The sequence below is a fragment of the Chiloscyllium plagiosum genome, chromosome 19, assembly GCF_004010195.1.
Source record: "Chiloscyllium plagiosum isolate BGI_BamShark_2017 chromosome 19, ASM401019v2, whole genome shotgun sequence".
NCBI lineage: Eukaryota > Metazoa > Chordata > Chondrichthyes > Orectolobiformes > Hemiscylliidae > Chiloscyllium > Chiloscyllium plagiosum.
The window spans coordinates 22,799,257-22,941,696 of NC_057728.1; the positions used below are offsets into that span (position 1 = coordinate 22,799,257).

General features: G+C 40.7%; 1 protein-coding gene across 2 annotated transcripts; it reads left to right on the top strand.

The window, feature by feature from the left end:
• Positions 1-11,872: 11,872 nt before the first annotated feature.
• LOC122559588 (adiponectin receptor protein 2-like) lies at positions 11,873-83,579 on the top strand. 2 transcript variants are annotated; one of them, XM_043709320.1, is made up of 9 exons: positions 11,873-12,318; positions 19,411-19,630; positions 27,133-27,372; positions 57,765-57,878; positions 66,410-66,581; positions 72,603-72,789; positions 77,835-78,022; positions 79,994-80,187; positions 80,919-83,579. In XM_043709320.1, exons 3-9 carry the CDS (start codon positions 27,283-27,285, stop codon positions 81,045-81,047), a joined length of 1,074 nt encoding a protein of 357 aa, XP_043565255.1. In that variant the 5' UTR covers positions 11,873-12,318; positions 19,411-19,630; positions 27,133-27,282; the 3' UTR covers positions 81,048-83,579. The 2 variants fall into 2 exon arrangements, with proteins under 2 accessions (XP_043565255.1, XP_043565254.1); XM_043709319.1 differs by lacking the exon at positions 19,411-19,630.
• The last annotated feature ends 58,861 nt before the right edge of the window (positions 83,580-142,440 follow it).

Consider the following 142,440-nt stretch of genomic DNA (forward strand, 5'->3'; position numbering starts at 1 on the left):
CTTGCTGATCTTTGAGGGGCCCTATTCTCTCCCTAGTTACCCTTTTGTCCTTTATGTATTTGTAAAAACTCTTTGGATTCTCCTTAACTCTATTTGCCAAAGCAATCTCATGTCCCTTTTTGCCCTCCTGATTTCCCTCTTAAGTATACTCCTACTGCTTTGTACTCTAAGGATTCACTCGATCTATCCTGCCTATACCTGACATACACTTACTTCTTTTTCTTAATCAAACCCTCAATTTCTTTAGTCATCCAGCATTCCCTATACCTCCCAGCTTTTCCTTTCACCCTAACAGGAATATACTTTCTCTGGACTCTCGCTATCTCATTTCTGAAAGCTTCCATTTTTCCAGCCGTCCCTTTACCCGTGAACCTCTGATCCCAATCAGCTTTTGAAAGTTCTTGCCTAATACCATCAAAATTGGCCTTTCTCCAATTTAGAACTTCAACTTTTAGATCTGGTCTATCCTTTTCCATCACTATTTTAAAACTAATAGAATTATGGTTGCTGGCCCCAAAGTGCTCCCCCACTGACACCTCAGTCACCTGTCCTGCCTTATTTCAGAAGAGTAGGTCAAGTTTTGCACCTTCTCTCGTAGGTATATCCACATACTGAATCAGAAACTTTTCTTGTACGTACTTAACAAATTCCTCTCCATCTAAACCCCTAACACTACGGCAGTCCCAGTCTATGTTTGGAGAGTTAAAATCCCCGAACATAACCACCCTATTATTTTTACAGGTAACTGAGATCTCCTGACAAATTTGTTTCTCAATTTCCCTCTGACTATTAGGGGGTCTATAGTACAATCCCAGTAAGGTGATCATCCCTTTCTGAATTCTCAGTTCCACCCAAATAACTTCCCTGGATGTATTTCTGGGAATACCTTCCCTCAGTACAGCTGTAATGCTATCCCTTATCCAAAAATGCCACTCCCCCCCCTCTCTTGCCTCCCTTTCTATCCTTCCTGTAGCATTTAATGTTATCCTGGAACATTAAGCTGCCAGTCCTGCCCATCCCTGAGCCATGTTTCTGCAATTGCTATGATATCCCAGTCCCATGTTCCTAACCATGTCCTGAATTCATCTGCCTTCCCTGTTAGGCCTCTTGCATTGAAATAAATGCAGTTTAATTTATCAGTCCTACCTCGTTCTCTGCTTTGTCCCTGCCCACCCTTACTGACTCGCTTCTGTTCTCAACTGTACCAGTCTCAGATTGATCTCTTTCCTCACTATCTCCCTGGGTCCCACCCCCCCCCATCTTACTAGTTTAAATCGTCCCACACAGCTCGAGCAAATCTCCTGACAGTATATTAGTCCCCTTCCAATTTAGGTGCAATCCGTCCTTCTTGTACAGGTTACTTCTACCCCAAAAGAAATTCCAGTGATCCAAAAATGTGAATCCTTCTTCCTTACATCAGCTCCTCAGCCATGCATTCATCTGCTTTATCCTCCTATTCCTGCCCTCACTAGCTCATAGCACCAGGAGTAATCCAGATATTACTACTCTCGAGGACCTCCTTTTTAAACTCTCTGTAATCTCCCTTCAGAATCTCAACCTTTTCCCTTCCTATGTCATTGGTTCCAATGTGTACAATGACTTCCTGCTGGCCCTCTCCCCCCCTTGAGAACAATCTGCACCCTCTCTGAGACATCTTTGATCCTGGCACCAGGGAAACAACATACCATTCTGATTTTTTGCTGCTGGCCACAGAAATGTCTGTCTGTGCCTCGGACTTTTTGCTGTCCTGATTTCCCTCTTAAGTATATTCCTACTTCCTTCATACTCTTCTAAGAATTCACTCGATCTATCCTGTCTATACCTTACATATGCTTCCTTCTTTTTCTGAACCAAACCCTCAATTTCTTTAGTCATCCAGCATTCCCTATACCTACCAACCTTTCCTTTCACCCTAACAGGAATATACTTTATCTGGATTTTCGTTATCTCATTTCTGAAGGCTTCCCATTTTCCAACCGTCCCTTTACCTGCAAACATCTGTCCCCAATTAGCTTTCAAAAGTTCTTGCCTAATACAGTCAAAATTTGTCTTTCTCCAATTTAGAACTTCAACTTTTAGATCTGGTCTATCCTTTTCCATCATTATTTTAAATCTAATAACTTTATAGCCCCTGGCCCCAAAGTGCTTCCCCACTGACACCTGTATCTTGCCCATACAGAATGTTGGGGCTTTGCTTTATTAAACAATCATTTGTAAGTACATCATCGTATCATTCTTTGGTAAGTATAATTTGTTTTATGTTTTTAATTACACTTTTCTGTATATATTGTTTGCTTTTCTGACTAACCTTCCATTTCTTTTGCTGACAATATTTTCCTTCATTATCCTTTGTTTCTACAAACATTTTAGTTACAAGGACAGAATTCCTTTGGGAATTTTTCTTCAAGATGAGCAAGAGGTGTCCCTTAAGGAAAAACCCATGTGGGTGTAGAAAACTTGCAATGTATGTGCTTTTATGAACTTTCTAATTGTTCAAAAAAACCCGGCAAATTATAATTGTCAAACTATATCTCATGTTCTGAAGAAAGTTACCTGCATCAGTTAAATCGTCAAAGAACCAGTAGAATTCATAAATAATAATTTTTAAAAATTGTTTATTCCTTCTTATATCCATTAAAATGTAAGTTTTGATGTATTTAGAAGTGGTATCATGTTGCAGTTTTATTAATTCCGTTGAAAGCAGATTTTTCACCAAAAGTATGCATCTTTGAATTTTTCTTGGTCCTTCACTTGTAGTTGCCTAGTTTAAAATTACTTGAAATTATTTTAATAAAGATACTGAGATAATTAATTTCATTGCTTTACATTAATTGGTTCTTTGGTAAATTGAATATTTTTGAAACTTAAAACTTTTAAAATATATATACACCAATGTGTACTTAAGAAAATGTACACAATTTGAATCACCATACCTTTCCAAGTGAATACAATTTGTGAAATCGTGTAAGTTTATATTGGGGACATGGCTTGTTGGTATGCAGGGACTAATGCAGGCAAATTAAACTACAGCCTATGTGAAAGATTGTGTAAATCAAAATGATAAGTGGTCTTAAATCTTCTTTCAATTTTATAAAATGTTTCTAATATTTTCCAATATTTTGCAATGAGTTTTACAAATTCTTCCTGGGCTTTGTTGATATTTTCAATAGAATCTCTCCTCTGAGGTCTTTATAAACCAATTCACATGAAGTAACATTTTGTGACTTCAACTTATTTAGCTTGCAAGGCATTTGATTTTCATTCATATTATGCTGCAGGGAACGTCAAACGAATTTACAAGTATTATCTCCCAAAGATACTCAAGACATTTTGAATGTCAATTGGATAGTTCCCAGGGTTGGATCCCAAACAGGACAGCCATCAAGCAATGTACCCATTTCAATTCCCCCAGCCTCCTAGTCACCGCCCAGTTCAACTCCCCCAACCACTCCTTTTCCGACATGACCATCTTTGGCCTCCTCCATTGCCAAACCACAGCTCCTGTTGGAGGAACAACACCTTACCTTCCGCCTGGGCACCCAACAGCCCAGAGGACTCAACATTGAGTTCTCCAATTTCAAATAACCTCCCTTTCCAAACCCTTTCCTTCCATTCCACTGCTCCCTGCCACCAAATGGATTAATTCCTCCCATTGACCAACCAGGCCATACCCTCTACCTGTCTTCACCTATCCCCACTTCACCACCCTGCCTCCGTCACCCTCTTTATCAGCAGTTCCTCCCACACCCAACTCCAGTCCTGAAGAAGAGTTGCACCCAAAATGTCAACTTCTGCACCTCCTGATGCTGCCTGGCTTGCTATGTTTTTCCAGCCTCCTGTCTGCCTACTTTGGATTCCAGCACTTGCAGTTTTTTTTGTCTCTTTTTCCATTCTATATCAGCTTTGAGATATATGGCACATCCTTGAATAAATTTATAATTTGGATTCACTTTCATGAATAAGCTACATTTGTACACACTTTGTGTCAGACTTCGTTTTGTGCTAAAATCTTGTTAATGTTTTGCTACTTCTAAGGATGCCTTCTTCTCTATACATGCCTTTCAATCCTCCTACACTAGGTGGCGGTGCAACCATTCTCTCACTTGACCATATTTCAATGTATTTTAAATGGCCTGTAAATGATTTATCAACTTTATAGTGCTCACAACAAATATTCCATTTCCACAAATTGCCCCAGTTTTCCAATATTTTCATGACACTGATATGTAAATCAATGGCGCGCTGTTGCAGTTCAAGATACAGTTCAAGAAAGGCTCATCAGCATTAAAAGATTGTATAGTTTAATTTTATTGTATTTATATAATCTGTGAAAAAACATTGTACCTAATATTACTTCAGTTTTTTTAAAAAAGTACATGTGCAAGTTCTAATAAAACATTCAAACTTTACCTGAAAAACCTTTGAATCAACAAATTTATGGGTGGCATAGTGGTTAGCACTGCTGCCTGACAGGGCTAGAGACCCAGGTTCAATTCCTGCCTCAGGTGACTGACTGTGTGGAGTTTGCACATTCTCCCCCTGTCTGTGTGGGTTTCCTCTGGGTGCTCTGGTTTCCTCCCACATTCCAAAAATGTGCAGGTTAGGTGAATTGGACTTGCTAAATTGCTGGTAGTGTTCGGTGTAGGGGAATGGGTTGGTGTGGACTTGTTGGGCTGAAGGGCCTGCTTTCATGCTGTAAGTAATCTAATCTAAAACTTGTATTTATATAATGCCTTTAATGCAACAAAATCTAGTGGGATTCACAGGGGTATCATAAAATCACATTTGACACCAAGCTGTGTACGGCAATTCTAAAGCAGATGATCAAAAAGTTAGATTTTAGATTAGATTACTTACAGTGTGGAAATAGGCCCTTCGGCCCAACAAGTCCACACCGACCCGCTGAAGCGTATACCACCCAGACCCATACTCCTACATTTACCCCTCCACTACGGGCCGACTGTGCCACCGTGTAGTCTTAGAGGGGAGAGGGGGAGAGAGAGAGAGAGAGAGAGAGAGAGAGAGAGAATTTAGGGTTAATTGGCAATGCATGGCTACTGATTGTGAAACAATTAAAATCACTGATTTTCACGAGGTCAGCATCATAGAGTTGCAGGGTTGTAGCTGTAGGAGATGACTAAGTTAGGAAAGAGGAACATGATGGAGGAATTTTAACATGAATGAGAATTTTAGCATTGAGGCACTTTTTGAACAGAAGCTTATGTAGATTAAGAAACAGAAGAATGAAGGATGAACTTGACGTGATGCAAGTTTGGACACAGCCAGCTTTGTATGACCATACTGAAATATAGCATCTAGATCACAGTTCAGTGTGTGCTATGCGAATAGAAATACCTCCATATTGATCTTTGAATATTCAAACTAGCAGATAGAAGTAATCAAAGGAACAGGAGAATCGACGTTTCGGGCATAAGCCTGAAGGAGGGCTTATGCCCGAAACGTCGATTCTCCTGTTCCTTGGATGCTGCCTGACCTGCTGCGCTTTTCCAGCAACACACTTTCAGCTCCAATTTCCAGCATCTGCAGTCCTCACTTTCTCCGCAATATTACATTATCCAAGTGTCGTTCTTAAGTTACAGGAGCTAACATAAGTAGCTTCTCTTTTGCTATGAATACTTGCTTAAGTTAGAAAGTCCCTCACTTCATCTGCGGGAGATTGACTGTAGAAAAGACGTGGGTTAACATCAGCGGCCTTTTATATATAAAAAAAATCTCTTAGACACCACATCATAGTAGCAGCAGTCACATTATGGTGGCAGTGTGGTGCTAAGCAGCAGTAGCTGCTTGGAAAAGACTCCTTGATCTTGTTGTCAGATGTTTTCAAACCTAATTAACATTAGTCAGCTCTGGATCTCAAAGTATTTGCAAGACTAACAACAGCATGGTTGTGAGTACTCATCTGCATATTAAGTAATCAGGATGCAAACCTATCTTCTTTCTACCAAAGGCTAATGCAATTGTGACTGGTTGAGCATACTATAGACAATTAGACAACTCTATGATTGGATCTTGGGCAAATGGCTAGCTTGGAGTGTGAATGATATAGTGAGAAGCTTTCTGACTACGAAAAGGGCAGGTGGTGAGTGTCTCTCCCTCTCTGTAGTAAAAATACCTAAAGCAAGCCAGTTTTCTTTCTCCATCCCACACCCGCCCACCAGTTGCTGTAACCTATTGCCTTAAAGCAGTAACTAAAAGATTGCATAGTTGTGTATCAACTGCCTCCTGTGAAGAAGTGAAAGTAACATGAAGAAAGAATCATCTCCGTGAACCCTGTGGACTGGTGCTATTGAACTACGATTCATAGTTATTTTCCTATCCACCTACAAGACTAATGATTTTTGTTTTTCTGTGCCTGTCTGTATGTGTGATTATTGGTTTTACAAGGGGGTTAGTGTTTAAACTAGTAGAGCCATATGTTGATAGTTCATAGCTGCTTATTTGTGATTAGAATTTATTTATTTACAGTAAACAGTATTTCTTGTTAAGTCAATGTTTTCTGTTAGTTTGACTTCAACAGGCAGTTAGAGAAATTAACTTTTGTGGTGACACCTGTCAAGGGGTTTGGAAATCAGCACATTTCCTCAAATGGATCATAACACTTCATTTTTCAACACATTCTTCATTCTACAATTACCATCAAGTCTGATTTTTAATGAGGAGTGTAGCACAGCATGAAGGGCACAACCAAAAATGAGGGGAAACCTGCTGAAGTTACAACTGGGGTCTACATGCATACTCAACAGTAGAAGCAACGGGTGATAAACAGGATGGCTAAATGATTCAACAATTAATAAATCCAGTCAAAGCTCAGGGGTATGTGTGTTTTTGAAAGTCCAGGAAGGAAGGAAAGGCTGGTGAGGTAGCATTGGTCATATAGGATGGAATAAGTACAATAGCAAGAAACAATCTTGTATCAGAAGATGTAGAATTCATTTGGCTGGAGGTAAAAAAACAAAAAGGGAAAGCAGACACTGGTTGGGATAGACTATAGGCCCCCTAACAGAAGCTATATGGTGGAACAGAGAATAAATCAGGAGATCATGAGAACATGTAACAAAAGGAGTACATTAATCATGGTGACTTTAATCTTTGTGTAATTCGGAATGGTTAGATTGGCACAGGAAACCATGAGGAAGAATTTATAGAGTGTATTTGGTTTCCTCGAACAACATGTTGTGGATTTAACCAAAGATCAGACCATTTTGGATCTGATATTATTCATTGAGGCAAGTTTAATAAACGATGTCAGAGTAGATAATCCTCTAGGAAACAGTGAGTACAACATGGTAAAGTTTAGCCTTCAGTTTGAGAGGGAGGAACTAGGTTTGGAAACAACAGTGCTAAGCTTAAACAATGGAATGAGGGAAAGCTGGTCAGACTGGGAAAGGGGTTTAACAGCAACGATGGTTGAGGAACAATGACAATTAAGAAAATTGTTCATGGCTCACAAAAAAAATATTCCAATGGGTGTGAAAGATTCTGAGAAGGGAATAAGCCAACTATAGTTAACCAGGGAAGTTATAAATATTATCAAATTGAAAGAAAAAACATATTTTGTAGTAAAGACTAATGGTAAGCCAGAGGATTGAGAAAGTTTTAAAAACCAACAAAAGACAACTAAAAAAAATTATTAAGAGGTAGAAAATAGCATCAGGACAGACAGCAAGAGATTCTTTAAATATATAAAAAGGGAAGAGCAAAGCCAAAGTGAACATAGGTCTTTTGAGAATGAGGCTGGGGAAATAATAGCGGTGAACCAGAAAATGTCAGAGAAATTAAATAAATACTGTGCATCAGCCTTCACAGTAGAAGACACCTGCAGCATTCCAAAATCACTAAGTATTCAAGGGGCAAAAAAGCGAGGAACTAAATAATAACTATTGTTTAAAGAAAAAGTGCTAGGGAAACCAATGGGGGTAAAGAGTGATATGACCCCTGGTCCTGATGGGATGCATCCGACACATTACAGGAAGTCGCTACAAAGAAAATGGATCTGATAGTAATCTTCCAGAATCCATAGATTCCATAAATTCCAAGATTTTGGAATGGCAAATGAAACACCTGTACTTAAAAAGGCAAAGAGATAAAGATGGGTAATTATAGGCCAGTTATCTTAACAACTGTTGGGAAAACATTGAAGTCTATTATAAAGGATGTGATACAGCATTTGGAAATACATAATATGATCAAGCAGAGTCAGCATATCATCAAGAAGGGTAAATCAAGCCTAACAAATTTAGTAGAATTATTTGAGAAGGTAACAAGTAGATTAGATAAGGGATACACTGTAAATGTGATGTATTTGGATTTTTAGAAGACGTTGACTGAACTACAATAAGCTGACATCTATATTCAGTGGATATGAGGTAAGGAAAGTGAAATTTTGTCTTTATTTCAAAGGAAATTAGATTAGATTCCTTACAGTGTGGAAACAGGCCCTTCGGCCCAAATAGTCCACTCCGACCCTCTGAAGAGTAAACCATTCAGACCCATTCCCCATATTTACCCCTGACTAATGCACCCAACTCTATGGAAAATTTAGCATGGCCAATTCACCTAACCTGCACATCTTTGGACTGTGGGAGGAAACCCACACAGACACAGGGAGAATGTGCAAACTCCACACAGACAATCGCCCAAGGATGAAATTGAACCCGGGTCCCAGGTGCTATGAGGCAGCAGTGCTAACCACTGAGCCACCATGCTGCCCCAGAGTATAAAAGAAGGGAGGTTTTGCCAAAAGTATACAATGACTGGTCAGAGCATTGTTGGAATACCATGAACAGCTTTACGTGAGAAACGATATACTGGCATTGGAATTAGTCCAGAGAAGGTTCACTTGGCTGATACCATGTATGGTAGGACTGTCTTATGAGGAGAGGTTGAGGAGGTTAGGCCTATACCTATTGGAATAGAAAGTGATCTTATTGGAACATACAAGATTGTTAGGAGACTTGACAGGGTATATTACTTCCCATTATAGGAAGATCTAAGACCAGAAGGCATATCTCAGAACAAGAGGTTCTGAGAATATCCAGCCCAGTATATGCCCTTCGGCCCTCGATGTTGCCCTGACCTGTGAAACCAATCTGAAGCCCATCTAATCTACACTATTCCATTTTCATCCATATGTCTATCCAATGACCATCCCTTAAAGACAGAGATGAGGAGGAATTTCTTCTCTCAGAGGGTACTGAATCTGTGGAATTCTTGGTTGCATAGGGTTGTTGAGGCTGGGTCATGAGGTATATTCAAGGCTGAGATTTATGGATATTTAATCAGGAGCAAATTAGAGCAAAATGCTGGGAAAAATGCTGGAAATCACAGCACGTTTGGTAGCATCCATGGAGAGAGAGAGCAAGCTAACATTTTGAGTATAGATAGTCATAGTCATAGAGATGTATAGTATGGAAACAGACCCTTCGGTCCAACCCGTCCATGCCAACCAGATATCCCAAACCAATCTAGTCCCACCTGCCATCACTCGGCCCATATCCCTCCAAACCTTCCTAATGCCTCTTAAATGTTGCAATTGTACCAGCCTCCACCACATCCTCTGGCAGCTAATTCCATACCATACACGTACCACCCTCTGTGTATCTTTCCCCTCTCACCCTAGACCTATGCCCTCTCTGGACTCTCCAACCCCAGGGAAAAGACTTTGTCTATTTATCCTATCCATGCCCCTCATAATTTTGTCACCCCTCAGCCTCCGACGCTCCAGGGAAAACAGCCCCAACCTGTTCAGCCTCTCCCTTTATGCAACAGTGGGGTGTTGGAGTGCTGGGGGAGAAAGGGTGTTGAAAGAGCAGGTTAAATCATCAAAATGTGAGAATGGCAGAACAATAGTGTGTTTAACTGCCAGACTTGAAAGAACAGACAGTCCCAGTGGAGTGGGGTGAGGGGTAAGAGGACATCATGACAGAGAATATAACAAGTAAAGCTAGAAGAAAAGGAAGGAATGGGAGTAGGTTCACAATCTAAAGGTGTTAAACTCAAGATGAAGTCCAGAAGGTTGTAAAGTGCTAGTCTGAAGGTGAGATGTTGTTCCTCCAGTTTGCGCTGTAAGATTGGAGCATTGCAGCATGCCTAGAACAGACAAGTGAGCATGTGATCAGGATGCTGTTAAAATGACCGGCTATGGGAAGGTCGGGGTTATGCTTGCGAATGGACCAGAGGTGTTCTGCAGTCACCCAGTCTACATTACCTTCTCCAATGTAAAGTAGGCCACATTGGGTGCAGCGACTGCAATACACCAGATTGGAGGAGGTACAGGTGAAATGCTGCTACACCTGGAAAGACTGTTTGGGGCCTTGGATATTAAGCAGGGAGAAGGTGAAGAGGCAGCTGTAGCACCTTCTGCAGTTACAGGTGCTATGGGAAGGGGGACTGGTATGGGTTGCTGAAGAATAAATTAGGGTATCCATTTTTAGTCAGTATTTGAATCAAGGGAAAAGCCAGGAAAGCAGACTTGAGAATTATCAGGTCAGTCAAGAACTCATCAAATGGTGGAGAAGACTCGATAAAGTGGTCCTGTGTTTTATGGTCTCTGCAGTCCTAGCATAATGCTGATGATGGATAATTAGGATTAACACTTCCAAGGAATGTGAGGCACAATCAAGTGTAGTGGCTCTAAACCTGTCGGCATATTTACAATTCTAATTTGTACATACATACTCATTATGTGGTCTAGCAGTTGTGTATTGGAGAGGTCACTTAGTGCACGTGTATGCATGAGAGTGTCAAGTTTTTCATGTCCTGTTACATGTGGGGAAGAAAGTTATTAATTTTCTTAAAATTTACAATCACAAGAGGTCTTGTCGTTAAATGCTGGCTTTTTAAAAATTGCATGTTACAAAGTGACATAACTTACAGAGCATCAGATCATGACCTTAAAAAGTAGGTCTTTCCCTAAGTTTTTGTGGCAGCATAGACAATATGGGCTGAATGACCTCTTCAAACCCAAATTTTTTATGCTCTTTTGGTGTTGCACTTTTGGAAAAGTGGGATGACAACAGATGTTTTGGAAGGGGAGAGAAGTTTTGAAGAGCTGGTACCATTTTCAGTATTTATTCAAAAATCCTTGAGAAGTTGTTCAGTCAGCAATTTAGTGGGAATGGAATTATGTCAGTAGCAAACAACTTTCATGAATTGGAGGTGATGTTGGACTGGTGTGGACAAAGTTAAAAAATCACACATCAGGTTATGGTCCAACAGATTTATTTGGAAGCAGTAGTTTTCTTCATCAGGCGAATCACCTGAAGAGGCAGTGCCTCAAAAGCTACTACTTCTAAATAAACCTGTTGGACTATAACTTGATTTTGTGTGATTTTTGACTCATGAGCATAACCTTGGAGGACACACAAGAGAAGATAAATGAAACGGAGATGATAAAAGTTTGGGTCTGGGACAAAGGGGCATCTTAAGGAAGGCTGAGGAATATTGCGCATATTATAAAATACTGAGAGCCCATTGCATAATTGAAGGTGTGCTCTTTCCTAGAAGACATTAAACTACTTGCTCCATTGGATGTAAATAATGGTATGCCACCATTATCCTTGGTGCTAATACTTATCTTATCAACAGCTGAAAAATGTGTTGCTGGAAAAGCACAGCAGGTCAGGCAGCATCTAAGGAGCAGGAGAATCGACGTTTCGGGCATAAGCCCTTCTTCAGGATCAATACAAAAACAAATCAACTGGTGATCATGACACTGCTTGTGAAAGTTTGCTTTGCCCAAATCCGCTGCTACATTTCTGCCACTTCTAATGGCTACATTTCAGGAAATAGTTCATTAGAAAATAGCAGTCGAGGTACACACAAATATAAAAACTCCTACATAAATGCAAGTCTTTCTGTACACCATTTATTACACAAAATCCTTGCACTATTTTTCACACTACGCCGCTCTTGCACAACCAACTTTTTTTAAAGCATTAGGCAGTTTTCAGAAGCAGCACTATTTGCATTTTCTTTTTTCACATTAAGCGAACAAAGAATCTTTTTCCATTCTCGTGTTTCTGTTCCCCAACGCCGAAGGAGCCAACCATTGCGATGTTTACCAAACGTTGGGCACTTCAGCTCCCAGAAGCCCCAGTCCGTTTCCGGTCCTGCGGCGGATGTGACGTCTGGTTTATCGCCCATGGCCCCTTCCTATTGGCCGAGAGCTGCTCAGGAGATGTCTGACGCTGCGGAGCAACCGGGAGCGACGAGCGATGGAGCTGTGAGTGGCAGCGGCGCCTCGTACTTGAAAGGAAGCGCAGTGTGAAGAGAAGTAACGGCCTCTCCATCGGACAGGTAATGGAAGCCGCCGAGCTCAGTGTTTGTTAGCTGCAGTCAGGCCACCGCACTGATGCCCACCGGGCTGAGGAGATTTGGTGGGGGCCGGTTCATTGTTGCCCGAGAGTGACAGCTGGCTCGGGAAGAGCGAGGCAGAGCCAACCGGCGAACGGAGGCTGTGTGTCCGGGCGGCGGGTCAGGCTCAGCTGCCGGCCCTCTCTCTCTCTCTCCGGTGTGTGTCTATGGGGAAGGGAGGGTGGTGTGAGCGTGTCTGTGTACGCGCCTCAGGGAGTCTGTCCATGGGAGGGCAGACTGAGCAGGTGCTGGCGCCTCAGGGAGGGCAACGTCCATCTCAGTGCAACACAAGTCAACTCGAGTACAGTTCCCATTCCTTCTCCTGGAGGATGGCATCCCAAAGTTTTTAAGGAATCCTGCCTGTGGTCAAGAAATCCAGTCGACGACTTGATCTGACCGCATACTGTTACGAAAGCTAGAGTGTTCAGACAAAGCATGGTGCGAGCCTGGTGCCCATGAGAAAGTATGTGATCATTCTCATACTGTCAAATTCAGACTCGAATGGCTGACACCCTGGACGCACCTCAGAATGAAAATGAGAGTTTTCAAATCACTTTTTAGTGGACTATGAGCCAATTTTGTTCCAGCAAACACAGCATTGATTGGTAAATGGGATTTGCTGTGAATCAGGATACCTACAGCAGTGTTCCAAAAAAACAAAATAACAAGAGTAGATGATAAGCTGGGCCACCCGCACCAACCAACCCAACCGCCCCGTGGCTGAACACTTTAGCTCCCCCTCCCACTCCACCACCAATGACATGCAGGTCCTTGGCCTTCTCCATTGCCAGACCCTGGCCACACGACACCTGGAGGAAGAGCGCCTCATCTTCTGCCTAGGAACCCTCCAACCACATGGGATGAATGTAGATTTCTCCAGCTTCCTCATTTCCCCTCCCCTCACCTTATCTCAGTCCCAACCCTCGGATTCAGCACCGCCCTCTTGACCTGCAATCTTCTTCCTGACCTCTCCGCCCCCACCCCCTCTCTGGCCTATCACCCTCACCCTCACCCTCACCTCCTTCCACCTATCATATTCCCAGCACCCCTCTCCCAAATTCCCTCCCCCCTACCTTTTATCTCAGCCCGCTTGGCACACCAGCCTCATTCCTGAAGAAGGGGTTATGCCTGAAATGTCGATTCTCCTGCTCCTTGGATGCTGCCTGGCCTGCTGTGTTTTTCCAGCACTACACTTTTCAACTCTAGATGATAGGTTGCCCTATCAATCAGTACATTACATTAGCTTAGATTTCCTATGGAAACAGGCCCTTCGGCCCAACAAGTCCACACTGACCCTCTAAAGAGTAACCCACCCAGACCTAGTCCTCTACCCTATATTCACCCCTGAGTAATGCACCTATCACTATGGGTAATTTAGCATGGGCAATTCATCTGACCTGCACACCTGTGGATACGTTCATGATTGATCATCTATAATTGCCCATAAGAAACAGGATAAAGTCAATCTGACCAATTACACCTCTTAGGGGCAGCCTGGTGGCTCAGTGGTTAGCACTGCTGCCTCACAATGTCAGGGACCCAGGTATGATTTCCACCTCAGGCAACTGTCTGTGTGGAGTTTGCACATTCTCCCCGTGTCTGCGTGAGTTTTCTCTGGCTACTCCAGTTTCCTCCCACAATCCAAAGATGTGCTGGTCGGGTGAATTGGTCATGCTAAATTGCCTACAGTATTAGGTGCATTAGTCAAGGGTTTTAAAAAAGGGTAGGAGAATGGGTTACTCTTCGGAGGGGTGGTGTGGACCTTTTGGGCCGGTTTCCATACTGTAGGAAATCTAATCTAATCTACGGTTTACCTTTTGATGAGCAAAATAATGGAAAGGCCATTGATAGTGCCATCAGTTGCAACTTAGCTGTTAGCTGACGCTCAGTTTGGGTTCCATCAGAGTCACTCAGCATCTGACCCCATTACACGCTTGGAACAAAAATGGATAAAAGAGCTGAACTTGAGGTGAGCTGAGAGTGACTGCCCTTGATTCCACACTAAGTTACACATTGCCTTGGTGTCAAAGATCGCCGGCAAAATTCAAGCCAGTGGAAATTGGGGAAAGTTGTACATTGGATGGAGTCATACTTCACAGAATGATAGGTTGTTTGGTTGTTGGAGGTTAAATATCTCAGTTCCAGGACATAATTGCAGGAGTTTCTCAGAGCGTTGTCCCATACCCGACCATCTTGAACTGTTTCATCATAACCTTCCCTCCATCACAAGATCAGAAGTGAGGTGTGCCCTGTTGCATAAAGTTTTGTACCATTCATGAGTTATACTGAAACAGACATGTCCAAATGTAGCAAGATCTGGATGACATCCTGGCTTTGGCTGACAAGTGGCAAATAATGTTTCTGCTGCACAAGTGCCAAGCAATGACTGTTTCCAAGAACAGAATTCAAACATTAGCCCATAATATTTAATGGCATGACCAACACTCAAACCCCATCAATATCCCCGGTGTTACCTTTGATCAGCAAATGAACTAGACCAGACATATAAACCTGTCTGCCGCTACAAAGCAGAAGTCAGGAGTGATGGAATATACTTGATTTGATTGGGTGAGTGTAGATTCAATAACACTCAAAAGCTTGACGACATCGAAGGTGAAATAGGCTAGTGATTGGCACACCATCTAGACCTTAAATGCTCACTTCCCCCATGACCAGTGGTAGTAGTGTTGCCATTGAAAAGTTGTACAGCAGTAACTCAAAGATTCCTTCATTAGCACCTACCAAATACCACCACATCCAAGTTTCCACACCAAGACATAACACTGTCCTGTCTTGAAATATATTGTGTTTCTTCACTGTCACTGGGTCAAAAAACCTAGATTCCCCCTACTTAACTGTCATGTTGGAGTACCTTCATGTCATTGATCGAGGTGGTTTGTGTAACTGGTTTTGTTGATGGGCCACAACCCATATTGTTTGGGAGGGAGGCAGGAGGCAGCATGGAGACTATTGTAAAGATGTTGGACTGGACATTTAATCTAATATTGTGCCTATCACACCTCTGTCAAAAACCTATCTGGTATAGGCAGTTAAAATTGAGCTCATGGAAGCTGACTCAGTCCCATTTGCTAGCACTTTCCCATATCCCTCTAAACCCTTCCTATTCATATAGTCATCCAGATGATGCTTTAATTGTACCAGTCTCCACCACTTCCTCTGACAGCTCATTCCATATACGCACCTTCTGTGTGGGAAAAGTTGCCCCTTAGGTCTCTCTTACATTTTTCTCTCTTGCCCTAAACTTATGCCCTCTAGTTCTGGACTTGCCCCCCCCCCCCCTTTCTACTTACCCTATCCATGCTGCTCATGATTTTATAAACCCCTATAAGGTCACCCCTCAGCCTCTGACGCTCAAGGGAGTGGCCCAGTGGTTAGCACTGCTGCCTCACAGTGCCAGGGACCTGGGTTTGATTCCAACCTCAGGTGACTGTGTGGAGTTTGCACATTCTCCCCGTGTCTGCATGAGTTTCCTCCCACAGTCCAAAGATGTTCAGGTTAGGTGAATTGGCTGTGATAAATTGCACATAGTGCTCAGGGATACCTAGATTAGGTTCATTAGTCAGGATAAATGTCGAGTAATGGGGTAGGGGAATACTCTTTGAAGGGTCATTGTCGACATGTTGGGCCAATAGGCCTGTTTCCACACTGTAGGGATTCTATGAAAACAGCCCCAGCCTATTCAGCCTCCCTCTATAGATCAAATCTTCCAACCATGGCAACATCCTTGAAAGTCTTTTCTGAACCCTTTCAAGTTTCACAACATCCTTCCTATAGGAGGGAGACCAGAATTGTGAAATTTGGAATACAGATAGATCAGCAATGATTTATTTAGTAGCAGAGCAGCCTTAAAAGGCTTTTCCTAATTTGTATGTTCATGTATTTCTACTTGAATTTTGAACATGCAAGAGGATGAGAAGTTTGCAAAAGTTCCTCAAAAAAGGAGGGATAAACCTGATAGCAACAGGCCAATTAACCTAACTTCAGTGATGACAAAATTACTATAGAGCAGGGGGAATGATGAAAAAATGCATAATTTTCCCAATCTGGATCTTATTGTCCCTTTTATTCCCAATCACTTTTAAATCTAGATCACATTTTCCATTTCTCCTAACTCCACACCCTATTGATCTCCTTCCTTTTGTAATTTTCTGTTTTCTTTGTGACCAGTGAGTCATATGGGAGTGGTTGGAATGAGCAGCATGGTTATAGTTTCATTGAGTTGGACACCCTTCCAATACTCTTGTTGAAGTGGCCATATCTGAGCTGTGTTTGTTCGATTGCTTAACATGGTGTGAAGTGGTGTCAAAGCAGAACCAATTCTCATTTGAACACTTTCTGATAAAATAACATCGGTGCACCCAAAGTGATTCTATTGTTACAGATTGCTGGGGGTCCAAGTTGTTGTGGCATCATGCACTGGCAAATCATGGTGTCCACAACCTCATGCCCCAGAAAAGTCTGTTTGTATTATTATAATAAGGAAGGTGGAAAGTTAGCAGTGCTTTGTTGCAGTGATTGCATTTTATTTCCAGTGAGAAACTGGATTTGAGAGCAGTGAGAACTCAGTCTTGTAGTCCAAACAATTATTCTATCATTAATTGATAACATAACTTCAATGCTAATGCACCTATCTTTTAACGTCTCCGTGTTAGAATTAGAGTTGACTACAGAAGTTGTTTAGGTTGACTCACCTGACAGCCAGTAAAGTAAATTACTTTTGAGAAACTTGTATTTTAAAATGTGATTAGATTAATCAGAGCAGTGATCATTCAAATTCATCGATCACCCTCTAGTCTATAATGACAGTATAGACAAGCAATGTACAATAAGCTAACAAACTAAATGAAAGAACCTAAAGCCTTGTACTTCGGCATGTTGAATTTATCTGTTTCAAATTTTACTTGTAGCCAGCATTTCTTCTAGGTGTAATTAGATGCACCTAATTTTCTGAAAATTTAACTTGTGAAAAGTTAAAAGAATTTATTACTTCAATTGATTAGAGCTCAGATTTATATTAGTAACCAAATAACACGCAGTGTTCAGACTTTTAGCCAATTTTATTCGCTACTTTGTACGTTTTATATTACAATTAGAAAACATTTCATCTAGAGAACTCCTCAGTAAAGAATTATTCGGTAATAACTTTGTTAACATTAGAAGATGTAACAACACCTGTTCTGACATTTTGTCTGGAGGCTGTCCTGTATGTGATTGGATCACTGACATTAACAAAACAAGTTGTATTTAATAACTTTTTAATGTAGTCACCTGTCCCAAGGTGCTTCACGGGAATGATGATATAAAGTAAAATTGACACATGAGATAGTAGGACAGATGACCAAAAGTGGGGGCAAAGAGTTAGGTTTTAAGGAGCACTTTCAAAGAAAGGAAAGAGCGATCAAGTTGTTTAAAGTGGGTTTTCCAGAGTTCAGGACGCTGGGAGTTTGAGGCATGGTGACTAATAGAGTGATTAAAATCTGAGGTGTTGAAGAGGCCTGAATCAGAGGAGAAGAGATGTCTTGATGGTTGTTGGAGGTTACAGTCATGGTGAGGCCATAGAAGTATTTGAAAATAAGGATGGGAATTTTAAAATTCAGGCACTACTTGTTTGTGAACCAGTATAGTTTAACACAGACAAGGATGATAGTTGATTGAGGGAAGGTACCAGTTAGACACAGGTAGCAAAGTTTTTTAGATGCTGTCTACTGTACGGAGGCTGGAAGATAGAGGCTGACTTGAAGTGTTAGATTTGTACCATTCAAATGTAGCAAGGGATGAAAAACAATCAGAATGAGGAAGGGATGGAGTTAGGCAATGAGGAAAAAATGGCAATTCTTGCTGATGTGTACATTGGGTCAGAAGCTCACCCTGGTATTCAATCTAACACCACAGTTGCAAATAGTTGTATTCAACTTGAACAGTTGTCAAGGAGGGAGGTGGAGTTGGTGGTTAGGGAATGGATTATGTGGTAGGGATGGAGGATGATGACTTCTGTGTTCCCAATGTTTAACTGGATGAAATTTCTGCTTAGCCAATATTTGATGTTGGGCAAATGGTGTGACAATTTTGGGACAGTGGAGAAATGAAAAAAGCTGGATGTGATGTTGAAGTGTTGACTTTATCTGTATGTGGAACCGGGAGCTGTATTTTTGAATGCTGTTACCAAGGGTATCAGGAAGGTGAAACTAGGAGGAAGTTAAAGAGAGATATGTGTGCCAGCAGAAGTACTTTTGTGGAAGCAGCAAAGGAAGTCATTGCAGGTGATTATTTGATAAATACTGGATAGACGAGGAGGGGGCAAACCCAGACTGAATGACATGCCAATTAGTAGAGTCTGTCAGGAAAATGTAGTGTGCATTGCGTATACACTTAAATTGTTACACAATGCAGCAAAATACAAATTTTGTATATCATACAGACCCAATTTGATATTTTTAAGTTAGGAGTCTTGCACGACTTCACTATCAAAGCTTGTGTGTAGTTGCTGTATTGCAGAAGGCATGTGTTAGCAAAAAAGTATTTCTGAAGTGTAAATGCTGTTGTCTAAACTGGCTATGTTAAACCCTATTTTGGACAAGCACCCTATTATATACAATAAATCTTTTGACTCATCCTGGGTATTATTTAGAAATCTCTTATATTAAAAACCTTACACTTGCACAAGTTCCCATGGGTTAGCACTACTGTCTCGCAGCGCCAGGGACTGGGTTCAAATCTAGCCTCTGGCAGCTGTCTGTGTGGAGTTTGCACATTCTCCCCGTGTCTGCGTGGGTTTCCTCCGGGTGCTCCAGTTTCCTTCCACGATCCAAACTGTGCAGGTCAGGTGAATTGGCCATGCTAAATTGCCCATAGTGATAGGTGCATTAGTAGGGGAATGGGTCATGTGTGGATTACTCTTCGGAGGGTTGGTGTGGACTTGTTGGGCCGAAGGGCCTGTTTCCACACTGTAGGGAATCTAATCTAATGTAGTCTAATCACTCCTTTTAAATTCCTGTCTCTTTATTTAAAATGGAGGACCTCAGCAAGACACCCTCTGAGGACAAGCAGTCACTTGCACTGAAAAGCAACTTGTTGTGGGCCTGGTGTCAAGGAATGCTTAAGACTGAAACATTACATCATATTACACTAGTGTGTGTGTTCTCACCCCCCGAACAAAAAAAAACAGGTGGAGGGGTAAGAAGGAAGGATTTGGCTGGAGAAGTTTTGGAGAGCAGCAGCTCAGCAAAAAGTACAGGTGAGCTCAGGTGAAGTTCTTTTCTTTTTATTTTACAGCAGTTAAGATGTCAATTCGGACAGTTGCATGTTTCTCCTGCAGGGTGTGAGAGTTCAGGGAGACTTCCAATGTCCCTGATGACTACACCTGGGGGAGGTGCACCCAGCTGCAGCTCCTGGGAGACCGGAGTTGGAGCTGGATTCACTCCAGGTCATCTGAGGTGCTGAGCATTTCATAGATAAGAGTTTTAGTGAGGTGCAGACAGAGAATAGCTGGGTGGAAAGGCAAATGAAGTAGGCAGAGAGTGTAGGAAGTCCCTGTGGCCATTCTCCTCGAAAACAAGTATACCATTTTGGATCGTGTTGGGGGGAAATGACCATTTGGGGAAAGCAGTAGTAGCTAGGTTGATGGCACTATGACTGGCTCTGGAGCACAGCAAGAAAGAGTAAACGTAAACAGGACCTTAGTGATAGGAGACTCAATAGTTAGGGGACAGATTGGTGATTCTGTAGCCGCAAACGGGAATCCAGGATGGCGAGTTGCCTTCCAGGTGTCAGGGTCCAGGGTGTCTCAGAGCAGCTGCAGAACGTTCTTAAGGGGAGGGGGAGCAGCCAGAAGTCATTGTACATGTTGGCACAACTGACATGGGTAGAAATAGGGATGAGATCCTGCACAGTGGTAAGAGAGCTAGGAAAAAAAGTTTAAAAACCAGGACCTCGGTGATAATCTCTGGATTACTTCCAGTGCCATGTGCTAGTGAGGGTAACAACAGGAGGATGTGACAGCTGAATAGGTGGCTAAAGTGGGCAGAGATTCAGATTTTCAGGATGTTAGGATTTTTTCTGGGGCAGTGGTGACCTGTTCAAGAGGGGCAGGGTCAGTTGCACCAGAACTGATGGGGACCCAATATCTTGGCGGCCAGGTTTGCTAGTGCTGCAAGAGAAAGTTTAAAGTAGATTGGAAGGCGGGAGGTGGGATCCTCAACAGCAGGGAGGCAAGTGCGAGGCTCGAAGGAGATACAATCATCAGAAATAGTAGGTTGAAGAGACTAGTCAGGCTGGAACACAACAGGGAGTAAGGAATGCCTGTTGGATTAGATTGCATTTATTTCAATGCAAGAGGACTGACAAATAAGGCCAATGAACTCAGGGTGTGGATAGATACGTGGGACTGGGATATTATAGCCATTACAAAAACATGGCTAAGGGAGGAACAGGACTGGCAGCTTAATGTGCCAGGTTACATGTGCTTTAGGCGCGACAGGAGTGGTGGAAGTGGGGGGGTGAGTTGTAATTTTGATTTAGGCGATTATCACAGCAGTAATCAGATGAAATAACTGAAGGATCATCCAGTGAGGCTTTGTGGGTGGAGTTAATAAGGGATGGTGACCTTATTGGGGTGGTACTGTAGACCCCCAAATTGTTAAGAGAATTAGAGGAAAAATTATGTAGGGAAATTGGGAAGATTTGCAAGAGGAATAAGGTTGGGATTTTAATTTTCCTAACATAGACTGTGACTGCCAGACTGTTAAAGGCTTAGATGGGATGGAATTTGTTAAGTGCATTCAGGAAAGTTTTCTCAAGCAGTATATAGAGGGCCCTACTCAGGGAAGGGAAAAACTGGACCTCTTGGGAAATAGGACAAGATGGTGATGGAGGGGACAGTGGGGGAGCACTTTGGGACCAGTGACCATAGTTCTATTAATAGTTATGGAAAGGGACAAAACTGGTTCACGTTCTAAATTGGGGCAAGGGGAATTAGACAGGAGCTTACGGGGTTGATTGGAGTAGTTTGTTTGCAGATAAAGGGATGCCTAGCAAGTGGGAGGTCTTCAAAAGTAAGATAGCTAGAGATCAAGGTCTATATGTTCCTGTGCGTTTGAAGGGCAAGGTTGGCAGGAATAGGCAACTCTGGATGACGAGATATTGAGGCTTTGACCAGAAAAAGGGAGACGTGGCTTAGGTACAGCTGGGATCAAGGGAATCCCTGGATTATATAGGGAATACAGGGAGTTTACTGAAAAAGGAATTCAGGAAGGTGAAAATAGGGTATGAGATAGCCTTGGCAGAGAAGATTAGGATGAATCCAAAGAGGTATTTTTAAGTATATGAAAGGGAAAAAAAACTAGAGAGAGAATAAGGCCCCTCATGGACAAAAGTGGACATGTATATGTAGAACCGTAGGAGGTGGGTGAGGTTCTTACTGAATATTTCTCCTGTATGTTTACTGTGGAGAAAGACATGAAGACTTGGAGACAGTCCATATCACAGTAGAGGTGGTGTTGGATGTATTAGAATGTATGAAGGTTGATAAATCTCCTGATTCTGACCAGATATATCCAAGAACACTGCAGGAGGCAAGACAAGAAATTATGGGGCCCTGGCTGATATTTTTGCATTATCGTTCGTCATGGGTGAAGGGTAGCGAATGTTGTGCCATTATTCAAGGGCTGCAAAGGGAAGCCTCGGAGAACCCGAGGAGCAGGAGAATCAACGTTTTGAGCATAAGCCCTTCGTCAGGAATGAGGCTTGTAGCCCAAGGGGGCTGAGAGATAAATGGGAAGAGGGTGGGGCTGGAGGGATGGTAGCCAGGAATGCGATAGGTAGATGAAGGTGGGGGTGATAGGTCGGAGAGGAGGGTGGTGCAGACAGGTGGGAAAGAAGATGGACAGGTAAGACCGTTCAAGAGGGCGGTGCTGAGTTGGAAGATTGGATCTGGGATAAGGTAAGGGAGGGGAAATACGGAAACTGGTGAAATCTACATTGATCCTGTGTGGTCAGAGAGTCCTAAGATGAAAGATGAGGCGTTCTTCCTCCAGGCTTTGGTGGCCCAGAACTTGCATGTCCTTGATGGAGTGCGAGGGGGTGTTAACCATCCTATGGCTGAACACTTTAATTCCCCCCTCTCACTCTGTCAAGGACATGCAAGTCCTGGGCTGCCTCAACCACCAAACTCTAACCACCCAAAGCCTGGCGGAAGAACACCTCATCTTTCGTCTTGGGACCCCTCCGACCACATGGGATCAATGTGGATTTCACCAGTTTCCTCATTTCCCCTCCCCCCACCTTATCCCAGATCCAACCTTCCAACTTGGCACTGTCCTACCTGTCCATCTTCCTTCCCACCTATCTGCTCCACCCTCCTGTCTGACCTATCATCTTCACCCCCATGTTCATCTACTTATCACATTCCCAGCAACCACCCTCTGCCCCCAGCCCTAACACCCTCCCATTTATCTCTCAGCCCCCTTAGGCCTCTTCCCCCTCATTCCTGATGAAGGCCTCATGCTCTAAACATCAACTCTCCTGCTGCTTGGATGCTGCCTGACTGGCTGTGCTTTTCCATCACAACAGTCTTCAACTTAGAAGGATATGGGCCAAGTGCAGGGAAATGTGGTTAGCATAGACAGACATTTTAGTCAGCGTGGACCAGTTGGGTCAAAGGGCCTATCTCATGCTGTAGGACTGTATGGCTCTAAATAATACGTTGACAGTTTCAAAGGCATCTCTGTTAAGAGTCTCTATCAGTGTGTTACATACCAGAAGGGCATGTGACCTGGATTACTGGACTGACTGATCAAATAGGAGTTCTGATAAAGGGTCCTCAAGTATTTAGCATATTCATTTTGTTTCAGATGCTGAGCGATATATTCTCCATTTTTGACTTTTATTTGAATTAAACTTGATGTTAGTTTTGGAATTTCCAGATGCTTTAATAAAATGTACTAATCTACTATTTGGAAACATTACTTTAAATATTGATGTTTAAAGATCTACTGATACAGGTGAAATCATGTCTACCTAACAGATTTTTTAGATGTTTTCATTATTCAGTTGTTTTTGTAAGTTTTTTTTGTAGGATTGTCTGTCAGTTGCATATGCATTTTTGTAATTTTTTGATCAGGATGATTCTCAGTAATGGAGCGACAAATATTTTACTTTGTAGCAGCAAGCAGTTGACATTAATAAGCTCATATTGCAGAGGAGGGAATAGGTATGAAATTTTAACACTTTGTCTTCTACCTTTGTGCTACTTTGTATAGAGAGTGGTGGTGGAGGGTTGCTTTTCAGACTGGAGGCCTGTGACCAGTGGTGTGCCACAAGGATCGGTGCTGGGTTGACTGCTTTTGTCATTTCTATAAATGATTTGGAGGTGAACATAGGAGGTACAGTTAGTAAGTTTGCAGATGACACCAAAATTGGTGATGATGTGGACAGCCAAGAAGGTTACCTTGGAGTACAATGGGACCTTGATCAGATGGGCAGGTGGGCCAAGGTGTGGCAGGTTGAATTTAATTTAGATAAATGGGAGGTACTGCATTTTGTAAAAACAAATCAGTTGCAGGACTTGTACACTTAATGGTAAGGTCCTGGGGAGTGTTGCTGAACAAAGAGACCTTGGCGTGGAGGTTCATTGTTTCTTGAAAGTGGAGTCACAGGTTGACTGGCTAGTGAAGAAATTGTTTGGTATGCTTTTCTTTATTGGTTAGTGTATCAAGTATAGTGGTTTGGAGGTCATGTTGCAGCTGTACAGGACATTGGTTAGGCCACCTTTGGAATTCTGCATTCAATTCTAGTCTTCCTGTTGTAGGAAGGATGGTGTGAAACTTGAAAGCATTCAGAAAAGAGTTACAAGGATGTTGCCAGAATTGGAGGGTTTGAGCTATCAGGAGAGGCTGAATAGGCTGGGACTATTTTCTCTGAAGCGTCAGAAACTGAGGGGTTTAGATGTTCATAAAACCTGAGGGGCATAGATAGGGTGAATAGCCAAGGTCTTTTCCCCAGGGTAGCTGAGTCCAGGACTAGATGCATAACTTTTAAGTGAGAGGGGAAAGATATAGAAGGGATCTGAGGGGAAAGATATAGAAGGGACCTAAGGGGCAGCTTTTTTATGCAGAGATTGGTGCATGTATGGAGTGAACTGCCAGAGGAAGTGGTGGAGACTGGTACAGTTATAATACTTAAAAGGCATCTGGATGTGTATCTGAATTGAAAGGCTTGAGAAGAACATGGGCAAAATGGAGGCAAATGGGCCTAGATTAATTTTAGGTTGTCTGGTTGGCATGGATGAGTTGATAGCTCTAACTTTAACTTGGGACTGCAATCTTAGCTTCAGAGTTGGATTGATGCCACATTAGAAATGAAAGCAGCATATGGTAAAGTAGATAAAATAATATTTTAAGATAGCTGACCAAGGCGTAAACAAGTATCCTTTTGTATTTGCATCTGTGGAGTGTTATTTGTGGCTGGGCCAGATTTAAAGTTTTATTATTATTGTTCTTGTGAACCACAGCTAGTTTGAGTGTATATTTTCCATTCGTACAGCAGTCTGTCTGTCCATGTGTTGCTGTCTTTTAAAAGTGAGTATGAAAAATGAATTTCTCAAGCTTTGTTCCAGAAGTATCAGAAAGTTAGGAGCAGTCTTGCCGGAATGAATTTTTTTTCAAAGTTTGAAAGATATGAAGGAAACTGCAAGCAGGGAATCAACTATATAGTCTTGAGAGTAATAGCAGAAGGAAACTATGAGTCTGAATTATCTTTTTTAGAAAGAGTAAGCTCCTCAACTTGAAAATAAGCTCTTTCTGAAAAGCAAGGTTTGGTTTAAATAGAATCAGAGTTCATAACCAAGTGGACAGGAGGGAAAGGCTGGATGTAAATAGTGTGAAACAAAGGTACTCCGTGCTGGTGAAACTTAACAGCTCTGGTAGCATCTTTGGAGACAGAAATTGAGTTAATGTTTCAAATCTAAACTCAAAACATTAATTCTGTTTCTCTCTGCACAGATGCACCCAGAGCTGTTGCATTTCTCCAGTGTTTTTGTTTTGTCTTAGATTGTCAGCATTTTTAGTATTTTGAATGTTGGATGAATGTTTAGAGATGAGTAGAATGAGAGTTCAGGGCCAGGCAACACGTATAATGAAACTAACAAAAAAAGATAATGAAATTTAGACAAATGAAATGAGGACCTGTGCTTCCAGTGGTGATGGGGGCTGTTATCTACAATGTAATAAGAACTATTAAAAAGGGATTCCCATTTCAATAGTTTTCAATTTTCTCATTATAGATGTTTATGGAGACAGCTAATATTTTAAATGAGGATATGTGGATTTATAATATTGAAAGTTTGTTGGAGAGTTTGTAAAAATCTTGCATTTTGCAATATTGTAGACTCCTTTTATAGTGTTAGTCAGTGAGTCAAAAGATTTGATAAGGTTGTTGTGCTATACCATGAGATCACGAATTGATGGTAAATCACACCCCTAGAGCAGGGGAAATTGAACCACAGCTTTCAGTTTGGTTGTTGGGAGCCCAATTTAAATTGTGTTCTTGTATTTTACTGATACTTTGGGATTTGAATTTTACCACTGTTGCCCTTTGTAAAAGCATGGAAACATAGCATAGAAGAAAGCAGTAGGGGTAGGCCATTTGACCTGTTGAGACAGCTCCGCCGTTCACTGTGATCATGGCTGGTCATTGAACTTGATAGCCTAATCCTGTTTCCCCCACCCCAGACCCTTTGATTCCTTTGTGTGGTAAGGGACACACGAAGTTTATCTAACACTTCCTTAAAAATGCATAATGTATCGGCCTCAACCCTGACAACATTTCTGGCAAAAATGCATTAATAGTTTTGTTTTATGTATACTGTTAACCTATGTATTCTGTTTTCAATATTATATTTAATGTTAAGAATATACAAGAAGTATTTGGGAGAAATGATGTTCGGCAGATGATATTAAGGAGTCCCATAAGATTTGATAGCTTGGACTTATGGGGTTTTTAAAAATCTGAGATCTCTATAGAGGGGTGCCCAAATGTTGGGAGAGCAAAGAATATGAGGCTTGTCTTGTTAAATTCCCAGACTCTACACAAAGTGAGGCAAAGTGTGGTAATGGACTTCAAAGCAGTAAGTGGAAATTGCTTTATGGTTTCTAATGGATCTCTTTGGACATTGAATTTGGTATTTGTGATTGGCTCTTCATTAGGTGTGTTATGTTTTCTTTCCTTTATTTTCTCCAATGCAATACAAAGACATGTTGATTGAAAATCTTAAGTTTGATTTTGGCCTTTTGGTGATAAGGGTAATCTTTTCATATTTGGTCTAGCATGCAGCTTGACTGTTCCTGGATAAGCATGAGAAAAATAAGCAGGGTCCTTTTTCTTAATTCATTGATGTATGTTGACAACTGTTGATAGAATCTGCAATACTCTCCAAAGTTGCACTAATGTGTTGACACTCAGCATGTAGGTTTACATCCAAAATACTGCAAAGTTCCATCAAGCTGCTAACATTGGAACTAAACGGCAACATTGGGAAGAGAGACCTTTTAATTGGGAAAGTAAATAAACTCAGTAGTTTGGGCCTCCTCTTCACATTGGAGAATGCATGAGAAGTTTGTACTAAAATCAATGTTTTTCTTGTTTATGATTAGCAAAAATAATTCCCGATACTAATACAGTATTAACTTAGTGTATGTGCAAAATATGGATGAGAAGATTAATTTATGTACTCTTCTTAAACAGGTTTTTGAAATTAACAGCATTCTGAACCAAACAAAAACACCAGTTATTTTTAAAGAGCAACTTTATATTGTTAACAAACTGGAAGGCCTACGGTTAGAAGAGAGTCTAAGCTCAGGCTTAAGGCATCGGAGAGGAGGAATAAGAGACCTGATGTCAGCGCAAGAAAAACTATGTGACACTCCAAGTTCAGAGTTGAAAGAAGTGAATCCAAATGTAATCCATGAACCTGACTTACTGAATGTAAGTACTGTATCAAATTTAAAATGTTGAGTAATGGATTAGGGGGTGGTGGGGGAGAGGGACCCGTTGCTCTCTTTATTTCTATAAATGCTATTTTTCAGTGTAGTTTAATACTAGGGCAGTTCAACACAAGCTTTCTTGAGTTCTGATTGAAATGTTCTTGTAAAGATGAAATACACCTGTCTGACAAATTCAGTATTGCGCTATGTATCAGTCATTCAATAGCTTAATACTAAAGCAGGAGACAAGTCTGTTTTACATGAAACTTGGCATATTTCTAATATGTTCTCGGGTATAAAATTAGATAATTTTATAATTATTATTTTTGAATAAGGATATCTGCAAATAATTGACTAAATAAATTGCAGTCCTTTTGAAAACGCTAAATTCCACTTTATAAGAGAAATTTGGGTGAACTTGTTTCTTTTAATGATAGTATTCTAAAAGGACAAGTTGTATTATAAGTAAGTATATTTGACATCTCTTAGTTAAGCTCTTTGTTGAACATTTGAGTTTTTTTTTTAAAACAAGACTTTAAATGTGCCTTTAGTAAGTCTTTGTACATCATCCCTCGCAGAGTATGTGCTTCTAGATCTGTCATTGCTGCTTTGAAGCTGCCTCTTGAGGGTAAATGAGGGTTACTTTTCAGTTCCAGAGGATAACTATCTGGACTTCACCTTTACTCCCCAAATTCTGTACCTGTCTTCAAGAACTTATGTTTGTGGAATATGTTGCAACTGAGGTTCTTTATTTGATACTTAGTTTAACTCTTTCTTGTTCTGAAAAATCATGTGACTATATGAACAGCTGAACATAAAAGGATCATCTTAGAGATGTAATCTAGATAGTCATCAGGCTTTCAATAAAATGTAGAGAACTAAGGTTTGAGCTTATGGAGTGAGAGAATATATAGAATGACTAGAAAGTTGAATGCAAAACAGAATAAAGATTTAGTGTAGTTAGACTGACAAAAGTGGAAATGATGTTCCAAATGCTTTAAAGGCAGTTGACTGCATTTGAATTTTGTCTATTTATAAATTTAAATAAAGTGGAGGGGCTGGTATTGGACTGGGGTGCACAAGGTTAGAAGTTGCACAACTGTTGTAGTCAAAAAGTGTGGCTCTGGAAAGGCACAGCCGGTCAGGTGGGGAGCAAGAGAGTCAACGTTTTGAGCATAAGATCTTGCATCAGGAATGTGGAAGGCCCCAAGAGGGCTGAGAGGGAGTGGGAGTGGGGGGAAAGGTAGCTAGGAATACGATAGGTGAACGAAGGTGGGGGGGTGATGGTGATTGGTTAGAGTGGAGGGTGGAGCAAACACTGTTGTTGTCCAACAGGTTTATTGAAATCACAAACTTTGAGTGCAGTCCCTTTGTCAGGTGAAGTGAAGAAAAACATATAGGCATAGAGATCAAAAGATCGTACAAATGGTGTGAGTGCAGTGTCGTATAATAAGTCTCTTCAGGTGATTGAATATATCAGATGGTGAGAATAAAATGTCAACAGCTGAATAGTACGTGAAGGTGACCTGTAATCCAATTAATTGAGGCAAGGAGATAACTACTAAAAATTAAAAATATGTTGGTGCTGGAGGCAAATCAAACAGTTGGGATAACATGATAGGTAGAAGAGTCACATGCTGAGGGTCTAACCAAATTAACCAGTAATCCAAAACTGTACAACCTAATTAAGTTAGAGAGATCATAAGTTATCAGGGTGATGATGTTAAAACAAGACAGTAAGGAAGCTTTTCCAAATACAGTAAGGAAGATTTTGGCAGGTGCAGAACAGTATGGTGGTGTTACATGTAGTGCGACTTTAATCCAAGAAATAGGTTGAGGCCATCTTCATGGATTCGGAACTTGGCTATCAGTTTCTGATCAGCGATTCTGCATTGTTGTGTACCTCGAAAGCTGCCTTGGAGGACTCTTACCTGAAGATTGGAAGCTGAATATCATTGACCGCTGAAGTGTTCCCTGACTGGGAGGGAACAATCCTGTCTGGCAATTGTTGCATGCTGTTCATTCACCCCTTGCCATAGCGTCTGCATAGTCTCACCAATATACCTCCGTAAGAACGGAACACGATGCTCAACTCATCAGTTGCTAGTTTTGATGTGCCACAACGAAAAACTGCAATGACTTCCTCAGAAGACAGACACAGCACGTGGTCTATAGAGCACCATTCATTGTCCAGTATTTGCCAAAGTGGAGAAACTACGCCATGTTCTTTGCTGCCTTCAACATGTCATCGATGAAGATAAAAATCTCACCAAGATCATCCTTATGCCCACTTCTCGCCCTCAAACAGACTATTGTTAGCAGCAAAATACCCAGCATTCAGGAGGACAGCGACTACAGCACCACTGAACTCTGCCATGGCAACATCTGCAAGGCATGTCAGATTGATGGTATGGATACTACCATCACGTGGGAACACCACCCACCACGTACATGGCAAGTGCTCATCTGACCCAGACAATGGTCTCTCACATGCTGCAGGTGAGGATGTCCGAGGCATGGTATATTGGCGAGACTATGCAGAAACTACAGCATTGGATGAATGGACGCTGCACAACAATTGTCAGACAGGAATGTTCCCTCCCATTTGGGAGGCACTTCACCTGTCAAGGGTACTCGGCCTCTGATCTTCAGGTAAGCAGCCTTCAAAATACATTACAACAGGATAGTCAAGTTCCCTACCCACGAAGACAGCCTCAACCATAATCTTGGGTTCATGTCGTACTACATGTGACCCCACCACACTATTTTGCATCTGTCAAAATCTTCCTTGCTGTCCTGTTTAACCCCATCACTTGGATAACTTGTTATGATCACTCTACCTTAATTAGTTTGTACATTTTTGAATTACTGGTTACTTTGATTAGACCCTTGGCATGCTACTCTTATATCTATCATGTTATTCCAGCTGTTTGGTTTGTCTCTAGCACCACCTTATTTTTAATTGTTTATGATTATCTCTCTGCCCCAGTTAATTGGATTGAGGTAATCCCATCTATTTACCATTCAGCTGTTGACACTTTACTCATGCCATCTGATATTTTTGATCACCTGCATAGACTTATCATTCGACACTCCACCTAGGCCATTTGTATGATCTTTTGATCTCTGCCCAAGTATGTATCTGCCTATAAATTATGCGCCTGTATGCTTTTCTTCACTTCATCTAACGAAGGGGCAGCGCTACAAAAGCTTGTGATTTCAAATAAACCTGTTGGACTATAACTTGGTGTTGTGTGACTTCTGATCTATAGTTTTAAATCTCAGGATGCAATCTTTGCACAGCACTCTCACAGTGAGTTTTTTTCCTCTGTGGTGTTGGATCGCTGTTCTCCTGAAGGCTGAGTAGTTTGCTGCAAGCGATGGTCTGTTTGAGGGCAGGAAGTGGGGGCATAGGAATAATGTGGCAAGATCTTCATTTTCATTGGTGACATGTTGATAGGTGTATAAATATCAGTCATGACAATTATTAACACCTCTGCTCCTCTTGATGTAGTACATGGAGCCTTTTATGCCCACTTGAGATAGCGTATAGAACTCAAATTTAATACCTCACCTGAAAGACAGCACCTCTTGTGTTATCTCTTCAACACTGCACCAGAATAATGGCTGGGACTTTTGTTCTTGCATTTCTGGAGTAGGACTTGAAAGCACAATCTCTTGGTATGAGTTTGAGTCCTACCATAACAATCATGTTAATGTTGGTAAAAATGTCAAGTAGTGAAGACAATAGGTGAAGCTACAAGAATTTAATGTTTGCATTGTTGATTTGTATTAGATCAAAAGGTAGAATTCAAAATAAACTGTCACTAAAGAATCCAACTGGAAATAGATGGTTTCCCACAGGTAGCAGCTGGCTTATTTTTGATAACTCAATGATACAATATGGTATTTGTACTGGATTGGTTATGACCACTGCATATGTATAATGGTCAACAAAAGTACGCAAATTAGAACATGATTTTTAATACAAGCTTGTTTAGGAATAAAGTGTGACTGTCTGGGTATTCATGTTCACCTTTGTTTCTGTTACCTATTCTATGAAAATATTCAAATTTTCAGCTACAGGAAATAATGCAATGCTGATTGTATAGTTAAATGTCTGTCTCTTGCATTTTTAAAGTTGGTAAGCTGTATTTAAACCCCTGCTCCACAATTTTACCCATTTCCAGAAATGTTTAAAGTTACTTCCATGCTTGGTCAAACTCTTGAAAAGAGAAAAGAGTAATTTATGAAAAAATAGATCAATGCAAAACTTATCAATATAATCTTACATTAATTGTTTAGTACGCTTGCATCATTGCTCAGAATATGGAGAATAGGAAGTGGAATGTCATTTTGAAGTTGTACAGGACATTGGTGAGGCCACTTTTGAAGGATTATGGGCTGTTCTGGTCATTCTGCTGTAGGAATGATATTATTACATTGAAGAGGGCTCAGAAAAGATCTGCAAGAATATTGCTGGAGGGTTTGACTTGCATTGGAAAGGCTTTTTCAGTGGAGCATAGGAAGTTGAGGGGTGACCTTATAGAGGTTTATAAAATCATTAGGGACATAGATAAGGTGAATAGGAAGGGCCTTTTCCCTCTGGTAGGGGAGTTCAAAATTAGAGAGTGCATTTTTTTAAGGTGAGAGGAGGAAAGATGTAAAAGGCACCTGAGGGTGGTTTGTATGTGCAATAAACTTCCTGAGGAAGTTGTAGATGCAGGCACAATTAAAGCATTTAAAAGGCACTTGCACGTGGATAGGAGCGGTTTAGAGGAATATGGGTCACACAGGGACTAGTTTAGTTTGAGAAACTTGTTTGGCATGGACGAGTCGGACCGAAGTGTCAGTATCCATGCTGTATGACTCTATAATAAAAGTTTCCTGGTTTCTATCATGCATTTCTCAATATACCTAAGAACTTTTGACATGCTAAAATGTTTGTGTTTTGTCAAAGGAATTGGGCATTGCTATTTGTAAACCTGGCCCCAATAGTATATGGGTCCTAAATTTTGTTTTTGTTATCCAAGCATGTGGAATGACAAATGTGGTCCAGCACACATCTGTTCACAAGTGTGCATAGATTATGCAGCTAGGTTGTATTATGTTAATTTGCAATCAGAAATTGTTGAAAGCTGCCATTGTTTCAACTTTGTCAGTTGCAGGCTATATTCTGAATTTGCACCTGACCTGTGTATACATGAAGTGGGGGTATATTGGGAGAGGGAAGATTTGTTTGTTCTGATCCACAAAGAATTAGGAATGGTGTTCAGTTTAGAGAATTTAAGGAGTTATGCTCCAAGTTCTAATCTAGAGCCGCAGTGGATTGCTATTTAAGCCATGTCCTCATTGTCATAGTAGCTTAGAGAATTAAATATGTGGTTCAAGGGATGGTGTGGCAAGAAGGAATTTTGAAGGGACTCAATTTGACGCGAATTGAACATGAAAATAAGCTGTTTCAATTACACAAGACAATGGTGAAACCACATCTTGATACCAGTGTTGCACACACCATTGCTTATTTTAGGAGGGATATAGGTGTAGTGGAGGGAGTTCAAAGAAGGTTTACGAGATTGACACCTGAAATTATTTAGTTGTCTTATGATACAAGATTGATCTGGCCAAGCGTGTTTGGACTGGTGTTTAGAAGGCCAAGGGATGATTTGATTGAAGTGTATAAGATAACGAATGGTCTTGACAAGGTGGAAGTGAAAAGGATGTTTACTCTTGTGTGTGAATCTAGAATTAGGGGACACTGTTTTATAATTAGGGGTTGCCTTATAGGATGAGGTGAGATTTTTTCTGAGGTTTGGAACTGTTACAGAAGGCAAAGAGGCTTGATCATTGAATATGTTCAAGGCAGATATTGATTCCCTTTCCCAACAATAATCTAAGATTATCTGGGTAGATAGGAATGTGAAATTTGAAACAAATAAATTGGAAATTGCCATGATCTTATTGAATGGCGGAGCAGGCTTTCAGGGTCAAATGGCCAACTCTTACTCCTCGTTTATATGAACATGTGCTCGTATGAATAAAGGGAGAAAGCAGGAGCAGTTCCTTGGTGACAGGCACCACTGCAATGAATTATATAACTAGAGCAATGGATAGGGTCTTAAAATTAAAAATAAACATGTTGGAGGTGCTAATGAAAGGAGTATGTTTTTGAAGGAAAGGAAGTTTAGAGGAAAAATAAATTTACATAATGTTGAGGCAATAGAACACGACGGTCATTTGAATAGAGAAAAATGTCCAGTACTAGAAGGCGTAGGTTTAAGATGAGAGGGAAAGATTTAAGAGACCAAAGGGGCAACAGTTTCATGCAGAGCGTGGTGCATGTATGGAATGAACTTCCAGAGGAAGTGGTGAAGGCTGGTACAATTACAACATTTTAAAGGCATCTGGATGGGTGCGTGAATAGGAGGGATTTAGAGGAATATGAGCCAAGTGCTGGCAAATGGGACTAGATTAATTTAGGATATCTGGTCAACATGGACAAATTAGACCGAAGGGTATGTTTCCATGCTGTGCATTTCTATGATTCTAAAACTAGAGTTTGAAAGGAAGGGACAGAGATCTAAATCTTAATGGTATTGTGGATCCCTGTGAGAACTCTTCTTTTTTGAAAAAAACAAAAGTGGCATGTGGATCTCGAAATCCTGTGCATTCTTATGAATATTCCCTTTGTTGGGTTGAAACAGACTTCACTTCTGTGATAGCAAGGGCCTTGTGTGGAAATTGCATATTTTAAGAGTAGATGTAAATATTCTTCAAGGGTAGATAAAGTGTAAAGAACCAAGAAAGTTATCTAAATGCCCATTCCTTTCTATTTAAAAAAGGTTTAAAGATAGCCCGCCTTTGTCTGTGATAATTGAAAATAATTCTGTTCTAGCAACTACAGCTTTTTGTTGACATTACTCTAAGGGCTATCATTATTCATGCTTGGCTACTTTTCATAGCCAATCAGCTCAGTAAAGTGTCCAAAGTCAATAGATTCAAGAGGTTATTAAAGGATTATCTGTCTGAAATTATGAATACAAAAATGTTTTGATTTTATAGGGAATTCTGTATTAAAAGAGATTTTGTTGATTAGCCTCCCGTGTGGACCTTTTATTACATGCTTTCTGAAAATCCAAATTCAGCACAACCAGTGGTTCTCCTTTATAAGCTACAAACAGTGTCTACTAAAACTGCAATAATTTTGTTGAACATAATTTTCTTTTCACAAATCTATATTGAACTTTACCAATTTTAATTTTTTGTAAATTGTTTGTATCACACCCTTTTAACAGGTTCTATCAATTTTCCCTGCTGATGATATCAAGCTAACAGGCTTGCAGTTCTCTATTTCCCCTTTACTATAATTTTATCATAGTGGTTGTTTGTTCTTTTCAATTTGATAAAGTGATTTGCATTTTATGTCTGGGTATGGTAGTGTAATGGTTGGAACTGAACTAGTAATCCAAATGCCTGGACTAATACTTGAGCATGTACTAAAATCCTAGTTTTAATTCAATTGGGAGAAAAAAATGGAAATGAAAAACAGATTAGAGAAAGTGTTTCTAAGGCAGTCAAATTTGACGTGTCTTTCAGGGGAAAAATGTCGCCTTCCTTATTTGGTTTGGCCTATATATGACTTCACTCTAGAGGATTGTGATTGTCTCTCAGTTACCCTCTGAAGTAGAATAACAAGCTACTTAGCTATTCAAGCTGCTTTCAGGTCAAGTTGGATTGAACAATAAATAGCTATTTTCCAATGACTTGTTCTATTGAGGATCAATGATACGTTCTCAATGCATATAATACACTCTTCAGCTTGCATGTAACTCTAAACCTCTTTAAATTCATGAAATTGGATTCCTAACATAATACTTAACCAGTCAGATTCAGTGGATGAAGGCTATTTATTGAAACATATCTGCCTTTATTATTGATAAGAATATGGCGTTAGTTGAAGCTGTGATGGTCCGTTAGTTGTTGCAGCTCTGGGAACTCTCATTGCCTGGATGGTCAATTTTTGTAATTCAGTGTATGTACTAATGCTGGATCATAACCAGAAGATTAAGGGCGGCACGGTGGCACAGTGGTTAGCACTGCTGCCTCACAGCACCAGAGACCCGGGTTCAATTCCCGCCTCAGGCGACTGACTGTGTGGAGTTTGCACGTTCTCCCCGTGTCTGCGTGGGTTTCCTCCGGGTGCTCCGGTTTCCTCCCACAGTCCAAAAGATGTGCAGGGTCAGGTGAATTGGCCATGCTAAATTGCCCGTAGTGTTAGGTAAGGGGTAAATGTAGGGGTATGGGTGAGTTTCGCTTCGGCGGGTCGGTGTGGACTTGTTGGGCCGAAGGGCCTGTTTCCACACTGTAATGTAATCAAATAACCCTCCTACTATGTTTTGGCATTATATTAAGCATTTAAACTATTTGATACATTTGTGGTTTTCTCCCATTTCTTGTTGCTTTTAATGCTTTTTTTTTTGCCAACGTCCCCAATTCTGACTGTTTAATGGTTCAGATTGTTGGCTTTACACAAGACTAGTTCCATCCGAGCACTGATCAGAGTTGCAGGACAGAATGTTTTGTAATTAAAATGCACCTTGTAGTCTTTTTTTAATAAAACAAAATCTATTTGGCTGTCCCTCTTCTATAATAAAAATACTTTGTAAGTTGGTTTACATGTTGACTTCAAACTGAGTTGCACATATTCTGAAAGTAAATTATAGAATATGTTCATTCAGTCTTTATGTTTACTGTAATTGTATGTTCATGTTTTTATATCCTTGATCAGGCTCAAATAGGAAACAATTGTACACCGCAGCCATATTATACTTTATTGATCACGTGTTTAAAATGGATCTTAACAGCTATGTCAACAGACTTGATGATGACAGATCCTGCTATAGTCCTTTTTTTGGTGTTAACAAGTTTGCTTTGCACTAACAGTTTTCCCACTTCATTGTGTTGATTGTTTCCAATAGTTTACTTGAGTTGCATCATTAAGCCTTTGATGACCTTTATACATAGTGAACTTTGTTTCTGAAAAAAATCGTTAGTGCTGTAATCTGCATGCTGTGTGTTATGTTCAACTGAAGGTATTTCAGTAAGCACCAGTGATTTGAGATTTAATTTTGTCTGACTGATACATTGAAATAAATGCAGTTTAAATTTAAGAGATCTAACAGGGAAGGTAAATGAACTCAGGACATGGTTAAGAACAGGGGACTGGGATATCATAGCAATTACAGAGACATGGCTTAGGGAGGGACAGGGCTGGCAGCTTAATGGTTCCAGGATGCAAATGCAATTGTAAGGATGAAAAGGGAGGCAAGAGAGGAGGGGCATAGGATTTTTGACGAGGGAAAGCATTATGGCTGTACTCAAAGAGGATAATCCTGGGAATATGTCCAGGGAAGTTATTTGGGTGGAACTGAGAAATAAGAAAGGGATGATCATTTTATTGGGATTATATCATAGATCTCTCCTTCCCCCCCGGCCCCCAGTAGACAGCGGGAAATTGAGGAACAAATTTGTAAGGAGATTTCAGTTATCTATAAGAATAATAGAGTGGTTATGGTAGGGGATTTAAATTTCCCAAATGTAGACTGGGGCTGCCATAGTGTTAAAGATTTACTTGGATAGACTGAATGTAAAAGTTGATGTTCTAAATTGGGGGAAGGCCAATTTTGACGGTATTAGGCAAGAACTTTCAAAAGTTGATTTAGTAGCGGATGTTTGCAGGTAAAGGGACAGCTGGAAAATGGGAAACCTTCAAAAATGAGAGAATGCGAGACCAGAGACAGTATATTCCTGTTAGGGTGAAAGGCATGCTGGATGACTAGAGAAATTGAGGTTTTGGTTAAGAAAAAGAAAGAAGTACTGTATATGTCAGGAAAAGACAGCAGAAATCGAATGACAAAGGCAGTAGGAGTATACTTAAGAGAGAAGTCAGGAGGGCAAGAAGGGGACATGAGATAGCTTTGGCAAATAGGGTTAAGGAGAATCCAAAGAGATTCTATAAATATATAAAGGACAAAAGGGTAACTCGGGAGAGAATAGGACCTGTCAAATATCTGCAAGGCAGCCTATGTGTAGAACCACAGGAGAGTTACCAAATGAGTATTTTGCATCCGTGTTTACTGTGGAGAAGGACATGGAAGATTCAGAATGTGGGGAAACAGATGGTGAAAAATGTCCGTATTACAGAAGAGGTGGTGCTGGATGTCTTAAAATGCATATAGATAAATCCCCAAGACTTGATCAGGTGTACCCTGCAACTCTGTGGGAAGTTGGGCAAGTGATTGCTAGGCCCTTTGCTGAGATATTTGTATCATCGATAGTCACAGGTGTGATGCCACCATTTACGAAAATAAGAAAAGCGAGGTAATTATAGCCAGGTGAGCGTGGCGTTAAGTTGTGGGCACGTTGTTGGAGGGAATCCAGAGGAACAGGATGTACTTGTATTTGGAAAGGCAAGGACTGATTAGGGATAGTCAACATGGCTTTGTGCATGGGAAATCATGTCTCACAAACTTGATTGAGTTTTTTGAAGAAGTAACAAAGAGGATTGATGAAGGCAGAGCAGAAGATGTGATCTATATGGACTTCAGTAAGGCGTTCGGCAAGATTCCCCATGGTAGACTGGTCAGCAAGATTAGATCTCACGGAATACAGAACTGGCTCAAAGGTAGAAGACAGAGGGTGATGGTGGAGGGTTGTTTTTCAGGCTGGGGACCTGTGACCATTGGAGTGCCACAAGGATCAGTGCTGGGTCCTCTACTTTTCATCATTTATATAAATGATTTGGATGCGAATATAAGAGGTACAGTTAGTAAGTTTGGAGGTGTAGTGGACAGCGAAGAAGGTTACCTCAGATTACAACAGGATCTTGATCAGATGGGCCAGTGGGCTGAGATGTGGCAGATGGAGTTTAATTCAGATACATGCAAGATGCTGCATTTTGGGAAAGCAAATCTTAGCAGGACTTATAGACTTAATGGTAAGGTCCTAGGGAGTGTTGCTAAACAGAGACCTTGGAGTGCAGGTTCATAGCTCCTTGAAAGTGGAGTTACAGGTAGATAGGATAGTGAAGAAGGTGTTTGGTATGCTTTCTTTTATTGCTCAGAGTATTGAGTATAGGAGTTGGGAGATCATGTCGCAGCTATACAGGACATTGGTTAGGCCACTGTTGGAATATTGCGTTCAGTTCTGGTCTCCTTCCTATCGGAAAGATGTTGTGAAACTTGAAAGGGTTCAGAAAAGATTGACAAGGATGTTGCCAGGGTTGGAGGATTTGAGCTATAGGGAGAGGCTGAATAGGCTGGGGCTGTTTTTCCTGGAGCGTCGGAGGCTGAGAGGTGACTTCATTGAGGTTTATAAAATCATGAGGGGTAAATAGACAAGGTCTTTTCCCCAGGGTAAGGGAGTCCAGAACTAGAAGGCGCAGGTTTAGGGTGAGAGGGAAAAGTTTAAAGGGACCTAAGGGGCAACTTTTCATGGTGCATGTATGGAAAGAGCTGCAGGGGAAATGGTGGAGGCTAGTACAATTACAACATTTAAAATTCATATACTTGAATGCCAAGGAAGGATTTAGAGGGATATAGGCCAAGTGCTGGCAAATGGGACTAGATTAGGTTTGGATATCTCGCTGGCATGGATGAGTTGGACTGAAGGGTCTGGTTCCGTGCTGTACATCTCTATAACTCTGTGAATTAGTGAAGGTATATAATATCTAACTGCACCAACGAAGAGCCTCTGATGTCTCTATGTTCAGAACGTGATTTATTCAACAAGTTTCTAATGCAGGCTCCATTGACCTGTTTCTTGTTTTGTGAAGTATTTATCTGAACCTGAAAGCACACATGAGGTTCATGAATGCGTTGTGCTGTTGAATGAGCTGTCTTTTGGACCTTGGATACTCGGACCTTTTCTTAATTAGTTTTCATATGGCCATTCTTGAGAAATGAATGTTGCTTGCTAGAATGGCATTAATTGGCCATTCCTAATTGTCCTTGAGTTAAGAATATGCTGATTAGCCCCCTCCTTGAACTGTTGCAGTTTTAGGGTTGAAGACAATCCCACAAAGATGTTAGATAGGGAATTCCAAGATCTTAACACAGAAATCATGCAGTAGAACAACAATATATTTCCAAATCCGGATAATGTGCCCTTCTCCTTGTTTGCAACGTGCTATCAGTGCTTCTCATAGAAGGTGCACACAGCAGCTGTGGTAATCTGTTGATGGAAGGAGGAAATGTTTAAGGTTGTGGATGAGCGCCAGTTAACCATCATGTTTAACAAAAAGAAATTACAGTAGATGCTGGTGATCTGAAATAAAGTTAAAATCACATCACACCAGGTTATAGTCAAACGGATTTATTTGGATGTCCGAGCTTTCGGAGCAATGCTCCTTCATCAGGTAGCAGTGCTCTGAAAGCTAGTACTTACAATGAAACCTGTTGGACTATAACCTGGTGCTGTGTGATTTTTAACTTTGTCCACCCCAGTCCAATACTGGCACCACCTCATATGAAGTAAAAAGTGTTGGGAAATTCAGCAAGTCTGGTAGCATCTATGGGACGAGAAGCCATGGTAATGTTTTGAATGAAGAGATGTGCACAAGTTGAAGGCTTTATGCTGTTCAAAGAGGGAGATATAAGTGGGACAAAAGGGCAGGTCACAGAGGTTAAGGACAATTAGAGATCAAAAGTGTTGCAGAACAAAAGACAAGATGAGACCTAGATGGTTGTTGAGGGTTGGAGCAGGGTACTGTGAATGTTCCATTCCACTTATCAGCTCACTTGGAATCATAGAGATGTACAGCATGGAAACAGACCCTTCGGTCCAACTTGTCCATTCCGACCAGATATCCCAACTCAATCTAGTCCCACCTGCCAGCACCCAGCCCATAACCCTCCAAACTTTTCCTATTCATATACCTTTTATATGTTGCAATTGTACGAGCCTCCATCACTTCTTTCTTGAGCTGCCTGGGGAAGTCATAGAGATGTACAGCATGGAAACCGACACTTCTGCCCAACTCGTCCATGCCAACCAGATATTTCAACCATATCTAGTCCCACCTGCCAGCATCTGGCCCATATCCCTCCGAACTCTTCCTATTCATATACCCATTCAGATGCTTTGTAAATGCTGCAATTGTACCAGCCTCCACCATGTTCTCTGGCAGCTCATTCCATATACGTACCACCCTCCGTACAAAAGTTGCCCCTTAGGTCTCTTTTATATATTTCCCACCTCGCCCTAAACCTATGCCCTCTAGTTCTGGACTCCCGCACCCTAGGGAAAAGACTTTGTCTATTTATCCTCTCCATGCCCCTCATGATTTTATAAACCTCTATAAGGTCACCCCTCAGCCTTCGAATGTTCCAGAGAAAACAGCCCTAGTCTATTCAACCTCTCCCTGTAGCTCAAACCCTGGCAACAACCTTGTAAGTCTTTTCTGAACCCTTTCAAGTTTCATGACATCTTTCCGAGAGGAAGGAGACCAGAAATGCACACAATATTCCAACAGTGGCCTAATCAATGTCCTGTACAGCCGCAACATGACCTCCCAACTTCTGTACTCAATACTCTGACCAATAAAGGAAAGCATACCAAAATGCCGCCTTCACTATCCTATCTACTGCAACTCTGCTTTCAAGGAGCTATGAATCTGCACTCCAAGGTCTCTTTGTTCAGCAACACTCCCCAGAACCTTACCATTAAGTGTATAAGGCCTGCTAAGATTTGCTTCCCCAAAAAGCAGCACCTCTCATTTATCTAAATTAAACTCCATCTGCCACTTCTCAGCCCATTGGCCCATCTGATCAAGATCCCATTGTGATCCACTACACCTCCAATTTTGGTGTCATCTGCAAACTTACTAACTATACCTCTTATGCTCACATCCAAATCGTCTATATAAAGCTTGAAAAGTAGTGGACCCAGCGCTGATCCTTGTGGCACTCCACTGGTCACAGGCTTCCAGTCTGAAAAACAACCCTCCACCACCACCCTCTGCCTTCTATCTTCGAGTCAGTTCTGTATCCAAATGGCTAGATCTCCCTGTATTCCATGAGATCTACCCTTGCTACCCAGTCTCCCACGGGGAACTTGAAGATTAAAAAAAAAGTGAATTACTTGTACTTCATTCAATAATATTAATCGTATTCATTGTTTAAAATGCAGTCTCCTCTACATCAGGAAGGCTAAATACAGAACATGAATGTAACTCAGTCATTTTGTTTCTGCTTTTATCCTCCTCCCCAGAACTTCCCTTTTGTTCTTCCTTCCCAATGTTCCTTAAAGCCTGTCATATCCAACTTGCCCTAGTTCCAAAAAAAAGTCATCAATATGAAAAGTGAGTTCAGTTTCTTCCTCCACTGATGCTTTTTGGTTGGTGACTATTTCCAGAACATACTGGTGCTTCAACTTTTCTCTTTACAGGTGCTGACTGAACAGTGCATTTCCATTCTTACTACAGAGTCCTTAAGATTTCAGCTCACTAACATTAAGTGATTAACTTTTTTGAAAGCCTATCCTAAAGCAGGATTAAGTTTTGTCACCAGCAAGAAGAACTTATTTACTTATTTGCTGTGCTGCTATCCTGTTCTGGGGTCTCGTCCAATGCATGCTGTCAGAATATGTGCAACATGCAGATTTAAAAAGATCACAGGATTAGTGTTTATTGTATTCAGCACTGCTATCATAATTTGAAACCAACTCCTATTTTGTGATACTTACCCTTTTAATGGGGCCATAGACCTCAAATTCACGCCTCAGTTTAGACTCTGTTGTATCATAGTTCACCCTGGCAACAAACTGCTTCATTATCTGAGGAGTTGTGAATGCAATTGAGTATTGCAGTCATGAATGAACATCGCATTTCTGATCTTATGATGTAAAGAAGTTTATTGATGAAACAGCTGAAAACATTTGCGCCTATGTCATTGTTGAAGAAATCCTCCCATGGCAAAATGAGTTGAGATGATTGGCTTCAAACAACCAAAGCCATTTTTATGGCTGTAACCAGTGAAGAGTTATAGTCGGGGGTAAATGTAGGGGAATGGTTCTGGGTGGGTTGCTGTTCTGGGTGGGTTGCATTAACCTTTTTGGCATGCAGTCTTCTACATATTTACTGAAAACTATTATAGTAATGGCATACTCGTTTAGGTTGGTTGCTTAGAGATCATCATAGAATCTCTACGGGGTGGAAGCAGGCCTTTCAGCCCATCGAGTCCACACCAACCCTCCCAGATTAACTATTGTGAAGAAATAAATTTTATAGATCAGCTTCCATTCCCTTATTTCGTATTCAGAATATTTTAATTTACTTTAGATGCATTCAGCTTTTGTGAAAGAACATCTATTTGATTTTGGAGAAAGGTTGTTGCACTCAAAAGACAAAATCTGTTTGTTTAATACACAAAATATTGGGTGTTTTCAGGGTATCTGATTAAATTCCGAGTGGAAAATACCTTTCTGAAATTTGAACTACATTGCTTCACGTGAAGGGCTAAAGGTGACATCTTGAAGTGAAAATAATTATAACTTCACAAATCTCCATTTCGTATTCTAGAATTGTTTCCATAATAATGTTCCTTCACTTTATTTACGTTGTGGGTCTGCTTTGGCAACAGTTGTAAAATTGGTGCATATACACAATGAATTGCTGCCGTGCCACACGTGTGTATAGCATATGCAGAGCCTAGATATCAAACTTTAAACTTCTCGAGCAAGCTGAAAAATGGTTAGAATCCTGTGATTGGCTGTGAAAATTAGACATCAACTATTAAATATTTGAGTTGAAACTTGCAATTTAAAAAATTGCACAACTTCAAATATCTTTTGAAACCCCAAAACTGGTTTTGTTTTAGCTTATTTTGCCAAAATCCACCAGTTACCAATTTATCCTTTGCAACAATCAAGATACACTAGGTATAGAAAAATGAATTACTTACGAGAATGATTTTTTTAAAAAAGTAGTCTTTTGTATCTTTTAAGATATAATTTCTTTTGCTTAAAAGGAAAATACTGGCCTTTTGTCAAGACCACAATAGCTTTAAGACACTGATCATTGGTTTATTGTGGCTTATATTTGTTTCCTTGCCCTATTCTCTTTCACTTTTCCTCCCCACTGCTCATCCACCTCCAAATAAAGTGAATAACTGGCTGCTTAAACTGAATATAACTTTTCAAGTTTGTGATCACAATATATAAACTTTTTCCAGCGTAAGAGGAAGTTCTGTTTTAGTTATAGAGTCATAGAGAGGTGAATAGCATGGAAACAAACCCTTTGGTCCAACTTGTGTATGTCAATCAGATATATTAAATAAATCTAGTCCTATTTGCCAGCATATGGCCCATATCCCCCTCAACCCTTCCATCCAGATACCTTTTAAATGTTGTAATTGTACCAGCCACCACCACGTCCTCTGGCAGCTCATTCTGTACTTTCTGCTGTCACTTGTGTGGGCCAGCATTATTAATTTTAAGCATTTACAAGTTGAGATGTTGTAAATAATCATTTTTTGTTTTTTGTCCCCCCTTTACAACCTGTATTTGCAAAAATGCTTGAAGTAATAATCAGGTCAGGCAGTGTTTATGGAGTAAGAATAGAGTTAATGTTCTGACATTAGAACTGGGAAAGTTTAGAAATTAGGTTTTTAAGCGAGTGAAAGGGGGAAGAGGGTGAACAAAGAACACAAAGGATGGTATGTACTAGTCTCATAATGAGATATTAAATGTCAGAAATGTTTGTGTTGTGAGGCTGAAGTGGTAATGAGACAAATTTTAAAAATATTTTGATGTGAATTACAGAATGATGAACAGCTTCCATCTAAAAGCAGAGGGAAATTTAGTACGTCCCTGAATTTGCAAACAAAAGGAAATAGATGTGTACAGAGATTGTTTATACTCTAAAATTGCTGACCTCGATATTGAGTCCTGAAGACTGCAGAATATCTAATCAAGCTTATGTTGAGTTTCATTTGGAACATTGCAGAAGCTGAGGACAGGGAGGTCACCATGAGAGCCAAATACAGAATTAAAATGACAGGAGATGGAAACCCATGGTCATGTTTACAACTGAACAGAGTGATTACTATTCTGCATTTGTTTTCCCTGGTGTAGAGCAGACCTCATTGTGAACAGTAAGTGCAATATAGTAAATTCACTGTTTTCAGCCGAAAGAAATGTTCGGGACATTCTGTGAGAAACAAGAATTAATCTCCGAACTTGCATGGGGAGGGGTGGGGTGTTGGAGGTGATTGGCAAATGCAGAATATTGAATAAACAGTAGTGGAGGGGCCAGTTTATCAAATAGGAGTGGACTCCTCCATTAAGGAAAGAGGAAGAATCAGAAAGATTGCATCATCACTGTGATAGGTTCAATTGGAAAGGAATAAAGAATTTTTCACCTATTCCACAAAATCAAAGCTGTAGCTAGAGTCATGTGACTATCCCTAACAACACCTTGATTTGGAGAATGCTGTTTCAATTTTCATAAAGGAAGTTAAAAATCACAACACCGGGTTATAGTCCAACAGGTTTATTTGGAAGCCGTAGCTTTCGGAGCACTGCTCCTTCAAGTAGCTGTGGGTCCTGATAGCTCTCCGGAAACTAGCGCTGCCAGATAAACCTGTTGGATTTTCACCGGAGTGTTGTGAGAGTTTTAACTTTGTCCACCCCAGTCCAACACCTACTCCTTCACTTCATAAAAGAAGAGAATGACATAAGTATTATGGTTCAATAAGCGAGAGCTGAATTTGAATAGAAGTAGTTGGCATCACTCAGGAAGTTGACCGATCCATGGATGCATCCTAGGTTATTGAAAGAGAGCAGAAATTCTGATCTCAATCTTTCAGTCCTCTTTGGATATTGTATTTGCCAGAGGACTGGGGATCACGGATATTACAAATCTAATCACAAATGTGAATTTTAGTAAACCTGGTAATGGCAGGTCAGTCATCTAATATCCACTCTCCAAGCAAGCATCGTGACTTAGTGTCATTCTCCTGTCATTTTTTTCATGTCTTTCACTTTATTTCTGTTTAATTAATTGTCTGATACACTCTTGTATTAATCAGTGGGCTCTCTCTCCACCACACATTCAGGCATTTCATTCCAGACCTTAATCACTTATTGTATGAAAGTTTCTCATGCCACATTGGCTCCCTTTGCACATTACTTAAAGTCTGACCCTCTATTCTGGATCCTTTTATGAGCAGGAACTTTTCCCCCTCTCTACCCTATCCATCCCCTGCACAGTTTTGAAAACTTCTGTTTGACCTCCTCTTAGCTTTCTCTCCAAGGAGAACAGTCCTCTCCCTCTTCAATATGTCCTCGTAACTGAAATCTCTCATTTTGGAACTATCCTTGTAAATCGCTTCTGTACACCGTCCAGTGCATTAGCACCTTTCCTATATTGTCCTCCAGAAACGTGCACAATACTGTAACTGAGGTCTTAAGTGCCTTTTAAAAGTTCAGCATAATGTCTTACACTCAATGCATCTATGCCTAGGATACTGTATGCTTTTGTTAACTGCTCTCTACACCTGTTCAGCCACCTTCAATGATCTATGCACATATACACACGGATCCATCTGTTCCTTTAGACCCACTTTAGCCTTGTACCCGTTTGTGTTGTCTGCTTATGTTCTTCCGAGCAAAATGCATTCCATTGGACTTTATCTGCCACCTTTCCCTGCACCCACTCTAACCTGTCTATGCCCTGTCAAATTTCTACAATGTCCACAGTTTATGGTGTTTCCAAGTTTTGTGCATCTGTAAACTTTGAAATAGTTTCTTGCATGCCAAAATTCAGAATGTTAAGAAAAGAAAGGATCCCAGTGCCAGCCCTGGTAACTTCACTATGACCTTCCTCTGTCCCAAAAAAAATTGTTAAAGATTTTTATTTGAAATGTGGGTCGTGCTGTCATTTATTGCTCATTCTAATTGTACAGAGGCAAATTACAATCAACCACATTATTGTGGGTCTGGACTCCCGTGTAGAAAGTGAGGTCTGCAGATGTTGGAGATCAAAGTTGAAACTTTATTGCTGGAACAGCACAGCAGGTCAGGCAGCATCCAGGGAACAGGAGATTCGACGTTTCGGGCACAGGCCCTTACTCCCGTGTAGGTCAGATCACATGCTGATCCAAGTCATTGCCAGTGTGAACCATGACCTCTAGCAGTACACCCTCCCAGCAGAATACCCTGCAGTTGCTCTGTAACATTCTTGATCCTGGTACCCAGGAAGCAACATACCATCCGACAGATATGTGAAAGACCCCAGAAATGCTTATCTGTTGTTCTATCTAACTAATCTCAAATCTGTATTGCTGTTCTTTCTGCCCAGCTGAGTTCTCGTTCTACTAGCATTGTATTTAAAGGACCATCTTTCACCATTCTCACCAGCCCCAAAATGATACTTTCATCAAACATGTCTTCACCTAACAGAATGTGGCTCTGACTGCACTCTCTTGGTGATCCAGTGTTCCCATCAACTTTGAAAATGGAAAACTGATTTGTGGGCAGGACCCCAGGGGATGCCTGTTTCTTTTGGACTAACTGGCTCCTAAACTATGGTGTAGTCAACTCTCTGAATGTGTTATTAATGCAACTCAGTCTTGAAGGTCAGCACAGTGACTCCACCTGCTTCTCAAACTCTGAAATCTGCACATAAAGTTTCTGTAGCTGCATATCATCTTGGACACAAGCTGCATTTTAGACTTGATCAGGCTATTTTGCCATGTCTTAACTTTACTTCCTTTACATAAATTTTATTCTCCTTTGGTCTTAGGTTAGGTGATGGCCTAGTGTTATTATTGCTAGACTAATAATTCAGAGAGGAGAAAGTGAGGACTGCAGATGCTGGAGATCAGAGCTGAAAATGTGTTGCTGGAAAAGCACAGCAGGTCAGGCAGCATCCAAGGAGCAGGAGAATCGACATTTCGGGCATGACGTGCTGCGCTTTTCTGGCAACACATTTTCAGCTAATAATTAGAGACCCAAGTAATGTTCTGGGAACCCGAGTTTAAATTCTGCATTTGAATCCAGTAAAAGTCTGGAATTGAGAGTCAAATGGTGACCACAAAACTGATGTTGGAAATATTTATTATTGGAAAGTTCTATCTGGTTCACGAGTGCCCTTTTCAGGGAAGAAAACTTGTCCTAACTGGCCTGGCCAGGCCTACATGTCACTCGAAACCCACAATCATGAGAGTGCCTCTTAACTGCCTTCTGGGCAGTTAAGGATGGCCAAAAATGTTGGCCTCATCAGTGATGCCCACATCCTGAGTGAATGGGGGAAAAAAGGTTACTTGTATTTGCTCAGCCTCGGGATTGATCAAAGTGTTGCACAACCAACAAAGGCCTTGAAATGCAGCCACCATTGCAGTGCATGGAACATGGTAGACAATCTGTACTAACTTTCTGGGTTATGGGGGAGAAAGCTGGATGTGGGCGCAAATAGTGCTCTCTTGCTTAAGAACTGGCACAGGCACGATGGGCGACATGGCTGTTTTTCTTGTCTTGGTATTTCTTTGTGAACGAAGATTTTAGGAAAGTTGTGCACATCATTTGCAGGTCTTTTGGTGCCTGGTCAGGCTTCTCTGTGGCTGACTCATTCTCCCACAGTGGATATAGGTGAAGGTGCAATTGCTGCTGGAGGCAGTTGGATTATCTTTCCCTCCTTTTCTGTTTCACAGTGGCTCCTTGCTCTTGGGCAGTCAACTATCTTTTATCTGGGCAACGTGACCATCCAACACAGCTGGCTTTGCAGGAAAATAGCTTTAATGCTGGTGATATTAGCTTTATCCAGGATTTTCAGGTTTGTAAAACAGTCCTGACACTGGATTTGGAGTTCGCTGTGGAGACAGACTGATGAAGTACATCGTCAGTAGTAAAAGACCTACGCCATGACTTGGCACAATATAGAAAGTTGGCGAGGACTGTGGCTTTGTCCATTTTGAGTTTGGTCTGCAGTCTGAGGCTGTGGATGCCTCACATTTGTAGATTCACTGTTTTTGGAGCTTTATTGTCTATGGCAGCTTCAATGCAATGATGCTTCCCAAAAACATTCCCAGCTGGTTACCTCAATGACACTGCTTGGTGAATCTGTATTCTTCTGTTGATGTATGCTGATGCAGGACTTTGGACTAAAATTTAATGAAAACTGATGAATTGTACTACCTCAGAAAAACATGTTGTTAAATGTTGCAGGTCTGACTGGGCCAGGAAAAGTACATTTATCAGTGAGAAGGTTACAGATGAGTGTTTCTCGTGTGAGACTTAAGAAACCGGAGGTTGTAAAGATTTTCCATCAATCCAGAAGCACGCACAAATTCCCTCATCAAGGTCTTTGGTCTTTTGTGCTATAAAATTCTGTGATGATCCAATGACATTCCAATGAAGTACTGATTTCTGTGGTGTGCCTGGTGCTGACTTGCAGGTTAATCATTAAGCCCAGTTCTGTCTATCCTGGTGATACAAGTGACTGATCCAACTTTTGTGATGCTTTTGAAGATAATCAGCAAAATACCATTTTGATATGTTTGCCAACTCAAAAATAAGTCAAATAGTCTCTCGGCTCATTGTTTATGGAATATTGCTAGGTCCAAAGTTGCTGCCAGATTTGTCACATAGTAGTAACATGGCTCTATGAAAGTTCACTGATGGAAAATAAACTTTGTTTGGCTCTTCACAAATTCTGTCATACCTGTGGAGCATTTCTAATTTGTTTTGATTTTTAATTCAAATTTCCAGCATCAGCTATTTCTACTAAGAGTTTGGCCTGGCACCTTTTTTAATATTGCATAAAATGTTGCTTATTGAGTAACTGCCTGACTGTTTGCTTTGATATGGATTTTGTGACTTAGACTATCCATTTTTAGTTTCACAACAAATCAGGGCTAGCTTCCAAATCAACAGTCACTTTTTAAACTGAACACTTAGATGTTTGCCAGGAAATCATAATGCTAAGTTTTTAATTGTGAAACTAATTTTGTGACAGATAGTAGAGGTAGGTGTTTGTTATTCAGACATATTTCTGGAAGAGTTTAATGTTACAATAATTAATTCCATTACAAAATATATTTGGGTGATTAAGGTCTTTGCACAGTAGCAATCCTCCTGTCTACAGAAAAATTACAGCCATTGACAGTATAGTACTCACATGCTGTTCTTCTGAAATACTGCAGCCCCAAGTATTATTGTATTTCATCTTACTGACTCACTAAATATGGCGTATATGCTGTAAATTATGAAATGTGTTTCTTTGCTTTAAATAAAATCCTGCTGAACATTCTTATTATTTCTGTACCCCAATGTTATTCTATGCTACTTTGTGTCGTCGTAACAGCTAAACCTTGTGGTGATTTGAGAGTTGATCAATAATTCTGCCTTGGTGAACGAACATTTTGTTAAGAAGAATCCATAATAAGCTGGATCTCCAATATGTGTTTGAGCATACCTTTCAGTTTAAGAGAAACTTGTTAAATGACCAGGTTTAATAGGCTGCAACCAATGGTACAAACTTGGCCAGAATTTCCAAGGCAGCCAAATTAACTACAGCTTAGGAGGATTGTCACTTCATAATTTTTTGCAAGATTATATAATTTAAATGTGTGGGCCCTTACTTTTTTTATATGATCATAGACATGCAGTGAAGTTACTTAAAGGAGCTGATCTGTGCTTGGTTTGCATGGGAGCTTGCAGCTTATTTTGTGGTAGAGAAGCTTGGAGGAGGGCTCCCACCTGAGTCCCAAACTCCAGTGGGTTTGCAGAAGTAACATTCGGGGTTGAGTTTACCTTTTTTTAAGGCAACAAAGATGACTTTGGAAGAGGATTGATATCCCAGTCTGGAATCCCTGACAAGAATCCTGGGCACATTGGATTGATGCCATCAAACTTCAGGCAAATGCTAAACTGTCAGTGATTTGATTTCAGAAAGAGGTTGACCATTTAGGACTGAAGTGAGGAGAAATTTCCGGTTTCAGCAAGCTCTATTAGTCAGATTTTGTAATAAATAACATTATGGTTTAATCAAAATAAATCTTGTTCAAGTTCGATGCAGTAATTGGCTAACTTGCATGTAGTTTTATATGTATGCAAGAAGTATATATGCTTATTTCTCTAAATTTCCTGAACATAGCTGTGCAAGGAAAGAGATAAATTATTGATTTTTTTGTAGATTTTGACCTTTTAAATAAAAACAACTTCTGCCAATAGCATTCTAAAGTGTAAATAAATAAACTGAGATGTTCTAGAGTTAGCAAACCTGTCTATATTAAAATTAAAACAATATATTGTAGGTGCTGGAGTTATGATATAAAAACAAGGTGCTGGAGAAACTTCAGAACTGAGGTCTGAAGAAGAATCATACCAGGCACGAAGCGTTAACTGTTTCTTTCTTCATGGATGCTGCCAGATCTGCTGAGTTTCTCCAGCATTCTGTTTGTTTTCCTTTATCCAACTTGTCATTTCTTTAAGGAAACTATCATGACTTGGATAAATTTAATTTCCCTTTCACAAAGCAATGTTGACTCTGCCAGATCTCATTGATTTTCTATGTATCTAACCATAACAATAATGGATTCCAGCAATTTGCTTATGAGACATGCTGAACTAATTGACTCATTGTTTCTTGTTTTTTGCTTTTCTTGAATAATTATTACATTAGGCCTTTTCTAGTTGAAGGAATTTTGGGAGATTTTAATCATGCAGCTACTTTCTCCAGAGCTGCTGCTTTTAAGACCTGGGGACACAGGTCATCTGGGCCTGGGGGGGAACCTGTCAGACCTTCCGTCTAATAGTTTCCTAATTATTATTTTAGTGATTGACTTAGAGGAGATTTCTAAGGCTTCTATGGTGAAAAGACACAGAATATCTGTTCATTCCTTCTGCTATTTCTTTCTTTTGTTATCTGGATTTATCCTGTTTAATTTTAAACTTTGATTTAGAGTAACTTACTAAAACTGTTTATATCAAACACTGTTTTGTGTAAACTTCTTGATGTTGTGTAAACATCAGCATTGCAAGGAAATCCCTTCCTTGTTTTTGAATCATTATTGCATCAGCATAGCATTTCAACATGTAGAGTAACTATAGTCTCATAGTTAGCTCAGTTGGCTACATGGCTGGCTTGCAATGCAGAGTGATGTCAACAGTACATGTTCAGTTACTGCAATGACTGAGGTTACTGTGAAGGCCCTGCCTTTTCAACCTTGCCTGTCTGAGGCATAGTAATCCTTAGGTTAAACTCACCACAGTTGTCTTTCTCTAGTGAGAGAGCAGCCATAGTATCCTCTGCAATTATGACGACTATACCTTAGTATTTTCCAAAATCAAACTGTTCTGATTCAGTAAATAGACTGTAACTAGATGAACAAAGGAAAACTGACTTGCACAAAATGTAAAGGTAGAACTAGAAAGGGGCTTACTGGAATTAATGTAGGAAAATGCTGAAACAATTAAAATGACAGTCATAAGGAAAATGTGTGTCCTGGGTAAAAAGACAAAACAACTGAAGCTAATAAGAATCAATAAATGAACCAGTGGTGATGAAGCTGTTGTAGCACAGAGGAAGTGTCACTACCTCTGAGCCAGAGGTCATATTCAAGTTCCACCTGCCCCCTCAGTTATTGTAACATGACTGAACATGTTGATTAAAACACCAAGCCAGTAGTGATCTGTGGAAATATACTTTTAGGCAGTGAATGGTAATCTCGAATGCACTACTTTCACCAAACTTTCTGACAATGATAAAACTTGGAACAAAAGGGAATTGGATAAATAATAGGACATAATTTACAGGGTTATAGGGAAAGTGCAGATAAGTGAGACAAATTTGGGTAGTTCTGTCAGAGAGCTGATATGGGGATCATGGGTTGATTTATCTCCTTTGTTTCAACATTCTGTAATAATACAATTCGCTGGGATAATGTGTCGGAACTCGAGCGATACAGTTCACTGGGGTGGTGTGCTGGAAGTCGAGCCCTATTCCCAGAGTTGTCACAAAATTTAAATATTTTGAAGTAAAGAATTTCCAAACTTGTCACATTTTTAGATACAGATTGATGGAAAGTATGGACCAGATCTTTGTACTGAACAAGAATTGTTATTTATTAGAAGTAATTAATCTATTTAGAAGTAAAGAGTTGTAAACTGTCAGTGTATAACACTGCAAATTAAAAGGAATCCCCTTAAACTCTTACGTGTACACGCACAGGCAAACAGATAAGGAAAAACAGTTTATCGGCAGAGAAAACTGGGAGGCAGTTCAGTGGACCCTGTTCATAGGGTGCTGAAGTGCTCCTTTATAATTGTAATGCTGGTCAGAATGTTGCTTTTCAATCGTTTGTCTTAGATCCTTCCACTTGTTTGCAAGAAACACATGCTGGCTGATTAGCTTACTAAAGGTCTCTTACTTAGCAATCTAAAAATTGCAGCTTGTTTACAACCGCTGAAGGAACGGTGAACTGGTTTTCTTAAAGTTTTAAAGTGAGTTTTGACTGCAAAGGGCAGCTGTTGTGCTGATAGAGATCAAAACTCCTCTCCTTACAGGTCGTTCTGCTACAGTGTGACATCTGTATTCCTCTGCACCCTCGCGGTATAGAACATCACGCTGTAGAAGATTGCTAATAGAAAGTCACTATATCCATTCAATAGAAAGTTTGTGTTATCCAAATAACATCTACAATTCGTCAATCATGTTATAGCCAATTCACACTGATGCGTGTTATAGCAGAATGACCTGTACTTTATTCCCACCCCCAAGGTGTTCAATTTCCTGAGAACCAATTATGTGGTTGTTGGCAGGCAGAAGGATTTTGTCATCAATAATTGTTCACTAGTACATAGACCAATCAACTACAAGTTGCCACCTAGCTGTATCTATGCACAGAGCTCCTTGGCTCCAATTTGCCTACAGCCACTTTAATTATTGCTTGCTTAAACAGCAATTTGCACAGTGCTTGCTATGAGTATTGGGTTATTTGTTTCTTTTTCAAGTTCTTTCTCATTTATGTCTGCAATTTTATAAAGCATAAAAGTAAAAAGACATGTCTTCACAATAGTCAAAACTAATCCTTCTGTAATTGAACAGCAAGAGGGCAAATAAGTAAAAACTGAAGGATGAAAATTGGCTTGAAACGGAAGCTGAGCATAAAATAATGGCAGATCACTTACCAAGGGGAAATTCATGAGTAACATGAATTATCTCTAGCATAATGGGTGAATTTGCCATTAATGACATGAAGTCTCAGGCCGAATAAGCACAAAATCAATTAATCCATGAGCATGGATGATATTTAGTGGTTGAGTGATGGTCGTAAACCAACTACTGTAGCAATAATGTGTTACTTTGATTCCTCCCCTGGAATTTGTCGTAACTCCCATAGAGAACTGGAACAAAAAGCAACATTTTGGTTGGAGCTAAGGTACTGAATTTTCTGCTCAGGGCAGGCATTCAGGTGCTGGTATACCTCTGTACCTAGTTAGTGACTTTCTGCCTTAAGACTGTGAAGCAAAGCTCCAAGATGGTGCACCATGGTAGTGTATTTCTTCTTTCAGATGTGTGGCCTCAATTATAAAGTACAGTATCTGTCTATGAAATGGACTTGCATATTTTCCCAGGTTTTGCCTGTACTGTATCTGAACCTGATTAAGGTTTGGGGCAAAATTATTTCGCTTCAAAGCTCTCTCTCCTCCCCCCCCCCCCCCCCCCCCCCGTAGGGGTGGTGGTGGTTGTAAGGAAGCTGCTGCTCAGGAATGTGGCCTTTGTCAGTTGTGTTCTAGGAGCCTAGTGGAGGAGAGAGCTCAAGGTGCTGAGGGTGACTAGATTTCAAACTTGTTGGATATTGGAGGAACAAGCTGAATGACATCACTTCGGGTGTCTTCATTTTGGTCTTTGGTCAGCATCTGCTACACAACCAAAGCCATCTGGGCACTCATGACCATGGTACTTGGCTCCAAAAATACACAAGACTGAGGCAGCTCAGGAGTGCAGTGAGCTTTCAGGTAACCTGACTCCAGTCTATATGGAACTTGACATTGACCCCAGGAAATGAGTCCACCCTCTGGAACCTGTGCACTATGATCTGAAGTGTCTTAAGGAAATTTCCTTTGTGTCCACAAGTAGCACAGAGACACTTTCTATATGGGCTGCTGCAAACTTTCTATTTCCTCACCTTAATCCACTGTCTGGAGATGCCCTGGAATAATGTCCTATTTTCTGGTAGCAGAAATTCCCAGTAGCAGGCTTGCTGGAGAAGTTCTCCTTCACATCTGTGATGTGCCATGGAGTGTGCTCCATGCAGTCATCGTATGCGATAGATATGTAAGTATGTGCTAGGCCATGTGTTTTGTGGCCCAGAGGCAATAATCTTTCTTGTTTGTTTTGAATGTTTTTGTTTGCAGCGCTTGTTGAATTATTAAATGTTTTTACATTTTTCGTCACATTTCAACCCCATGATGCTGATTTCTGGCCAACCTGTATATGGTGGGGTGGAGGCGAGGAGAACAGATTGGAAGATCTTTTGCTCTTGGACCTGGCAGGTCTAGATCAATAGATCCAGGCAGCAGACCATGATGGAGGTCGGAGCACTTGACTGTCTGTCTGTCTTGAGTTTACATGTGCATTAGAGTGACCATGGCGGGGGAGGGGAGAAGTATGTGGAATCACCTGCACAATAGAAGTCTTTGAGTGCCATAGGCCCCCAAGAACTGGCATGCTTCAGCATCCTTGGTAATAATATTTTGATAAGTTTCTGTTGTAGTTTTCCACTATCCTTTTCATTTTTGATTTTGTCTGAGGTTGTTTGATCTGAAATCTTTGTTTAAATGTGCTGTGTATCCCAAGGTTCTGTATTCTGGGCAAGAGATTTTAAGGTATTTAAAAGATGGTGATCGTAACTCTTAAGATTTAAGGTAACTCTGCAAAAGGATAAAGATGGACTAAAAATAAAGGTTCTGGATTGGGGAAAGGCTGATTTTTATATAAGGCAGGATCTGGCCAAAATGAACTGGGGATAGCTGCTTGTAGGAAAATCACAAAAGTCCTAGGAAAATACCAAGTGCCAAAGGAACTTAGGAGAACAAGAAGGTAGTATGAAAAAATACTGGCAGGTAGAACAAAGAAGATCCAAAGATGTATGAGTATATTGGGTCAAGAGAATAACCATGGAGTAGAAACCAAAGTGGTCATCAGTGTGTGGAGCTGGCAGACATTGAGGTTTTGCATCTTATTCACTGTAGTGAAGGATAATGTAGGTGTAGAAATCAGGAAAGGTGACTGTGATACACTGAGAAGGAGGAGGTTATAAAATTGGATAACTGCCCCAGATCCAGAAGAGAGAGAGAATTGCAAGGGCCCTGACCTTTAATTTTTCAAATCCTCTCTGGCCACAGAGAGTTGCCAGAGAACTAGAGGACAGCTAATGTAGTACCATTGTTCAGGGAGGTTTGTAGGGATAAGTCAGGGTACTATAGGCTATTGAATCTAATATCAGTGGTAGAAGTAGGAAAATTTTGTTTTTTAAAAAAAGCTAATGGGTAGAATTAACTTCCTCCTGGAAAGGGCAAGGATAATCAGCATGGCTTTTTCAGGGAGAGATTATATCTTACAGGTTTAATTGAGCTTTTTTAAGGAGGTAATTAGGTATGTAGGTGAGGATAGTGCAGTTAATGTAGTCTACATGGACTCTAATAAGGCTTTTGACAGTGTTACATTGGAAAACTCATCCAGATGGTAAAAATCCTTGGGATCCAGGACAATGTAGCAAATTAGATCCAAAATTGGCTCACTAGCAGAGGGTAATGGTGGAAGGTTGTTTTTGTGAGTAGAAGTCAGTGTCCATTGGCTTGGTGCTGGATTATTTACTGTTTGTAGTGTACAAGAATGATAAAGTAAGAAATCACATGACATCAGGTTATAGTCCAACAGCTTTATTTGAAATCACAAGCTTTCCGAGTATAGTGCCTTCGTCAAATGAAGTGAGAGGGGAGCACACAGAACATAGAATTTATGGACAGAGAGATCAAAAGATCATACAAATTGTGTGAGGGGAGTGTTGATTACTAAGTGTCTGCAGGTGACCAAGGGTGTTAGATGGTGTGAGTAAAAAGCCAATAGTTGAATAAGGATGACCTATAATCCAATTAAATGAGGCAGAGAGATAATTACAAAAAAATAAAAATAAGGAGACAAACCAAGTGAATGGAATAACATGGAACAAAAACAGAAGCTTTTGGAAAACCAGCAGGTCCAGCAGCGTGAAGGAAAAGCAGAGGAAGGATCACTGGATCCGAAACGTTTTCTTCACAGATGCTGTCACACCTGAGCACTCCACCCCCAACCCTAACCAACAACCTCTGCTCCTGATTTACAGCATCCACAGTTCTTTAGGTTTTCATTTGAGTGGAATAACATGTTAGGAATAAGAGTTGCATGCCTAGGGTCTAATCAGAATACTTTGATCAGTAAGTTTGCAAATTACATCAAAATTGGTAAATAGCGGAGGCTGAAAACCTTAGGCTACAGGATGGGCTTGTCAGATTGGTAGAATCATGGCAAATGCAATTTAATTTAGAAAAGAGAGGGGTAGTACACTTTAGAAGGACGAACTAAGCAAGGGAGTACACAGTGAACGGTAAGACTCTCGAAAGTACATCAGATCAACATAAGGTGGTGTGAATGTCCATAGCTCTTTGAAGGTGGCAGGTTAAGGAAGCATATGGAATACGTGACTTCATTAGCTGAGGTTTTGAATCCAAGAGCAGAGAGAGTTTGATGGAGCTATATAAGTTGCACACTCTGTGCAGTTTTGATCGCCACATAATATGGAGGATGTATCACTAGGGACTCTTGTGTAGTGGTAGTGTCGCTATCTCTGAATCAGGAGGCCTGGATTTCAGTTCCTCTGCTTCAGCTGTGAAGAGAGGCAAGGTAGACTAGGATTGTTTGTCTGAGAACAGTGATGGTTGTGGGGGGCCCACTCGAGGTGTACAAAATTGAGTGGTGTAGATAATTAATGGAACTTTGCCTCTACCACGAGTTGTTATTGATATTTGAGTGTTGCTGTTGTACTTTCAAGAAAACTGTATAAACCTGCAAATTTGAAAGTAATTGCAGTTTTTGACACTTATATACTCACCATTAATTCAGTGTGATGCTTGTACCTTTGGTAAAGGTAACTTATATATTTGTCAATATGGTACTCTCTACAGTTAGGACAAAATGGAATTTCTGACTCTAAGCAAGGAAACTTTATTGTGATTCTGAAGGATTGGGGATATATTGTTTAATAGGCTAGATGGCCCATAAATGGGATTTAGTGAGCTGGCTAAAAATCAGGGTTTCAGCAATATGTTTGAATGTATGCTGTTTTCTTTCAGGGTAACATGGAATCTGAAGAAAGGGAAATGGTTGAAGAAGAAGGGTTCATGGGCATTGCACCACTTTTACCGGCATATCATGCTATGGAAAAGATGGAAGAGTTTGTTCACAAGGTGAGTTAACCCAGTTAGGAATGTTTGAATTCTATCACTGAAAAAATTTTGTCGTCTTTGTATTTCATGCTGTTGATCCTCCTTATAAATCTTGACTAAACCCAGTATTCATTCTAAGTTTACTTGACATGGTATTATCACCTCAAAATATTTGTTACGTATTCTTCATAGCAAATTTTACTTTAAACAAAATTAAATCTTAAATTAAATCGGTGGGCGGCACGGTGGCACAGTGGTTAGCACTGCTGCCTCACAGTGCCAGAGACCCGGGTTCAATTCCCGACTCAGGCGACTGACTGTGTGGACTTTGCACATTCTCCCCGTGTCTGCGTGGGTTTCCTCCGGGTGCTCCGATTTCCTCCCACAGTCCAAAGATGTGCGGGTCAGGTGAATTGGCCATGCTAAATTGCCCATAGTGTTAGGTTAATGGGGTAAATGTAGGGGTATGGGTGGGTTGCGCTTTGGCGGGTCGGTGTGGACTTGTTGGGCCGAAGGGCCTGTTTCCACACTGTAAGTAATCTAATCTAATCTACATATCATTTTGCTATATGTTACTAGAGAGATACTCGGGTATAGATGGATGGAAGAGCTTTATGAATTCTTTATTGGTGTGGTATTATTTGATGGGCAAACAGACTGAAGCAGTCAAAGGGATGAAAAAATGCTGGCACCAGTAGAAAAGTATTTACAACACAAAGTCTGTCTTATCCATCCATGCTTCATTTGTGATTAGTCATAATGGCAGTTCACTTTTGTTACTAGAACTTCATTTCTGTTTCATTGGCATTTTATTAAAAGCTGCAGTCTTTTAATGTATAAGCTGTTCTTTAGTCGAATTATTTTATATCTGTTGATTAATTCATATCTGATTGTTGCTCATCATTTTTAAAAAAAATCTGATGTTGATCAATAATTTGTAGAAGTCAGCAGCCAACCTAATGAAAAGATAAACTTTTAGTTTTTAGGCTTGCAGCCAGTTGGTAGTGTTTCAGTTTCTTTCATGCTTGCAACAGTCTCAAGTTAATTGAACAGACACTCCAAAATGAGTCTAATTTTATTTAGTTGCTCTGCAACTTGACTCACTGGTTCTAAGATAAAATAGTCTGCTATTGCTTTCCTATGTGTATTGAAATGCTCCAAAGTAAGTCTTACAGCTGGGTACTATTTATTTAAAACTGTGGGAAGTAACATGGCAAGATCTAAAAGAGCCAATAGCTGAAACAAGTCCACCATTTTAGTGTAATCAGGCCTTTAATAACTGAACTTCCATGTGCTTTATTATTGATTTGTGCAATGTGCAAGTGTTCTTCAATGTTTGGACTTCTTTTGGTATGACAGGTAGATAGACATAACACTATCACAATCACAGGAAGAAATTGATACCTTGATTTCAAGACCAAGGTGAAATAATTCATATCTTTCACAAAGGTTGTAACTGTAGCCTCCTTTTCCCAGGTAATCCAATACAAATAAATAAAGGCAAGTCTCCTTTCACTAGAATAGGAAGTAATTATTGTTGAACTTTATTTTGAATTGTTCAGCTGTGCCAAAACCATGGAATCAAATATAGGTGGTACTTAAATCTATGCACTACTGCATTTCAAATTTCATGCTGTTAAAGTAACACTTGGATGCAAATAATTTTAATTTGACTTGCTACATTATAGGCATGATTTCCAAGAGGTGCTATAATTGATAATAAAATGATCTGTCCTGAAACAAGGTCAAGAGAATATATCACCCATATCGCCTATTATCATAACTAGTAATTCATCGTATAGTAGTACAGAACTTGAATTTTGATCAGACTTTTCATTTTTTGCTCATAACAATTGAAGGGGAAATCAACATGTCTCCTGAATGAAAGGAGTGTGCTGATTGGTTAGCAAGTGGATGCTGGTTGTTAGAGATATTGCAATGGAGAATGCACCAGATAGATATGACTAACTGTTAATTACTTTGTTTATGTTTAAACGAGCCATGTTGACTCTGATCAAACATTGTTTGTAGAAACGAACTATCACCACACTCAAACAGCCTGTGCTTCCAAAATTCTTAATGTTTTGTCCAACATTAGATATAATTCCATGGTTGGATGCATTTGTTGGATAATACAGAGTATGCAAATAATTAATCTCATCATTAATTTAGGATTGTCAGTTGGGTTTGCAATGTGGTGCATTTCTATGTATTTAAATCTGCATATATTAATACCCAGGGCCCTGTTCTTTTTCAGAGAGAAAGAAAATGTATATGTACTGCACTTGTTTCAATTCAAAATAAGTGACAGCTATTTACTGGTTCATTTCTCAGGGGACTTGGAGTCAACTTGCCTGGTTTAAAATTTAAGCAAAGCCTGGTGATTTAACTGTCTGCCACTATTAAGTTGTGCATTTTCCATTGAAATGCCTCAACCATTCAGAATCCACTTGACAACCAATCAGCACTGTTCTCTCAGACATAATAAACGTTGGTTTCCCCTTACAATGGTATTTTTGTGAATCATCCTGAAAAGTGCAAGGTGAAAAGATTTGACAAAATACGTATTCTTCAAAAACGCAAAGTATTGATTTTATGAATCCTCAATCTATACAAGTACAACTTTATATGAGAATGGATACTGGCAAAAAGTAGATTTATTCATGGTCCGGCCCAACTACATATACCTCCTCATCTGTGTGAATGTTTATGAAGAAATGACATGGCAAAGCTTAGTGGTAAACTAGATGATTGGGTAATGTTTAAAAATCAATAAAACACTACCAAAAGAAACAAAATAAACTCTGAGGCAATGTTTGCAAATAATATCAAGACAGCCAGCAGAGCTTCTTAAATATATAAAAAAGAGGAGAGAACATAGATCCCTTACAGAATGAGATTGGAGAAATAATACTGATGAACTAGGAAGTGTTAGGTGTTGAATAAATGCTGTGCATCAATGTTCACAGTAGAAGACACTAATGGAATTCCAAAGTTAATTGAAATATGGATTTCAAATTTGTGCTTATGGGGCTTTTGTTAAATCCTCTTTCTTCTAAATTCCTGCTCCAGTTTACTCGGTCTCTAAACACAGGATAACCTCTCACTCTGGAATCTATTTTAACCATTGCTAGTCCCCTCTCATGCATACATATCTTTGGTCCAATATAGCAATTACATATGCTCACAGTACTCCAGGACTGGTTTCACCAAAGCCAAAGGACAGTTGTAGCTGATAGACCTCAGCACTGAGATTCCTCTTAAGTTGAAATGCTGCTGATTCTGTGGTGTGCATGATTTTGGCTTTTTGCAACTTAATATTGATTGACTGTAATATTTCTAAATGCTTATTAAAATAAGTGAATGTTATGAATCAGTCAAAGCTGATAGCCAACTAATTTTATAGCTCAGGCGAAAATGAGGACCGCAGATGCTGGAGTCAAGAGTGTGGTGCTGGAATTGCACAGCAGGTCAGGCCGCATCCGAGGAGCAGGAGAATCGACGTTTCAGGCGAAAGCCCTTCGTCAGTTGATGAGATGACTGATTTGCAACAGTAATACCAACAGCATGGGTACAGTTCCCATACTGACTGGGGTCATCTCAGCTTCTCCCTTTATTTGAGACTTGGTGACCCTAGTGTTAAACTCGTCACCAATCAATTCCCTCGAATAAGGAAACCTTTGATCCTGGGACTTTGGCAACTTTTAGTTTATATTCACTGATGTGTAAATTCTGTGGTTTATCAGTTCTCTTTTCCTGAACAATTTTATTTTGTTGCTGATCTTCAGTAAGAATGACATAATTGCATATTGAAGGAAGATTAGAAATTGTGGCAAGAACCAGTGCTGTCGACTCTCTAAATCTAAATGGTCTAATATTTGTGCCCTTCGGGTCAAGTGATTCTTCTACCACTATAATTTTTTTCTTGCCATCATTTCCTTCCAGCTGTTTCTGCATTCCCACCAGGTACATTATATTGATAAACTAATGCAGTTAAAGGCTGACAAAGGACCTGGACCTGATCATATACATCCCAGCCTGATAAAAGTATTACACTAAAAGTAATGACCTGTAAATGTTAGATGGGTTAGTGATCATTTTCCAAACTATTATCGACTCTGGAGCAGATTTTACAGGTTGGAAGGTGGAATATATAACCTCACTCTTAAAAAAGGGAGGAAGAGAGAAACAAGAAGTACAGACCCATTAGTCTAACATTAGTATTGAGCAAAATGCTAGAGTGTAATGACAGGAATGTTGAGACTGGGCATCACATGGCAGTTGAGGTACAACATGACTAAATGTGAAGTTATGCACACTTGTGTGGAAAACAGACATGAATAGTAGTATTAAACGATAATATATATATCTTCATACCATCTTTGCTGTGAAGACTCTATTTCATTCACCCACTTCCTCCACCTCTGTCTCCATCTGTTCTGATGATGCCAGTTTCAACAAGGGAGCCTCTGAAATGGCAGCCGCCTTCCTCAACTGAGGATTCTCCAGCAGCATTGCTGACTGGGCGCTGAGCTGGGTCCAACCCATCCCCCGCACTTTGGCCCTCAACCCCTGTCCTTCCATCACACAACAGCGATAGGGTTCCCCTGTCTTTATCTACCATCGCAGCAGTATCTACAGCCAGACGATCAATAGCTGCTATTTCCACCACCTCCAGTGAAATACCACCACCAAACACATGTGCCCCTCCCCTCCCCTCTCTTCCATCCTTCCACAGGGACTGTTCCCTCTGGGGCACTGAGGTCCACTCTTCCTTCTCTTCCAAAAGACCCTCCCCTCAAACAGCCCCACCATCTTCCCCTGCAATAGCAGAAGGTATAATGCCTGTTTACTTCCTCCATCCTCAGTATCCAAGGGCACAAACACACCTTCCAGGTGAAGCAGCGCTTTACCTGCACTTCACACAATCTAGTTTACTGCATTCTTTGCTCACAATGTGGTCACCTCTACATTAGAGAAATGAAACGTAGACAGGGTGACCACTTTGCAGAACACCTACATTCTGTCCACAAAAAAGACCCTGAACTTTCAGTTGCCTGTCTCTTCAACAGTCCACCTTGTTCCCTGGCCAACATCTCTGTCTCAGGCTTGCTCTAGTGTTCCAGTGAAGCTTAGTGCAAGCTGAAAGAACAGCACCTAATTTTTCTGTGTGGGAACTCTACAGCCTTCTGGACTCGATATTAAGTTCAATAAGATTAGGGTTTGAACTCTCCCATGTCCTTACCCCAACTCCCACACACCAGGCCTTGTTATCACATGGTCTGCTATTACTTACAACCCATTGTTAGCCATTAACAATCCCCATCAACAACTATTCACCCTTCTAGCCAGATTGTTGTTCACTCCTTTGTCTGTACAACTGTTCTTCTCTGTGGGCTCTAACCCCCTCTCCACCCTATCTTCTTTATAAACTGGCATTTTCTTAGCTACCATTAGTTCTGAGGAAGGGTCATTGGACCTGAAATGTTTACTCTGATTTCTTTCCACAGATGCTATCAGGCCTGCTGAGCTTTTCCAGCAATTTCTGCTTTTGTTTCTAGGGATCTAGGTGCCTTTGTACACTAGTCAACAAAAGTAGACATGCAGGCGCAGCAAGCAATTAGGAATAAAAAAAGTGATATATCGGCCTTCATTGCAAGAGGATGAGAATTCCGAAGTAGAGGTGTCGTGCAGCACTTGTATAGGACCTTGATGAGGTCGCGCCTGGAGTGTGACATGCAGTTTTGGTCCCCCGAGTTGAAAGAATAGACTTGCCATAGAGTGAGTACAATAAAAGTTCACTAAGATGATGAATGGATTTGGCAGGACTGTCCTATGAGGACAGCTTGGATTGACTAGGCCTGTCTTCTCCAGAGTTTAAAAGGATGAGAGGGGATCTGAGGAAATTTTACACATTGCAAACAGAGTTCAACAGATTAGATGCCGGAAGATTACTTTCCCTGGCAGGGGAGTCGAGAACAATGAGATAAGAGTTTGAATATTTAGGACTGAGAGGAGAAACAATTTCTTCACTCAAAGTGAATCTGTGGAACACTTTTACCACGAAAGGCTGTGGAGGCTATATCACTGAATATATTCAAGAAAGATGAATTTTTAGATTTTAAAGGCATAAAGGTTTATAGGGAGAAAGTGGGAGTCTTGCACGTTGATGCAGGACATGATCGCATTGAAATGTACATTAGGCTTGAAGGGCCATAAGGCCAATTCCTGCTCCGAGTTTCTACGTTTGTGTTCTCTCTCACTCTCTCACACTCTCTCACTCTCTCACACTCTCACCCTCTCATCCTCTCACACTCTCACTCTCTCATACTCGCACACTCTCACTCTCTCATACGCGCTCTCTCTCTCTCTCACGCGCTCTCTCTCTCTCTCACGCGCTCTCTCTCTCTCTCACGCGCTCTCTCTCTCTCTCACGCGCTCTCTCTCTCTCTCACGCGCTCTCTCTCTCTCTCACGCGCTCTCTCTCTCTCTCACGCGCTCTCTCTCTCTCTCACGCGCTCTCTCTCTCTCTCACGCGCTCTCTCTCTCTCTCACGCGCTCTCTCTCTCTCTCACGCGCTCTCTCTCTCTCTCACGCGCTCTCTCTCTCTCTCACGCGCTCTCTCTCTCTCTCACGCGCTCTCTCTCTCTCTCACGCGCTCTCTCTCTCTCTCACGCGCTCTCTCTCTCTCTCACGCGCTCTCTCTCTCTCTCACGCGCTCTCTCTCTCTCTCACGCGCTCTCTCTCTCTCTCACGCGCTCTCTCTCTCTCTCACACGCTCTCTCTCTCTCTCACACGCTCTCTCTCTCTCACACGCTCTCTCTCTCTCTCTGCGCCTACCAGGTAAAGTCTCATTTCCAATGAATGCAGGACTAATAATAGCAGGAAGCCAGGACCGCAGCACCAAGGAAGTCTGAATGTTTTAATTACTGTGCACTTAAGCCAATATGAGGAAGTTCACATATTTCATCTTTTAAGAAATGAACTCCCAAGTTTAGCTACTGTTATTTTGAACTTAAATATGCTTTACGTATTTGTCAAACTTTATTTTTGCAAATGTCTCTGGTCTTTGCAGAAAATTGGCTGATGGTAATTGCTGTTTCTTCAGTTTGTAAAACTTTGTTTCCTGAGTTCATGTGCATTTGTTTAAAATATGACTGTGCAACTTGCAAAAAGTTTGCTAACTTTGGTGATTTGTTTTAAATTTTTAAATTCAGATTTTTAAGCTGATTTAATTAACAAGAATGAAAAATTAACAAGATTTTTTTGATTCATGGAAATAATTTTTAACTTAATGCCTGGATGGCAGCCTGGTGGAGAGGATTAGAACAAAGAAACTTTACAGTCCAGGAACAGGCCCTTTGGCCCTCCAAGCCTGAGCTGATCCAAATCCATTGCCTAAACCTATTTCCCAATTACTATGCTTCTGTATCCCTCTGCTCCCCACCTACTCATGCATCTGTCCAGACTTACCTTAAATTTATCTACCGTGCCTGCCTCTCCTACCTCTACTGGCGACGCGTTCCAGGCACCTACCACCCTCTGTGTAAAGTACTTTCCACGTGTATCCCCCTTAAACTTTTCACCTCTTAACTTGTGACCTCTCGTTATTGAATCTCTCACCCTGGGAGAAAGCTTATCTCTATCCACCGTGTCTATACCCTTCATGATTTTGTAGATCTCAATCAGGTCCCCCCTCAATCTCCTTTTTTCTAATAAAAACAATCCTAACCTACTCAACCTCTCTCCATAGCTAGCACCTTCCATACAAGGCAACATCCTCGTAAACCTTCTCTGCACCCTCTCCAAAGCGTCCACATCCTTTTGGTAATGTGGCGACCAGAACTGTACACAGTATTCTAAATGGGCCGAACCAAAGTCTTTTAACATGAGCTGCCAGCTCTTATACTTAATACCCCGTCCGATGAAGGCAAGCATACCATAAACCTTCTTGACCACTGTATTCATCTGTGCAGCCACCTTCAGGGTACAATGGAGTTGAACTCCCAGATCTCTCTGCTCATCAACTTTTCCCAAGGCTCTTCCATTTACAGTATAGTTCGCTCTAGAATTAGACTTCCCAAAATGCATCACCTCACATTTGCCTGGATTGACCTCCATTTGTCACTTCTCCGCACAACTCTCCAGTCTATCTATATTCTCCTGTATTCTTCCACAGTCCACCAATTTTTGTGTCATCTGCAAACTTGCTGATTGGACCAACAGTGCCCTCTTCCAGATCATGGTCACCTTTCTCCATTTCGAGAAACTCCCTTCAACTACTACTCTCTGTCTCCTGTTGCTCAAGCAGTTCTTTATACGTCATGTGACTTCACTTTCTCCATTAGTTACTATGGGGAACCTTATCAAACACCTCACTAAAGTCCATGTAAATGACTTGTTTGCCTGAGATTTGATTTTGTTTTGTGATCTATTCTACCTGTGTAGTTTAAAAATGACCTTTGTTCTCAAAATTAGAACTTGAATATTAGACTTTGAAATGAGCTGCATTAACATCATAATGTTGTTTACGTAAAATGTTCCTGTTACAGGTATGGGAGGGGCGATGGCGTGTCATCCCCCATGACGTGCTTCCTGATTGGTTGAAGGATAATGACTACCTCCTGCATGGCCACAGGCCACCAATGCCATCTTTTCGTGCCTGTTTAAGAAGCATCTTTAGGATCCACACAGAAACCTTAAACATTTGGACGCATCTCATAGGTAAGCTGAATAGAAGAACAGCTGATTCAGCACTTAGCTACTAGGTATTGGTGTATAAATTAGAAGTGGTAAATATAAGAGTTTCTTGACTAAGTTGGATTTGGTTTGTGTTGTGGTTAATGATTTAATCCAAAATGCTGCTTAAGAAAGAGTTTTAAGGAAGAATATTCTGTGTTGCATCCCTCAGGGTGCGACTTAACTGTTACATCTGCAGTAGTATAAGAAAATGACTCTAAAGATAGGTGTCTCTTCCATATGAATTTAGAGAAAGCTGAGAGGTAAGTCTTGATGCTGGCCATATGGTGCACTGGAAGAGAAGATTATACTCATAGATGTCGCCTGAGGGGAAAGAATTCATATTCATCTTTGGTTATACTACAGTTAAGGGTACAGCACTGTACAGTTTTGAGCATCTCTTTGTAGAAAATATTAAAACCAGAGAGGATTGAGCATAATTATACCAAATGCAGATATTGTAGTTTGAGATATTGCATAATTACTGATGGAGATTCTCGCTTGACATGTCTGTTTCATGAAATGATCGACTACAGCTGAGCTGCATGTTTTTTTCTAGATCTTACTTTATGGACTCCAATTTCTGAGTGTCCATTTCACCAATGAATGGCACTGACCTTACATTGACTGATGTTTCTTTCCACTGCTGGGCTATCTGCCATCTGATTTTTGTTTTTGTCTTATACTTTTCCTGTGTCCTTTCTATATATTTATTTATTGGTACTCCAGAAAACAGCAAGAACTTGTCATATTATTGACTCTGACCCCAGTTAATTTGATCCTTTTGATGGCAGGCTCCTTTGGAGTTTGTTTTGGGGATGTAGCAGTTGTCCATTTGGCTTGCAAGATCCAGCCAATGGAGTTGCCACTGATTTGAGAGCAATCATTGAGGGCTGGGGATCCCTGCCATTGGTTTACTTAAATATTCAGTACTCATACCTTGCCAGAAAATGTCCAATACTCACCTCGAGCAGTGGAGCTGTAAGGTGTTCAGCTGCTACTCTTTGCTTGCATAAGTTTAGATTACTTACAATGTGGAAACAGGCCCTTTGGCCCAACAAGTCCACACCGACCCTCCGAAGAGCAATGCACCCAGACCCATTCCCTACATCTAACACTACGGTCAATTTAGCATGGCCAATTCACCTAACCTGCACATTTTTGGACTGTGGGAGGAAACCGGAGCACCCGGAGGAAACCCACGCAGACACAGGGAGAGTGTGCAAACTCCACACAGACGGGAATTGAACCCAGGTCTCTGGCGCTGTGAGGCAGCAGTGCTAACTACTGTGCCACCCTTTGATGTAAAGGAGACTGATGAGAAATACCTGATACACACACTTTGTGTTTTTAGTCAGTTTGCTGTTTGTCCACACTTGAATTTTCAACTCACAGGCGTGACTGCCATGGCATTAGAAACCCTGGTGCTGATTTACAAAACATGGTACATGTTGGTAATTGTTTATCCAAGATGTGTAAACTATTGATGATGTCAGTGTTAATGGAGCGAGGAGCCTCTGTCCTGGTCCACAAAGTCTTCACACTGATTGTCAATCCAAACTCCTTGCAGGCCAAGGAGAACCAATCTACAAGCTATGGTACCATCAGTAAATAGGACTTCACGGACTTGGACTTTATGCACTTTGGTCTCAGCACATAGTTTTGTCACTTTGAACAGCTTGCTTTCATCTCTGGCATAATGTGTTTTACTGAAAACATACAATAGCAAGTGAAAAATATGCCAAAGAGAGTTGGCATAAGGATACTGCTTTACCCTGCTGCTGATCTAGAGAGTGTCTGATGATGCTGTATTGTAAGTGATGGAAGTGTGTGTGTTCTCATGGAAAGAAGAATTTAAGTGCAGATGGACAGCTCTTTATAGCAGCTAGAAGATTTGTTTTCTGTTATTGAGCTCCAAGGCTTTGAGGCCTATGAAGCCAGTGTAGAGTGGTCAGTGTTGTTCACAGCACTCCTTCTGTAATTGTTAAAGTGAGAATATTGTGTCAACCATCGATCTTTCAGCACTGGAGTCATATTATGTATCCAGTTAGATACATAACATCAGGGGCTGCAGTCTGGTCATAGCAAAATGGATAAAGATCTTACCCATGTGACTTAGCAAAGAGATGCCTCAGTAATTGTTGAAATCACTGAAATGCCCTTTTTTTTTTTCCCAGGGGATAGTATTTGAATCACACATGGCTTTTGGAACAAATCTTTGCTTCCAGCAGAGGTTCAAAAACACATAGTTGTGCTGCAGCAATTCTGGTTTTTCCCTTTTTTTTTCAGATTTGTGGTGGAATGCCATTTTTTTCTAGAACTGTATCACTGATAAGACGGAGAAAGATCTTTATGAGCTCCACTACAGTGAACTTGCTGTTTCTTCAAGTCCTCCATGGGAGGCATGTCTGCAATAGTGGAGATTTTTTTCAGTCTACATTATATAAAGTTTGTGGTTGTGCTCCACATTTTTCTATCTCCTAACTCAGTTCAATGATGATCCTTGCCCTTTAATTGACTTCAAGGGGGCCAATTTAGTTGTTGCATGACTTATCGGTTTTTTAATTCCTCCATATGTCATTCGATTAGATTCCTTACAGTGTGGAAACAGGCCCTTCAGCCCAACAAGTCCACACAGACCCTCCGAAAAGCAACCCACCCGGTCCCATTCCCCTACATTCACCCCTGACTAATGCACCTAACACTACGGGCAATTTAGCATGGCCAGTTCACCTAACCTGCACATCTTTGGACTGTGGGAGGATACCCACGCAGACACGGGGAGAATGTGCAAACTCCACACAAACATTCGCCCAAGGCTGGAATCGAGCCTGGGTACCTGGCGCTGTGAGGCAGCTGTGCTAACTATTGAGCCACCGTGCCACCCCAGTAGCAGATTTCATACTGTTGCAGCGTTTCAACCAATGTTGGTTGTCTGCTGAGTATGGGTAATGGCAGCTCTGGGAGTATTTACTTTTTATTTGTTGTGGACTGACTTGTTGTATGAGAGGTTTCCTCTTGGTCCGTTTCAGTCTAGTAAACCTCCAACCGATCTGTTTTCCTCTTGTGACAAATTAGGCTGGAGGATTGGTAAATATAACTCCAGTGACAGACATTTAAGAGAATATTTCTAAATGCACAGAATAAATGCATTCCAACAAGTAAGGGAAGTTACATGGGCAGGCCCACTATTTGTTGTCAACTGAAAAGGTTAAATTTCAACTTAAAATTGGACTAAGGCAGATGGCAAGTCAGAAGAATTGACAGAATGTAAAACATTTTTTTTTAAATTGAGGAAAATATTAGCACTTGAGAGCAAGCTAGCCATAAATATAAAAAGATAGTAAGAATTTCGAGAAATTTTTATGAAAGGAAAGAGTTAGTGAGCTTTGGTCCTCTAGAAAATGAGTTTAAAGAATTGATTATGGAAAATTGGAGATGGCAGATGAACATACATTTTGCATCAGACTTCACAATAGAAATTACAAATAAATTCAGAAGTAATTATAAATTAGGAAATGGAAGGGTGGGAGGAATTCAGGAGAATCACAACCACCAGAGCAGTGGAACTGAGTGAATTGTCAGTCTGCAGTTCCAACACATGACCATCATAGAGTCTTAAAATAAGTAGCGAGTGAGATGACTGTTGCAATGGTTTCAATCTTCCAAAACTCCCTAAATTTTAAGAAAGACTTATTAAATCAGAAGATAGCAAATGTCACTCCTTTATTCAAAAATGAAGCGAGCTAGCAGGAAACTACAGACCGTTCAGCTTAACATCTGTCAGAGCAAAAATGTTAGAATCTAATATTAAAGAAATTAGATTACTTGTGTAAGTTTAAGGTAATCAGGCATATTCACCATGGTTTTGCAAAATGGAAATCGTAGTTTAACCAGTTTATTTGAGTTCTTTAACATGTTGATGTACTGTACTTGAGTAAAGTACAGCTATTGCAGATGCTGGAAAAACTTGTACTTCAGTATTTGGTATAGTGCCGCATTAATGATTATTGCGGAATATTCAACCTCATAGTATAGAGGACAGTGTATTGGCATGGATGGAAGATTGACTGGCAAACTGGAAGCAGAGAATAAGCACAAATGGATCCTTTTCACGTTAGTAAGACCTAAGGAGTGGGGTGCCACAGGGATTGGTGCTGTGACCTCAACTATTTACAATTTATATAAATGACTTGAATGAAGGGATGGAGTGTGTGGTTGCCAAATTTGCTGATGACACAAATATTTAGATTGGTTGAGGTGCCAAAAGTTGTGGCAAATTGAGTGTAATGTGAGAAAATGTGAAATTGTCCGTTTTGGCAGGAAGAATAAAAAAGTGTTTATTTAAATTATAAAAGCTTGCAGAGCTCTGATCTGGGATTCAGTCACTCGGTCTCGTGACTCGTTTCTTTTACCCCCTCTAATTATTTCATTCTGCATGGAATTGTTAGCAACTACCTATTTTTTCTGAAGTTGCAAGGTTCTTTGTTTACTAGCTTGTCCCGTTTCCAGTTCAGATATTCCTCATCTTTCAACTTGAAATCAAAATTCTGTTCATTCTAGAAATCTGAAATAACAAAAAAAAATGCTGAATATATTCAGAGAGGTCTACTGCACGTGCTGTTTGCTCTTTGTGTCTCTTAAATGTCTTTAATCAATTGAACCACTTCATTTATTATTTGCCTTTAAAGACCTTGCTATAAGTTGTTCTGTTTCCTCTCTTGTGTTATGTTTTCCTCCTCCCTTCATGCTGTTTCTTTATCAATACCATAATTTTTCATTTGTAATTACCTTAAAAATTATGAAAATTCGATGAAATCTGAAGAAAAGTATGCCTGAAATATTTAACTTGTATGTTTTCTGTCCAGACATTGACTGACTGGCATTTTCTGACTTTGTTTCATATTTCCAGAAATTATTTTTTTGCTTTGAATGAACTTGGTTTTACTTCCCCTCTGCATTCAGGTGCTTTGTAAATAAACTTCTTTATGAATTTCTTTTCATCACTTTTCACTGTATATTTTCCTTTTATTTGTCTTTGCTCCTCTTTCTCCCTTTTGAAGGGCTCTGACATACTTGGTTTGTTGAGAGTGACGAGGCTTGCTTAATCCCTGAGCTTTGTTTACAACGATGGTGGAAATTAGAAAGAACTTAGAGACCAAGGTCCATGAACTGAAATTGTGTTGTAGCTGAACCACTGAACCACATTTTATCTAGGCCCCTTGGATACTTTCAGCTCCCTACTCAATTACCGCAATCATCTCATCAGTCTCCTCCAGTTGCTCAGGTTGAGGAATAGTTGCCACCACAGCAATGTATGCCTACCCTGGCACCTATGCAGCTGATGTCTGAAGAATCTTACTGTTGGATGCTTGAGCATGGAACAAGGAAGAAAAAGCTATTCTGAGTGAGGAGTGGTAGATAATGCAGCTGGGAGGATGAGAGAGGGAGACCCCAGTATAAAATGTAAGACATGGTCCCTGACTCTGTTTGACCCTGTTTCCCTATTTGAGCCAGAATCAGAAGATTGAAAGATTCCAGAGTAAAATGGTAAGAGGGCAAATTACTCCGTCTGTGTTAGACACTCCCTAAATATGGGGCACCCTCCATTAGATTAGAAGATAGCAGATGTCTTTCTGATGTAAACCAGCAAAGTTGGACCCTGACTTGGAGGCCATGAGAAACCCTGGTGCTGTGAACAAATTTGCGATCCATGTAATACTGCACTTGCACTATATATGATTTATTATATATAAGAATGCACCTAATTGCACCATTTACTTTTCTTAGAAATCCCTGAAATCTGTTTCCCCTATAATCAGAGCGATGTTATTAGGACTGAAAGTATGAAATTTCGGTTCACAAAAGTTATAATGTACCACAGAACATTAATTGACTAATTAATTTTACAGTGTCCATTTATTCATGCTGCCACTTGTTGTTATTTATTTCTAAGTATTTTTGTTTGTATCAGTTTATTATACATATTGATCTTTTCTTTCTCAGGTTGTCTTTTCTTCCTGGGTCTTGGAATTTTCTACATGTTTAGGCCGAACATATCCTTTGTAGCTCCTGTGCAGGAGAAAGTAGTATTTGGGGCGTTCTTCCTGGGGGCCATACTCTGCCTGTGTTTCTCTTGGTTGTTTCATACGTTCTACTGCCATTCAGAAAATGTTTCACGTGTATTTTCCAAGTAAGTAACCATGTGTAAAAGAACAATATTCAACTGATGACCTAGCATTCAAAATTTTAAGTAGCATTTTATAACTACTATAAAGGGTATTCTGGATATCTTGGAAGAGGTAAGGATTTTTTAAAAATCCATCTTGAATTGAAAGCAGAACTATTGATTATAATTGATTACTAAAGCAAAACATCCATACAGATCTGTGGTCTCATTTACTTCTCCCCTTCCTTTCCTCCATTACCAAGAAAAAAATTGTTTGGAGTATGGACATCATGGAGTTTATATTTAATCAGATCTGGGTTGCAACTGTTGGTTATTGTTGCCTGACCTTTCAATGCAGCTCTCAGTATTAATTTTCACCCTTGAATGTGCAAGTGCGTAAATACAGCATGCAGACTAAAATCCCCTTAATAGGTGTGTGCAAAATTAACAAGAGTTATGGAGATGAGCATCACGAAAACAGCCCCTTTAATCCAATATGTCCATGCCGACCAGATATCCTAACTTAATCTAATCCCATTTTCTCTCACTTATTCCTCTAAAACCTTCTTAATCATATACCCATCCAGATACCTTTTAAATGACACGAAGATTGATGGAGTAGCAGAAAGCATAAGGGGCTGTCTGAGAATACCAGAGGATATAGATAGACTGGAGATTTGGGCGGAGAAGTGGCAGATGGTTTTCAATCCAGAAAAATGTGAGGTGATGCATTTAGGCAAGACTAATTCTAGAGCGAATTATACAATGAACGGCAGAGCCTTGGGAAAAGTTGATGGGCAAAGAAATCTGGGAGTGCAGGTCCATTGTACCCTGAAAGTTGCTGCACAGGTGAATAGAGTGGTCAAGAAGGCATATAGTATGTTTGCTTTCATTGGACAGGGTGTTGAGTATAAGAGCTGGTAAGTCATGTTAAGATTGTACATGACATTGGTTCAGCTGCATTTCGAATACTGTGTACAGTTCTGGTCGCCACATTACCAAAAAGATGTGGACGCTTTGGAGAGGGTGCAGAGAAGGTTAACGAGGATGTTGCCTGATATGGAAGGTGCTAGTTATGAAGAAAGGTTGAGTAGGTTAGGTTTATTTTCATTAGAAAAAAGGAGATTGAGGGGGGAACTTGATTGAGGTTTACAAAATCATGAAGGATATAGACACGGTGCATAGAGACAAGTTTTTTCCCAGGGTGAAGGATTCAATAACAAGAGGTCACGCTTTCAAGGTGAGAGGTGGAAAGTTTAAGGGGGATACACGCGGTAAGTACTTCACACAGAGTGGTGGGTGTCTGGAACGCTTTGCCAGCAGAGGTGGTAGAGGCAGGCACGGTAGGTTCATTTAAGATGTGTCTGGACAGATGTATGAGTAGGTGGGGAGCAGAGGGATACAGATGCTTAGGAATTGACCAACAGGTTTAGACAGTACATTTGGATCGGTTCAGGCTTGGAGGGTCGAAGGGCCTGTTCCTGGGCGGTAAATTTTCTTTGTTCTTAAATGTACCAGCCTCTACCACTTCCGCTGGCAACTCATTCCATACGCATGCCATCCTCACCGTTTAAAAAGTTGCCCCTTGGGTCTCTTTTATATCTTTCCCCTCTCACCTTAAACTTATGGCCTCAAATTCTGGATACCTCCACCCTGGGGAAACTACCTTGTCTATTTACCCCATCTGTGTCCCTCATGATTTTAGAAACCTCTAAGGTGACTCCTCAGCCTCCGACCCTCCAGGGAAAACAGCCCCAGCCTGTTCAGCCTCACCCTATAGCTCAAACCCTCCAACCCTGGCAACATCCTTGTAAATCTTTTCTGAATCCTTTCACGTTTCACACCATCCTCCATATTGGAGAGAGACCAGAATTGCACACAATATTCCAAAAGTGGCCAAACCAATGTCCTGCAAAACCACAGCATGACCTCCAACTCCTACATTCAATGCTCTGACCAATAACATACTAAACACCTTCTTCACTATCCTATCTACCCGCAACACCACTTTCAAGGAACGTTGAATGTGCACTTCAAAGTCTCTTTGTTCAGCAACACTCCCCAAGATCTTACCTTTAAGTGTATAAGTCCTGCCCTGATTTATCTTTCCAAAATGAAGCGCCTCACATTTATCTAAATTAAACTGTATCTGCCACTTAGTCATAGAGATATACAGCATAGAAACAGACCCTTCGGTCCAACTCATCCATGCCGACCAGATCTCCCAACCCAATCGAGTCCCATTTGCCAGCACTTAGCCCATATCCCTCTAAATCCTTCCTTTTCATATACCCATCTAGATGCCTTTTAAATGTTATAATTGTACCAGCCTCCACCACTTCCTTTGGCAGCTCATTCCATACACTCACCACCCCATTGCCCATCTGGTCAAGATCCCGTTGTAGTGTGAGGTAACTTTCTTTGCTGTATACTACACCTCCAATTTTCGTGTCATCTGCAAACTTACTAACTATACCTCCTATATTCAGATCCAATAATGACGAAAAGCACTGGACCCAACTCTGATCATAGGCCTTCAGTCTGAAAAGTAGCCCTCCCCCACCATCCTCTGCCTCCTACCTTCAAGTGAGCTCTATATCCAAATGGCTAGTTCTCCCTGTATTCCTTGTGATCTAATCTTGCTAACCAGTCTACCACGAGGAACCTTGTCAAATGCCTTACTGAAGTCCATATAGATCACATCCACTGCTCTGTCTTCACCAATCCTCTTCGTTATTTCTTTAAAAAACTCCAAGTTAGTGAAACAAGATATTGCTTGTACCAACCCATGTTGACTATCCCTAATCAGTCCTTGGCTTTCAAAATACATGTGAATCCTGTCCCTTAGGATTCCCTCAAACAACTCGTTCACCATTAATGTCAGTCTCTCTGGTCTGTAGTTCCCTGGTTATTTCTGACCACCCTTCTTAAACAATGGCACCATGTTAGCCAACCTCCAGTCTACTGGCACCTCATCTGACTATCGATGATACAAATATTTCAAGGAGCCCAGTAATCACTTCTCCAGCTTCCCACAGAGTTCTAGGGTGCACCTGATCAGGTCCTAGGGATTTATCCTTATTTATGCATTTTCTGACATCCAGCACCACCTTGTCTGTGTAATGTGGACAGTTTTCAAGATGTCACCATCCTATAATTCTTACAGATGACTGAGATCTCCTTACAGATTAGTATCTGAATTTCCCTCACCTATTGGGGGTTCTACAGTACAATCCCAATAAGGTGATCATCCCTTTCATAATTCTCAGTTCCACCCAAATGACTTCCCTGGACATATTCCCAGGAATATTCTCCCTTAAAAAAAAACTGCTCTCCCATAATCTGCCTTCCCTATTAGGCCTCTTAAATTAAACTGCATTTATTTCAATTCATCAGTCCTATGTTGTTCTCTGCTTTGTTCCTGCTTGCCCTGACTGTTTGACTTGCTCCTCTTTCCAAATGTACCAGTCCCCAATTGATCATCTTCCTCCCTGTTTCCCTACTCCCCACCTTACTAGTTTAAATCCTCCTGAGCGGCTCTAGCAAAGCACCCTGCCAGTATATTAGTCCCCTTCCAATTCAGGTGAAATCTGTCCTTATACAGGTCACTTTTATTCTAGAAGAGATTCTAAGATCCAAAATGTGAACCCTTCTTCCCTGCACCAGCTCCTTCGTCACACATTCATCTGCTCTATCCTCCTATTCCTCCCCACACCTGCTCATAGCACGATGAGTAATCCAGATTGAGGTACTTAATGTTCTTTATTTTTTTTCTGGTCTTCACTGGTGCAAAACATTTGAAGGTGAACTTGTAGTCATCATTTATATACTAAACTAAGCTTTATCTCAAGGGCCAGTGTTGTATCATGTGCAGAAATGTTCACAAATGTTTCTGAAGTTTGCTTCTGTTCTTTGAGGGTCAGTTAGCTTGGTTGGCGAGATGGTCTTTGCAATGCAGTGAGATGGCAGTAGCATGGGTTCAATTACCATAATGGCTGAGATCACCGTGAAAACCCCACCTTCTCATCCCCTTCCCTCACCTGAAGCATAGTGACCCTTATGTTAAACTCAAATGAGAGAGCAGCCCGAGAGTCCTCTGGGACTATGATGACTTTACCTTTTATCTGATTCTGTTCTAGTTGTTCTGACTATTTTGTGTTAAAATAATGAGTTTAGCTGTAGACTATATCCAACATCAAAAAGGTTTTCAATTTAATAGATAGGTAGAATTTAGTAGAATCCCTACATTGTAGAAATAGGGCCTTTGGCCCAACAAGTCTACGCTGACCCTCCGAAGAGTATCGCACCCAAACCCATTCCGCATTACTCTGTTTTACCCCTGACTAATGCACCTAACCTACATGCATGGCCAACTCACCTAACCTGCACATCATTGGACTGTGGGAAGAAACCGAAGCACCCGGAGGAAACCCATGCAGATGTGGGGAGAATGTGCAAACTCCACACAGACAATTGCCCGAGCTGGTATCGAACCTGGGATCATGATGCTGTGAGGCAGCAGTGCTAACTGAGCCACCGTGCCATCCAATTTTTAATTGGTTCTTGCTGCCCTTGTTTTGTGGCAGATTTTGCAGGGAAACCCCAAGCTTTGCTAAGACCCAGAAATGTGACTAGTCTTGCCTGTTATTAGAATCTCCTGTTATTAGAATCCTCTCCTCCTCCTCAGTAAAGCAACCTTCAACTTATATGTTGTATACTATTTAACGTTTGGTGAACAAAGGATCTTGCTATGTCACTAAGGTTTTCCAGCTTGTTTAACAAATGGAGTAGGATTCAACGCTTAGTACCGCAACTTGATCTCCCAGCCATTGTAAATGTTGGCTTCTTTGATGGAAATGAACTATCTTTGACGGACTGCTTTATCAGTAATTGTGACTGGTCATTTAGTGAGAGATCATGTGTTTTCACTTTAATACCCACTATTTTTGATTGTGCTTCACAGTACTTTTAGTGTTTATTTGTGCTTGCTTTTCATGTCAATTTATCACCTATAAGAATATTGTATTGCTACAATTAGCCTGATATATGCCATTATCTTGTTTCCTCAGATTGGACTACTCTGGTATAGCACTTCTAATAATGGGCAGTTTTGTACCATGGTTGTATTACTCCTTCTACTGCAATCCCCAACCATGTTTCATTTACTTGCTTGTTGTCTGTGTACTCGGCATCACAGCAATTATAGTGTCCCAGTGGGACTATTTTGCAACACCACAGTACAGAGGTGTACGTGCTGGTAAGTTGATGAGTTTCATCCAACGTTTTACACAACTGTTTGCTGAAGTAACTTTTAGGCTCACTTGTTTTTTATTTGTAATGTTTTTATCGAGCTGCTCATTTTGAAATCAGTTTTCTTGGCTACTTAGCTGTGCTTCAAAATACTGTGCTAAATTTGTTTTAAAGAGCAAGCATTTAGATAGATCATTAAGCTTGTCAGTGCGTGGTATAATTTTGAAATGCTTAACGAAGTGTAATGTATGTAAGCCCTTTCATCCCTGGAGTATGATCGTTTGTTAGTTATGTTACCGGGCTTGTAGTCCAGAGAGATTTGGACTAATGATCCAGAGACACGAGTTCAAATTCCACCACAGTGGCTGTAGAATTGTATTGAATTTAAATTACTTAATTAGATCTGAAATAAAAAGCTAATATTGTTATTGATAACCGTGAAGCTACTGGTTGTTATTGGGTTGTTATTAAAACTCATCTTGTTCAAGAATTTCCTTCAGAAAAGAGAGTTTGTCATCCATCCTTGCTTATATGTAGCTACAAACTCATAGTAATAGAATTGACTTTTAACTGTCTTCTGAAATGATCTGCTAAGCTCAGAATTTGGGGATGAGCAATCAGTGCTGGTTTTACTGGTGACCTCTACATCCCACAAATGAATAAATAAAGAACGTGTGCTTTATCTTGTCGAGTAATCTTTATAACAGTTGCCTATTTTGTGCTGGGTTTTAAGCACCATGCTGCACCTTGTATTTCTGTGGCTTGCATCATTGTAAAATATGCAGGTATACTCAATTTAGGAAAGAAATGTTAGTGCAGTTGACTTTATCACTAACAGCTGCTTTACCTCTGTGTAAGTGAAATGTCCCTGCTGTGTCACTGTCGCATCCTCCTCTCTCCCCCCACCCCAACTGCACAGTTGCTTCAATGTCCAAAAACGCTGGTAGCCTGGAGGTAACAGTGCATTTGATAGTGAGTGTGAGCAGCTGGCGCTGGTCATATTGAATGGTGGAGCAGGCGCAAAAGGGCCAAATGACCTTCTGTTTCTATTTTCTGTTAACTTCAGCTTTGCTAAATACTACTTAGATATATTAATTGTTATGGATCAGATCAAACCCCCTTCAAATATATAAAGGAGATAGCCTAGACCCTAATGTTTTTTCTTTAAAGGCAAATGTATGGTGCTATTCCAGATGTAATTTGATTGATTATGCTGCTATACTCTCAGCAAAACACTTCATTTTTACTCTGTAGAAGAACTAGTCTAACTTTGACTCTATTGGAAAACCTAACAGAATCATAGATTATTTAATTACTAAACAGCAATTGTTCTAATATAGTAAAATTCCATGAAAATCCCTTTGACAATGGCAAAGTCAATAAAATAGATGCATGTGAGACAATGTGTTTGTAATCCAGGAGGAAAGAACATCAAGAGAAAATTCTGGCAGAGAGAGAGAACTCTAGCTTTTAGCTGTAGCCGAGAAAAATGTGTGGCAGCTTCAAACCCCCAAGAACTACTGAAAGCTAAACTAAAACACAAGTCCTATGTGAGCCTGACTGTACCCATTCCAGATTCCTGATGAAGGGCTTTTGCCCGAAATGTCGATTTTCCTGCTCCTCGGATGCTGCCTGACTGCTGTGCTTTTCCAGCACCACTCTAATCTTGACTCTACCCATTCGTTCTGTTTTTATTGTTTCAACTTATAAGAAAACAAACCCAAGGCCTCTCAAGCTGTTTACTTTATTGGCTTCATGTAGACCACTCTGTTCATTTCTCTCAACCTCTCTTCATAAAAGAAAACAAGACAAAATATGCCTCTTAAAGCCATAGTATTGTCACGTAATGCAGATTGGGTAACACTACTGGAATCATTTACAGATATCAAATATTGATGTTGCTTAAGTAACAGTGGTTTGTCATATAGTTTTAATTTGCATTTAAACCATGACTGATTGTGTGTTTTTTCTTTTACAGGAGTATTTGTGGGATTAGGTTTGAGTGGAGTTGTACCTACTCTGCACTTTATGATATCTGAAGGATTTTTCAGGGCTGCTACAATTGGACAAATTGGCTGGCTATTCCTAATGGCAGCATTGTATATCACAGGTGCTGCCTTGTATGCTGCCAGGATTCCAGAGCGTTTCTTCCCTGGGAAGTGTGACATTTGGGTGAATAACTAGCAATTACTTTTTTTGGCTTTCTGTTCAATTTCTTTGATATTTTGGAGAATCTGCTGTTAGAATGTAATGTGTAGGCACTGTACATAAAAAAAAAATTCAAGAAAATATTTTTAAACTGTTTGACATTTTAGTCGCATGCTCCAAGCAATCAAATTAGTCCTTCTGTCGCTCATATTGTGTTTCCGATTCTTTTAAAAGAGCATTACTTACTATCTTTACAGAGTAACCATAAGCTTTTGTGAGTTCTGTGTTAATTCCAACTTGTAATATCATTAGAAGAAAAATGGGAGCTCCTCACTTTTTATCAGGTTTATAATTGAAAAAAAAAACAGTAAGCTAGTATTGTCAATTATAGCAGTAACAAAGATATCTCGATTCTTGTAACATATATGTTCATATAAAAATTCAGACGCTCTCTCTTTGTAGACATTTGGAAAGTAACATACCAGTAGATGTGTTGCTGATTGCTAACTGTGGGTTAGGTGCATTAGTCAGGCAAAATGCAGGCTTTCAGAAATTTAACAGGGATGGGGTAGGGTGATGGGTCTGGGTGAAGTGCTATTCGGAGGATTGGTGTGAACCTTTTGGGCCGACTGGCCTGTTTTCACACTATGGGGATTCTATATAATAAAATCAGTGCACTGCATGATCAGCTAGATATTTATATATGGTTTATATTCTTTAAACTAGGTTGTTTACTCTGCTTTTTATTTCCACAGTTCCATTCCCATCAGTTGTTCCATGTTCTGGTTGTAGCTGGCGCATTTGTCCATTTTCATGGTGTCTCGAACCTTCAGGAATTTCGACATGGTGTTGGTGGTGGATGTGCTGAAAATGGCTTGCTATGAGACTGATCTTTAATTAGATGTGCAGAGAAACTATAATCAATGGAACTGGTGATAGAAATACTGAAGACTGTTCTGATAATTCTTACACAGTTGTAATTTGGGTCCGTCAGTCCAATATTGCGTGTTTCACAACTAGTGATCAGTTTTCTCATCTGTTTTGGATGATGCTATCTACACCTGGAAACGAATGGTAATCAGATGACCTGGGAACCAACTGGAAGAGTGCATAACTAGTTTGGGCTTCATTGGAAATACAGGACTACAACTGCATCAGAATGGTGTTTTCCACAACCACCATGGGTAGCCAAAGGAAGTAACCCTTGTAGTAGAGATGGACAAAGCCACTATGCTTGAAGTCAGCAAATGAAGGGTTATCCATGCAATTGTCTAACTAGTTGTAAAATCCCAATTAAAATATGTAAATTATAAATTATAATCTAGTATGTAATTTACATAAGTGCTGAATCTGAAGCAAAGTTCTGCTTTTATTGAATACCATATTTATTTCTATGAAAAAATATAAAATGGAAGAAAATTTTGAAGGAATTAGTACTTCTGGCAGGGTCTGCTGCTTATAACAATAAGGTCCTTGTAAATAAGATTTCTAACTTTCAGTTAATTAGAAAATTTATATTATGAAAAGACTTTTGTACAGAGAGCATTTGCAAGAGTACCACACACTGTTAACTTACATTGCACAAATATTAGTAGACATCACTTCAGGTAGTAGAAAGATGCTAGTATACGAAGCAATGCAAAAAGCCTTCCTTGCGATGGCTTTCCCACTAAGTGTGCTGTGAGGCCTGGTAATTTTATTTTTTATTATGCCGTATGCTATGCTAATAGACAGCAATGATCGGTGAAATCAACTTGAAGCAGGAGTGCAGATTTCTACTGATTGTGCACCCAGTTCAGCTTGTAAGGAATTACATGCCTTTATATGTATGCATATGTTGTATAGACATATTCATTCATATACAAAAATTTAATTTTGATTGTTGTGATGTCCTTTGCATGGGTTGGGGGTAGGACTTGTCACTACATTTTGTTGGTTGGTTTGTTAGTCGTTGACGTAAAGTGATTCAACTGGATCAATGCAGTTTGCTTTCGGTTCAGTTAAAATTCAAAATCATCAGCTTTAAAACATTTTTAGCTTATTTTGTCCCCGTGGATATTCCAGCAAATCTAAATTACTGAAATAAGCAGGTCTTTTATGGTTTCCATTATTATTGTAGGTGCAAAATTGATTCCTTCCTCATTTCTGACTATAGTAGTAGTAAAGAAACTGAACATCGCAGTTTCTATTTGAGATTCATGTTTTGAAATAATAAATCTACCCACTATAAATCATTTAACTTATTTATTGCACTCCTATTGCATTCAAACATGATAGCTTCTGTTATCTACACAGCTGTAATGACAGCTACTGTTTTATGGTTGGATATTTTCAGTAGAAATAATGAAATTTTTAATTCTGACAAAGGATAGTCAAATTACTCAATATTGATTAGTGCTTGCTTTGGCACTGGGCTACCATGGATATTTTTTTCATTCTCCCACACTCTTCCCCTTTTCCTGAATTGTTAAAGTTGATTTCGTGTTTAGATTGGTTCAAGTTGGACAGTTGATTCAAGTGCTTAGCATACAGGAAGAAAGATGCACCTTGATTCAGTCGGCTGAGCGTGACTATTGGCTGCAGTTATGAAGAAGCCTGAAATGCTAATGTGAAAGTAATGCATTATTGGCAAGGAGAGAAAAAGTGCAGTAAAGAACTGAAGTCTCCGCTCATGAGCTCCAGCAATCGAAAGTATTTTCAGCTCTGAGCCAAGGTGTGCTTGACTCACCAGGTGTTGGGTTCATGAACCTAAAATAAGAAGCTATAGTGCTCTTTAAAGGAAATTTATTTTGGTTATTCTTACCTTTAATATTGCTTGATCTTATTGTTTCCTTCTCCATTCTATTTGTCAAAAGACCAGTATGTCATTCTGTTAGGCAGCTAGAATGAGTGCTGATAATAGTATCAAACGAAGAAAGTGCTCCTAGAGGGTGCAAAGTTTGTACCGGTTTCTTTGACAAGAGCAGATATGACATTAAATTAAACATTAAATGTAATGGGTCAATTTTTTATGTTTTACATCATATGTTTGTAGTTGGATCAAAAAATAATTTGCAGGATAAGTAAAAATGTTCATGATATGTTCAAGCGTCAAGAGCCTACATACCAAAATGAGAAACTGACTAAAAGCAAAATTTTATTTGTTTATTGAGTATTAAATGCACAATAATTGCTGCTTAGCTCAAATAAGATTTCCTAAGAGTTTGTCCAATGCCTTATTTGAATCAATTATTTTGCTTGCTGTGGGAATGTTTTATAGTCAAGAACATTTCATTTTCAAATACAATGAGGCCTTGTTTATTTTATTTTCCAATGCTTTACTTCGTGTCTCTAGATTATATATTGGCTGAGGGTGCATAATTGTATTTTTACTTGATGTAACATTCAATTCATCTAATAAAAAAATTATAATTTTTGGTTTGGTTTTGTATCATTTTGACATAACTACCGATATATCTGATTATTGAATTGACTTTATTGGCAGAGTTCTTCTCTTTCTCCTCCCTCTTCCAAGTCTGATTTGAGTATACGGCTACAAACTGAAGCAAGAAATTACTTCTCAGGTCCCCATTTTGCAGTAAGGCGTGGAGTGAGTAGTGGCATTGGATTGGATACAAATAGAAAGTGGTGCTAAATAGATTGACATTTCTCAAAAGTTAATAAATCCAGATGGGATTCATTTTAGGTTGCAGAAGGCATCTAGATAGATCAGAAGCTGTGACCACCATTGTTTTATCTCTCTTTTAATGGGGAGTAGTGCCATTGGACTTGAAGGATTACAAATGTTTACATATCTGTTCATAAAAAGGGAGAAGACTAAACCTTATACTTTCAGTTTGACATCAGTGGTGGAAAATCATAAAGCTGCAACATTAATCCAGAGGTGGTCTCACCAAAGCCCTGTATGATTGTAGCATGAATTTATTCTTGTACCCCAATTCTCTTGCAATAAAGATGAACAAGTATTTTGCCTTCCTCATTGCTTGCTATACTTACATACTTGATATTCCTTGTACAAATATATCCATACCCCTCTGTATCAACATTTTGTAAATCAACATTTACAAAACATCATGCTTCTTGAACCTTACTAGCAAAGAGAATAATCTCAGTTTCCATGTTATTTTCCCCATCTGCTACCATGTTGTCCATTAAGTTAACATGGATGTTTATGTTTGCAGTCTGTGTTCTCACAGCTTGAATTTCCACTGCAGTACCTTGTGTGCCATATGATTCAATGAAGCTACATTGTGATTCTGGATTTTTATTCTCTTCATTGTCTTAAGCCAAGTGCTGACAAAGTGGTGCTCAATTATTGTCTTGTTAACTGTATCCCCTTTTTAATAGTATTGCGAGTTCCTGCAGGGAGAATTGCTGTCAAATGACAATGAGATGTGTTGCTTCAGTAATAAATTATTCTATAGATCACTCCAGACCCTACCATTCAAAAGCATCTGTGTGAAGTGCATGGTTGTTAATATCGACCAAAAGATAACTGGCCACTTGCATTAACATTAATTTCAAAATTGCCAGTTACAGCTTGTAAAATGGCCCAGTTATTTTGGGCAGAAGCAGTTTTTAACTAATCTTGAAATATTTAAGACGTTGGATTTCATTTCAGATATTCGAGAAGCAAAGTGAGGAATGTCGATTCTAACACTGAAAAGTTTGTGCAGGGAATTCACCTGCTATAGACCATGAGTTGCCGGATTAGCATTAAAAATCTAATGAGTCTGACTGGTTTTTCCTTCACCGGGTTGACTCCATTTAATCCCATCAAACATCAGAAAGAAACAGAACAAAATTGCACACTGCCATTGTGGCATGGGCATTCTATCAGGATTCAATAACGTCAAAATAAATGCAGTTGACCCTATATGGTTCTCCTCATTAACATCTGGGGACTGGAATCAAAGTTGGGAGAACTGTCTTAGAGGAGTCAACCAGTTGTTTGTCATAACGGCTATGGTTTTCTAAATAAAATTAACAGGGCACACTCGCAGAGGAGTGCACAGTAAGGTGGAAGTGATTCTAGATGTCCTCAATATTGACACTTGAGCCGTGAGGTTGCATGATGTTAGGCTAAACAGGAGGAAGAAAATCCCTTGCTGGTTAGCACTGATTGTTTTCACCTAGTTATATTTGATGTTAAACCTCAGGGCAGCACGGTGGCTCAGTGGTTAGCTCTGCTGCCTCACAGCACCAGGGTCCCAGGTTCGATTCCAGCCTCAGGTGACTGTGTGGAGTTTGCACATTCTCCCTGGGTCTGCGTGGGTTTCTTCTGAGTGCTCTGGTTTCCTCCTACAGTCCAAAGATGTGCAGCTCAGGTGAATTGGCCATGCTAAATTGCCTATGGTGTTAGGTTAATTAGTGAGAGGGAAATGGGACTGGATGGTTTACTCTTTGGAGGGTTGGTGTGGACTTGTTGGGCTGAAGGTCCTGTTTCCATACTGTAGAGAATCTAAAGAATCTAATCTTGTGAGAGTAGCCAGGGCACAAAATACCAGCCTTGCCAGCAAATGCTATGTCTCAGTAATTATTTTTAGAAAGCACAGATTTCAAGAGCATGTTTAAACATATTTTTAAATTATGGGATCTTACACCATAGAAAGAGGCTGTTATGCCCATGCATGTCCATACTGGTCATTTGCAAAAGCTATCCAACTTGTATCACTCCTCTGTTCTTACCCTATCGTTCTTTTAGAACATGAGAACCAGGTGCAGGAGTACGCCATCTGGCTCTTCAAGGCTGCTCCACCATTCAATAAGATTATGGCTAATCTTTCATGGCCTCAGCTCTACTTAGCTGCCCTCTCACCAAAACCCTTCATTCCCTCGCTGTTCAAAACATTCTTGCCTTTGAGAACATTCAATGAGGAAGTCTCAACTATTTCACTCGCAGGGAATTCCACAGATCTACAATCCTCTGAGTGAAGAAGTTCCTCCTCCAGTCTTAAATCTGCTCCCCCTAATTTTGAGGATATGCCCTCTTATTTAGTTTTACATCCTCCCTGCTTCTATCTTATCTATCTTTATATCTTTCTATAAGCTCCCTCTCATTCTTCTAAATTCCAATGATTATAATCCCAGTCTACTCAGTCTATCAACTTTGGAATCAACCTAATGAATCTCCATACCCAGTATCAGAACAAGTGAACTTTCTGTGGACTGTCTCCAATGCCAAAACTCTTTTCTTAGATTAGAGACTCAAAACTATTCACAGTTTAATTCCATAATATGTCTACATGAGTTCCTCAGAGAACTTTTATTTAACTAATGTTTCTAAACAACCTGTTCGGAGATGTTACCCTCCACTTGAATCCAGACCTCCATGACCGGGGGTAGGGTCATCACCACTGTGCAACAAAGAGGGCCCCATGAGTTCTTCAGGGTAGTAACCTAGGCCCATACATCTTCAGCTGCTTCATCAATGACCTTCCCTCCATCATAGAGTCAGAAGTGGGATATTTGTGCTGATGATTGCACAGTGTTCAGCATCATTCACGACTCAGACACAGAGTCCATGCTCAATTACAACAAATCTGGACAATAGCCAGGTTTGGGCTGATAAGTGGCAAGTAACATTTGTGCCACACAAATGCTAGGCAAAGATCATCTCCAATAAGAGACAATCTAACTACTGCCTCTTGGCATTCATTTAATCCCCCATTATAACAACTGGAGGGGGGGGGGTTACTATTGACCAGAAACTCAACTGGACTCACCACAAACATAATGGCAACAAAAGAAGGTCAGAGGCTAGGAATACTGTGACAAGTAACTTGCCGCCTGTCCACTTTCTATAAACCAAAAGTCAGGAGTGTGATGGAATACTCCCCACTTACCTGGACGAGTGAAATTCCAACAACATTCAAGAAGTTTGGGACCACCAGGACAAAGCTGCCCACTTAATTGACACATTGATAAGCATCCACTCCCTCCACCATTGATGCTCAAGTGTATGTGATTGCTACTATTTACAAGTGGACTGCAGAAATTCACCAAAGATCCTTGAACAGCTCCTTCCAAACTGACAACCACTTCCATTTAGAAGTACAAAGGCAGCAGATACATGGGAACATCACCACCTACTAGATCTCCTCTAAGCCACGAACCATCCTGACCTAGACATATATCATCGTTCCTTTGCCTTGTGCAATTGACTAATATTCAGCTCCTCTGTCCTTCCAAAGTGTATGACCTCACATTTTCCCTTTTATTCTCATTCCAAATATTTGTCCACCTACTTAACTAGTCTATACCCCTCAGCTAACTCTTTGCGTAACCCTCACCATTTGCCATCCCCACATTATTTTGTATCATCGACAAACCCAGCTACAGACCATTTACTTTCCTCTTTCAAGTCACTGATGTATATTATAAATAATTGTGGCTCCTGCTCCAATCCCTGTGGCACACTACTAGTTACTGGTTGCCATCCTGAAAACGACCCCTTATCCCAACTCTGTATTCCAAAAGTTAGCCAATTCTCTATCCATGCCAATATACTACCTCCAACACCATTATTAAGTAGCTTTATGCGTGATACTTTATGAAACACCTGAAAATCCAGTTTTATTACATCCACTGCTTCCTCTTTCACTATCCTGCTTTACTACCACCTTAAAGAATTTGAATAACTTGGTCAGGCATGACTTCTTCTTCATGAAGCCATGCTGACTCTGCTTGATTATATTATGTTTTTCTAAATGCTGTGATATTGCATTCTTTATAATAGGCTCTATCATTTTCCCACTAACAGATGGTAAGTTAACTGATCTATAACGACCAATTCTTTTTTTGGTAGTTCCCTTTTTAAACATAGATGTTACATTGGCTATTTTCCAATCCTTTGAGATTTACCAGAATCTAAGGACTTGTTGGTCTTTAGCCTCACTAGTTTTTCTAGCATATTTTCTCCACTGACAGTTATTGTATCTATTTCCCTTCTTCCTTTCGCCAGTTGATTGTTAGTAATTTTGGGAACGCCATTATTGTCTTCTTCTATGAAGACTGATGCAAAATACTTTTTTCATCTCCACTGCCATTTTGTGGTTCCCCCATCATTATTTCCCCAGCTTAATTCTCTAAGGGGCCTTTTTATCTATAGCCTCCCCCTAAGATATCAATCTTGCTTCTTCCTGAAATGTATTTCAAATTTTGGTTTTATCAACTACAGTATGCTAAAATCTTGTTCATCAGTCTGACAGAGATCAGAAGAAAATAGTGATGTCCCAAGCTGTCTATAAAACAGAGCAGCACGTTATATTGTGATGGTGGAGATAGAGAGCCAAACCTCAGTTCATAGGTTGAGATTATAGGGTTGTATAACTTGATATTGTAACAATACATGAGCAGTGATGCAGTGAAATAGCAACACATGCCTTCTTCGTGACCAGCTGTTTGTATCTATTTGTTGATTGTTCAATGAAAGAATGGGTCAGGTATAATTAGCATGTTAACTGGCAGCCAATAAAGAGCCACAAATGGTGCACTGACATCTTTCACCAAAGGGCAAATACAGATGGTTCGATAATAAGATAATACCTACAGCCTTTGTCAGATAACTTTGTACAAGATCGGAGCTCCCTATATTACAACCAATATATTACATGGCTTGAGGATTGTTTAACACACAGAAGGCAGAGTTGGGATTAATGGGTCTTTTTCAGATTGAAAAGCTGTCACTAGTTTTTTTTGGTAGGAAGAATTAAATGGCAAACTATTATTTAAAAGGTACGACACAAGGGCATTTGAATGCTCTTGTGCATGAAATGAAACAAAATATTTACCTGCAGGTTCAACAAGTAATTGAGAAGGCAAATGGAATTTTAGCCTTTATTTTCAGATGCATGGGAACATCACCACCTGCTAGATCTCCTCCAAGCCACGAACCATCCTGACAGGGAAAGTCATTTTACAACTGTGCAGGATATTGTTGAGGCTGCAACTGAAGCACTGAGTACAATTTTGATCCCCATATTTAAGGGCTGGATGTAGTGGCATTGGAGGCAATAGTTAAACAGATTAGGCCTTTATTCCTCAGAGCTTCAAAAAATAAAGGGAGATCTTATTGAAACAAACCAGATTCTGAGGGCCTTGATAGGGTTACATTGAGATGATGTTTCCAGTAGTGGGAGAATCTCAAACTAAGAGACATAGTTACAAAGTAAAGGGACACTTATTTAAAACAGAAATGTGGAGAAATTTATTTTCTCAGAGAGTAATGAATGTCTAAAGTTCTCTTGTGGAAGCTAGCTAACTGCAAGTATATAAAGAGAAGCTAGATAAAACATAAAATATTGGGAGCTGAAGTGAAAAGAGTTGAGGCCTATACATTTCAGCCATGATCTCATAGCATGACAGGATTGAAGGGCTGAAGGGCTGAATGCCTATTCCTTCTCCCATTCTTTATGTTCTTAGATATGCTTAAGCCTGCAACAAGTTGTTTTAGAAATTGACCTTTAAAAAAGGTTTCACGTTTGCCAAGTTTCAGAGCTCTAAGAATATCACCTCATAGGAAATAGAGGAAATCTGCATTTCTTCAGATATGTCCCAACTCAAACCATAAGAAACTCTACTGTGGAGAGTTGGAAGTGATTGTAACTGTTAGTTTTGTGTTAAAACTTGTTACTGTTTCATAGGAGCAACTTATCACATTGTATTATAAACTATATCAGTGCAGTCAGGTCAGGCAGCCTTTATGGAGTAAGCAACAAACTCTGACTTTTCAAGATTACATACTTGGGAGGTTAACTCCACTTCTCTTTTCACAGGTACTATCAGATCTGTTGAGTACTGTACTTCCTGTATTTTCTGTTTCTCTTCAGACTTCCAGCACTCAAAGTATTTTGGTTTGAATTATATTAATTACATTTGAGCAAATAATCAAAAGTGCAATGAATACTGGAAACAGAATTGTAAGACCAACAGCGGTACATCGCTCATTGTACTTTATATGTCAACAACCAAAGCTAATGATGTGGAGGCACAAATTTGCTAGGAAATAATAGAGATGCAAGAATTATAATGTATTTGTAATGGAGATTTTATCGAAATGGAGACTGGAAAAGCAGTTGTGTAAAAGGCAAAGAGAGGGAAGTGTTTCAGCAGTGTTGAGGAAAGATTTCTATGGTGACATGTTGCCAGTCCAACAAGAAAAGTTCTGTGGAATCAGGTGTGTTAAGTAACAGAATATTTAGGGGATAGTTATGCTTGTATTGTAATGTGGAAATAATATTCATAATGTTGGCTGTGGTAAAGGACAATGAACAATCCAGAGTAAGAATAACTAAATTAAAGAAAGCCAACTTCCATGAAATAAGACTCAATTTGTCCTCAATAAATCGGAATCCAAAGTTGGCAGGAAATATAAGAACTGAAGAATAGACTTCTTTTAAAGAGGAGATGATTTGAGCACAGTCAACATACATTCCCATCGAGTTAAGAAGTAAGGCAAACAAATCTAGAGCTCCTGGGGTAACAGGATAGATGGAAATTAAAATGAAGAAGGAAAAGAAGTGGATTAATGAGAACAAGGCTGCATATGAAAGGGTTGGAGAAAGAATTAACACTGTAATATCTTCCACCCGACCCCTTCTCTAACCAAAAATGAAGGGACTGTCGTGTGTTGCTAAGGTAAGGTGTTTCAATTTATATTTCTTGTGTATCGTGTGATGGATTAAAAGTTTACTATTAGTTGGTTAGTTGAATAAGACCATAGAGAAGTACTAGAAATTATTTAACTCATAAATCTGCATAAAGATGGCTGGACAGGTGATGTGCTATAAGCTGTATGACGTGGGAGCTGGCTGATCCCATTGTGAACGACAGTGATCACATCTGCAGCAAATGTTGGTTGCTGGAAGAACTCCGGATCAGAATTGATGATCTAGAATCTGAACTTCAAACACTGCGGCACATCCGGGAGGGGGAGAGTTACCTGAACGCTTTGTTTCAGGAGGCAGTCATACCTGGTAGATTAAGTAATTCAAACTCAGTTAATGATCAGGGACAATAGGGTGTGACTGTAAGTGAGGCACGTAGGGGGATTCTGAGTTCAGGAGTGCAGGAGCCTCAGCCCTTGACCTTGTCCAACAGGTATGAGATTTTTGGTCCCTGGACCAATGAGGGTCAGGGCTGTGGACGGGATGAGTCAGCCATTCAAAAGGGGAGAACGAAAAGACAAATAGTTGTTATAGGGGATTCTATAATTAGGGGGACAGATAGTATCCTGTGTGAGCTGGATTGGGAGTCCCTCATGGTGTGCTGCCTGCCCGGTGCCAAGTTGCAGGACATCTCTAAGTGGTTTGAAAGGATATTGGAGCGGGAGGGGGAGGATCCAGTTGTTGTGGCCCATGTTAGCACTAATAACATAGTCAAGGCTAGGAAGGAGGACCTGTTTGGGGTTTATCAAGCACTAGGAAGGAAATTGAAGAACAGGTCCTCAAGGGTCTTTCTGGATTACTGCCTGAGCCATGTGCTAATTGGCATAGGGATAAGAAAGTTAGGGAAGTAAACACATGGCTAAGAGATTGGTGTGGGAAAGAGGGATTCCATTTCACGGGATATTGGCGTCAGTTTTGGAACCGGAAGGATCTGTACCGATGGGACAGTCTCCACCTGAACCAATCTGGAACCAGTGTTCTGGTGAAAAGATAAATAGGGTGGTCACTAGGATTTACACTAGTGAGTCAAGGGGAAGGGAAAGGGAAAGCAACTGGGAGTATGGAGTCAAGTAGAAAGATAAGCAGCAGGTTAGCATGTGTGCAGGATTTAAGTTCAAAGCAGGCTCGGAATGAAGCAACAAGGAATGATAACTTAAGACATATGACTAGAAATGTTGGAAATCATGAGGATAAGACAATTAGTATTTTGAGATTACATTCCCTACAGTGTGGAAACAGGCCCTTCAGCCCAATCAGTCCACACTGGCCCTCTGAAGAGTAACCCACCCAGACCCATTTCCCTCTGACTAATGCACCTAACACTATAGGCAATTTAACATGGCCAATTCACCTGACCTGCACATCTTTGGACTGTGGGAGGAAACAGGAGCACCCGGAGGAAACCTATGCAGACACAGGGAGAATGTGCAAACCCCACATAGACAGCCACCCGAGGCTGGAATCAAACCTGGGATCCTGATGCTCTGAGGCAGCATTGCTAACCACTGAGTCACTGTGCTGCCCTTAGGCATTTTGTCTAAATGCTTGTAGTATTAGTAACAAAGCAGATGAATTAACGGCACAAATCATCATGAACGATTATGATATGGTAGGCATCACAGAGACGTGGTTGCAGGGGGTTCAGGACTGGCAGTTAAACATCCAAGGATTTATATCTTATCGAAAAGGCAGGGAGATGGGCAGAGGGGTCGGGGTTCCCTTGTTAGTTAAGAATGAGATTAAATCTATGGCTCTGAATGACATAGGGTCAGATGATGTGAAGTCTGTGTGGATGGACTTGAGGAACCTCAAAGGCCAAAATACCATAATGGGAGTTATGTACAGACCTCCCAGCAGTGGTCAAGACCAGGGGTGCAAGATGTACTGGGAAAAAGATAGGGCATGTCAGAAAGGCAAGGTCATGATGATCATGGGGGACCTCAATATGCAAATGGACTGGTTGAATAATGTTACTGTTGGATCCAAAGAAAGGGAATTGATGGAATGCTTACAGGACGGCTTTTTGGAACAGCTTGTGATGGAGCCCACAAGGGAGTGGGCTATTCTGGACTTGGTGCAATATAATGAGTCAGACTTTATAAAAGATCTTAAAGTAAGGGAACACTTAAGAGGCAGCAATTATAATATGGTAGAATTCAGTCTGCAGTATGAAAGCGAGAAGGCAAAATTGGATGCAATGGTGTTACAGTTAAATAAAGGTAATTATAGGGGAATGAGAGACGAACTGATGAAAATCGACTGGAAGCAGAGCATAGTGGGGAAGATAGTAGAGTGACAATGGCAGATGTTTCTGGGTGTAATTGAGGACACAGTACAGAGGTTCATCCAAAAGAAAAGAAAGATTATCCAGGGAGGGTTTAGACAGCAATGGCTGACAAAGGAAGTCAGGGAATGTATCAAAGAAAAAGAGAAAGCCTATAAAGTGGCCAAGAGCACTGGGAAATCAGAAGATTGGGAAGACTACAAAAACAAACAGAGGATAATGAAGAGAGAATTAAGGAAGGAGAGGATTAAATATGAAGGTAAGCTTACCAGTAATATTAGAAATGATAGTAAAAGTTTCTTTCAATACATAAGAAACAAACAAGAGGTAAAAGTAGAAATTGGGCCACTCCAAATTGATGCTGGAAGGCTAGTGCTGGGAGATAAGGAAATAGGTGAAGAACTTAATAAGTACTTTGTGCCAGTCTTCACAGTGGAAGACATGAGTAATATCCCAACAATTAAGGAGTGTTAGGGGGCAGAGTTAAGTATGGTAGCCATTACAAAAGAGTAAGTGCCAGAAAAGCTAAAAGGTCTAAAAATTGCTAAATCTCCTGGCCCAGATGGGCTACATCCTAGAGTTCTGAGAGAGGTGGCTGAGGAAGTAGCAGAGGCACTGACTGTGATCTTTCAAAAAATCACTGGAGTCAGGGAAAGTCCCAAATGATTGGAAAAACACTATTGTAACCCCCTTGTTCAAGAAAGGATCAGGAGAAAGATGGAAAGTTATAGGCCAATTAGCCTAACCTTGGTTGTAGGTAAAATTCTAGAATCCATCATTAAGGATGAGATTTCTAAATTCTCGGAAGTACAGGGTCAGATTAGAACAAATCGGCATGGATTTAATAAGGGGAGGTCGTGCCTGACAACCCTGTTGGAATTCTTTGAAGAGGTAACAAGAAGGTTAGACCAAGGAAACCCTGTGGATGTTATCTATGTAGACTTCCAAAAGGCCTTTGATAAGATGCCTCACAGGAGCCTGCTGAGTAAGGTGAAGGCCCATGGTGTTTGAGGTGAGCTACTGGCATGGATTGGGGATTGGCTGTCTGACAGAAGGCAACGAGTTGGGATAAAAGGTTCTTTTTCGGAATGGCAGCTATTGACAAATGGGGTCCCGCAGGGTTCAGTGTTGGGGCTGCAGCTGTTCACCTTATATATTAATGATCTGAATGAAGGGACTGGGGGCATTCTGGTGAAGTTTGGCGATGATACAAAGTTAGTGGACAGGCAGGTAGTATTGAGGACATAGGGAGGCTGCAGAAAGATTGAGACAGTTTAGGAGAGTGGTACAGGAAATGGCTGATGGAATTCACTATGAGCAAGTGTGAGGTCTTGCACTTTGGAAAAAAGAATACAGGCATGGACTATTTTTTAAACAGTGAGAAAATTCATAAAGCCAAAGTACAAAGGGATATGGGAATGCTAGACCAGGATTCTCTAAAGGTTGATTTGCAGGTTGAGTCCGTGAATAAGACAGCAAATATAATGTTGACATTTATCTCAAGAGAGTTGGAATATAAAAGCAGCGACGTGCTTCTGATACTTTATAAAGCTCTCATTAGGCCCCATTTAGAATACTGTGTCCAATTTGGGCACCACACCTCAGGAAGGACATACTGGCACTGGAGCATGTCCAGCGGAGATTCACCCAGATGATCCTTGGAAAGGTAGGCCTAACATATGATGATCAGCTGAGGATCCTCGGATTGTATTGGTTAGAGCTTAGAAGGTTGAGGGGAGATCTAATAGAAACTTACAAGGTAATGCATGGCTTAGAAAGGGTGGACGCTGGGAAGTTGTTTCCATTAGGCGGGTAGACTAGGACTTGTGGGCACAGCCTTAAAATTAGAGAGGGTCAATTTAGAACAGAAATGAGGAGACATTTCTTCAGCCAGAGAATGTTGGGCCTGTGGAATTCATAGCCATGGAGTGCAGTGGAGCCCGGGACGTTGGGTGTCTTCAAGACAGAGATTGATAAATTCTTGATCTTGCAAGGAATTAAGGCTACGAGGAGAGTGCCGGTAAGTGGAATTGAAACACCCATCAGTCATGCTTAAGTGACGGAGTGGACTCGATGGGCCAAATGGCCTTGCTTCCACTCCTATGTCTTAAGGTCTTATGGTATTATAATCTTACTCTCATCATTCTTTTATTCCTGATATACCTAAAGAAGGTCTTAGGGTTTTCTTTGATCCTATCCACCAACAACTTCTCATGTCCCCTCTTGGCTCATCTTAACCCCCTCTTTAGATCCTTCCTGGCTAACTTATAACTCTCAAGCCCCCTAACTGAGCCTTCACGCTTCATCCTCACATAAACCTTCTTCTTCCTTTCGACAAGAGCTTCAACTTCTTTTGTAAACCATGGCTCCCTCTCTTGGCAACTACATCTCTGCCTGATAGGTATACACTTATCAAGGACCTGCTGTAGCTATTCCTTGAATAAGCTCCACGTTTTAAGAGTGTCTATCCCCTACAGTTTCCTTCTCCATCCTATGCATCCTAATCTTGCCTAATTGCATCATAATTGTCTTTCCCTCAGTAATACCTCTTTCCCTGTGGTGTATACCTATCCCTGCTCATTGCTATTGTAAACATAACCAAATTATGGTCACTATGGCCAAAGTGCTCACCTACCTCCAAATCGAACACCTGCCGGGTTCATTCCCCAGTACCAAATCCTATCTACATGCTGTGTCAGAAAACCCTCCTGCACACCTTGAACAAAAACTGACCCATCTAAACTACGTGAACTATACTATTCCCAGTTAATATTGAGGAAGTTAAAGTCCCCCATAACAACAACCCTGTTACTTGTGCTAATGTCGAGAATCATCCTTGCCATCCTTTCCTCTACATCCCTGGAACAATTCGGAGGCCTATAGAAAATTCCCAACAGGGTGACCTTTCCTGTTTCTAACCTCAGCCCAAACTACCTCAGTGGATGAGTCCTCTAATGTTACCTCAGCTGCTGTAATACTACCCTTGATTAACAATGCCACCTTGCCCCACCCCCACCTTTTACCATCATCTGTTCTTGCTGACATATCTAAATCCTGGAATCTGCAATAACCTTTCCGGTCCCTCCTCTATCCATAGGTCCTAACATCGAAATCCCAGGTACCAACCCATGCTGCAAGTTCACCCACCCATTCTTCCCTCTGTTTCACAGCTGAGTTCATAGCCCATTCAAATTATGTGATCACAAAATATAAAATGACACTTTATTGCATAACGAAGAAGTTCTCTTGTAAGTGCTAAAACATTAAATTGTGACCACATCTATCCCCTCTGTGAATGATCCCAAGATCAATAAAGAGCAGGGATTTTCCCATGTTAGGCTCATTAATTTATTTTTCCTTAGTCTAATTCACTAACTTTGATTGCCTATTAATTTTCTCATTGCTGTTTGTAGGATAACACTGTACACAAATTGGCTGCCACATTTCCTGCTTTACATTACTGGTTTCATTTTCAAATTAGTTCATGAACAGTAAAGCACTCGGAGATATCCTGAGGACATGAAAGGTGCTAAATAAATTTAAATAGTTTGGAAGTCTTCTTTTACTCCTTGTGCCTAATACCCTGAACTTTTAACCTAACCTCTTACTCCTATGTGTGGCCTTAGTGAAAGATTTGTTATTGGGACATAGCTCTGGAGGCTTTGATGAATGAATTAGGTGTTAGGAATGCTGGCAGGAAAGATTATATTTTTATCTTCCTTTTCAAAAAACAGTTAGCCTGTCTAGAATCTGCCAAGATTAATTTTCTGGACAATGCCCCAAAAAATCAGCACTTATTTCCAAGGTGATGTGATCCTCAGGTAGATCCATCCAATGTGTTAAAACATAGAACATAGAACATAGAAAATAGAACATTACAGCGCAGTATAGGCCCTTCGGCCCTTGATGTTGAGCCGACCTGTGAAATTAATCTGATGCCCATCTAACCTACACCGTTCCATTATTATCCATATGTAAGTCCAATGCCCATTTAAAAGCCCTTACCGTAAATGAGTTTACTACTGTTGCAGGCAGGCCGGTCCATGTCCCTACTACTCTCTGAGTAAAGAAACTACCCCTAATACGTGTCCTAAATCAATCACCCCTCAATTTAAAGCTATGTCCCCTCGTGTTAGCCTTCACCATCCGAGGAAAACGCCTTACTGAAGTCCATATACACAACATCAACTGCTTTACCTTCATCCACCTGTGTTGTCACCTTCTTGAAGAACTCAATAAGGTTAGTTAGGCACGACCTACCCTTCACCAAACTGTGTTGACTATCCTAACCAAAAATTCCTTTCCAGATGATAATAAATCCTATCTCTTATAACCTTTTCCAACACCTTACCCACAAACGGAGTAAGGCTCACTAGCCTATAATTACCAGGGTTGTCCTGACTCCCCTTCTTAAAAGGGAATAAGATTTGCTATCCTCCAGTCTTCTTGCACTACTGCTCTCAACAATGATGGCATAAAGATCAAAGCCAAAGGCTCTGCAATCTCCTCTCTGGCTTCCCAAAGAATCCGAGGATAAATCCCATCTGGCCCAGGGGGTCTTATCTATTTTCAGATCTTCCAAAATTGCTGAACTCTCCTCTTTGTCAACCTCAATCCCATCTAATCTTGTATGCTGTATCTCTGTATTCTCATTAACAATGCCCTTTTGCAATATGAATACTGGCCATGATTATGTTTTATTAAAAATATATTTTTATTGAAAAATCATTTTTTAATTTTACAGCAAATATACAACAATACAATTCAAAACAATGCAAAGAAAGATCACCAAAAATAAATGTAAAAAACCCAAACCGTCCTCATGTACAAATGTATAAATATGTATCTTTAAAAATATAATAAATCCCCCCAACTACTTAACTAAATAAATAATAACTAACAACTAATAAATAATAATAATAATAATAATAATACAGCTCAGCCAAACAAAACGCTAACTCGTGAATATCGGGAGTATTAATTTTCACCTATCCATACGTTCACAGTTCCCCCTCTCTGGATGTTGGACTTGTAAGCACAATCATTACAGCTATATAGAAGCCCTTATTAATGTGGCAGACAAATCTGTGTCCAGGTATTCCGAAAAGGGCTGCCAAATCTTATAAAAATTATTAGTTTTGTGGTGTACCATACTTGTGAGAAATTCCAAGGAGATATGCTCCATAACAATCTTCCGCCAACCCAACCGGCCCGGGGGACTTTCGGATACCCAACTTACAAGATATTCTTTCTTGTGTAGAAAAGGTTTTTCTTGTGTGCATCTGCAGGGGACACACTGTGCAGATGAAGAAGTAGAGAGATTGGGTCCTTCTCCATCCTTACATCCAAAATCCCCTCCATTCCACCGCACTCCAATATGTTTGAAGCCTACCACAGGACCAGAGACAATGAGTAAGAGTGCCCATACCAACTCTACCCTTAGGATATGTTGAAGATACTCCTGGTTTAAATTTTGACAAATGGTCCGGAGCCAATTGGACCCTGTGGAGAATCTTTAACTGTAAAGCATGGGTCTTATTGCAAATTGATATCTTTCTTGCGTTTTCCCAAATACCTTCCCATGCCTCTGAGGAGACTTCAACACTTAGCTCTCTCTCCCACATCCTGCAGAATCAATCGAACTCATCTGAGGGGGCACCCCCCAACTGATGATATAAAGTGCTGACAGAAAGGGTACTCTCAGCACTGAGCACTCTTCTCTCTATGTCGGATTTGTAGGGATCAATCAAAAGTGTAGTCTTTTTTTGAATAAAATCTCTAACTTGAAAAAAAACAAAAGATGTCCCTGTTAGATAGCTCATATTTCCATGCTAACTGATCAAAAGATATCATTGTGTCTCCTTCAAATAAATCAACCGTGCAAGACACACCCCTAGCTGCCCAGTGTTTGAATCCCGAATCCATCATCCCCAGTTGAAAACTCGGCATACCCACTATAGGTGTAAAATAAGATGTTGTGCCAATATTGCCTTCCCTCTGCCGAGTTGCCCTCCATGCTTTAACAGTATTGATAACTATTGGGTTATGGCAATATTCCCTAACTGTCCTCATTTCGTCCAAAGACAGCAAGCTAGTAAGGGGACACCTTGCCTGGGAGGTTTTGATATCTAACCATATTGAAAGAAGGTCCCCACAGGCCCAGTCACTCACGTAGGATAAAAGCGAGCTTAGTTGATAGTTTTTAATGCCTGAGGAATCAATTCCCCCCAATCTGTGAGGCAATTGCAGTTTAGCTAATTTAATGAGGGGTCGCTTACGATGCCAAATAAAGGAGCTGAACCAGGCTTTCAGTCTCCTGAATGTTTGCTTATTGAAAATCAGGGGGAGCATCCGTAAAGGGTACAACAAGTAGGGGAGAATATTCATCTTAATAAGCGCTATCTGACCCAACCACGAGACTGGAAGTGCCTCCCATCTTTGAAGGTCTTGTTTGATTTTGTCAAATAATTGAGCAAATTTAGTTTTGAACAGCTGATCCAGAACTGGAGTAATTAATATGCCCAAATACACAAAATCCCCCTGCGATCGCTTAAATGGGAATCGAGATTCCCCCTTAACACCTTAGCACCTTTGTAAGATCACCCATAGGCATAGTCTCTGATTTTGCAAGATTAATCTTGTACCCTGAAAAGGTGACAAACGCAATGATGCATTGTATCAGGCGAGGCACCGAAACTGCTGGATTTGACAAAAAAATTAGGACATCGTCTGTGTACAACAAAATCTTATGTAATTTTGACCCCACTTCTGGAGCTGATATTTTGGGATCCCTATGAATGGCCTCCGTCAATGGTTCAATCACCAATGTAAAAAGCAGTGGTGAAAGGGACAACCCTGCCGGCTACCCCTAGAAATGTTAAAATTGCTAAATCGCACCCCATTGGTGATGACTGCAATGAAGCAGTCACTGTAGGGAACCTTTACCCTTCTTATAAAGACTCCACCCAAGTCAAACCGCTCCAGAGTACAGAAAAAGTACAGCTATTCAGTTCGGTCAAATGCCTTCTCTGCATCTAGAGAAATCACCAATCCTTGTATTGACTGTTTTTGACACACTTGAATTACATTAAGCAGCTTCCTAACAGCTCTTTATGAAGCCCATTTGGTCCTCTTTACCAATAGAGGGTAACACAGTCTCCAGCCTTAATGCGAGAGTCACTGTAACACCCTTAATCTTAACCAATAGGTACACTGGAGCATGATCAGAGATGGTAATATTACCAATCATACAAGATGCCACCAACTCCAGGGTTGCCACGGGGGTCAGAAAAAAAATCAATCCTGGTGTGAAATCTGTGCAGATTGGGGCAAAATGTAATATCCCTGCCTGTAGGGTGGAGATATCTCCAGACGTCCACCAACCCGAACTCCACACACAGATCCACTACTTGTTTAGTTTGTACAGAGGGTACTGGGGAGACTTTGGGCAACCTGGCTACCGTGGAATCCATAAGACAATAAAAATCTCCCCCTATAATGATATGCCGGGACTAGAGACCGATCAGTTTAGAGAACACATCTACCAGAAATTTGAGGGGATGGGTTGGAGGGGAATAGACATTTAAAACACCATATTCTTCCCTGTTTATCAGGGCTTTGAGAATTACAAACCTCCCATCTGTGTCTTTAACACACTCTAGTAACTTAAATGAGAGATTCCTCCTAACCAATATAGCCATTCCCTTACTTCTGGCATTAAAAGATGAAAAGTAAACCCGATCAAAGCCATTCTGCTGTAGTTTCAAATGCTCCATATCATCCAAAGCAATTTCCATCTTTTCCTTTCTAAGACTCAAAAGTATCTTCTTCCTCTTAATTAGTGAGTGACTCCCCTTGATGTTCCAGGTATACCATTTAATCAAGTCATTCGCCATAACCTTCTGCAGTAACACTTTGATTCCAGAGAGGAGGAACTCGAATTATAAATCGCTGAGCCTTAGTGTCACAAGATCCATTGAACATAAAAACTACAAAAACTAAACCCACTACAGTTAGCAAACCTACAAAGCTTTCAAAGATTACATACAACAAAAAACAAAAAACAAACAAACATATAAAGCACCATTGGGCAGGGGGCATCTACCCATCCCAGAACCCAACTTCCCATCCTGCTGCCAAGACTGCAGCCCAGACATTTAAATGCCTGAACAGGTTATAAACTACCCGTAAGTAGGCATCTAGCCATCCCAACCATTTTCCCTCCTCCTAGGTTAAGCCGCATCACAAGCACAAGCAGAAAAGCAGAAAAAAAAGAAAATGCACCATGAAATAGCAATTTGAGCAAAGAAATTTTGAAACAAAAGGATAAGTACCCCACCCATTGCAAGGTTTGTGAAGGTTTATAGCTCAGGTTGAAGTTTAGAATGTAGGTTTGCTCGCTGAGCTGTAGGTTTGCTATCCAGACGTTTCATTACCTCATAGCCCTATACACGGATGAAAAAAACCACTACTTCGACTGGAACAACACATCTATCCTGGGACAGGCTAAGCAAAGACATGCCAGAGAATTCCTAGAGGCCTGGCACTCCAGCCACAACGCCATAAACAAGCACATAGATCTAGATGCCATCTATCAACCCCTCAGAAAATGAACAGGAAATGACATCACCACAAACCCCAGGAACCCCATCCAGGAGAAAGATATAAATAGAAAGCAGGAGACAACAGCTTCGCTTCACTTGGAGGTTGCCACTGATGATGGTACCTAGCCAGGTAATGAAATGTCTGCATATCAAACCTACAGCTCAGCGAGCAAGCCTACACCCTAAACCCCACCCATTGTTTGGTATAGCATAACTTATAAATTGAAAGTATACATCCCAACTGCCCCCGAACATAGTTTAGATCAGATTATTACCAATAGAAAAAGGAAAAGAAAGCCCGACTGGACGTCCTCTTTTTTTTAAAAGAAAAACAGAGACATATCCACTCAACTCAGATTAAGTTGATTTGTCCACAAAGTCTCTTGCCTTCTCCGACGTGTCTAAGAGATGTACGGATCCATTAAAGATGACTGTAGCACCGCCGGATACCTCAGAGAGCACTGGATCACAAGCTCCCTCAGTCTTCTCTTGACCCTGTCATAAGATTTTCTTTTCTGAATCACCGTCGCTGAGAAGTCCTGGAAGAATATGATCTTATAGCCCTTGTAAACTAGGGCCTTTGGATCCTTCCCCTGGATTCTGAAAGCTTCCACGATTCACTCCTTATCTCTATCGTGATGAAACCGCACCAAGAGAGGATGAGGACATTGGTCCAGACCTGACTTCTGTGCCATGACCCGGTGAGCCCTCTCAATCTCTCATGCCAGCCTCCAAGTTAAGGAATCTTGGCAACTAGTCCTCAATAAATTCCGAAGGCCGCTCACCTTCCTTACCCTCCAGCAGACTGATGATCCAACTATTTTTTTCTCCTGCCCTCATTCTCAAGGTCATCAACCTGGTCAAGCAAATTAAGGACCTGCGTCTCCATGGCTTTGATCCTATTCTTGGAGGAACCAGTATCAGCTTCCACCACTGTGACTCTGTGTTCTACCTCATCTGTCCTTTTCTCCAGGTCTCTCAGCTGCTGATCATGCGACTGCAACATGATAGAGATTGGGACCAGCTTCTCCTCTATCTGCTTGCTCAACATCACGTGAAATTTTGCAAGTCCCTTCACCAGGTACAAAATAGAGTCTGAGCATCCTGCAGCCTGGCCTGCGGGCCCGGTCTCAGATGTACTTTCTCCATCTTTCAGCATCTTTGGATGGCAAAAACCAAGGTAAGTTGCTCTTGAACCGTTTCTTGGGACTCTAGTGTTCCAGGATATTGTGGTGGTCCGGGTAGGGCAGGCTAGGACTTTGTCCCGCTTGCGATGCGGTGTGGAGCTCTGCAACATGATCTTCCTAGATCGCCGCCATCTTGGATCCCCCTGGTGACTATGTTTATTGTTTCTGTACGTGTAAAGAAGCTAGAGTCCACTTATTAACTCCTAACGTGACTGACATCACATCAATAAAGTGATGAAATAGATTAAACCACATAAGTACAATGGGAAAATCATAAAATACTATATGTAGTGCAGTGACCTTTAAGTTGTAGGACAAAGGTGAGAGAATTGTAGCTGAGCTCAGCAATTTCATCTTGCAAATTCTAAACAAAAGACTGCATCATCTCTGGCACAGTGACAGCATCATCTCTGGCACATACTCACAAACATGACCTCAGTGCAATTTCACTGCCATGAGCACATACTCACTGCATACAGCCCTTGTAATGAGCCAATGATCTGCAGGAAAACATGTCAAGTACTCAAAATAAAAGTTCCCTAAACTAGGCTGCTCTTTTGGCTATCTACTGGAACTATTTCCGCAGTCATTTTGGAAGGAACCTCTTTGAAACAAGTTGCTGATGATGTTTCTGCTAGCCAGTAGCATCAAGTAGAAATATCATTGCTAACTTGGCAGTACCTGGGCTAAACTATCTTTTCTCTGAAAGTTATATGCTCAGGAAGTTCATTCTTTGGAATCATCAAATTGGAGAAGATGTACCGGGTAATTACAATTCTGTTCTGAGCCACTCTTGTACAGAACTACTCCTATTGTTGTGTATTTGGTCAAATGTAAATAAAAACAACTAAGAAGGAGTACAGTATGAATGGCTGCTGTCAGCATAAAAACTAAATTCTGGGATTGCAGGAGATCTGAAATGAAAACAGAAAATGGAACGCCCTAATAGGTCAGGTAGCATCTATAGATTCTTCTGACATCTTGAGGCTGAATTAATCTCCTGACTGCCTGCAGTAATGTAATATGAACTCGCTCAGCAATGTTAATTTGAGATTCTTTCAAAAGCTTTTATGTCATTCATGCAAAATAATAGAAACATTCATTGTAATGAATCTGCTTAGGAAAAAATATTAATTCTAATGAATTTTCCTACAGTTTATTGTTAATTACATTTCACTTTGGAAGGAGATCAAATATCCTGATCACAATAATCAATCCAGAGGATTTCAATCCAAATTCCATCATTGCAAATTGGAGAATTGAATTCAATAAATCTTATAGTTTGTGTCAAACCCTGCAAAATACACAAAAAAATTCAGGATTGTCTAAAACCTAACTGTTTAACTATTGTTAGTGAGAGAATGAAAGATGTAGGCTTATCCACTATAGGCCTATAGGATAATCCAGTCAGACACTACCGAGCTTGACTTTTAATTTTGGATATACAATAAAAACTGTTTGATCCGCACCATCCATATTCCGTGAAATAATTAAAAATAGGATTGGACTTGCAGATACGAAACACAAGTGGTGAATCTGGTATTAAGGTTTCCTGGCTGCCAGGGAATTCCTAGAAGCATGGCACTCATCCACAAACTCCATCAACAAACACATCGACCTGGACCCAATATACCGGCCACTACAGCGGAAAGCTGAAACTGACAACCGGAAGCGGCAGGGACAGGCCACTATAAATGCCGGAGGAAACACCACAGAAGCGCTTCACAGGAGGCTCCCAAGCACTGAGGATGTCACCTAGACAGGGGACGAAACGTTTGCAACAAAAACTTCCAGCTCGGCGAACAGAACCACAGCAAGGTTTCCTAATTTAAAATAACTTTGACAACTGCCTGCAGATACAAAGGATAAATTTCCAATACCTACTGGACTCGGGAGAGGGTTGAAAGAGTCAGAACTGAACAGCACCTTTTGGTGTGCCAGTACCAGTGCTGTGAAGAAATTGGAACCGAGTGCTACTTCATTCACAAAGCTGGTAGCCTCATTCTGTCCATGGTCATGGCCTAGGCCTCAAACAAGTTCGATATTTGACAGCCAAGTAGCTAATGTGTCTATTTTCTCGGAGCGCCAACTGCCTAGTCCAGTAGTTCGCTTTATCTGGCCAAGCAGCCTGTGATGTAATGATTGACAGTGAAGCCAGACTTGGTTCCAACTCAGTTTCCAGACTTCCATAGTTATCCAGTGAATTCACACTAAAGTGTATTACTTAGCCATTGCAGGTTTATAACTAGCCAAATAGCACAATAAACTAAAGACATCTGTAAACATTCCTGGAATGGCAAACTCTTTTTGTGGCCTTAATAGAAACAAAAGATACACAGCTAATAGAACCATATAGAATTCATTGCAGCAAAAAAAAGCCTGAGTGGTGGGGCAAGAGGAAATGTACTGAGTTAGAAGAGACTGTCTCTAAAACAGCATCTGAAATAGTAAAGAAACACATTACCGTTTTCATGCAAATCAACTGCATAAGTAGCATATCAAGCACAATTGCAAATTGTTTTGAAAATTCAAATTCCAACCGAAATGATTTAGATTAGATTAGATTACTTACAGTGTGGAAACAGGCCCTTCGGCCCAACAAGTCCACACCGACCCGCCGAAGCGTAACCCACCCAAACCCATTCCCCTACATTTATCCCTTTACCTAACACTACGGGCAACTTAGCATGGCCAATTCGCCTAACCTGCACATTTTTTCTATTGGCAATTTAGCATGGCCAATTCACCTGACCTGCACATCTTTGGACTGTGGGAGGAAACCGGAGCACCCGGAGGAAACCCACGCAGACACGGGGAGAATGTGCAAACTCCACACAGTCAATCGCCTGAGGCGGGAATTGAACCCGGGATTTGAAACACACTGTCCTGCAGCACCTAGCAACATGCACCAAAACTGCAACACCTGAAGTTTGCAGGCGTAACTTATAGTTTATTTCATTTAATGGCAATAGCTTTGACCTTTTGACTGGTGCAAATGCTTCCAAATAAATAAAATGAAGGCTCTTCAACAATACTTCTATGCTTCAGTGAAATAAGTCTTTGCAATACTTGATTTTGAACATAGAGATCTGAATGTGTGATACAATATAAAGTAAGAGGGCAAAATATTTGAGAATCCATTCTGAGCAACATGGATCATTGTTTAATCAAAAGAATGACATCAGCCATATTGTATTTATTAGTGTTGCTCAGGTTGAACCATGTAACTTGTTTGATAACAACATGGGTGTGTTTGTGACCTTGGGGTGCATACATTATGGATCATGTTGGAACCAACAAAGGAACTGAGTAAAGTCTTGCAAATAGGCTATTGAAATAGATAAAATAGCAATGCTTCGGGCAATTATGTAAAGATTTCTATTGCTACTAAATACTTCTTAGTACATGAATAGTATGATATCTATATTGGAGAGATAATGTCATAGAGTCATTGAGATATACAGCACAGAAACTACGTTTCAGTTCAACTCGAAAATGCCAACCACATATCCCATGTAAATCTTGTCCCATTAGCCAGCACTTTGCCCATATCAGTCTAAACCCTTCGTATTCATATACCCATCCAGATGCCTTTTGAGTGTTGTAATTGTACCAGCCTTCACCACTTCCTCTGGCAGCTCATTCCATATGCACCACACTCTGTATGAGGTCCCTTTTTAATCTTTCCCCTTTCACATTAAACCTATGCCCTGTCAATCTGGACTCCCCCAACCCAGGGAAAAGACCTATTTATCCTATCTATCCCCTCATGATTTTATAAACCTTAGTAAGGGTTACCCTTCAGCCTCTGAACCTCCAGGAAAAATAGCCCCAAGTCTATTCAGCCTCTCCCTTTGGCTCAAACCCTCCAATCCCAATAACATTCTCATAAATCTTTTCTGAATCATTTCAAGTTTCACACCATCCTTCCTATAGGAGAGCAGAATTGCACGCAATACTCCAAAACCAATCTCCTGTACAGCCACAACATGACCTGCCAACTCCTATACTCAATGCACTGATCAATAAAAGAAAGCATACCAAATGCCTTCTTCACTACCCATCTACCTGCGACTCCACTTTCAAGGAGCTATGAACCTGCACTTCAAGGTCTCTTTGTTCAGCATCACTCCCCAGGACCTTACCATTAAATGTATAAGTCCTGCCCTGATTTGCCTTTCCAAAATGCAGCACTTCACATTTATCTAAATTAAACTCCATCTTCCACTCCTTGGCCTTTGACCCATCCTGTTGTAATTTGAGGTAACCCTCTTCACTGTCCATGACACCTCCAATTTTGGTGTCACCTGCAAACTTACTAACTATACCTCCTATGTTCACATCCAAATCATTTATATAAATGACAAAAAGCAGTGGACCCAGCACTGATCTGTATAGAAAAAAATTCTTCAGATTTCTGATAAAAGACTGGCCTGGGGGAAAAGAAAAAAACATACAGCCTTAAAAACTGAACACTGTTAATTGTAGGGGAGAATACAAAATGAAGAAGCAGAGAGAGGGTGCTGTTAGAGATTGAATAAAACTCTAGAAACTTTTGATGGTACAGGAGGTGAGGGACAAGCTGAATTAATTTAATGAGAATAAAGAAAGTAAAAGGGACTGCAAATTTATGGAAGTATAATTTGAAGATGAATTATATCTTCCACATAGTAACTTACCCAAAGATCCATTTGATATTTTCCCAACCAAATAGTGAGATTCCAATCAATTGTAGCACAGACAACTTTGAAGCTGATATTTAATCAAATGGAAACTTCACCTAATCCTCACAACATCTGAAATTGTCTCAGAATATTTTACTTGAAAAAAATAATCGACTCAGAATCCTTAATATGTTTTGAAAGAGATGTGTAAGACTTTTTTTAAAAAAATCCGTGCATTAGAGGAAAGGAACTAAGAGACTCTCATTTTGAGTGAGGAACAGTCTAATGTCTCAAAGAGCCTCCTTAGCTGTAAAATTCTATGATTCTAATTTTGATTTAATTTTATTCCATCTCACTTGGTAGCATGCATTTAGAATCTACCCATGTGCTTTAACTGGAATTATGAAATGGAAACAATCATAATGGCAATAGATTTAAGATTGCCTAATAACTGAAACATGAGACTGTGCAACTCAGAATTTTGCTTTGTGACAAAATATACATCTGGTTGAGGGTATAAAGGAAGATTATTTGTCTATAGTTTGATCAAAACGTTGTTACAGACAATAATCAACAGTTACACAGTATACACTTTGTTCATAGAAATTGCTCAACACGATCATTATTTTGTGAAAATTACTGAATACTAGAATAAGAAGAACAATAACAAAGGAAAATACTGTTCTCCTTTTCAGAAAGCTGTTTGTGTCATTCCAAGGAATTCCGCCAACGATGAGGTTACTGTGGGACGTCCTAACCAAAACTCCAAGGTTCATGATTCAGAACTTTTGTTAAATTATCAGTTGAGGCCTTTAGCTCCAGAGGTCCAGATCAATCCCAGGTCTGTACTAATTTAGATAATTAATTTTAAACCAAATGATAAGATATAATGTAAACTTCATTTCAGTTAAAAGGATTGGGTGGCATAGTGGCTCAGTGGTTAGCTACTGCAGCCTCACAGCACTAGGGACCTGGGTTCAGTTCCTGCCTCAGGTGACTGACTGTGCAGAGTTTGCACGTTCTCCCTATGTCTGCATGGGTTTCCTCTCACAATTCAAAGATGTGTCGGTCAGGTGAATTGGCTATTCTCAATTGCCCATAGTGGTAGGTGCATTAATCAGGGGTAAATATTGGGTCTGGGTGGGTATCCTCTTTGGAGAGTCAGTGCCGACTTGCTAGGCCGAAGGGCCTGTTTCCATGTTGTAGAGAATGTAATCTCAACTCTGCTTTTGAGTTTTGTGGTTAAATGCTAAATACTGGAGAAAAAGGGAAACGCAATGATATGCACAATGTTGAAACCTGCCACCTGGTGGTCGAAATGGAACTGATACAAAAACAAGAAGGAGGCAATTGATGCAATTGCAATGGAAACCTACAGCTGCTACAATGGTAATTCTATCACTTCCAGACATTAGGTGGTGGCCTACACACTGTACTATGGTCAGAAAGATACTGGTATGGACATGGACATGTTATGTATATACTGGAAAGAGAGCACAAGGTGTCTAATCATATGCTTCAGGTCTCTTAAACTGGTGGGCACACAGAGTGGGCTGCATCATCTCCCACCATTACGAACTTTGTCATTATTACGGAGCCCCTAAGTGATTAGATCTTTAATCAATGAGTCAATTTCGTTATTTGTTTCTTTGTTTTATGAAATAATGTGTGTTTAATTTCACAAGAATCCACAAGTATCCTTCCAGGTCAGAATTAGTGCCATCGCAGAGTGTCATGCTGATTTGGGGGGTGCCTATGGAGTACACAAGCTAAGGCAATGTCATAGTCTTCTCTTGAACAGGGATATAGATTTGCCAATGTATCAGGCTTCCCAACGATACAAGGAACCATCAACTGCACTGATATTGCTTTGTAGTTGTCCACTTCAATGTAAATTGCATCAAAACTATGAGGAGCTCCAATCCTTAAAGTGCAATTGCTGTTTCACCATTAACACACTAGTCAATGCCCACATGCTGGTCAATGCCCACCACCCTCTTTTATGATTTTATCATGAAACAGTGAATCATTCCCACTATATTTAATTCACCATAATGAATTGGAAGTTGGTTGCCTGGTAATATGCTCTTCTTGCTGTGTGTATCACTTGACTGCCCTTTGATACCAGACTACATGTGGACAGTGTGTACAAACCAAAAAACATGCTGCCACCATGAACATCGTGGAACAAACTTTAACCAGTGGATTGCTCATGGAAAGTAGCCCAACATTTGTTTGATGTATCTCCAGATTTATGGTGGTCTGCTGCATCTGCATAACCATTGATTTTCATTAAAGTGCAGACTGTGTGAGAGTATGTTGTGGGAGGAAGAGATACAAAGACACAGTTGCTCTGCATGGGTTACCAGTGAACAACTAATCAGACTGTGGTTCCTTAGAAAACATTTCCATATCACCACTACTTCTCAATTTTCCACCTTTTCATCCCAAGTTTCACTTGGCCAAAGTACAGAAATGGAAAACATCATATGATGAGCACTTCATCCATGGAATCATTCTTGGAAACCTCCTCTGGAATCACCCCAACACCAGCAGATCCTTCCTTAATAGAGCCCAAAATTGCTCGCAATATTCCAGTCTGATCAGAGCCTTATACAGTTTGAGCATTACATCTTCAATCTTGTATTCTAACCCTCTGAAATGAAAGCTTAACTTTGCACTTGCCTTCTTAAATGTCAACTGAACCTGCGTATTAACCTAAACAGAAACCTGAACTAGGATTCATAAATCCCTTTGTGCTTCAGGTTTCCAAAGCCTTTCCTTGTTTAGAAAATAGTCTACACCTCTATTCTTCCTCCCACAGTGCATAACTTCACACTTCCCCACATTGTATTCCATCTTCCACTTCTTTCCCCATTTGCCTAGCCTGTTCAAGTCCTTCTGCAGTCTGCCCATTTCCTCAACATTACCTATCCCTCCAGCTAACTTCATGTCATCTGCAAACTTGGCAACATTGCCCTAAGTTCCTTCATCCAGACTGTTAATAACATGTCTAGTTGTGGTCGCAACATTGACCACTGTGGAACTCCACTAGTCACCGGCTACCATCCTGAAAGAGACCCCTTTATCCTGACTGCCAATGCTGCCTTTATCCTGTTCTCTATCCCGCCTTCTGCCAATTAGCTAATCCTCTATTCATGCCAGTACCTTGCCCCGAATACCATGGCTTCTTATCTTGCAGCCTTGTCCGTAATACATTGTCAAAGGCCTTCTGGAAATCCAAACAGATCATGTCCATTGGTTCTTCTTTGAATAACTGCTCATTACCCCCTCAAAGAATTCTAACAGATTTCTCAGGCATGACCTCCCCTCATGAAACAATGCTGACGCATCCCTATTTTCCAATGAGATCCAGGTATTCCACAGTCTCAACAACCAAGGTCAGGCTAACTGGTTGAAAATTTCCTTTTTTCTGCCTTCCTCCCTTTTTAAACAAATGTGTTACATTAGCCATTTTCCAGTCCTCTGGGATCTTTTCCAACTTCTGTGATTCCTGAAAGATCGCCACCAATATCTCTACAATCCCTCAGCTATCTCCTTCGGAATTCTGGGGTATAGTCCATCTAGTCCGGATGATTTATTCACCTTCAGACTTTCCAGCACCTTCTACTTAGTGTTGGCCACTACACTCACCTTTGCCACCGATTCTGTTGAAGTTCTGATATGCTGCTGATGTGTTCCACCATAAAAAACTAATGAAAAGTATCTATTCAGTTCCTCCACCATTTCTTTGTTCTACTTCTCTAGCATCATTTTCCAGCAGTTCAACGTCCACTCTTGCCTCTTTCTTACTTTTGAGATATCTAAGGAAACTCTGACATGCTCCTTTCATGTTATTAGCTAGCTTACTCTCGTATTTCATCTTCTTCCTCCTTATTGTTTTTTTTATTTATCTTATGCTGGCTTTTCAAGGCTTCTCAATCCTCTGGCTTCCCTCTAGTCTTCACCACATTGTATGATTTCTCTTTTGCTTTTTGCTGTCTCTGACTTCCCTTGTCAGCCAAAGTTGCCTCATCTTCTCCTTAAATGTTTTTTCTTCTTTGGGATGAATTTCTGCTGTGCCCCCCAAATTACCCCCAGAAATTTCTGTCATTGCTGCTCCGCTATCTTCTCTATTAGGCTTCCCTTCCAATCAACTCTGACCAACTCCTTCCTCATGTCTTTGTAGTTATCTTTACTCAATGGTAATACCATTACAACTGATTCTAGCTTCTCTCTCTCAAACTGTGGTCACTGCCTCCTAGAGGCTCCTTCACCTTAAGTTCTCTAATCCAGTCTACCTCATTGTACATCACCAAATCCAGCTCTCTAGAGAGCTGCTCCAACGGAACATCACATAGATGTTCCAGGAATTTCTTTTCTTAAGGTCGCTACCAACCTGATTTTCCCAGGCCACCTGCATATTCAAATCCTCCATGGTGCTTCTTTACATGCATTTCCTACCTCCTGATTTATTTTCTTCCCCCACACCCTTACTACTGCTAGGAGGCTTGCACACAACTCTCAGCGTATTTTTATCCTTTGTGGTTCCTCAACTCTACAGATTCTACACCTTCTGACTCTACATCACTTTTCTCTACTGATGTAACAAGGCAACTCTGCTCCCCTTTTGCCCATCTGCCTGTTCTTGCAATAGGTTGTATCCTTAGAAATTTAGTTCCCAGCCCTTGCAGCCCCCTCTTTATGACACCTAGAACATCATACCTGTCAATTTCAATCTGTGCCACAAGATAATTTTCCTCATTTCCTAAACTGCATGCATTTACGTACACCATGCCCTAATCCTGTGTTGACTACCACCCCCAATCTCAGAGTTGTCCCCTTACCTGCTGTGCTTGAAGTTAGATTCCTGATCCATTCTATACTCTGTCCTGTTACTTGTTTTGGAAACTTTAATGACCTCTTCTGAGAAACTGACCCCGCCCTTAACATTTTCCCAATATTTCCCAAGCAGCTGAACCCACCTCCCCACTGTTTAATTTAAAGCCCCGTCCATAGCTCTAGTTGTGCCATTCGCTGTGACTCTGGTCCCAGCATGATTCAGGTGGAGTCTATCCCATTGGGACATCTCTCTCCTTCACCTCTGAATTTCCACCCTTCTCCCACACTAATCTTTTCACCATGTGTTTAGCTCTAACTTTCTTGACCCTGTGCTAATTAGCTCATATTCCAGACATTATTATCTCTTTGGTTCTGCATTTTAGTTTAGCCCCAGCTGCTCACAACCCTTAACACAACTATATGGACAACACCAACTGGATCTTTCTACTCCCATTCTCAGCAGTCCAGAGGAGATTCCTGAACTGAAAACACGTATATAAACAGAGATGGTTAGGTAAAGGAAGGTGGGATAGGGCAAAATGTAAGAAGCCCTTACCCACACCATCTGCATGAATTGTGGACACTGATATGGAGAACAAAAATCATCTGCTGCATTTGTAAAGGTTCAATGCTCTTTTCACATGCCTGTTAAGTTACTAAATACTGCCAGATTCTAATGGTATTCAACAAAAAACCTGCACAGATTCCTAGATTTTGGTTGTTAAAATCAACTGATTCCAGAAAGATTTTCCAGACCTTCACCAAAACCTCATCTTTTCTTGTAAACAGAAAATGTACGAAATACGTTACTTATGTAACATGCTTTATGAGTCTTATCGATGGAGAAAGGTCAGATCACTTCTCCATCTCTTCACAATGGCGCAGGAATCAGATGACACTAAAGGGGTATAAACCCATATACACTAATCATGATATACTGCAGTGCACTTGGGTACTGGTCTTAAACTAATTAAGATATAAAAGCCATTCAACTTGACAATTAAATTTTCATTAAATACACCATAGATCCAGATTTTAATGCAGAATAGTTCTTAGACAATAAACGGTACCTCACTAGTATCATTCACATCCAGATAACAACTTCCTGATCATATGAAACCACTTTGCTCTCAACCAATAATTTAAATGTATTTGTTCTTTTCCTGAATCTGCCCAATTCCTAATTAGCATTGAATGATCCTGTTGTCAAAGCACGCTTTATGTTGTGAGGATTATTGAAAATAATTTGTAATTTATATTGCTGGAGTTAAACAATTCTATAATTCAGCACCAAGGCACGCAGAGTGAAGTCTATTTTTAGAAGTGAGTGCTTTGTGGGCACAGCTGTGCACATGCAGAGACATCCACTCACAGTTTATTTTTGCTCGACTGCACATTCTGATGTCCTCTTTAGAAGTGGATATTCCTGCCATAGATTCCAACAAGTTAATTGTCAAGAGGCAAAGGTTCTACTTGACTTCACAATAATTCCAGGAACCAGTTCCTACATCACATTCAGGAATATTGTTTATTTCATTTCCAAAAAACGGAAGGTTAAATTTCTCACATGAATTCATCACTGCTCAGATATTTTGCAGTTCAATGTGAGTAACTTGCTGTTGGTGTTAACTTCACTCATAGCTTAAATCATTAAAACAATTATAATAACATTAGTGGCCAGTTCTATTGCATTACTAGGTGAATGCTTTGTATAGGTTGCAAAGTATCTGCCCACTCTTTAGCACACTGGAGGTGGAAGGAAGCCAATATCTCCTCCAAAATTTGAAAAAAAAATGTATTAATAATCAGACTATCAGTAATAAATTATTTAGTGTGTAGTTATTTGTAATTAGTGTGCAAATATGGGTAGGCCATGGCCTAGTGGTATTATCACTAGAGTATTAATTCAGAAAACCCAGCTAATGTTCTGGCTACTTGGGTTCAAATCCCACCATGACAGGTGGTGTAATTTGAATTCAAGAAAGAAGCTTGAATTAAGAATGTAACAATGACCCTGAAACCATTATTGATTTTTTAGAAAAACTTATCTGGTTCACTAATGTCCTTTAGGGAATGAAATCTGCCATCCTTACTTGGTCTGCCTATATGTGACTCCAAACCCACAAAATCTGGTTGACTCTTAATTATCCAAATCCTTTGTACAATTAAGGATGGGCAATAAATGCTGGCCAAACCAGAGATGCCCACATGCCTTGAGTGAATAAAGAAGTTACTCTATCATATGGCAATATATTTGACAACAGATGTACCATTGTTCACTGTGCAAATGCAATCCAGAGAATGAGCTCAAACCCTAACATAGGAGTTATGAAATTTACATAAATAATACAACTAGTCATTTGTGAACATGAATCAGATAAAATATCCGTGACTTTATAAAATCACAAATTAGTCCAATGTTACAAGGTTGGTGACTGTTAGAATGATGACTGTAGGAGGAAGACATCTAGGAATGTGACGTTTCAGGTAAGGGAAGGTTGAGGTAATATGCTGGGACAGTACTGATCCCAAGAGGATAAGTGCAACTGAAAGATGAAGATCTGGACTTTCAGATAGTAGACATTTAGCAAAATCTATCCATCTCAGCCGTATCGAGTTTTAAATCTTGGATTGGTAACTCTGCATATACCAGAAGAGACTTGCAGTGTTTCAGTGGTCAATACACTGTTGGCTGCTAAACAGACACGAGAAGATTACAATGCTCTTATCACAAGTCTTGGATGTCTTCCTATTGAACATCATCTCAAAGTAGTTAAGAGTACGAGGCCAACACCAATGTTGGAGGTGTAGTGGACAGTGAAGAAGGTTAGTGGCAGATGAAGTTTAATTTAGATAAATGTGAAGTGTTGCATTTTGGCAAGGTAAACCAGGGCAGGACTTATACAGTAATGGTTGAGCACTGGGACTGTTACTGAATAAGGGGACCTAGGGGTGCAGGTGCATAGTTTCTTGAAAAGGGAGTTGCAGGTAGCCAGGGTGGTGAAGGTGGTGTTTGGTACACTTGCCTTTATTGGTCAGTGCATTGAGCATAGGAGCTGGGAAGTCATGTTGTGGCTGTACAGAAAATTAGGCCACTTTTGGAAAACTGCATTCAATTCTGGTCTCCCTGCTATAAGAAAGATATTGTTAAACTTGGAAGGGTTCAGAAAGTATTTACAAGGATGTTGCCAGGATTGAAGGGTTGGAGAAGCTGAATACACTGCTTTTCTTCCCCTGGAGTGTCACAGGCTGAGGGGTAGCCAAGGGCTCGTCCCCTGAGTTGGGGAGTCTAAAACTAGAGGGCATAGGTTTAGCATGAGAGGGGGAAGATTTAAAAGGGACCTGAGGTGTAACTTTTTCATGCAGAGGGTGGCGTATGTATGAACCAATCTGCAGAGGGGGTGATGGAGGTTGGTACAATTACAACTTTAAAAGGTATCTGGTTAGATAAATGAATAGGAAGGGTTTAGAGGGATATGGGCCAAGTGCTGGCAAATGGGATTGGATTAGTTTAGGATATCTGGTAGGCATGGACAAGTTGGACCAAAAAGTCTGTTTCTGTGCTGTACAACTCTATGACAATATGACACCTTGACTCTATAATTCAACGTCTGTTGGTGAGAGTTCCAAGTACCATCAAGTCCAGCTTGAAAGACAAGACAGAGGAATTCGCAATGCGATGGTCACAGCAGGTCTCAGTGAAATTGAGAAAAGGTAAGAAGGCCAAGCAATGTCACTGAGGATCTGGAAGTTGATGATGAGCAGAAGAGGCAGCTATCACAGAACAATACTATTTAAAAAAAGATAAAAGAAAATAATTAAACAAGAAGAGAAAGGTATCATTGAAGATGCCTGAAGTCAAAACATAGGTCATGTATCAACAGCAACAGAATTTCCTGATGAAGGGCTTTTGCCCGAAACGTTGATTTTCCTGCTCCTCAGATGCTGCCTGACCTGCTGTGCCTTTCCAGCACCACTCTGATCTAAACAACAAAAGAACTTCACCTGGGTCCTGACAAGGTCAGAGCTGGAGTAGTGCAACAATTTGTTGGATTCATGAATTATTTGCAAAGTTCTTGCCTAATTTGATATCAGGATGTGAACCTCTATGTAAATTTACTTCTTAAGCTTTTGGAATGGTCCTGGGGCACAGAACAGGAAGTAGCTTTCACTCAAATCAAAAAATGAGCAATGACAGCTTGACATGTTGTGGAAGTTATTAATCTAGCAAAATCATTGAATCTGAAAGACAAACGTCTTGTAATGATCAAACATTCACTACAGGAACAACTTTCTTCAGGGAAGAACGAGTCCAAGAATGAGTGCATAGCAGACAAGCTGACAACAACATCTCACAGCATGTCAATAAAAACACTCTGAATGTTATAGACACAATGGACCAAATGCATGTGCAGAGACTGATGGATGTGGGACAGACTAAAATTAACGCAGTGCTTTTCATGAATGATCATTTTTGTTGATGGATTATATACAGTGGGTAATTTAGGAAACTTCTAACTACAAATGATGGTACTTGCAAACTTTTGAATTATAAGAGGCATGTTTGAAGAACTGCATTTGTAGACAGCACACCAGCTGACTTGCTGCAGATACTTTCCTAATCAATCTATTCAGAGATGTTATTATTTATCTCTGGAGTAGGTGGGCCTTGAACATAGGCCCTGGATTAGAGTGGTGCTGGAAAAGCACAGCAGTTCAGGCAGCATCCGAGGAGAAGGAAAATCGACGTTTCGGGCAAAAGCCCTTCATCAGGAATAGAGGCAGAGTGCCTGAAGGGTGGAGAGATAAATGAGAGGAGGGTGGGGGTGGAGAGAAAGTAGCATAGAGTACAATAGGTGAGTGGGGGTGGGGATGAAGGTGATAGGTCAGAGAGGAGGGTGGAGTGGATAGGTGGAAAGGAAGATAGGCAGGTAGGACAAGTCATGAGGACAATGTTGAGCTGGAAATTTGGAACTGGGGTGAGGTGGGGGGGGGAGGGGAAATGAGGAAACTGGTGAAGTCCACATTGATGCTCTGGGGTTGAAGTGTTCCGAGGCCTAAGATGAGGCATTCTTCCTCCAGGCGTCGGGTGGTGAGGGAGTGGCGGTGAAGGAGGCCCAGGACCTCCATGTCCTCGGCAGAGTGGGGGGAGGAGTTGAAATGTTGGGCCACAGGGCGGTGGGGTTGATTGGAGCGGGTGTCCCAGAGATGTTCCCGAGAGCGCTCTGCTAGGAGGCATCCAGTCTCCCCAATGTAGAGGAGACCACATCGGGAGCAACGGATACAATAAATGATATTGGTAGATGTGCAGGTAAAACTTTGATGGATGTGCAAGGCTCCTTTGGGGCCTTGGATGGAGGTGAGGGAGGAGGTGTGGGCACAGGTTTTGCAATTCCTGCGGTGGCAGGGGAAGATGCCAGGACAGGAGGGTGAGTTGTCGGAGGGCGTGGACCTGACCAGGTAGTCACAGAGAGAATGGTCTTTGCGGAAGGCGGAAAGGGTTGGGGAGGGAAATATATCCCTGGTGGTGGGGTCTTTTTGAAGGTGGCGGAAATGTCGGCAGATGATTTGGTTTGTGCAAAGGTTGGTAGGATGGAAGGTGAGCACCAGGGGCGTTCTGTCCTTGTTACGGTTGGAAGCATGGGGTCTGAGGGCGGAGGTGCGGGATGTGGATGAGATGTGTTGGAGGGCATCTTTAACCATTTGGGAAGGGAAATTGCGGTCTCTAAAGAAGGAGGCCATCTGGTGTGTTCTGTGGTGGATCTGGTCTTCCTGGGAACAGATACGGCGGAGGCGGAGGAATTGGGAATGCGGGATGGCATTTTTGTAGGAGGTAGGGTGGGAAGAGGTGTAGTCCAGGTAGCTGTGGGAGTTGGTGGGTTTGTAAAAAATGTTGGTGTCAAGTCAGTCGTCATTAATGGAGATGGAGAGGTCCAAGAAGGGGAGGGAGGTGTCAGAGATGGTCCAGGTAAATTTAAGGTCAGGGTGGAATGTGTTGGTGAAGTTGATGAATTGCTCAACCTCCTTGCGGGAGCACGAGGTGGCGCCAATGCAGTCATCAATGTAGCGGAGGAAGAGGTGGGGAGTGGTGCTGGTGTAATTACGGAAGATTGACTGTTCTACGTAGCCAACAAAGAGACAGGCATAGCTGGGGCCCATACGTGTGCCCATGGCTACCCCTTTGGTCTGGAGGAAGTGGGAGTATTCGAAGGAGGAATTGTTAAGGGTGAGGACCAGTTCGGCCAAACAAATGAGAGTGTCGGTAGAAGGGCACTGTTGGGGACGTCGGGAGAGGAAGAAACGGAGGGCTTGGAGGCCCTGGCCATGGTGGCTGGAGGTTTAGAGGAATTGGATATCCATGGTGAAGATGAGGCGTTGGGGGCCAGGGAAACGGATGTCTTGGAGGAGGTGGAGGGCATGGGTGGTGTCTCGAACGTATGTGGGGAGTTCCTGGACTGGGGGGATAGTATCGAGTTGGGTAGAGATGAGTTCAGTGGGGCAGGAGCATGCTGAGACAATGGGTCATCCAGGGTGGTCAGGCTTGTGGATCTTGGGAAGGAGGTAGAAACAGGCAGAACACAGGCCTCCTGACTCAGAGATAGGGACATGACCACTGAACTACAAGAGCTATTAGCTGGATTTCTGTAGTTATGCAACCTCTAAATGTTTATTGTAAATGTTTTTATTTCAATTTGTGGTCATTAAACATATTAAATGAAATAAATAGTTACCTAATTTTATATTTGATTCCCTTTGGAATAAGTACCAAATTCCATTTGAGTTCTTAATCAGTTGCTGCACCTATGCACCAGCTAGTTGTAACTCAAGTTTCAGGATGTCCAGATCCCCCTGTACCTTTAAGTTTCTTTCTTTGTTTAAATAACATGTTGCTTTTCTATTCTTGCTGATGAAGTGGACAAATGCACATCTCACATTGTGTTTCATCTGCCAAATGTGTGGCCAAAACATAACACAACTTAATCTCTTTATCATCCTGATGTCCACTAGCCAGCTTAGCTTCCTATTTATCTTTGTATTATCAGTAAACTAGTCACCATCATTTTGAACCTTTGTCTATGTCACTGATAAAGATTGTGAATAGTTGAGTCCCAGCACTTATCCTTGTAACAACATTAGTAACAACTGTAAAAATTTAGGACCTCAGTAAATAGTATCTTTCAGTATGGTATGGATTTCTTACAAATAAAGCTAGTATAATTTCATACTTCCTATCTTTGGAGAAGTCTCACTAATTCTACATTAAAAAAAGATAAAAATCATTATCACAAAGATTAAGCTCTCAATATTGAGCTCACTAGATTCCTGTATCAATGTCAGGGAGTCTTCTGGCATCGTGTGTACCCCCATATCTACACAAGTCTTTAGAAAGGATCAGGAAATAGCCCTCATCATGAAGTCAATTGAAATGTTGAACTTGAGCTGAAGGATGGACATGGAGTGAAGTAATCATCCAGATGTCTGGGGCACCTGTCCTGTATTCATTGATTAGAAAGTTTCAAGTAAATTGTTAATATTGGGTAAATTACCCAGCCTTACGATAAAATATATTAATGAGTGTTTGGAGACAGGGTCAGTCCTCATTAGATGGCAGTCCTTGTCAGGTAAACACCTTCTTCAGATAGAAGATGGACCAGGGAAGATGCAGAAAGAGATGGGAAAGAGTTCCCTGATACTCTGACTGGAGAGAAGAATGTCACCATTACCAGCTCTTAAATCCATTATGTCTGCCACTATTCTGTTTGACCTCTGCTGTCAGTGAACTGCCCTGAGCTGTAAAGGGTTGTACACCTTTCCTGTCTATCTAACATCATATCTAACCTTTTGCTTCTTACCAATCTTAATGAATAATTGCTTGCTAGTAACATTAGTGAAAACAGACATGGAGTTAAAGTGTTTTGGCTTGCCTTCATGGAAATTGCGGCACAAGAAACTAAACTTAGAAAGAACCAATGGTTTATACAGTATTAAAAGCAGCTGTTAATTTATAGGATTGCAGCAATGACCTTAACTTAGTCAATGTTAGTTGATTGAATGCAGACCAGACAGGTACACCCTGATTTGTCAAGGAACAATGAACTGCCAGTGCCAGGCTATTTAAGCTGGCACTAATAGTATACATGCCATAGGTGAGGGCCTGCATGCCCTTGTTTAAATGCCAACCTTTTGGCACAGACATGGAAGGGCGTACCATTCTTCAATTTCTTTTGAAACATGCAAGGTAGCATAGGCGATTTATGCATGCCAATTGGCAAGTGGATGGTTTGGCTTCCCATTCCTTGGAGGTCTGTGCAGGAAAAATGAGAGGAAATGTAGGTTGTAATTGTCTTAGCAAATTGTGGCAAAATTTCTTTATTGGTTAGAATGGAGTAGTGTGGTCTCTTTAAAGTTTAATGCGATCTTTGGACCTATGCATTCTCCGTTTTCCAGGTTGTTTCACTCTCCCAACCAGGAGTCAGACTCGTTTTATTTCCAAAGTAGGCATTTATAAAATGTCACATTGACTGACTGCCAACAGATTGTGTGCTTTTTGAACAAAATAGGTTGGGATATAGACAGACTACAACCTCACACCTTTAGTGCATTGTCTGAGCTGTCACCTTTTTTTAAATCCACTGATAACATCTTAAGTTATCATACGGCTGTGACTTGAAAGAAATTCTGGGATTAATCGAAACTTGCATCCCCATTCAAAGTGATTAAAGACTTAACAGCCATTTAAGATTGTTTAATACATTACCTCAGTTGTATGACACTTTGACATTTTGCTATAAATTCTGTGGCCTATGTATCTGTCTCACTAATCTGATGAAGGAGCAGCGCTCTGAAAGCTTGGTACTTTCAAATAAACCTGGTGATCTGTAACTTGGTGTTGTGTGATTTTTAACTTTATCCACCCTATTCCACCTCCACATCATGGCTACTTTTAGATAAGACAGTACCACCCTATTGTTTAGTGTAGAGCAATTTATCAGAATCATTGTGCAGCATCCCTCCAGCAGCTACCATTATAGGCCCATATTGCTTCTTTTCAGTCAAACAACTCTATGCAAAGTCATTCAGTTTCTCCCAGTTTAAGCTCTGCTTTGCCCATCTTTTTCTTTCACGTTATATCCTCTGCAACATTGACATCCTATTCTCTGTTTCCAGAAGGGCCAGGAGAAAGATCAAAGACAATCTTCCTTCCTTTCTGAGTTTTAATGTTAATCACGTACTATTCATAATTAACAGTAGAGGTTTCAAATGGGTCTTCAAGGCCTTCACAATTTCTCCATTTAGCTATTACAGTCCTTCCCTAGCACTGATAATCTAAGAAAATTGATTTTGTGTTCAGGTTTTCTGGTTATCTCTGGGATTATTTCATAACTTTGCCACCATGACTGGAAGAAACTTGAATTCTGCCTCACACCACCTTTCACCTCCATAGAAACAAGGACTAGAATATAAGACCATAAGGCCATAAGAAATAGGAATAGAGGAGGCCATTCAGTCCCTTGAGACTGTCCTGCCTTTCAATGGGATCATGGCTGATCCAACATTCCTCATGATTACTTTACTGCCCTTTCCCCTTAATCTTGACTCACACTGTAGTGCAAAGTTGCAGATTGCAGTTCTAATGATCTCTGATAGGAACAGAATCACTTATAGCCTGTTGTAAACACCTCCATTTGGGCACACACCAAGCTTTACTTGTTCTTCAGCAAAATTTAAATTTCCTCATGAAGATGTCAGTTGAATATTCCTCCAGGCCCTATCATTGCTCGACTCATGTCCCTGCTCTGTCAATCATCCCTAATTGAATGGAGAATGTGAAGGTGCCCTGTTAATTGGCTGTGTCTGAGAAGATCTCCTGTCCTGGCTCACTGCTGAGCTGAGCAAGGTCCCGATACCTGAAAATATTTAAAGTCTAGAGGTTTGCAGCCAGTAAATTCTAGCTATTCCTGACAGTGAGGAATAAGTGAGGACTGCAGATGCTGGAGATCAGAGTCAAGAGTGTGATGCTGGAAAAGCACAGCCGGTCAGGAAGCATCTAAGGAGCAGGAGAATCGATGTTTTGGGCATAAGCCCTTCATCAGGAAAGAGACTTGTGGGTTGGGACTGAGAGATAAATGGGAGGGGGGTGGGGTTGGGGAGAGGTAGCTAGGAAAGTGCTAGGTGGATGGAGGTGAGGGAGAAGGTTATGGGTCAGAGGGGCAGTGATGGATGGGTCCGGAGGGTGGTGCTGAGTTGGAGGCTTGGGACTGGGATAATGTGGGTGGAGGGGAAATGAGGAAGCTGTTGAAATCCATGTTTATCCCATGTGGCTGCGGGGTCGCAAGGCGGAATATGAGGTGTTCCTCCTCCAGGAGTCGGGTGGTAATGGTTTGGCAGTGGAGGCAGCTCAGGGCCTGCATGTCCTTGTTGGAGTGGGAGGGCGAGTTGAAGTGTTCAGCCACGGGGCACTGGGGTTGGTAGGTGCGGGAGTCCCAGAGATGTTCTCTGAAAAAATTCGCAAGAAGGCGTCCTGTCTCCCTGATGTAGAGGTGACCATACTGGGTGCAACGGATGCAGTAGATGACACCTGCACCCAACAACCCCACCGCCCCATGGCTGAACACTTCAACTCCCCCTCACACTCCAACAACGCCATGCAAGTCCTGGGCCTCCATTACTACCCGACACCTGGAGGAGGAACGCCTCATATTCCACCTTGGGACCCTGCAGCCACAAGGGACAAATGTGGATTTCGACAGCTTCCTCATTTCCCCATCCCCCACATTATCCCAGTCCCAAGCCTCCAACTCGGCACTGCCCTCTGGACCCATCCATCACTGCCCCTCTGACCTATAACCTTCTCCCTCGCCTTCATCCACCTATCACTTTCCCAGCTACCTCCCCAAACTCACCTCCTCCTATTTATCTCTCAGCCTTAACCCACAAGCCTCTTTCCTGATGAAGGGTTTATGTCTGAAACGTTGGTTCTCCTGCTGCTCGGATGCTGCCTGACCAGTTGGGCTTTTCCAGCACCGCACTCTCTTTACAGCCATTGGCATTGTACCCAGGGAGGTATCAACAAACTGAGACATAGATTTTGAAATATTTGCATCACTGTCAATTTGTTCTGTTCAGCTCCAAATTCAAGAACCCTTCAATTTTCATGGTTGCAACATTCCTTCATGGACTAGAGCTCAAATTGATTATACAGTTGTCATCACATCCACTTAACCAAACATGGTAAACTTGGAAATATTACATTAAGTAAACAGCAGGGACCAATGGATAATGTATAGCTCCTGGATTGTGTGTTACCAGACATGTCCTGCGCCTCTTCCATCGTTTAGTTGTGTTTAGAGTATATTTAGTTGCTGGACGTGATGTTGTTGAGCTCCATGGAATTGTCTGCAGGAATTCATTATTTAGAGCTTGATCCATACATATTTCAGGCAGAGTCTTCTACATTTTGGTCTAGTTGTGGTCATGGGTGTAAAACCGACCCCTAAACACTCCATCACTGTAAGCAGGGAAGCCCATATAGTGATGTGTCCATCAGGGGCATGCATGGCCACTGGTGGGCTTTCTGCTGTGATCAGGACCCCAAAGCAGTCATCTCCTGTCCTACTTAAAGCATTTGCATCTCAGATATTTGCCACCATTGAGCTGCAAGGACTGTGTCACAGATGCAGGTGCTGACAACCCAGAGGGCTAGAAACAATGGGCAAGGAAGGGAACTTTTCTGAGGGGATTGTGATGGGTCCCATAGGAAGAGGGTCAAAATTGAAGGAGAATTTGGCAGGAAAGTGATGGGAATCTCTCCGACAATGATACTCCTGATTTTTTTCCCCTCCTGCTTTTTGGGAGGGACGTATTCTGCCTATTCTTGTCTCACTAGGTTAGAGTGTCAGCTCCCTTACAACTCAACACTCCCTACGTAATCATGTGCCTTTGCTATCATCATCATTACTATATTAGGTTTCTGATGTTAATCCCACTATTCCACAACCACTGCTCCCCGTGTGTTGATAAGTTAAAATCCAGCCTAAAGCTCTCAGTTAAATTGGAGTCAGGGCTTCTTTTACAGACTGACAGTGATGCTGGGTACATATCAGTCTTTATTTGGATAAAGTGAACATAGAACATAGAGCAGTACAGCACAGTACTGGCCCTCGATGTTGTGCTGGCTTTTTATCCTACTCTAAGCAGACTAACCTACGTACCTTCGTTGTTCTATCTTCCATGTGCCTATCAAGAGTTGCTTAAATGCCCCTAATATATCCGACTCTACCATCACTGCTGGCAGTGCATTCCAGGCACCCACCACTCTCTGTGTAAAGAACCGACCTCTGACATCTCCCCTAAACCTTCCTCCAATCACCTTAAAATTATGCCCCTCGTGATAGACATTTCTGCCCTGGGAAAAAGTCTTTGGCTATCTACTCTATTTATGCCTCTCATCATCTTGACACCTCTATTGAGTTACCTCTCATTCTTTTTCGTTCCAGTAAGAAAAGCCCTAGCTCCCTCAACCTTTCTTCATAAAACATGTCATTTGAAATGGGAGCAGAATTGGTTTGGTTGTTTCAGACTGAGTTTACTTCTTTAGAGGTTAAAAAAAAACAAGTCGCACTTTGGATAAGCCATTGGTGCAGAGACCCAAAGTCAGCTTTTGTTTCCTTTATTGCAGCAATACCAGGACCTGGCCTCACTCTCACTAATGTCAACAAACTCAGCACAAGCCAGCTATCGAATCTGGGACTTATCTATCATTCATCCTATTTACCGAGAGAACTTTAACACAAGAATATGTTCATGGAAATGATTTAAGTTCCTTAAAATAAACCCTAATCATAAACATGTGTTTGTTTTTAGCCAAAAGAAAAAGTTTAAAAGGAAACATCTGGTCAAACCATACATTGGAAACTTAATGATAGGATGTGGGATTACAGATTCACACTAGCATCCCAGCATGATTATCTCAATGAGTTTCACTGCAGGTTAAAGCTGTCTGTCCATTGTTAATGTTGTTGACATCAATGATATCCATGTTAGTAAATTTCTGAAGCAAATTCAATCTAGTTCAACTAAGAGGTATTGAACTGGAGACTACAATTGGCTTAACTTTATTTAATGGGATTTTATTTCAATATTGCTCCCAGTTATTATGACTAAAGAGTTCTGTCAGGAATTTGTGCTCAAGAGAAAGTAACTAAAATATTTTTTTAGTGAGGACTGAAGGAATTTGCTGCTGAGCTGCACCCGGATGATGGACTACCTCAATCTGAAACAGATGTCAGAATACACTATTTCTAATCTAACATTGTCCGTCTGTCCATCTGTCTGAATGCTCTACCCCCATCCATCTTTGTCATTATTACTGTGCAATGCTGAGGCCTGAATGGCTAACTAATAAGCTGTCTCTATTCACTGGTCTCTGTTTCTGTTCATGTGTTAATGTGTTGGAATACCTGAAAGATACAATACAAGATTGCATGCACATCATGTGGTTTACTTCAAAGGGCTGCAATGTCTCTGTAAAGTGCTGTAAGACAATTTACCTTATTAGCAAATGAATCACAAGATTTTAATATTACGTTGTTTCCATTTTAAACTTGGCAAGTTTTCTCATGTAGGTGACAATCCTTGATTGGGTGATCTGCAGATCTCAACTGTAATACCAGGCAAAAGTGAACTGAAAGAAAACAAAAATTCGAGGCAGAATCGTTATCAAAGTTCTATCTCTCAGATCCTGATAGGTTTGCAAGCCCTGGAGGCCAGGATGCTGGGCTGTACACTATAAGAAACAATTAACTATTACTTTTGGAGAACTTGAGCAGCTTTTAATCAAATAATTTCTGAAGACTAAAGCCTTCAAAGAGTCAGGTAATTTCTATCGCTCAGTTCCAATGTTCACATAGTTTGTGGCTTTAGTTGAAACTTGTGATGTTGTTCCCTGTGCGTCTCTCCCTCAACTGTGTCACTCTATGTTCTACATTCCGATTGTCTTGTCAGAATAACCGAAATGGTCTTATACCAAATAATTTCTTAGTAACCAGGAAATTGTTATCCTTGTATGAGAGCTATGAGTCGCACAGAAGACTGTGTCCAGTTTTAGACCTCTTCTTATGAGGTTTTGGAAAAGGTGCAGAAAATGACTATTACACTAATTCCTAGATTTAAGGATCTTTATTGTCAAAATATGCTCAAAGAGTTGGGACTTTAGACTTTCAAAAATCACAAACATCGGGTGATCTGATCAAAGTATATAAGGTGATGAGCGGAATCGATTGTTTTCCAGTTGACAGTTTGATTCAATTGAACAGGTTTGACGGAAACGAGAAACCCAATTTTAAAGGTTATTTATGGCCAGAAACAAGATAGATGGCATGGCCATGATAAGCTGAACGGACCCTTTCTGAGCTATAATATTTTATACTTGCCAAGAGCTAGTAGAGATTTGATGGGCTAAATAGCCTGATTTAGTGTTGTAGCCATTCTATGATTCTATGTCAGGAAGTAGTTCTTTTCTCAAGAACCCCTGTAACCTGCTGCTGGCTTGTGTGGTGCATGATGGTTCACATAATTCATTGAAGTTTTACAGGAAAATACTGAATGAGAACAGCTACCAGAAGGCTTTTTTGTTGTTTGACTGCACAGAAGGGAGATAGATTTAAATGCTTTCTCTCTTCAGGCTAGAAAATTCTCCTGGATTGTCCAAACACAAAGCTGTAGCCTCCTGAACCAATCATAAAGTTGTTCCTATGTTGATGTCTTTTGCACCCACACAACTTGTCCTGATTTAGAAAGCAATCAAATGTCTGATTTGGGCAGCTTTGGCCAGAGTCAATCATTTGGTGATGATGCATTTAACATTCTCCTCCACTGCTTGAATAAGACAATATTATATATTCAACTCACAAGGTGTTCCAGTAATTGCTAAAAATAATTGCAAATATCTTCTTACACAGTTTTCTGAAGCAACAGTTTTTAAACTTTCTGATAATTTATTTCAGCCAAGTCTAACAAATCTTTTGGCTGAAAGATTAATTTTCTGCAATTCAGGTTCAAAGCATTTCCTACATTTTCCACCTGAATGCAAGTTCTGCTTTTCTTCACCATTTCAACACTTCAAAACGTACACCAAACACTAGAAACACTGATATTTTCAGATGATGGTTGAACTGATCTACATTGGATACTAAAAAAGTATTTGTAGGACGATACTCAACAACCATTCTGCATTCTTGAAGTTGTGAAAAGACTATCTTACCTTTGGTCTCTACCTCACTGGACAATGTTATCATTTACATAGCACAGTTTGAGAAATTTAGTCATGCTACGGCTGTGGACGCTGTTAAAGGATGTTCTATGCTATCTCATTCATTAAAATCTACCAAGTTTAACTGCATTTTAATATTCTTCTGCACATTGGGCAGAAATACCATTTTGAGCATCAGAACTTTAAAAATTTAAAATCAAAATTTAGACCTGATAGGATAGATGAATCTGTGATAGGACACTGAACAGTTGTTTCATATTCTGTTAATTGAATAAACCTTTGTTCATTTTTTTAATGACAGTGCACATTCCACATTATTTGATTCATTTCTTTTCAATCCCTTGCTTCAAAATATAACAATGACTTTTTAAATCACAATTAACATTTTCCTTTGAATGAGCTATCACCTTCTCTGCACCAACAAACTTATCTTGCAGAGATCGTTATTGAAGTTTGTATTACAATTCTTCTTGAACAAAGTGGTAATATTTCTCCAAGGAATAGCTTCTGGAAATCGGGTTGTCATCTCCATAATTTCTAAGAGTATAATGATGTTGTGTTCATTTTGCATAATTGTCTGACACAATCCATTAACACCTATTGACAAGTACTTCACAAACTGCTTTGGATAATAAATGTGTTAGTTTGATTGCATCTGGCATCTATGACACATTTTTCAGAACTGCTCCATGTCTTTAAGTAGTCTTAGCTATGTAAAATACCTGCTTATCGATGCTTGAGTTTTCCCTCTTCCAACAAGTCCTGCTATAGGAGTTTCATGTGCTACATGTAATGTCATCTTGTGATATCTGACTGGTCCAACTGTCCATTCCTTGTCCACAATTCTGTGAGAGTGTCTCCACTTCCTCATCAAAACTCTGTTTTAAATACAATAACACTCTGGAACTCCTTCAGTCTTAGCTTCAACTTGAACTGCCTGTGCTAACTAATATAACTATTGATCTGCTTCCTGAGCCTCAATTAGTAAGGATATGCCAAACACTTCTGTTTGATTATCTTAACCTTAAATAGAGTTTCCATTATCCTAACATCTGCTTGCAGTATTACTTGTGACCTTAAGTGATGAAAATTATTTAGTCATTTCTCTAGTTATACACATGATAGAAAAACACTTGGAATTTGTTCTTGTAATTGTTCAGTCTCTTTAATCTCATTCAGATATTCCATGATAATGGGTGAAAACCATAACCTTAACTCCAGCCAAATCATTACTCAGGAGTAAGCTAACTCTGTTTACAGCTAATTTCTTAACAACTTCTACTAACAGTGTTCCAGGACAATAAATCATACTTGAATTGCACTTTGTACAATGGGGCTGGGATATACTGTCCACTTATTTTGTTTAATAACGCTTTGGCTTTCACCGTACTCTCTAGAGAAATATTGAACCTTTGTTGGCAAATGAGTTTGAGTATCTCCTGTGTCCTTTAATATAGTTATGGGTGTAGCTGCATCATTTAAAGAGAAAGGAATTACCTTCCGTTTTGACTAAAACCTTTCATATCTCTCATCTATCTTATTCACCCTTTCTGCTTCAGCAGTTTTTACCTCCAGCTTCCTGGTTGTAGTTCAAGCGACAATCTGATCCATAGTATTTTGTTTTGAGTTTCCTTTACTGTTTAACTCATACAAACTTCAATAAGTCATAGCTTCATAGTCATAAAGTCATACAGCACGGAAACAGACTCTTCAGTCCAACCAATCCTTGCCGAACATAATGCCAAACTATACTACTCCCACCTGCCTGCTCCTAGCTTGCAGTCCTCTATACCATTCCTATCCATTTAATTATCCAAATGCCTTTTGAATGTCGTAATTGTACCCACATCCACCATTTCCTCAGGAAGTTCGTTCTAGATGCAAACTACCCTCTGGGTAAAAACATTGCTCCTCATGTGTTTTTAAATCTCTGTCTGCTCTCATCTTAAAAAATGTGCCCCCAGTCTTGAAATCTCCCATCCTAGGGAAACGACAACTACCATTAACTCTATCTATACCTCTCCTTATTTTATAAACTTCTATCAGGTCACCTCTCAACCTTCTATGATCCAGTGAAAAAAGTTGCAACTTATCCAACCTTTCTTCATAACTCAAACCTTCCACAACCAGTAACATCCTGGTAAATCTCTTTTGAGCCCTATCCAGCTTAATAATACCCTTCCTATAATTGGGTGGCCACAACTGGACACAATATTTCAGAAGAGGCCTCGAGGAGAAAGTGAGGGCTGCAGATGCTGGAGATCAGAGCTGAAAATGTGTTGCTGGAAAAGTGCAGCAGGTCAGGCAGCATCCAAGGAACAGGAGAATCGACGTTTCGGGCATAAGCCCTTCTTCAGGAATGAGGCATTCCTGAAGAAGGGCTTATGCCCGAAACGTCGATTCTCCTGTTCCTTGGATGCTGCCTGACCTGCTGCACTTTTCCAGCAACACATTTTCAGAAGAGGCCTCACCAATGTCCTATACAACCTCAACGTGACATCCCAACTCCTATAATCAAAGGACTGAGTAATGCCAAGTGCCAAATGCCTTTTTAACCACCCTGCCTATATGTGACATTAACTTCAAAGAATATGTACATGTACCCTTAAGTCCCTCTGTTCTACAACACTACCCAAGGCCCTACCGTTAATTGTAGAAGCCCTATCCGTGTTTGTGTACAAAATGCAATATCTTGCATTTATCCAGTTTGAACTCCATCTGCCATTTTTCAGCCCATTGATCCATTTGGTTAAGATCCCTTTGGAATTTTAGAAAACCTTCGATGCTGTCTACTGTGCCACCAAATTTTGGTGTCATCCACAATCTTATAAATCATGCCTTCTGTATTTTCATCTAAATCATTTATATAAAAATAACAAAACAAAAGAGGACCCAGAACTGATTCCCGTGGAACACTGCTGGTGACAGGCCATTAGTCTGTAAAGCAACCATTCACCACCTGCAGGATGCTGGTTTGCACTCAGGAATTTGTTGATTTTAGGTGGTTCGAACCACCACCAGATCCCTGGTTCTGGACTCATTTAGGGAATGTGAAATGAAGAAGGCAGTAGACAGGTATTTCATGATAAAAGGACCTCTGCATTTATTTAAATACAAGAAGGTAAGTATAACACAAGAAATAAAAGGTAAATACAATAAACAATGAAATTAACATCAATTATGCAGAGTACAGCATTGAAATACACTACTAAATTAATTATAGATTAAACCATATTACAACCTAAAACCACAGTTTCATCATAGAAACTTTAATTAGGCTGCCTACCCTTGGGATCCCATGTTCTGTCACCACCTGTATTCCCCTCCTTGTTAGCTAGGTTGGAAACTTTAGGAGTTTAAGTTCACCACTGAGGAAAATGTGATTTTGAAGTACAGCTGGCTGTTCCCACATGCCATACCTAATACCTGGATGAAGACTTCAGACTGTGAAGGCCTTTAGGCTGGGTTGAATCCACTGATGCGGTAGGAAGTTTATTGGATCAATCAGGTAAGTACTTGGTTTTCCTTAGTCTCTAGTGGTTTTCCAGGGCCGGTTTTCACCTCAGGATGTGTCACTGACCTTATAGTGTTGGTCAGGTCAGTGGTATTTGGGAGTTTTTTGGTTCTTAGGTCTGCTGGTCATGGTCAGTTGCCTTTGGTTCGCCTGGCTCAGAACGGGCCTATGTCAGTAGTTCTTGGAATTGCTGTTGGGATTCATTTTCTGGAGACAGCTGGTGGAATTAGCTGCTGGAATTATTCTTCTGGGGATCACTGTTGGAGAATATCTGCTCAGGTGACATCAGGATCTGCATTTATACTGATTGAGGGACCCTTATTTTCACATCAAATCTGTACTTGCCATTGTGTTTCTCGAATTCCCTTTGAAGTCACTTGGTTTCCTGATTGTAAAGAGTTGTGTTAACATATTTTGATTGACTTTGAATGTCTGGTATCTCTGTGAACGGATTTTGATTGAAGTTCAATGCGTGTGTAGGCCTCATACTGTCTGCGCTGGGTAACCAGAGGTGTAAAAGTTAATTCTGGATCAAAGTGTTAGATTTGGTTGATTGTTCTCTTAAATAGTCTCAGACTGAAATCATTCTGGCTCTGTGTGTATTTGTTGCAACCAGAGCTCAGGAATTTGTCCAGCATTTTAGATGTTAGAAAAGTTCAGAGTCTTCCCCAGTACAGAGGAACCTTGATTATCTGAATGAGATGGGCGGACACTATTTTGTTCAGATAATTGATTATTTGATTAATTGAGTCAATGCCTCTCCTCTGGAGCTCAGAGTTTTCTGAAGTTTCCTTTTTCCTTGCTCTGCCTTTCTTTGCTCCCTCTCTGTGTCAGGGTTTGTTTCTGAGCAGAGACACACTTGTGTCTAAGGGACCTGCAGCATTGTTGAAGCCTCCCTCCCGGAGGTATAATGTTCTGATGCAGCTTCGTTTGTGGATGTTGGGGAAATTGCTTCCGTAGTCCAATGAGTCACCACACACTGCAGCACAGAGAAACTATGGAGAGCAGAAGAAAAACACCTATACAGTGTATTCAAAAAGAATGGGTACCCAATGAACACAGTCCACAGATTTCTCAGCAACAAACCCAAACAAGCAGACAAAACACATCCAGAAGCCCTAGCCACTCTCCGCTACATCAAAGACATCTCGGAAATGACTGCCAGACTACTCAGACCCCTTGGCATCATGGTAGCCCACAAACTGACCAGCACACTAAAACAGCAGCTAATAAATTTGAAAGACCCTATATAGGAAACAGACAAAACCAACATCATTTACAAAATACCATGCAAGGGCTGTAACAAACACTATATTGGACAAACAGGCAGAAAACTAACCACCAGGATACATGAACATCAACTAGCCACAAAACAACATAACCCTCTCTCACTAGGACCCTTACATACGGATGAGGAAGGACACCACTTCGACTGGGACATCACATCTATCCTAGGACAAGCTAAACAGAGACACACACAAGAATTCCTAGAAACATGGCATTCCAATTGGAACTCTACCAACAAACACATTGACTTAGACCTGATTTACCACACATTGAGAGTAAAAAACAGGAAACGACATCATCATAAGAAATGACATCACCACAGAAAACAACATCACCAATCCAAAGAAATCCAAACATATAAATAGAAAGCAGGAATCATCAGCAGTGCTTCGTCCGGAGGCTCACTGAAGATGTTACCTAGTATGGTGACGAAATATCTGAAAATGAACCTTCCAGCTCAGCAAGCAAACCTACATCCAGATATCTGGTTTCCTCTGGTCACTTCATCTGGTTTTACTATTTTCTCACAAGACAAAGATTCCCATCAGATCCCTTTTCCTCAAATTTTGATATAGTTTGAACAAACTTACATAAATCTTTACAGGACTTTAGATTATGGCTAGCATTTTCCCCCTATCGGAACTCTGCACAGCTTCTGAACTCTCCTTTTCAACTGCATCATTTTACACCAGCATTTATTACCTTTCTCCTGAAATACTCATTCTCTCTTTTTCTCTTCAAGCTCAGTTGTTTAAGTTCTCATTGTCTTTTTATCCCCCTTTCCTTATCTTTCTCGGATATCTCTAGCTTTTTTATTTCTTTTTCCGTTACAAGCTGCTTTAATTTTCCTTCATGTTCAAACCATCATCACTTCAACTCAATATGATTTGAATATCTCATTATTCAGAGAACCTGGTCTCTCCTGTTTCTCTTTTAAACATGAAGGCCATGCAAGTCTTTCAATTCTTGTCTTCTTTGTTCTGACAGGCAATTCCACCTCAAATTCACTTACCCATTCAATTTTGGGATCACCTTTGAGTCCATTAAGTAAGGCTATTCCATCTGCAGTTTGGAGTTGGTAGCTTCTAATGCTACTTATTTAAAAAATGTACAAAACCTGGCATTTATCCTTCATTACTTGCTTTAATTCCACATTGAATCCTATGTTGTCTTTGTTTCAAAATCTTGGCCAAGAGCCACCAAATTTTGTCAGAACTCACCAGATTGGTGCTCTGAAAATCAAACCTCACTATTACTGAAGTAGTCATAAATATGAAAGTTTGATTAAACAATGGAATTGATCTAATTGTTTAATTCATGCTGAAAGAATAGAATTTTTTTTATTAACGAGAAAATAACTACTAAATCAAACTTTTTAAATCAATGGCAAAAAAGAAGCATTAATTGGTAACTTATAATTCCTCAACTTAAACTCTACCCCTTTTATTGTTCCCATAAACGTACAAACAGACACACAAATTGGCAAGGTTAGACAAGTATTATTGGTGAAGAAGAAGAAATGATCAGAGATGCACAATTCTAGCACCAGGTTGGATCACAGACATCAATGAGTTATTTTCTTTTGGATTTCTTTTAACTTCTGATTCTTTGCAAAGTCATGGATACTCTGATTCTCAGTCTTTTAGTCACTGGTTGAAGATTTCCCCTTTCCTTTCAGCAAGGAAAATTCAGTTACTTCAGTTCAGGAAGGGGAGAGAGAGAGAGAGACAGAGAGACAGAGACAGAGAGACAGAGACAGAGACAGAGACAGAGAGAAACAGAGAGAACAGAGAGAGAGAGAGACAGAGAGACAGAGAGAGAGAGAGAGACAGAGAGAGAGAGATAGAGAGAGACAGAGAGAGAGAGACAGGCAAAGAGACAGAAAGAGAGAGACAGAGAGATAATGAGATTTAGATGCTTTCTTGATTTTAGAAGTGTGGCTGCTTGAGGGGCCCAATGACCTGTTCCTGCTGCTATTTCTTATGTTCTTCCCACAGACTAGAAGCTTCACCTGAATTGGCCAAACACAAGGTTGTAGACACCAGCCTAGGAACCAATTGCAACATTTTTATTAAACATACACACATGCACATATACTGCATACAGCACATACATACACAAACGTGCACAAGGTGCTTATGGGTGGAAATTCCTTTTGCTGGACTTGATAGGAGCTGTTACCTTAACCTCCCCAAGATGTTTCCACTGACCTGGCACCCTTCCCACATGGTACTCTAATTACCTGGTGCCCTAAGCACAGAGCACCCTATCCACTTGGCACTTTACTCACCTGTCATTCCATTCCATGAACCCTGGTAATTACACACAGCCACCATATTCACCTGGTGCTCTACTTACCTGGACTCAGCATTTCTGGTACCCTGACATCTTGCCCTCCAGCACCTTACCTATCTAGCGTTGTAGACACCAGGCATCTACTTAACATGCATCCTACCAAGCCAGCACAGTAGCTACATAGCACCTTAAATACCTGGAACCCTACTTATCTGAACCCTGACTTTCTACCCATCTGGCATCCTGGCATCCCACCCCACCTAGCACTTCATTCACCTGTCACCCTACCACTGGCACACTGACCGTCTTGTTACCTTCCATATTAGAAACATCACAAAGACTGTCTAAGTTGCTCTTTTTGCTGCTGCACATTTAGAGAAAAAAAATCACATAATACAGCAACTAATGCCATGAAATAATGTGTGTGTTTGACTTCCCCTGACAATCCTGCAGTACCAGTTGGAAAGTAGGATTGATGTGGCAATCCAAGTGTGATTGGTATTGCTCAGAAAATCTGGCCCATCATGTTACTGAGGAATTCTGTTCAAGATCAGTTTGGCACTTGGCAAAATGTAGACAGCCAAACATGTGAGAAAAGCAATGGTGGATAACAAAGCCTGTTGTGCTGCATCAGAAACCTGGAAGCCCGGTCTCTTACCTGTTGTTTTTATCACAGTGACTAGCCCACTTTCAAAGAACCACAGTTCTACCAAACAATTTGGCATGAATGACTCCCATTTAGGATGGGGCAGGTTGCTTGTGAGAAATGCTGGCTTCCTGTATGTCATGCTAGCAATGCCTGCACCAGATGTGCCTGGTTGGCATACAGCCAGAGAGCAGAGTGTTCAAGGGAGCCTGCCCAGTACAATCTCTGTGTGCTTTCTGCTATAACTCTCCTGGGCATGGCAATTGTCATCTCTGCAATTGCAAACAGGTCTAAATGCATTTTTAACACTTGGTTTATGACTGTGAATTAAAAACTTTCTCCACATAAAGACATCTTCCTTATCTCTGACCATACTTCTTTTGTAACTATTTTATATCACTATGCATTACTGATTCTGTTTTTAGATTTGTGCAATCATGAGATTTGCTGGTAAATACATTCTTGCTTCTGCATCTTTTAAGATTGCAGAAAGCAAGAGGGATCTGTGAACACCCCCGTTTCTGCACAATCAGGACTTTTGCTTCTGAGGACCTCTGCTGGTGAAATGAAGACATTCCCAATACCTGTATGATTCTGTCAGGCTGGGAGAAAGGACAACATTTATTTTAATTGAATTATTTACATTTACACACTTTAAGGTCATTCCTCTTTACCAAATGCATACTAAATGTCAATTTTCACAATAATGTTACAACTGTCTGTAGAAACACCTTTTAAGCAAGAACTTCAAGGATGGGCTATAGATATACTGGGTTCAGCTTCTGGTCAAAATAAAACAGTAAACACAGTGGAAATAAGAGGATAAAAAAACTTGTTTCAAGAATTTCTTTTTTCTTGTTGTGGTTTAATCCCACTGGATTTGCTGAACATAATCCACTGTCAATTGAGTTCAGTGAAAACCAGATGAATAAAGACATTAGATCCCTTAATAGCATATGCAAAGAACCTGATGCCTAAATAGGTCCTGTGAGCCCCTTTTGACACCAGTGCCATTATAGTGCAGCACACAGTGCTTAGTCAGAATGGTATGCAACATCTGGCATATTCGCTGTTCCTGCATCCATTTTTACTCCTTTCAAATGGCCATAACATAATCAAATTTCTAGGCTGTGTTTTGGGGGGGGGTTCCTTGAATAAAGGAATAGCACACCGTCAATCTAAAACTGCATCATGTAATGTGGAAGGATCTTCCATCACTAATATTAATCTACAATCTTTTGTTGTGCTGGTTAAGACTGCATTCACCTGGTTCCATTTCTCTCCACCTTAACCAGGAAACCATCCACAGTGTCTTCACTTCCCGTTCCGAAATCAGTATCTGTTATGTCCCTCATGGATATATCCCTGAGTTCTTCCTATTGTTCATCAGCATACTGCTTCTTAGTGACATTTACAAAGTCAAAACATCAGTTTTAAGATGTACAATGAAAATGCCCAGCTTTAACATACCACCACCACTTTGGATCCCTCTCCTGTCTAAAATACCAGACTGCTTGTCTGACACATGGTACCTGATGAGAAAAAGGACTTTGTCAGTTAAATTTGGAAGGATTAATGTAATTTCCATTCATCTTTAACACCATCAGTCTTCCTGATACTTGACAGAGAATAAGTGTACTGTATGCAACTTTAGTGTCACATTTGATCGTGACATGAACTTACATATCTATGACATCTTAAAACTACCTTTTTCCACCTTCATAATATTGTCTGACTTCATCCCTGTCTCAGCTCTGCTGCTGCTGAAAGCCTCATTGTCTCCAAAATTAACTATTCTCATATTTCTGACTGGCTCCCACATCCTACCCTCCGGAAACTCGAGGCCATTCAAAACTCTACTGCCTATGTCTTGCACCAAACCTTTTTCACACATCAACCTATTGTTTAAACAACACTCTGATTTTAAAATTCTCATTCTTGCTCCCAGGTCCCTCCATATCTTCATCCTTTATATTTCTGTAATCTCCTCCAGCCCTGCAATTCCCAGGGTTATCTCCCTTCCTCTAATCTGGAACAATTTCAGTCTTAGTCATTGCACCACTGATGACTGTACCTCCAACTGCTTGGGGCCTGAACTCTGTAACTCCCTCCATAAAACCCTTGTCTCTCTATCTCACTTTCTTCCCTGAAGAAATTCCTTAAACTTAACGTTGACTAGATTTTTTGTCCATCGTTCCTAATATCTCCTATGTGGCCCGGTGTTATATTAATGACGCCTCCTGGTGGTGTTTTATGATATGTGAATGTAGGTTGTTGTTAGCGAAGTTGACACATAAATTAAACTTTTCCCTTAAATGTAAGGCCAGAAGCCAACCTACTCTTGGGTAAGTGCTTCTATTGCTCAGAGACTGACAGGAGATAGAGTCATAGAATCATAGAGATGTACAGCATGGAAACAGACCCTTCAGTCCAACACGTCCATGCCGACCAGATATCCCAACCTGATCTAGTCCCACCTGCCAGCATCCGGCCCATATCCCTCCAAACTCTTCCTATTCATATACCCATCCAAATGCCTCTTAAATGTTGCAATTGTACCAGCCTCCACCACTTCCTCTGGCAGCTCATTCCAGACATGTACCACCGTCTGTGTGAAAAAGCTGCCCCTTAGGTGTCTTTTATATCTTTCCCCTCTCACCCTAAACCTATGCCCTCTAGTTCTGGACTCCCCAACCCCAGGGAAAAGACTTTGCCTATTTACCCTAACCATGCCCCTCATAATATTGTAAACATCTATAAGATCACCCCTCAGCCTCCGACGCTCCAGAGAAAACAGCCCCAGCCTGTTCACCCTCTCCCTATAGCTCAAATCCTCCAACCCTGGTAACATCCTTGTAAATCTTTTCTGAACCCTTTCAAGTTTCACAAAATCTTTTTGATGCATGCAATCAGAATATATGCATGCAATATTCTAACAGTGGACTAACCAATGTCCTGTACAGCCGCAACATGACCACTCAACTCATGTACTCAATACTTTGACCAATAAAGGAAAGCATACCAAATGCCTTCTTCACTATCCTATCATCCTGTGACTCCATTTTCAAGGAGCTATGAACCTGCACTCCAAGGTCTCTTGGTTCAGCAACACTCCCTAGGACCTTACCATTAAGTGTATAAGTCCTGCTAAGATTTGCTTTCCCAAAATGCAGCACCTCATATTTATCTGAATTAAACTCCATCTCAGCCCATTAGCCCATCTGGTCAAGATCCTGTTGTAATCTGAGGTAACCCTCCTTGCTGTCCACTACACCTCCAATTTTGGTATCATCTGCAAACTTACTAACTGTACCTCTTAGCTCGCATCCAGATCATTTGTGTAAATAACAAAAAGTAGAGGACCCAGTACCGATCCTTGTGGCACTCCATTGATCACAGGCCTCCAGTCTGAAAAACAACCCTCCACCACCACCCTCTGTCTTCTAACTTTGAGCCAGTTCTGTATCCAAATGGCTAGTTCTCCCTGTATTCCATGAGATCTAACCTTGATAATCAGTCTCCCATGGGGAACCTTGTTGAACGCCTTACTAAAGTCCATATAGATCACATCTATTCTCTTTGTTACTTCTTCAAAAATCTCAATCAAATTTGTGAGACATGATTTCCCATGCACAAAGCCATGTTGACTATCCCTAAACAGTCCTTACCTTTCGAAATACATGTAAATCCTGTCCCTCAGGATTCCCTCCAACAACTTGCCCACCACTGACGTCAGGCTCACTGGTCTATAGTTCCCTGGCTTATACTTACCACTCTTCTTAAACAGTGGCACCACATTAGCCAACCTCCAGTCTTCCGGCACCTCACCTGTGACTATCAATGAAACAAATATCTCAGCAAGAGGCCCAGCAATCATTTCTCTAGCTTCCCACAGAGTTCTAGGGTACACCTGATCAGGTCCTGGGGACTTATCCACGTTTATGCGTTTCAAGACATCCTCTGTAATATGGACATTTTGCAAGATGTCACCATCTATTTCCCTATAGTCTATATCTTCCATATCCTTTTCCACAGTAAATACTGATGCAAAATACTCATTTAATATCCTCCCCATTTTCTGCGGCTCCACACAAAGGCCGCCTTACTGATCTTTGAGGGGCTCTATTCTCTCCCGAGTTACCCTTTTGTCTTTAATGTATTTGTAAAAACTCTTTGGATTCTCCTTAATTCCATTTGCCAAAGCTATCTCATGTCCCTTGTTTTCCCTCCTGATTTCCCTATTAAGTATACACCTACTTCCTTTATACTCTACTAAGGATTCACTTGATCTATCCTGTCTATACCTTACATATGCTTCCTTCTTTTTCTTAACCAAACCTTCAATTTCTTTAGTCATCCAGCATTCCCTATGGTCAAGAGTAGTCCTGCATATCTAAACTCTGCTCTGATTTGGAAGAGCCGCTCCTTCCACAGATTGCTGAACTAATGCTGTCACCTTCTCACTAGATGAAAGGCAGGAGCAAAACCCACGCCCGAGGTATAAGCTGAGAAGAAAACAAAATAGCTGAGTAAACAATATTTGATTTATTTAGCTGCCTGTAAGAAACACTTCACAAAGGAGTTCCCTTAGTTAGCTCAGCCGCAGGGAAGCTAACAGAGCGCTTTACAGCAGGGGCTCTGTGTGAGTTTACACAGTCCCTTTGTTTAAAGCACATTCACATGCTTTCTGCCAGTTGGCTTACGAGCAGCTCCTCCCTTTCAAACAGCCTTACGTTATTATACCATAAATAGCCAGAAGTTTGAAGAGAAATCAGATCCTCATATCATTTTTAAAGACCTGAGCAGCTACTTCTTTCTCAACAGACTTTGAAAAACATTCGTGGAACCTGAACTACATGGCTGAAATTTTTGAGTTTTATTAACCAAATCATATTGGCTTCCTGTTATTCTGCAACTAAAATGTACATCATTTAATCAGGATTTTTGGAAAAACAGGCAATGTTTGTCAGTCAGGGATTATTGACTTCAGCACACATATGCAGTTGTGGCATCACTGTATTTCCAGAAGACCAGGGACAGAATTAGACCATTTGCCCATTGAGCCTTCTCCATCATTTGATCATGGCTGATCTGTTTCTCAACTCCACTCTCCTGCCTTCTCCCTGTAACCCTTGATCCCCTTACTAATCAAAAACTTAACTCTCTTAAATATACTCACTGACTTGGCCTCTAAAGCCTTCTGAAGAAATGAATTCCATAGATTCACCACCCTCCGGCTTAAGAAATTCCTCCCCATCTCAGTTTTAAAGGGGCATCCCTTCACTGAGGCTGTGCCCTTGGATCCTAATCTCTCCCACTTGTGGAAGTATCTTACCCATGTCCACTCTATCCAGGTCTCTTAGTACTTGAAGTTTCAATGAGAATTCTCCCCTTGTCCTTCTAAACTTCAATTATAGATCTAGAGTCCTCAACCATTCTTCATGTGACCAGCTCTTCGTCCCAGGGATCATTGTTGTAAATCTCTTCTGGACTGCCTTGAAGTTCATCCTTCCTCAGGTTAGAAACGGCTTACAATATTCCAAATGCAGTCTGATGAGAACTTTATAATATCCTCAGCAGTATGTCTCTACTCTTGTATACTAAGCCTCTTGAAATGAATACCAACATTGCATTTGTCTTCCTAACTGCCAACTGAACTTAAATGTTAACGTAAGAGCATTCTGAACTTTGTGTTTCAGGTTTCCGAAGCCTTTCATCAATTAGAAAATAGTCTGCACTTCTGTTCTTCCTGCCAAAGTGCATAACCTCACACTTTTGCACATTGTATTCCCTCTGCCACTCTCCTCGCATGTCCAAGTCCTTCTACAACCTCCCCACTTCTTCAGCACTACCTATCCCTCTGCCTTTGTGTCATCTTCAAATGTAGAACAGTGTATAATGTGAATAGTTGTGGTTTCAATCCTGATCCCTGTGGAACTCCACTAGTCACTGGCTGCCATCTGAAAAAGACCCCTTTATTCTCACTCTCTGTCTTCTGTCAGTCAGCCAATCCTCTATTTGACCAGAAACTTTCGAATAACAAGTCCTCGAACACACAACTGTTAGCTCTCAAAAACTGCACTGTTACTGACATTAGGCAAAATACTTCTCCACTTAAAATATGCAGATGCATTGGTAGTATCAAAAGAGTAGGATGCTATTAGACTGGTAGACTAGAAGCCCAGGCCAATATTTTGAGGACATGGTCTCAAATCCCACTTTGGCAAATGGTGATACCTGAATTCCGTAAAAATCTGGAATAAAGAGCTGTCCTAATGGTGGTCATGTAATGATTGGTGATCATTGTCAAAAATCCATCTGGTTCACTAATGTCCTCTAGGACAAAAATCTGCTGTTCTCACTTAGTCTGACATACATGAGACTCTAGACCCACAGGAATGTGATTGATTCTTTACTGTCCTCGAGGCAATTAGAGATGGGTAACAAATGTTGTTTGCCAGAGTGGCGAGGAGAGAAGGAGTGGTGAAGCGAGGGTTGCCGGGAAGGGTGAGTTTTCCCGCATTAAAAGGGACTTACCTCGGGAGTCGGGCCTCTATTTGCTGAGAGTTGCAAGGGAGGAGTGAAGGACTTCTGGGAAGTCATATATTTGTGTGGTTGCGTTACGTGAAACACTACTCGGGTAGTGTCTCCCACCCATCCTCCTCCTCTAACCAAAAAAAAGGTTCTGTGCGCCAGATTGGTAAGGTAACGAGTTTATTTTTTATTCCATAGTTTTTCAACAGTCTCTTTGGGAATTTAGAATCATGGGAATGGAGGTGAGGGCAGTTGAATGTTCCTCATGCAGAATGTGGGAGGTAAGGCTCTCCATTAGTGTCTCTGCTGACTACATCTGCGGGAAGTGCACCCAACTCCAGCTCCTCGAAAACCGGGTTAGGGAACTGGAGCTGGAGCTGGATGAACTTCAGATCATTCGGAAGGCAGAGGGAGTTACTGAGAGGAGTTACAGGGAGGTAGTCACTCCTAAGGTACAAGAAAAAGGCAGATGGGTTACAGTCA

Coding starts and splice junctions, on each gene's coding strand:
- LOC122559588 (XM_043709320.1), top strand. CDS start 27,283: ATGTCAGCGCAAGAAAAACTATGTGACACTCCAAGTTCAGAGTTGAAA. Junction 57,879..66,409: donor TGGAAGAGTTTGTTCACAAG/GTGAGTTAACCC, acceptor TTCCTGTTACAG/GTATGGGAGGGGCGATGGCG. Junction 66,582..72,602: donor CATTTGGACGCATCTCATAG/GTAAGCTGAATA, acceptor TTTCTTTCTCAG/GTTGTCTTTTCTTCCTGGGT.